The 127,591-nt window shown below is 49.5% G+C and overlaps 3 protein-coding genes and 1 pseudogene across 5 annotated transcripts; 3 read left to right on the top strand and 1 right to left on the bottom strand.

The window, feature by feature from the left end:
* Positions 1 to 206: 206 nt before the first annotated feature.
* Positions 207 to 18,815, top strand: IL9R (interleukin 9 receptor). Of its 3 annotated transcripts, XM_074391438.1 has the most exons (10): positions 207 to 4,350; positions 7,917 to 8,049; positions 9,780 to 9,893; positions 10,321 to 10,432; positions 10,549 to 10,727; positions 11,298 to 11,443; positions 12,180 to 12,381; positions 12,943 to 13,048; positions 14,351 to 14,435; positions 16,039 to 18,815. In XM_074391438.1, the coding sequence occupies exons 3-10, from the start codon at positions 9,815 to 9,817 to the stop codon at positions 16,609 to 16,611; spliced, it is 1,482 nt and encodes a 493-aa protein (XP_074247539.1). In that variant the 5' UTR covers positions 207 to 4,350; positions 7,917 to 8,049; positions 9,780 to 9,814; the 3' UTR covers positions 16,612 to 18,815. The 3 variants fall into 3 exon arrangements, with proteins under 3 accessions (XP_074247539.1, XP_010349654.1, XP_074247540.1); XM_010351352.3 differs by having other exon boundaries at positions 207 to 8,049; XM_074391439.1 differs by lacking the exons at positions 207 to 4,350; positions 7,917 to 8,049 and having other exon boundaries at positions 8,060 to 9,893.
* Positions 18,816 to 70,787: 51,972 nt separating this feature from the next.
* LOC101027495 (differentially expressed in FDCP 8 homolog) lies at positions 70,788 to 101,361 on the top strand (annotated as a pseudogene).
* LOC101034410 (mitochondrial inner membrane m-AAA protease component AFG3L1-like) lies at positions 94,289 to 124,616 on the top strand. The gene is given in 21 exon segments (XM_074391568.1): positions 94,289 to 94,536; positions 96,042 to 96,226; positions 96,295 to 96,386; positions 98,635 to 98,720; positions 101,319 to 101,442; positions 103,192 to 103,341; positions 106,106 to 106,127; positions 106,130 to 106,170; positions 107,007 to 107,088; positions 107,091 to 107,130; positions 109,586 to 109,856; positions 112,983 to 113,120; positions 113,330 to 113,483; positions 114,879 to 114,986; positions 115,641 to 115,766; positions 118,458 to 118,565; positions 120,499 to 120,614; positions 121,223 to 121,328; positions 121,331 to 121,422; positions 121,501 to 121,695; positions 121,838 to 124,616. Coding segments are annotated over 21 exon segments (2,703 nt in total). The 3' UTR covers positions 122,057 to 124,616.
* A 454-nt stretch (positions 124,617 to 125,070) lies between these two features.
* LOC141582835 (dysbindin domain-containing protein 1-like) lies at positions 125,071 to 126,464 on the bottom strand. The gene is made up of 2 exons (XM_074392063.1): positions 126,298 to 126,464; positions 125,071 to 125,774 (listed from the first exon to the last, which is right to left on the bottom strand). The coding sequence occupies exons 1-2, from the start codon at positions 126,368 to 126,370 to the stop codon at positions 125,590 to 125,592; spliced, it is 258 nt and encodes an 85-aa protein (XP_074248164.1). The 5' UTR covers positions 126,371 to 126,464; the 3' UTR covers positions 125,071 to 125,589.
* Positions 126,465 to 127,591: the final 1,127 nt, after the last annotated feature.

The raw sequence follows: 127,591 nt of genomic DNA, 5'->3' as shown, positions 1-127,591 counted from the left end.
GTGGCCTTGAACTCCTGGGCTCAAACAATCCATTCACCTCAGCCTCCCAAAGTGCTGGGATTATAGGCATCAGCCGGCATGCCTGGCCTATTCCTTTTAAGATGTATTTTTTAGTTCTTTGTAGATTTGGGGGGGTAGAGGAGAGACAACAGGGGGTGGAGAGGGAGAGGAGGGTGGGGAGGGATAACATGGGGAGAAATGCCAGATATAGTATGCACCTAAAGTAAAATAGTTTTTTTAAAAAAACATGTATTTTTGGCTTCTTTTCCTCTTGGATTTTTTTGTTTTGTTTTGTTTTGTTTTGTTTTGAGACAGAGTCTCACTCTGTCACCTAGGCTGGAGTGCAGTAGAGTGTTCTTGGCTCACTGCAACCAACCTCTGCCTCCCAGGTTCAAGTGATTCTTCTGCCTCAGCCTCCCAGCTAGCTGGGATTACAAGTGTGCACCACCATGCCCAGCTAATTTGTGTATTTTTACTAGAGACAGGGTTTCACCATGTTGGCCAGGCTGGTCTTGAACTCCTGACCTCAAGGGATCTACCTGCCTTGGCCTTCCAAAGTGCTGGGATTACAGGTGTGAACCACTGCACCTCGCCTTGGTTCTTTTGTATAGTTTTTGTTTCTCCTCTGAGATTTTCTGTCTATTCATTGGGAGCATATTTTCCTTTATATCTTTAAGCATAGTTAGAGTATCTGCTTTAAAACCTTTGCTATGCCGGGCGTGGTAGCTCACACCTGTAATCCCAGCACTTTAGGAGACCAAGGCGGGTGGATCATGAGGTCATGAGATCGAGACCATCCTGGTCAACATGGTGAAACCCCGTCTCTACTAAAAATACAAAAAATTAGCTGGGCATGGTGGCGCATGCCTGTAATCCCAGCTACTCAGGAGGCTGAGGCAGGAGAATTGCCTAAACCCAGGAGGCAGAGGTTGCGGTGAGCCGAGATCACGCCATTGCACTCCAGCCTGGCTAACAAGAGTGAAACTCCGTCTCAAAAAATAAAAAAAAAAAAACCTTTGCTATTTCCAAAAACTTATTCTTAGAAGTCAATCTTCATTGATTACCTTTTCTCTTAAGCATGTGTGACATAGTTCTGTTTCTTCATGTATCTGATAATTTTGCTTTTGAAGTTAGTTAGAAATTGTACATGACATTCATTGTTGAGACTGTGTGTTCTATTTCTCTGGAGAGTGTTTAAAATTTTTTTTTAATTTTGTTTTTGTTTGTTTGTTTATTATTTTAGCAGGCAGCAAACTCTGTCCTGAGGGGAACAGCTGAAACTTCTATTCAGGTTGTAGGTCATCCAGAGATTTCGGTAGAATTTAGATGCAGAACTTGGAGCTCTCTTCTCTGGTTTTTCTTTTGAGAATTTCCTTTATCCCTATCCAGCTCTTGTGGTCTCTGCTTCTGAGGTTATGATATGGGTAGTGTGGTCTGCTGGTCTTGAGTTAGTAAATTCTGGCTTCAGCAAGGCAGAAGGCACCCTGACAGTAAGAAAGAAGCTGTCTTGGTAAGGACACTAGTGCAGGGATGGCTCCAGTGAGTAGAACAGTATATGCTTGTAGCAGATAAGATGGGAGCCAAGTTGATTAAAATTCAAATGTTAGAAAGAAATGTGACATGTCCCTTGTCATTGCTAACGTGTTTGTTTCATGGGTTTGAGCCTTTGATTCAATCTCTTCATGTGTCCTGATGTTTTCAGACTCCAGAGAGCTACAGTCTTACCCAAACCTTACCCAAGATGTTGTGATGTGCACTACCCACACAAGAACACACACATGTGCATATATGTGCTGTTATACATACATGTGTGCAGTTACACTCACACATACACACACTACCATATGCATACATATACACACACTGAAATATGACCTTATTTGGGAACCCAAAGAAAACACAACTAATAAATATATGAAAAGATGCTTATCTTGACTAATACTCAGGGAAGTACAAATTAGAACCACATTGAGATAGCTTGCCTATTAGATTGGCAAAGATTAAAAAGACGGATAATGTTTACTGTTGGTGAGGGTTTACAGGCATTCTTACATTGTTGGTAAGAGTAAAAGTCTATGCAAAATTTTTTTTGTAGAGCCACTTCTCAGCTTCTATCAATATTTTAAAATGCTAATCCTGAGACCCCACAATTCCACCCCTAGCAATTTTTCCTATAGTAGGACTCACTCTGTTGGTTGAAGATCCATGCCCAGAATTGTTCACTACCTTCATTTAAAATAGCATATATGCTTGAGCCCAGGAGTTTGAGGCTGCAGTGAGCTATGATCATGTCACTGCACTCCAGCCTGAGTGACAGAGCAAGACTTTGTCTCTTAAAAAAATGAAAATAGGCCTGGCGCAGTGGCTGACGCCTGTAATCCCAGCACTTTGGGAGGCCGAGGCGGGTGGATCAAGAGGTCTGGAGATGGAGACCATCCTGGTCAACATGGTGAAACCCCGCCCCTACTAAAAATACAAAAAATTAGCTGGGCATGGTGGCGCGTGCCTGTAATCCCAGCTACTCAGGAGGCTGAGGCAGGAGAATTGCCTGAACCCAAGAGGCGGAGGTTGCGGTGAGCCGAGATCATGTCAATGCACTCCAGCCTGGGTAACAAGAGCGAAACTCCATCTCAAAAAAAAAAAAAAAGCATGTACAGACAACAATTCAAATGTTCATTGCAGAAATTATGATTATTACTGTTGTTTTTTTTTTTAGAGACAGGGTGTCACTCTGTTGCCCAGACTAATCTTGACCTCCTGGGATCCTCAAGGGATCTTCCAGCCTCTGCTTACCAAAGCTCTGGGATTACAGGTGTGAGGCACTGGGTCTAGACCACTGTAGGGATTATTAAACCATGGCGTATACTACCATTAAAGTCATGAGGTGGGTTTGTTTTTTTTTTGTTTGTTTGTTTGTTTGTTTGTTTTTCAGACAGTTTTGCTCTTGTTACCCAGGCTGGAGTGCAATGAGGCGATCTCAGCTCACCGCAACCTCCGCCTACTGGGTTCAGGCAATTCTCCTGCCTCAGCCTCCTGAGTAGCTGGGATTACAGGCACGCGCCACCATGCCCAGCTAATGTTTTGTATTTTTAGTAGAGACGAGGTTTCACCATGTTGACCAGGATGGTCTCGATCTCTTGACCTCGTGATCCACCTGCCTCGGCCTCCCAAAGTGCTAGGATTATAGGCTTGAGCCACCGTGCCCGGCATGAGGTGGATTTTATGTGCCAACCTAGAAAGATGGTGCAAAACCATAGAGGAAAAAATTTTGCATAGACTTTTACTCTCACCAACAATGTAAGAATGCCTGAAGAAGGCTACAAAGTGGCAGCACAGCAGGAGTCTTTAAGAAATATGTATTTGTTTCAGCTTAAGAAGTGTCTGGACAGGTGCAGTGGCCCCCACCTGTAATCTCAGCACCTGGGGAAGCTGAGGTGGGTGGATCACTTGAGATTAGGAGTTTGAGACCAGCCTGGTCAACATGGTAAAATCCCATCTCTGATAAAAACACAAAAAAATTATCTGGGCTTGGTGGTGGTTGCCTGTAATCCCAGCTACTCGGGAGCTGAGGCAGGAGAATAATCTGAACCCTGGAGCAGAGGTTGCAGTGAGCTGAGATCGCACCACTGCATTCCAGCCTGGGTGACAGAGTGAGACTCATGAAAATAAAAATCAAAAAAGAAAAAGCAGAAGTGTCTCCATGCATTTGTGCCTATCTGCTTACAGTAGCTACTTCTAGGGGAAGGTGAAAGGGGACCCTGTTAAAAATGTTTTCTTCTGTATTGTTTTTCTTCAAATGAGTCTGCATTGCTTTTATGTGTAATACTCTCCCAAAGCCTGATGTTCAGTTTGCCTTAGCTGATGGAAGGAGAAGCTGCACCTCTGGTTTTGGCAAAGCGTAAGAGAGAAGGGCACTGCTCTGCACCTGCACAGGGTCCTCGCTTCCTGGGGCCAGTTTAATGCATGTCAGTGGTGTTTCTTGGGAAGAACACAGTGGACACTCACTTGCCAGTCAGTAGACAAATCACTGAAGTCTGTGTCTGGCAGTCCTCAGTGTGACGGGGACTGAAAGGCTGTCATGTCTCACAGTTCCCTGGCTTACAAGATCAGCAGTGACAGACACTTCTCAGTTCTGCTTGGGAGAGCAGCTCTGTGATGCGCTTGTGGTTTCAGATGTGGGCGGCCTGTGTGAACTTGTCGTGCAAGGCTCACGTCACCAGCTGCGGCAGTTATCTCCTGAATCAGGTTGAGGGTCTTTGCTGTGCACCCAGAGACAGTTGGGAGACAAGTCACCTCCAGGTTGGAGGTGCCTCAGACTTGTGATGGGACTGGGCAGATGCATCTGGGAAGGTGAGTCTGTGCTTTGGGTTTCTCAACCTCTCAAGTCAGCATGAAATTCAGGAGGTAGAGAAGGACAAGTGGCCCTCCATCCATGGGCCCAGGGAGCCACTGTGGAAGCATGTTATTTTAGAGCACCACCCTAGCTTTACCTCCTCTGGTGTTCTGGCCTTGGGTATGTCTTAGAGATAGCAAAATTCGCAGAGCTGACCTCAAGGATTCCAAACTGATTTCCAGTCCTGTAGGGGTCATGGTTTCTGCTGTGGCCAGTGTGAACATGCTCCAACTGGATGGAGGGAAGGGCATTGTCTTTGTCAGGCAGAGTTTCTAATTATGGAAGGAACTCTGCTTCCTCGATGATTGAACTGACCTTTGTGGGGGTGAGAATGAATGGGCATACTTGGGCTCCAATTGTCATGGCCACAGGGTGGAGCTGAGGTCTAGGCCCAGGGCAGGGAAAGCCTCTAGCAACCCCCAGCCATTTGGTTGTTTTAGGGCAGAAGAGGAGCCAGGAGGATTGGGATACCCCACTGGACCTATGTGTGGGGCAGCAGGTGAGGGTGGAATTCCAGACGGAGGGTCAACCCAGCCAAGCAGAGGAAGGGGAGGAGACGGTTTGTTTTGGAAAGAGCATAGCCCTCTCAGTTTCCTGGGATATAGATAGTCTGGAGGATGTGGGCCCTGGTGGGATCCTCCTGTGCCCTCCCTGCCCCCTGCTCTTCCTGTGACTTATGCTGTTCTGGGCTCACCCTCTCTTCAGAGCTTATCTACATGGGGTAGATTAGTACCAAGAGTGGATATCCTCACAGCACATCTTTAAGTAACATCCCAGAGCCCTGCTTCTGGATGTTCACAACATGAACATCATCCAGAAGCAAGGGCAGCCTCTGCCAGAGTGGAGGGGTTGGAAAAAGATTTATCAAACAGTTGAGATGGGTGCAGGGAATGCAACATGATCAGACAGGGTCTTGCCTCAAGGAGCCTCATGTAGGGACATCACACAGTGATAACCTTCAACTGCAGTGGAGTAGCAAAGCTGTGGGCAGAGCAGGCAACACATGAGTACCTCTTCACAAAGACAGCAGGAAGAGGATGGGCATCATTTTTCCATCTCAGCTGCAGACTCTAGGAATCTGTGCCAATACCTTTACTCTAGCCCTGGCCTATGGCCACTGCCCAACCCTTGGGTCCTGTCAATTCAGGCCCCTGCTCCCATTTCCAGCCCCATCTTCTGTCACAGCTTCCATGACCCCAGGCTCCAGCTGCGTCTAGGGTCTTCCTCTTCCCCCAGCTGACAGAAGAACTTGCTGGACAAGTGTCCACTTAAATAGCAACTTCCACCCTATCCACCTCAATGGCTGCCAGCCTCCTGAATGGGCCAGAAGAACCAGGATATGCTTTCCTGTCCCCATTAAAAAAGACAAAATTAGACCAGGTGTGTTGGCTCATGCCTCTCATCCTAGCACTTTGGGAGGCCGAAATGGGTGGATCACTTGAGGCCAAAAGTTTGAGACTAGCCTGACCAACATGGTGAAACCCTGTCTCTACTAAAAATACAAAAATCAGGCTGGGCGCAGTGGCTCACGCCTGTAATCCCAGCACTTTGGGAGGCCAAGGCGGGTGGATCACTAGGTCAAGAGATTGAGACCATCCTGGCCAACATGGTGAAACCTCATCTCTACTAAAAATACAAAAAAAAAAAAAAAATTAGCTGGGCATGGTGGTGGGCAACCTGTAGTCCCAGCTACTCAGGAGGCTGAGGCGGGAGAATTGCTTGAACCCAGGAGGTGGAGGTTGCAGTGAGCCGAGGTCATGCCACTGCACTCCAGCCTGGCATCTGGTGACAGAGTGAGATTCTGTCTTGGGAAAAAAAAAAAAAAAAATTAGTGAGATGTGGTGACACATTCTTGTAATCCCAGATACTTGGGAGGCTGAAGCAGGAGGATTGCTTGAACTTGGGAGGCGTAGGTGGCAGTCAGCCAAGATCACGCCACTGCACTCCAGCCTGGGTGACAGACTGAGATGCCGTCTCAAAAAAAAAAAAAAAAAACAAAAAACAAAACAAAAAAAAAACATATATATATATAATGGGCTCTGTGAAATTGTATAAGGCGAACTTGGAGAGTGTGCTTCAAGTCACAGAGGAGCCCAGGGCTACCTAGCCAGCCTCCATGACGGTGGCCTGCTCTGGCCTAAAATTCTGCTTGGTGTTAGGTGAGTGCTCAGGGGATGAGGGCCAGGGAGGGTGAAGGGCTGAGCCTGTCTGAAGACCCTCCTGTGGGTGTGGCAGAGCCTGTGGCCTGAGGCAGGGCTCCAGCTGCAGGGCAGCCCACAGCTTCACAGTGGCCCAGGGAACCAGGGCAGGCAGGCCACGAGGCTCAGTAGCCATCTGGGCCAGAGCTTGACACATGGAAGAGGTGGGGCTCTCAGAAGAGACCAAAAAATGACCCATGGACTGAAGGCTATGTCCACAGACCCAATGTGGGAGAGGCTGTGCCAGGCAGTGATGTCAGCCAGGCTCCCCAGCAGGACTGGGGGTGTCAGGGGCAGCTCTGTCCCAGGTTGCAGACACTCGGTTTCCCTCCTGCTCTCACAACCACCCTGTGAGCGGGTGTTGTTTGAGCTGTGGTGAGGCCTCCCTGGTGACATCCAGGAGCAGGGAGCCTGTGGGTCGGGGTGTGTGCACCTGCCCGGACTGATTGGCCCTGTGGTCCAGGATGGAGGAAGGGAGCTCTGCCTGCAGCCACCCCATTTATAAAGCATTGTGGTGCCTTCGGTGGGGGTGTGTGCTGAGGGTTACCTCACAGGCACTGCCCTCGGGAAGTTCACAGGCTTGTGTAGAAGCTGGTGGGAATGTGCCAAGAACAGAGGTGCCAGGAGCCAGGTATTGGGCAGGTCCCAGGTCTCTGAGCTTCAGTTTCCTTACCTGTAGGAGGTTGGTGACCCTGCCCTGCTCAGCTTACCAGGTACAGGTGTAAGTTTTCAGTACAGAGGAAAAGCAGAGACCTTCCCCTCAGATAGCCGTCGTGTTCACTGTACTTAACTCTCTTGTCTTGCTTTGTAGCTCTCAGGTGTCACATGTGGATCCTGCCCCACTATCCCTCTTCCCTGTCTAGAAATGAGGCCTGCTGAGCTTGGAGCCATCCCAGCAGGACTGGGGGTGTCAGGGGCAGCTCTGTCCCAGGCTGTAGACACTGGGTTTCCCTCCTGCTCTCACAACCATCCTGTGACCAGGTGTTGTTTGAGCTGTGGTGAGGCCTCCCTGGTGACATCCTGGAACAGGGAGCCTGCGGGTTGGGGTGTGTGCACCTACCCAGACTGACTGGCCCTGTGGTCCAGGATGGAGGAAGGGAGCTCTGCCTGCAGCCACCCCATCCCACTCCTCGCTCTCAAGACGTCTGCTTCTGGGTTAGCCTATGGCCAGCCTGGCCTGATTCTACGCAGATGTGGGTGTTTCTCCACGGCTGGTGTAGCCGTTACCCTTCCTGGGGCCTAGGTCAGCTCTCAGGTGTGGCTGTTGTGCCTGGGCTTCCTTAAGGTTCTGGTAATCATTCTAACCCTGACTTCACATATCCCAGGAGCCGGCTGACTGTCTTCCTCATCTTTCCAATAACTGCTGCAAGAAGGAACAGACACTGCTGCAGAGAACTTGTCATGGTGTTTCATGCTGTGGCTGGTGGTGCCAGGCTGCACGCTCCATTCTAGGGAAGGGTGAGACTTCCTGATCATCAGTCTTAACGGGGGACTGTCCTGTGGGTACCTGGATACACTGCCGGGAGTGGCGTGGAGTGGGGTTAGGGTAGTGCCCACTGCCCATTGAGGATGTGCTGGTTTCTTAAGGGTGTGCGTGCTGTAGTTTGCATGCATGTCTGTTTTTTTTTTCTCCTTCCTTATCACTAATCAGTCTTGTATAACTAGGCTGGCCCTGCTTCCTGCCTAGGGGCTATCGGTGTAGCATCTGGAACTGCAAATGGGGTGATAGGGCATCAGCAGCCTTCCCACACCCAAGTACTTCCTGACACCCAGCCCCTCATCTCCAGCCAACCTCTGGCTCCCCCAGGGATCCTGGGGCTCAGGCCTCACACTTCAGCATGGGGGGGCTTTGCCTTTCTGGTGGTGCTCTTCCTTGGCACAGATACCCCGCTGCCATCCTTGTCCACCTTCCTGGGGCAGAACCCTGGGATGGGTCTTTATTTAAGAAGACAAAAAGGAGAGAGAATACATAGAGGCTGGGCACGGTGGCTCACGCCTGTAATTCCAAGACTTTGGGAGGTCGAGACAGGTGGACCCCTTGAGGTCAGGAGTTCAAAACCAGCCTGGCCAACATGGTGAAACCCCGTCTCTACTAAAAATACAAAAAAAAATTAGCCGGGTGTGGTGGCGGACGCCTGTAATCCCAGCTACCTGGGAGGCCAAGGTAGGAGAATCACTTGAACCGGGAAGGCAGAGGTTGCAGTGAGCCAAGATTGCACCACCACACTCCAGCCTGGGCAACAGAGGGAGACTCCATTAAAAAAAAAAATTCTGTAGAGGTTGTCTGTGTGACCTTGGGCAAGCCATCTCCCCTTCTCAGGACTCAGCTTCTTGCCTGTGAATGCGAGTGACCAGTTCCCCCAACCCTGTCTCCCCTGCAGGGGGTGGGGATGGGCTGGCTGAGGCAGACGTGGAGACCTAGCTGAGTCAGAATACAGGATCTAAGTTTGAGGGTGCATCTCACACACTGCAGCCATGAGTCTTTGGCTGGGTCAAATGGCTTTTCTGAGCTTCAGTTTCTTACGAGTAAAGCCTGGGCAATGGTGCCCAGTGTCTTTCTTTCTTTTTTTTTAATTGCATTTTAGGTTTTGGGGTACATGTGAAGAACATGCAAGATTGTTGCATAGGTACACATGTGGCAATGTGATTTGCTGCCTTCCTCCCTCTCACCTATATCTGTCATTTCTCCCCATCCTATCTCTCCCCAACTCCCCACCCCCCGCTGTCTCTCCCCTATTTCCCCCCAACAGACCCAGTGTGTGATGCTCCCCTCCCTGTGTCGTGTTCTCGTTGTTCAACCCCTGCCGATGAGTGAGAACATGCGGTGTTTGATTTTCTGCTCGTGTCAGTTTGCTGAGAATGATGGTTTCCAGGTTCATCCATGTCCATACTCATTGTTTTTGATGGCTGTGTAATATTCCATGGTGTATATGGGAATATATCCAAAGGATTATAAATCTTTCTACTGTAAGGAAATTTGCACACGAATGTTCATTGCAGCATGGTTTACAATAGCAAAGACCTGGAACCAACCCAAATGCCCATCGATGATAGACTGGACAGGGTGCCCAGTGTCTTTCACAGGACACTGTGTGAGTGCAAGTGGGGTACCCACTGAGCACTCTGCTGAGCACCCTCCAGAGAGGGATGGCTCGCTCGCACAGGGCCCTCAGCTCAGTCCCTTGCAGGCTGGACCTTGGAGAGTGAGGCCCTGAGGCAAGTCATGGGCACCTGGCTCCTAACCTACATCTGCGTCTGCACCTGTGTCTGCTCAGGAGTCTCCGTCCCAGGGGAAGGACGAGGTGAGGGCTGGGCACTGGTGTCTGTGTGAGGCGGGTGGAGAACTAGGGCATATTTGGGGGACTGGGTTGTCCTCTGTCGAGCCCCTAGGGAAAAGTTTGGCCCAAACTGTGCTGGGGCATGTCCTCTAGGGGTCAGCCTGGACCTCAGTCTCTAGTCTCCCACCTTTACCTCTCTACCTTCGGTGTCTGGATTGACCTTAGTCTCACTTCCTTCATCCTCTTGACACCTCTCTGAGTCTAACTGGCCCATGTACCATGAGTCAGAGCTCATCACTTCCCAGGCCTATCAGTGCTTCCCTGAATAGATTCTGGGATCATTCACTGGTGACTGCCCTGCGAGGATGTCAGCCATCAGATCCCCCCAACCCTCCAGCTCAGCTCTGCCCTGAATCACTTACTGTGGGCTCCCAACCATCATTGTCTCCAGGGCCAAGGGCTGGAACCTTCACCTGCCTCACCAACAACATCCTCAGGATCGATTGCCACTGGTCTGCCCCAGAGCTGGCCCAGGGCTCCAGCGCCTGGCTCCTCTTCACCAGGTGAGGATGGAGGGCCATGCCCACCTGGACAGGGATGAGGGAGAGGTCCCCAGGATTGCAGCAGTTGCACCAGAACAGTGTAGCAGCCCCGTGGTTCTGATACACGCCCTTTCCAGCAACCAGGCACCTGGCGGCACACATAAGTGCATGTTGCAGGGCAGTGAGTGCACTCTACTGCTGCCACCCGAGGCGGTGATCCTGCCATCTGACAATTTCACCATCACTTTCCACCACTGCGTGTTTGGGAGGGAGCAGGTCAGCCTGGTGGACCCGCGGTACCTGCCCCGGAGACACGGTGAGCAGGGGCTATAGGTCTGGGATGGGACCTCCTTGGCAAGAACATCCTATCTGCCTGGTAGCTGGGGGCAAGGCCCTGCAGCCTGTGACCCCGGTGGCCCAGTGAATGTTCTCAGTCCCTGCCAAGTGAGATCCAGGGCTTGGGGTGGGGTTGGCCCCTGGGAGGGGAGAGCCCACATATTTACTGCAGGGGCAGGGTTTCAGCATGAAATAAAGATGCAGGGCTGCTAGCTGGGGCACGGGCTGCCATTTAAGTCATGTGAAATGCTCTTCAGTCATCCCAGGAAGGACTCCAATAATATGTTGGGAAGAATTTTCAGCAGTTGACTGTGAAGGAAAAGGAAGCAATATTTAGAAACCACCTAATCACGCTGCAGAGGCCAGTGGAAGTGATTGCTGTCCTGTCCCGCCTGGGGCTTTACTGGACCTGTCTCCCAGTGAGGTGTCTGGTCGGAGAGGGCTTTGACCATGCCCCTTGGGAATCTTTCAGATCCCCAGTCTTGGGTGTGCTGATTGACAGACCCAGACCCATGGACCTTCAGCCTCACATGGATTCACTCTGTTCCAGTTAAGCTGGATCCACCCTCTGACTTGCAGAGCAATGTCAGCTCTGGCCACTGCATGCTGACCTGGATCATCAGTCCTGCCTTGGAGCCAATGACCACACTTCTCAGCTATGAGCTGGCCTTCAAGAAGCAGGAAGAGGCCTGGGAGGTAACACTTTGGCTGGTTTTCTCCAGAGTCCTCTCTCCTGGGAACAGCAGCCCAGGGCAGAATCCCCACTCTACACAGGGAGATGTCAACTGATAGTGATGAGGAGGGGAGGAACGAGAGCTAGGTGTGTGTGTGTACACACACATATACTGACATGCCCATGTGTATGCTTTGTGTGCGTGCATGGGAGTTAGGGTGAGTGTGCCTGTCTCTGTGAGTGTGTGCCCGTAAGAGTGGTGAGTGTGCATGTATGTACTTATGTGTGCACACATAGAAGTGTGCACACTTACATGTTTGTGCACCCATGTTTGTGTGTTTATATGTCAGTGTACATGTGAGTGTGCCAGTGCCTGGTGTTTGTATACGTGAGTGTGCCTGTGTGGATGGGTGTGTATGCAACTGTGGTGAGTGTGGTGAGTGTGCTCATGCATACACGCATGTGCATATGAGTGTGCATGCAACTGTGATGAGTGTGAAAGTGCCCCTGTAGATATGTTTGCCTGCGTGTGCATATGTGTATTTGGGGCAAATGCAGCCGTGTCTGTGTGTGAGTGTCAGTGTCAAAGTATGCCTTCTCTGTGTGTGTGCACATGAATGTGGCGAATGTGCCTGTGTGTTAACTCAGGTGTGTTTATGTGTGTGTTATATGAGCATATAATAATACATGTGTGTATTCTCGAGGGCTGAAGGTTGAAACCTTACCTTCAGCACCTGCTAACAGTCTCCACCCCCACAGCGGGCCCAGCACAGGGATCACATTGTTGGGGTGACCTGGCTTATACTTGAAGCCTTTGAGCTGGACCCTGGCTTTATTCATGAGGCCAGGCTACGTGTCCAGATGGCCATGATGGAGGATGATGTGGCGGAGGAGGAACGTTATGCAGGCCAGTGGAGCGAGTGGAGCCAGCCTGTGTGCTTCCAGGCTCCCCAGAGACAAGGTGGGCACTGCTGTGGCTCCTGCACTTCCAGAGTCTGGGCTGGGTGTCCTCTACCCTGTTCACCTCACCCCTACACCCTTTGAACCTCCTGGAAGCCCCTCCTTGAGGCAGTCATGCCCCAGTTGACACCCATCCTCTGAAGCTCTGAGGTCTAAATGGAGGAAGCAAACACCTGTCAATGCTGGGGCTTCCTGAGAACTTGTAGTCAGTGGCGCCTGTTAGGACTGAGGTCGGCAGGGCTGCACACCAGGGCTGGTGCTCCTGCGTGGAGGCTGGATGTGACCTCAGTGTCCTTAGTGAGAGCTGGGCCGACCCTTGTGCATTGCAGTGCTGAGAGGTCCCATGGACCTTATGACCCAACATGTGGAAGATGGGAAGAGTGAGGTCCAGGTATGTGGCTCATAAACAAGGTCCTTCAACAGGTGACACAAACCTTCAAGGCCCATCACAAATCTTCCACTTTGGCCCAGGGCACTAAACGGTGCACCTTTGCCATGTAGGTTTGTGGGGAGCCTCCTGGCACTAAGGCTGCTCACAACCCTGGGCCCTTCCTGCCCATAGGCCCTCTCATCCCACCCTTGGGGCGCCCAGACAACATCCTTATTGCTGTGTCTGTCTTTCTCCTGCTGACTGGCCTGATCTACCTTCTGTTCAAGCTGTCACCCAGGTAGGTAGCTGGTGTGTGTGTGTGTGTGTGTGTGTGTGTGTGTGTGTGTACTTGTGTGAAAGGGTAAGGGTGTACATGTCTTAGTGTATGTGTGAAGATGTATCTCTATGTGCATGTGTGAGTGTGAGGTGGGTGGGGTATCAAGGGCCACCCCTGTCTGGTTCCTCCCTTCCCCTCCCCACTGTCGAGGTTAACAGTGGGGTGGGCTTCTCAAGTCTTCCCCGTGGGCCAGAAGAGAGTTCTCAAGTTGCCAGGGGAGAGAAGGGAAGGGGGATCTGGGGCAGAGGCTGAAGATGAGGACAGCTTGGTCCCAACCAAACCGAGAATCACGGAGATCAGGAGCCCAGGGTCCTGGTCTCCTGCCTCTGGAGGAGCTCTGTTCGTTCATCTGTTCACACATTCTATGAAAGGACATTTGGGGCATCTGGTGTGCATGGGACCCTGTTCTCACCCTGGCAGATGCGTTAGAGAACAAGTTGGACAACGGCGCTCCTTAAATAAACCATCATGCCTCATGCACCGCATGTGAGGTTGCAAGAGAGGGTGCTGGGGCCGTGTCAGGCAGCAGATGTGAAGAAGAGGGTGTGGGGACAGGGGTGTTGCCTGGGGCCAAGTGGGAGGGCACTTGGCTTCTCCTTGGAGCAAAGGAAAGTATGAAACTGTGTGATACAACCTAGTTTATCTTTTGAGGAATGGATTGCTGGACAAGGGGACATGGGAGACCTTCTGGAGGCCAATGTGCGCCAATGGGGTACCCACCAGGAGATGATTTGGCTTGAGCCAGCAAAAGAAGTGGAGAAAGAGCAAAGAAGAGGGAAATGCAGGGTCTTAGGAGGAGAAATAGAGGGGACATGTGGCTAGATGAGATATGAGTGGTGACCCCTGAGGTGGGGAAAATGGGGACAGCCTTGCAGGGAAGTTGGCGAGCCCCAGGTGACATCCTTGTGGGAGAGTCAGTGGATCCTCAGCAGCAAGCCTGGTGCTCAGGGAGACACTGGGTGGCGTGGGCGCTGCAGACCTCCTGCTGATGGCAAAGACGGGTTCCTGGAGGTGCTGGCTCCCTCTGTGGACTGACACAGCCGGTAACTCTCTGTTCTGAACCTGCCATTGCAGGTCACGCTGTCAAGGACATGTGCCTCGGCATAAATCAGTCCCATGTGGCCATTAGGCAAGGAGGCCCAGATGGGTCCTGACCTGAGAGTGGGTTGGGATGTGATGAGATGGAAGAGAGGCTCAGCCTCTGCAGTGACCTCAGTCCACTTGGGTTGCCATAGGCGTCTGACTGGCCTCTCCTGGCCTCAGGGTGAAGAGAACCTTCTACCGGAACGTGCCCTCTCCAGCGGCATTCTTCCAGCCCCTCTACAGTATGCACAATGGGAACTTCCAGGTGGGTGCAGAGACCTCGGCAGGGTGTGGCGGGCAGGGGTTCACTAGATTGCTGGCCTGGCCAAGATGTTGGCTTTCATGAGGGTTGGCGGCCAATGTGGGAGCCTTGTCTGTGCTTGGAGTCCCTTTTGTATATTAAGTGAATTTCGATTTATACCATGTCTCAAATGGGGAAAAAATAGCTTTATTTTTCCATTGCTGATGGCTTTTTGTTCTCGTGTCTCCAGTTCCATTGTTGATGGAAAAAAATGTAAATGTCTCATGACTGATCTCTGTCTCCTCTGGTTTGTACCTGTCTGCACCCACCACGTGCGTCACCTCCTCCTCCTGTGAAGGTGTCTGTGGGGAAGGGTCTGTGTTGGATGCACTGCCATTGGGGCTCTCACTGCCACTGGGTTCCTGCTCTGCCTGGTCCTCTGGTCCCCCTTGGATCGCACTTTCTTCCCTTCCCCGCATGTTGGGCTCTCAACCGAGGAACCAGTGAGCAACTGGGCTGGAGGTTCATGCCCTCTGGGTGGGAGGAGGGGGAGAGGAAGGGCTCCAGTGGTCTCTGGTTTTTCCCTTCAGACTCCTCATTTTGGGCAAAGGACAAGAAGCAGTGAGGGCCCCTCCCTGCGGTCTGGGCCAAGCTGACCCCTCTTCTCCAGGATCTTCCCTGCTGGATGCCCTCAGGCATCCCTGGACCCTCTGTGGCAAGGATGTCCCCTCCACACCACGGCTCCTGCTTACTGTGCAGAAAAATCCTTTTCTCGCTCAATAAGGAGCCTAGTTTTCAAGATTTTTGTCCAAAAATAGAATTTGAACCATGAACTGGCAACTGGCTCTTTTCAGAGTCCCCCTCTTTCCCTAAGGTGGTAGATGTGACTGTCAAGAACCTGGGCAGCTGAGAACAAGGCTGAGCAGGGCACAGATTGTGATGGTCACCTGGACTGTCATCCTGTTGCAGGCACCAGCCCTTCCCTAGAGAACCAGGGCACTTGCCAGGGGTTATTTAGACCCTCGGGCGGGGATCTAGTGCCATAGGTTGGTCTCCAGAGAGTAGTGCAATGATGGAGGGTGTGGTGTGTGTGGTGTATGGGCTGGAGGCTCCTGGTCCTACCAAGGGAACAGCTTCTCTTTGGATGTAGGGGGCCTCCTGTGGCCCCACAGAAGGATCCAGTTCTGCTGGTCTTAGCCAAGTGCTTTGAAAGTCACCAGTCCTGACAGCGACTCCTGTGTGTGTGTGTATGTGTGTGTCAGGTAGGAGTGCCCAGTCTCAGTAGCTGCTGAAAGGCCCTGAGGCACATGCTGTCAGGCGTTGGCTCTATCCTGGGCAGATATCACCATCTGCACCTTGGTTCAGGCTGTTGTGAGCACCAAGCCCTTTGCTGGGGGAGTCATGAGGGCCTAAAGGGACTCAGAGTCCCATGTTCAGGCTGGGCTGGCACATGGAGCAAAGACAGAATGTTCAAGACATAGGTGCTGCTTTGTCTCTGGGTGTGGACTTCAGGAGGGCTTCCTGGAGGAGGAGGGAGGCTGGGCTTGCCACAGAGGAGGCAGCTGCTCCCACGATGAGTTCTGAACATGCTGCCTGAGCCCTTCCTTCCTCCCGCACTCTGTTCCAGACTTGGATGGGGGTCCACAGGACCGGCGTGCTGCTGAACCAAGACTCTGCTGGCACCTCACGAGGAGCCTTGGAACCCAGTGTCCAGGAGGCCATTGCACTGCTCACCTGTGGCCCACTGTATCCTTGGAAATCTGTGTTCCTGGAGGAGGAGCAGGAGAACACCGGGACCAGCGTCCTGGGGAACCTGACCTCAGAGGATGTGCTGCCAGCAGGGTGTACGGAGTGGAGGGCACAGCCGCTTGCCTATCTGCCACAGGAGGACTGGACCCCCATGTCCCCCACCAGGCCAGCTCCCCCAAACTCAGAGGGCGGCAGCAGCAGCAGTGACTACTGTGGTGTCTTGGACTGCTACAGGGGATGCCACCCCTCAACCCTCCCTAGAAACATGCAGAGCTCTGGGCCCATCCCAACCATGGCCCGTGGCCTTTCCTGTGAGCATCAGGGCCTGGAGACCCAGCAAGGAGGTGCCTGGATGCTGGCTGGTCACTGCCAGAGGCCCGGGCTGCATGAGGACCTCCAGGGCATGTTGCTCCCTCCTGTCTTCAACAAGCCTCGGTCCTGGACATTCTAGGTCCCTGATGCATCATGTCCATTTGGGAAAATGGACTGAAGTCTCTGGAGCCCTCGTCTGGGACTGAACCTCCTGAGAAGGGACCCTTAGCAGTGTTCAGAGGTCCTGTCTGGATGGAGGCTGGAGCTGGTCCCAGTGTTTTTCTGATCCTCCTTTCTAGAGATTAAAAGGGGCTTGATGGCTGTTGCAAAGTATTGATAACTGGAAGGAGGGGCCAAAGGAGGAGTGAGGGGTAGGGTTTGACCAGTCCCGGGCTTTCTGGGCTCTAGAACTAGCACAGTGGAGGCTCAATGACTTCTGGGGACAGCAGTGCCTTAAGGAGGGTGCCATGCATAATTTATGGGTTAGGTGAGTGTCATCACACATATGGGGGGCGGTGATCAGATGCAGTAAAGAATCATGCTAACACATACGTTGCATGATTAGAAAATGGCAATAAGCTCTTCCCTGGGTGGAGACTTTAGTATTATCATGAGGCCAGGGGTAAGTATTATCATAAGGCCACGGCCATTCTCCTGGTCTTGTGCACCAGCAGGTGACAGAGTCAACTCCCTTATGGTGGGATGATGCTTCTCTTATTTTTTTCTCAGACAGTTGGCAAGGTCTGGTCAGTTAGTATGGCACCTGGAGGGCGATGCTGCAAGGTCTGGTGGTCAGTGGGCATGTATGGAACACATTAGTGGGAGTGGGGCAAGTCCCATTTCTGCTCTGTCTCAGCAGGCGTACGCTCCCTCTGAAGGTACTAAGGAAGGATCAGTTTCAGGCCTCTCTTCATCTTCTGTTAGTTTCTTGGCTTGTGACAGCAAAGCTCCAATCTTTTTTGTTTTGTTTCGTTTTGTTTTTGAGATGGAGTTTTACTCTTGTTGCCCAGGCTGGAGTGCAGTGGCACAATCTTGGCTCAATGCAACCTCCATTTCACCTCCCAGGTTCAAGCGATTCTCCTGACTCAGCCTCTGGAGTAGCTGGGATTACAGGTGCCTGCTACCGTGCCTGGCTAGTTTTTGTATTTTTAGTAGAGACGGTGTTTCGCTGTGTTGGCCAGGCTGATCTCAAACTCCTGACAGCAAGTAATCCACCTGCCTTGGCCTCCTAAAGTATTGGAATTACAGGTGTCAGCCACCATGACTGGCTAAAGCTCCAGCCTTTAAATGGCTTTTTTCCTTCTGCATTTGATCCCAAATCCCGCCCCTGCCAAGTTTTTTTTTTTTTTTTTTTTAGATGAAATCTCAGTCTCTCTCACCCAGGTGCAATCTCGGCTTTACAGCAGGAGCATAACCCTGCTGATACAGAGCAGATCTCGGCTCACTGTGATCTCCATCTCCCAGATTCAAGCAATTCTACTGCCTCAGCCTCCTGAGTAGCTGGGATTAGAGGTGCATGCCATCACACCCAGCTAATTTTTGTATTTTTAGTAGAAATGGGATTTCACTGTGTTGGTCAGGCTGGTCTTGAACTCCTGACCTTGTGATCCACCTGCCTTGGACTCCAAAAGTTCTGGGATTACAGGTGTGAGCCATCATGCCTAGCCAAATTTCCCCTTTTTAAAATCATGATCATAGTGGATTAAGGCTGGCCCTAACGATTTACTCCTAACTTGATCATCTGCAAAGACACTATATCCGTATAAGGTCATATTCACAGATACTGGGATTAGGACTTCAACCTAGAGGGCCTGACTATTGGTGTCACACACCATGGCCTCTCCTAGTGTGCCCCATCCTCTTCCTGGGTGCCCCAGGCAGAACACAGGAGGGCCTGACTGCAGGACTTTAGGCTGGCATTGGGATGATGATCTGCCTAGCTAGGGCTGTGACCAGACTCAGATAGGAGGTGGGACCTGACTCCTGAGGCAAGACTTGAACTCTGGACCAGATTGCAGATGAGCTGATACAGGAAAATGGCAAAAGCACCCCTCCATAAGACACACCCACCAGTGCCATGTGAGTTTGCCATTCCATGGTAACACCTGGAAAATACTGCCCTTTTCCATGGCAATCACCTGAAAGTTACTACCCTTCTTCTAGAAGTGTCTAAATAACCTGCCCCTTAATTTGCATATAATTAAAAGTGGGTATAAATATGATTGCAGAACTGCCTCTGAGCTGCTACTTGGCTCACTGCCTATGAGGTATCCCTGCTCCATAAGGGTGTCCTCTGCTGCTGCTATGCATGGCTGCTTCAATAAAAGTTGCTGTCTAACACCACCAACTTGCTCTTGAATTCTTTCCTGGGTGGAGCCAAAAGCCCTCCTGTACTAAGCCCCAATTTCTGGACTCATCTTCCCTGAATCAAGAGTGCTCTGGGGTTGGGAGCACTAAAGTTTTGAAGGTAGGATGAAATGGAGGCTGTTCTCTCTCTGAGTCCTGAGCTCTCTTGGGGGCTCTGATGCTCCCTGCAACCTGAGCAGAAAGAAGTACCTGCAGCCCTAGGCCCCCAAAGGCAAACGCCCCTTCTGGGTCAGACAGGCAGCCCTTCTACTCTGCATGCCTGCAGAGCTTCTGGGGTTTTGTGGGGAGCCTCAGCAGAGCTGGATCCTGGTCTGTGGAGGTGAAGCAGGCCCCAGAATACATCATTAGCATCTAGAGAGTGGGAGGGTATGGACGGAAGCAAGGTACAGGCATCGTCAGCTCTAATCTAACCAAGTATAAAATTACTAGTGTGAATACACTTCCTGGAGCTAGGCTCTGGGGAGCCCTGGGCTGGTTTATATATAACAGGGTCTGTGTGGCTCATGAGGCTCCTTGTGGGACCTGGGCTACCTCATGATCACACAAACGAACCCACAGTTGGGATGCCGCTCCTGTGTGGACTGGACACATCTTCATTCAACTCACAAACTTTCCCTAAGTGGCCCCTGGAGACCTGGTTCTGGGCTGGAACCTGAGTGTGAAGCCACTGGAGGCTGAGTCATTGTAGGTGAGTTAGTCACCTTAGCCTGGCCGTCCTCTCTGCATAGAGCACTAGCCATACCTAGCAGACTGATATGAGTTCACCTAAGCAAGACAACTGTACACAGTGGTACTCAGAAAAAGCTAATAATTCCTTATTGAAATGAGACGGGGCAGGCATGGCAGCTCACGCCTGTAATCTCAGCATTTTCTGAGGCTGAGGCAAGCAGATTGCTTGAGCCCAGAAGTTTGAGACCAGTCTGGGCAACACGGCACAATCCCATGTCTACAAAAAACACAAATGTCATTAGCTGAGCATGGTGGTTCTTGCCTATAGTCCTAGGTATTGGGGAGGCTGAGGCAGAAAGACTGATTAAGCCTGGGAGGCAAAGGTTGCAGTGAGCCAAGATTGTGCCACTGCACTCCAGTCCGGGTGACAGAATGACACCCTGTCTCAAAAAAAAAAAAGAGAGATGCGACAACTCTTGGAGATCATGTGATGAGGTGTGGTTCACAGCAGGGCAAGGTGCAAAAGACCCTATGAGCCCCGAGGAGGTGTTGCTGATGACTGGGCATCTGTGAAGGCCTCAGAGAGAAGGTGACCTGGACCTGAAATGACCACGCTGTGGGTTTAGGAGCTGGTAGACGGTGTGGTAGGAGCACAGGTCCAGAATGTGGTTGGCCACACCCAGGCAGCACTGGACTGTGGACAAACTTGAATGCCAGGCCAATTCTGGTGAGGGAACACTAGGGACTGGGTTTTCCTCTTTTTATTTATTTGATTTTTATTTTTTTTTATTTATTTATTTTGAGATGGGGTCTTGCTCTGCCGCCCATGCTGGAGCGCAGTGGTGAGATCTTGGCTCACTGCAACTTCCGCCTCCCAGGTTCAAGCAATTCTCCTGCCTCAGCCTCCTGAGTAGCTGTGATTACGGGGGCACACCGCCATGTCTGGCTAATTTTTTTTTTTTTTTTTTTTTTTTTTTTTTTTTTTTTTTAGTAGAGACAGGGTTTCACCACGTTGACCAGGTTGGTCTCGAACTCCTGACCTTGTGATCTGTCTGCCTCAGCCTCCCAAAGTGCTGGGATTACAGGCGTGAGCCACCACACCCAGCCTCCTCTATTGAAGTAAAAATCACATACTATAAAATTAACTGTTTTAAGACGTACAATTCAGTAGCATTGCGTGCATGCACAATATTGTGCAACCATCACCTCTTAGTTCCAAAATATTTTTATCTTCCCAAAAGGAAGTCCCACCTATTAAGCAGCTATGACCTAATCTGCCCTCCCTCTGACCCCTGGCCACCACTCACCTGCTTTCTATTGCTATGGATACCTATTCTGGATATTTCGTATGAATGGAATCATATAGTCTGTGATGTTTTGTGTACAGCTTCTTCCAGGTTGTAGCAAATATGAGCACCTCAATCCTTTTTATGACTGAATATTATTATTCATATTATTGTATAGATATACCACATTTTGTTTGTTGAGTCATCTCTTGATGGACATTTCCATTTTTTTGTTATTGTGAATAGGGCTTCTATGAACACTTATGTACATGGTTTTGTTTGAATACCTGTTTTCAATTCTTTTATGATGTGTCTAGAAATGAAATTGCTGGATCCTATGGTAATTTTATGTTTAGCCTTTTGCAGAACCTCCAAACTTTTCCATAGGCTGTGCCAGTTTACATTCCCATCAGCAATGTTCACATTCCTTCACTTCTTCGTCAACACTTGTTAGTTTCTGTTTGTTTTGTTTTTTGAGATGGAGTCTCACTGTGTCTCAGCCTGAGTAGGCTGGAGTGTGGTGGCACAATCACAGCTTGCTGCAACCTCCGCCTCCCAGGTTCAAGAAATTCTCCTGCCTCAGGCTCCCCAGTAGTCGGCATTACAGGTGTGTGCCACCACCCCTGGCTAAGTTTTGTATTTTTAGTAGAGATAGGGTTTTACCATGTTGGCTAGGCTGGTCTCGAACTCCTGGCCTCAAGTGATCTGCCCGCATCGACCTCCCAAAATGCTAGGATGACAGGCACGAACCATCATGCCCAGACTTCTTGTTGTTGTTTTTGGTAATAGTTATTCTAATGGGTGTCAAGTGGTATCTTATTGTAATTTTTATTTGCTTTTCCCTGATGGCTAGTAATGTTGAGCATGTTTTCATGTGCACTTTGTATATCTTCTCTGGAGAAAAGTCTTTTCAAGTTTTCTTCCCATTATAAAACTGTTGTTTGTCTTTTTGTTGTTGAGTTCTTTACATGTTCTGGATATTATACCTTTATGAGATAAGACTTGCAATGTTTTTCTCCCATATAATTGGTTTCCTTTTCACTTTCTTGGTAGTGTCCTTTGACATAAGTTTTAATTTTAAATTTTGATGAAGTCCAACATATCTATTTTTTCTTTTGTTTCCTGTGCTTTTGGTGTCATACTCAAAATCATTGCTAAATCCAAAGCCCATAAACACATGGAAAGAGGCTCAATATCACTTGCCATTAGATCAATGAAAATCAAAACCACAATGAGATACCATTTCATACTCTTTGGAGTAACTTATCTTTTTTAAAAAATGGAAACTAACCTAGTGCCACAGAACGACAACCTTAAAAATGTTTAAAATTGTAACTATTATGTCATGTGTCTTTTCCCACAACAAATCTTTGCATGGCTTCATACATCACCCCTTTCTCTCTTTCTCTTTTTAATTTTGAGACGGAGTCTTGCTCTGTTGTCAGACTGGAGTGCAGTGGTGTGATCTCGGCTCACTGCAATCTCCACCTCCCAGGTTCAAGCAATTCCCCTGTTTCAGTCTCCCAAGTAGCTGGGACTACGGGTACGAGCCACCACGCCCGGCTATTTTTTTGTATGTTAGTAGAAACGAGGTTTCACCATGTTGGCCAGGATGGTCTTGATCTCCTGACCTCAGATCACTCCTTTCTCTTACTGAATAGCATTCCATTCCATGGATGTACCCAGCTTGGTTATTCGTTCACCTATTGAAGGCCATCCTGACTCCTTAAAGTATTTGGCCATTATGAAGAGATCAGCTGTACATAATTGCATATTGGTCTTCATTTGGACCTAAGTTTATGAAGCAGTTATCTACATAGCTAGGAGTGCAATTGCTGGCTTTTACGGTGAGAACATGTTTAGCTTTGAGAAAAACTGCCAAATTGTCTTCTGAAGCCGCTGTACCATTATACATTCCACTAGCATTGAATGAGAGTTCCTGTTGCAATTTTTATTGCATTAAAAAAAGATTTTAGCCATTTTAGTAGATGTTCAGTGGTTCACGTTGTTACATTAATTTGCTTTTCCCTCATGTCAAGTGCTATTGAGCATTATTTTGGATGCTTGTTTGCCATCTGTGTATTTTTCTTTTCTTTCTTTCTGTCTTTCTTTTTCTTGAGATGGAGTCTTCCTCTGTTGCCCGGGCTGGAGTGCAGTGGCATCATCTCAGCTCACTACAACCTCTGCCTCCCAGGTTCAAGCGATTCTCCTGCCCCAGCCTCCCGAGTAGCTGGTATTACAGGCACGTGCCACCACGCCTGGCTAATTTTTGTATTTTTAGTAGAGACGAGGTTTTGCCATGCTGCTGGCCAGGCTTGTCTTGAACTCCTGGCCTCAAGTGATCACCTGCCTCCACTGCCTAAAGTGCTGGGATTACAGGCATGAGCCTCTGCACCCAGGCATAGCATCTGTATTTTTTCGGTGAGGTGTCTTTATATTTTAATTCGGGTTATTATTTTTTTTTCTTCTTGTTAAGTATTAGAATTTCTTTGTACATTTTGCACACAAGGCTTTTTCAGGGTTGTTTTGTGAATATTTTCTCTCAGCCTGTGGCTTGTTTTTTGATTCTCTTAACAAGATATTTCACAGAGTAGTCATTTTAAATTTTAATGAAGTCCACATTATCATTTATTTCTTTTATGGACTGGCTTTTGATATTGTATCTAAGAAGTCATCACCAACCCAGTCATGTGGATTTTCTTCTGTAACTTTTACAATTTTGTATTTGAAAATGTAAGTCTACGGACTGTCTTGAGTGTTTTTTTGGGGATGGGCTATGAGGTTTTGGTCTACGTTCATTTTTTTCCCTATGGTTTCCGATTGCTCTGTCACCATTTGTGGAACAGACTTTTATTTCCCCAATGAATTGCTTTTGCCCCTTTGACAAAATAAGTTGACTGTACTTACTCAGGTTTTTTGGGTTCTGTATTGTGTTCTGTTTATCTGTCTGTCCATTCCTTCAACAATATCACTCTCTTCATTACTTTAGCTTTGTGGTGAAGCTAACATTAATGAGTGTACTGCTCCTAAACAAGGAGTATTTGCATTCATTTATATATTTTTTTTATTCTTCTCAACCGTGATCCAAGGTTTTCTCAATGCATATTTGTATGTATTTTGTTAGATTTATGCCTATAAATTCACTTGTGGGGGTGCTATTGCAAATGGTATTTTTAAAAAATTTCAAGTTCAAATTATTCCTATACATTGTTGCTGATAGAGAGAAAAGCAGGCAGTGTGTGGTGGCAGGGATTACACCTGTAATCCTAGCACTTTGGAAGGCCTAGTTGGGAGGATCACTGGAGCTTGGGAGTTCTAGACCAGCATGGGTGACATAGCTAGACCTGCCCCACCCCTAAAATAAATAAATAAATAAATAAATAAAAGAAAATCAGATGGTTCCAGGTGTGGTGGTGCACACCTGTAATCCCAGTGCATTGGGAGGCTGAGGCTGGAGAATTTCTTAGAACCCGGGAGCTGGAGGCTGAACCTGGGAGTTGCAATTATGCCACTGCACTCCAGCATGGGCAACAGAGTGAGACCCTCTCTCTTAAAAAGAAAAGAAAGATAATCAATTAAGTTTCATCTACTGACCATCTTTTTTTTCTTCTTCTTCTTCTTTTGAGACAGAGTCTGGCTCTGTCACCCAGGCTGGAGTGCAGAGACAGGATCTTGGCTCACTGCAATCTCCACCTCGCAGGTTCAAGCAATTCTCCTGCCTTAGCTTGCTGAGTAGCTGGGATTACTGGCACGTGGCACCATGCCCAGCCAACTTTAGTATTTTTAATAGAGACCAGGTTGCTTAATGTTAGCCAGGCTGGTCTTGAACTCCTGACCTAAAGTGATCTGCCCGCCTTGGCCTCTCAAAGTGCTGGGATTACAGGTGTGAACTGATCATTTTCTTTGGTTGCTACCTCCGCGCATTCGGATTAAGGCATGGGATGGCGGATTCGATTTCATTTCAGTTCGAATGGCGATCATCAAAAACTCTGGAGACAACAGATTCTGGAGAGGATGTGGAGAAATAGGAACACTTTTACACTGTCGGTAGGAGTGTAAATTAGTTCAACCATTGTGGAAGACAGTGTGGTGATTCCTCAGGAACCTAGAAATAGAAATTCCATTTGACACAGCAATCCCATGACTGGATATATATCCAAAGGATTATAAATCATTCTACTATAAGGACACATGCACACGAATGTTCATTGCAGCACTGTTTACAATAGCAAAGACCTGGAACCAACACAAATGCCCATCGATGATAGACTGGACAGGGAAAATGTGGCACATATACACCATGGAATATTATGCAGCCATCAAAAACGATGAGTTCGTGTCCTTTGTAGGGACATGGATGAACCTGGAAACCATCATTCTCAGCAAACTGACACAAGAGCAGAAAATCAAACACCACATGTTCTCACTCATAGGCGGGGGTTGAACGATGAGAACACATGGACACAGGGAGGGGAGCATCACACACTGAGGTCTGTTGGAGGGAAATAGGGGAGCAACAGCAGGGGGTGGGGAGTTGGGGAGCAATAGCATGGGGAGAAATGCCAGATATAGGCAAAGGAGAAAAAGGCAGCAAATCACACTGCCATGTGTGTTCCTATGCAACAAGCTTGCATATTCTTCACATGTACCCCAAAACCTAAAATAAAATAAAATAAATAAAATAATTAAAATAACAAAATAAAATAAAATATAAAATATAATTAAATACATAAAATAATAAAATAATATAAATGAAATAAAATTAAAATTAAATTAAAATAAATAAAATAAAATAAAATAAAATAATAAAATATAAAATAAAACATATTTCCAAAATCGCTGCCTGGAAAAATCCAGACGCGGATTTTCAGAGATTTCCCCAGGCCTGCCACAAGGGGGCGCCCAGGTCCTGCGCCGCGCATGCGCACTGCGACTCATCAGCATGCCGGCGTCCTGGGCGTCTCTTGTGAGGACTCAGCTTCCTTTCGTCAGGACCCGCTTGGGAGAGGCCGCTTCCAGACACCTGGACCCGCCGAGGCAAAGGTGAGTAAAAGGCTTCCCGTCCCCGCTGAATGCGGTGGAGGGAGCGCAGCCGCGATTCCCATTGGGCTCGTCTTAGCGTCAGTTCTTGGAGGCTTGGTTGTGTCACTCCCACGCAGGCCAAGATGCGGTTATGGATGCGGGTACGTTTCTGGGGGGATACCCCGGTACCGGGAGAGGAGGAGGAACCGTCGGGCGGTCGGTTTTTTGTACAGTTGGGGTCTTGCTGTCTTGCCTAGGCTGACCCCAAACTGCTGGCCTCAGATGATACTCCCCTCTTGGCCTCCCAAAGTATTGGGATTACAGGTGTCAGCTATCATGTCCAGCCTGCTGATTTGTAAAAATGGAATTTCCTTTTCTTATCTGTCTTTGTTTGTTTGTTTGTCTGTTTGTTTGTTTTTGGAGGCATGCTTTCGCTCTGTTGCCCAGGTTGTTGTGCAGTGGTGCGAACGTGGCTTATTGCAGCCTCAACCTCCTGGGCTCAAGCAATACTCCCTCCTCTGTCTCCCAAGTAACTAAGAGTACAGATATGCACCACCACACCTAGCTAATTATTAAATTATTTGTAGAGAGAGGTTTTCCCTGTGTTGCCCATACTGGCCTGAAACTCCTGGGTTCAAAAGATCCTCCCACCTCACCCTCTCAAAGTCCTGGTATTACAGGTGTGAGTTCCCACCCCCAGCCTGGAATTGTTTTCTTAATTACATTCTCATGTTGTTTGTTGCTCGTGTCTAGAAAAACAGCAAATTATTGTGTGTTGACATTTTGTGTTGTAACTTTGCTGAATCTATTTACTAGTTTTAATAATATTTTGGCGGGGGGGTGGGTTCCTCATGATTTTCTGTACCTAACATGGATCACATGATCTATGACAGTTTTACTGCTTCCTTACATATATGAATGCTCTTTACTTCTTTTTCTTTCCTATTTGTTCTGCATGGAACTTGCAGTACAGTGTCGAATACAGTGATGAAAATGAGCATTGATGCCTTGGTTCTGATCTTAGTAGTAAAGCATTGGGCCCTAACAATGGAAATAGTGCTAAAGGCCCAAGGTTGTGTTTTGAAAATTCATATCCCTAGTTTTGGGGTGTTTTTATGATGAAGTTATATTGACTTTGTCGAAAGTACTTTCTGCCTCTGTTAAGATTAGTATGTGGGCTTTTTCTTCATTCTATTTATTGATGTTAATTTGCAGGGATGGTTTTAGTATGCAAAAACAGCTCGATTTTCTGAGAAAAGGATTTAATTATCATGGTGTGTAATCCTTTAAAAACGTGCTAATATGAAATTACAGTTCTTTTATTGGGCATTATTAATTGAATAATTATACTAGACATTGATCTATACACCTTTCTTTTCTTGTGATGTCAAGTCCTAGTGTATTATTAAATTGGGGATGGGATTGGGGATGAGTATGGGTTGGTTTAGTATTTATAGTATAAAGGGTTAGAAGGTTGGAGGATAAAAATTAGCAGAAAGGAAACATACCTGAGGGATTCGTGGGGAACAGTATGATGAGGTCAGGGTCAGAGTCAGGGTTTAGGGTTAGCAAGAGAGTGCCTGTAGCCTTCACCAGCAGTAAATATTACGGATCATTTTTTTTTTTTTTTTTTAAGACAGGTCCTCGCTCTGTCTCCTAGGCTGGAGTGCAGTGGTGCAGTCTTAGCTCACTGCAACCACCGATTCATGGGTTCAAGCTATTCTTGTGCCTCAGCCTCCCAAGTAGCTGGAACCACAGGCACAAGCCACCACGCCTGACTAATTTTTTTTGTATTTTTAGACGAGATGGGAAACCCAATAAAAGGGGAGGTAAGGAAGGAGCGGGGAGCAGGAGTGTTTGGTTTGATGAAATGGATCCTCTTCTTCCTCTTCTCTTTGGAGTTATTAACATTTTAAATCAAATGAATGTTGCAGAGGATCAGCTTCACATATCACTGGTTCAAGCTCCATGGAAGGGTTAGGGGTGGGAGGGGATGTGAGTGTGTCCTGGCCATTGAAGTCTGAGGTGAAACACAGAACAGGATTTTACAGACAAGTGTCATAAATAGCATCATGCAGTTGGAAAATGCAAATGTAGATGCCCCAACTCCATCAAGGATGGAACTTTTGCATGCTAGAAAGGAAACCCTAACACTAGGTAGCAACATGACCATTCCAGGGAAAAAAAAAAAAAACTCCCACAAGCCATACAGCTGGCATGCTGTCAATCAATTTGGAGTCTGCCTATGTGTGAAACCCTGAGAAAAAAGGTTAAACTCTAGGGCTGAACACCTTCTGAGGTTGCAAGATGCCAGACGGTGTAACCAGCAGAGCCAAGTGACACAGGTGGGCTGGGTGTGCAGAAGCACCTGGTACAAGGTGGAGTAAGACATACTCAGATCTTAAGACAACTGAGCCTTGGGGTGCTGGGCCTAGGACAGGGAGCAGCAGGCTCCAGGGACTCTTCTCATCTGTGGTTCTCAGTGGATCCACTTGGGAAGCTGTTTAAAAAGTCTCCCAGTAAGAGGGATGAACTCACTCCAAACCTATACAATATAACAATTCATGGGAGGAGGGTGGGGCTGGCAGCCCCTATTTTATAAAGTTCATTCATATCAGAGATTTGTTCAATAGTAGGGGGCTCAAGCTTTGAGGTAGAGAGGTTAAATGACTTGCCCAGTGTCAGAAGCTACTAAGGAGGAGGAGGAGATGGGGTTTGAATCTAGACCACGTGTTATTAGCCATTCTACTGCCCTCTTAATGTAAGACAAATCCAAATATGAGTAAACTCCAATATAGACAGCACTGATTTGCAATGCCATGTGGGTCAATCAGCAAGAAACCAGTGCAGAACAAAACCTGTGCATTCAGTTACCCAATCCTCCTTCCTGGACTGCTAATAAATACAAAGGAGTGGGCAATGGGGCACAGATACATGAGCATGGGAAGACCCACAGGAACAAGGGGTATTTCAAACCTTGAAGGATACAATCCATCCATGAGAAATCACTCCATGAGTCTGTAAGCAGAACAGGCAAGGTGGTCAGATGGCGTGTCCATCTCCCCGTTGTCCCAAACTTCTTTTTTTTTTTTTTTTTTTTTTTTTTTTTTTTGAGACAGTTTCACTCGTGTTGCCCAGGCTGGAGTGCAATGGCGCCATCTCGGCTCACCACAACCTCTGCCTCTGAGGTTCAAGAGATTCTTGTGCTTCAGCCTCTTGAGTAGCTGGGATTACAGGCATGTGCCAGCACGCCCAGCTAATTTTTGTATTATTAGTAGAGATTGGGTTTATCCATGTTTATCAGGCTGATCTTGAACTCCCGACCTCAGGTGATCCGCCTGCCTCAGCCTCCCAAAGTGCTGAGATTATAGACATGAGCCACCACGCCCGGCCTATTGTCCCAAACTTTATCACCCTAAGGCTGACAACCTGGAAGCCACTTACGGCTTCCCTTTCCCCTTTCATAATACAACCACAGTTTCCAGGTCAAGTCTGGAAGCTAGGAATAAGCATAACAAACCTGTCATAACAAAACAGCACATACAGCACATATCACTAAGATACACAGACACCACCCGTGTGAAGTTCTGAAATCTGATATTTCCATCTCAGCACAATGCTGCACAGTTACTCATGTTTGCACAGGGAAACACAGACCAGGAAGGCTGTTCCTTCCATTCAAAAGCCATTTCCCGGCCCGGCACATGGCTCACGCCTGTAACCCTAACACCTCAACCCCAACCCCAACCCTTAAACCCTAACCCTAACCACTAACCCTAACTCTACCCTAACCCTAACCCTAAACATCTAACCCTAACCCCTACCCTAACCATAAACCCAACCCTAACCCTAACTCCTAACCCTAACCCCAACTGCAATTGGCTTTTTAAAAGTATACACCACCAAAAAATAAAAAATAAAAAAAACAAAAAAAAAAAAAGAAAAAAAAGAAAAAAACAGAAAAAAAAAAGTATACACCAATTTTTACAATGATTATAGTAAATCATTAGTTCTACCCAGTTTTCTCCATCTCAGAGAGTCCCTCCAGAAAGCATCTTTACCACCTTTACCAATCTGTCACGGTTGCATAGTTGACTACTTTTGTCTTCCCATTGCCGTTCCCTGCCCTTGTAATCCCTCAGCCCGCATACCACATACCATGTCCTCAACTTTGCCACACCTTCTCACAGGGCTCAGAGGAAACACTCAAATTCCTCAGTCCTTATGACCTGCCCCTGTCCCCGCAACACACAAAACTGTGCAAGTGATTCCCCTCGTTCCCCCATGAATATCTGGGCTCCAGCCAAGACTGCTCCTTCACCAGCCCTGAGAAGCCATGCTCATCTGCCTCTGGAGGCTTTTTTTTTTTTTTTTTTTCTTCACTCTGTTGCCTAGGCTGGAATGCAGTGATGCAATCTCAGCTCACTGCAACCTCCTGCTTCCCAGGTTCAAGAAATTCTCCTGCCTTAGACTCCCATGTATCTGGGATTATAGGTGTGTGCCACCATGCCCGGCTGATTTTTGCATGTTTAGTAGAGATGGGGTCTTGCCATGTTGGCCAGGTTGATGGAGGACTTTTTAAATGACCCAGATCCTCTCTGGGCCTGGTATTTCTTCCCTAATCTCCCAACATACTTGGATTTGCCCACTGCGCTATCTCCCAGGCAGATGATCTTCACGTTGTCATCGGCATCATATTTCACTTGGTCCAGCTCACTGGGTTTGGTTTTGTCTTCTGCCATTGGCTCCTAGCTGTAGAGAGGGGTCCAGCCCAGGGTGGTGGCGGAGGCGATGGGGGGAGGGGAGTATTGTCTGGGAAGATCAACAAGAGGCTGCTGTTAGAGATAAGTCCCCTCAACCAAATCTCTGTCTTCCTCTTCCTGGACAGGAGAGACAATGAGCCAATGAGAGAGAGGCCCAAGGACACAGTGACACCCTTCTCCATTAATATAGGACAAATCCAAATGTGAGTAAGCTCCAAAATATACACTTGCCTGCCACATGCTGAGCCTTAGGGTTTTAACCTTGTACACACAAGATTCTCTTAGGGTGGTTTTCCCTATGATATCTTCCTACTGCAGGTATGTTTAAGGTCACACCTCCCACTCCTAACTGGAGAGACAATATTCTGTATTTACAAGTTCTTCTTTTATTTTTTTTTTGAGATGGGGTCTCGCTTTGTCACCCAGACTGGAGTGCCGTGGCATGATCTCGGATCACTACACCACCACCTCCTGGGTTCAAGTGATTCTCCTGCCTCAGCCTCTCCAGTTGCTGGGATTACAGGTACCTGCCATCATGCCCAACTAATTTTTATATTTTTAGTAGAGACAGGGTTTTACTGTATTGGCCAGGCTGGTCTCAAACTCCTGACCTCAAGTGATCATCTCACCTCGGCCTCCCAAAGTAATGGGATCGCAGGCATGAGTTGCCGCGCTCAGCCTGTATTTACAAGTCAAAATGCAAAAGTTTCCTTACTTGTAAAACAGAGACAAAAACAGTGCCCATGTCACATGGTTGATGTAAGACACCGTCTGTTAGAAAGCCTAAACTCTCATGACTGAATGACACTGACCACACAGCCAAAGATGCCTGCCCCACACTTGTGACCCTTTGCCTTCTTCATGCCTCTTACCTCCCCTTCATTTTTCATCCTACTGTAATCTGTAACTGCCTCTCCCTCCCTCAACATGGGCAGTTCGCTAACCCCCTTCTCTAGGGGTGTTTCAGTCTTTACTAGTTTCAAGTGTCTCCTAAATGCTGATCATGCCCCGCTGTACCTCCACCCAGACTGCTTCCCTCAGTGCCGGACTCAGATATGTTATGCAATTACGTACCAGACTGGGAGTAAAAGAGTATGACACACAGGCATCAATAATATGTTATACACAAATACTTAAGTCCTGTACACTCCAAATGCTGCTCCTCACTTTACCCATTTGCATAAGACATTCACCAGGTATCCAGTGCTGACAGCTGTGTGCAACATAATCTCTAGCTCTGTTCTGCTCTCCTCACACCTAAATATGACCTTGCAAACATTCCTAAGAATGTAACCACAGTCCAGACTCTTAGCTAGCTGGGTACATAGAAATGATATGATGATAAGATAGCAGCAAGAAGTGAACCTTACTGAGCATTCACCATAAACAGACGTTGCACAGGGTTCAGAGGATGTAAGACACAATGATGGCAGAATCTACTGTGGTCAGAGCTATGACAGAAGTATGCACACGGATCAGGGGTAGAAAATACCAAGAGGGCCCCCAAGTTTTACTGACTGTGCCACCACACTGCTACTGCTTCTGCACAGACATGCACTTTGCCTTTGTTATCCAGGGGCAGAATTCCTGGGAAGTGGCAGATGCTTGATAAGCATGGTGAGGGATCAGCCTCATCCAGCTGCATGGCTCCATGCGCAGGGATCCCAAGGTGGGCTGCCCGGCCTAGGCCTGAGGGACCCCACCAGGGTATGGGCTGCCCAGCGTGGCACCTGACTGGAGGGGAACAGGGAGTGCGTCTGCTGCTGAGTGTGAGACTGGGGCTTCTGTCAGTGGGTGTGGTACTAAGGCTTCAGTGGGGGACACCCGCCTAGAGGGAGTGGATGGGTGGGCACGTCTGGAGTAGGGGGCGCAGTTCCAGATTTCTACAGTTTGTAATTCTTTGATCGAGTAAATTTGAGCAAATTTCTCAACTTTATTTATTTATATTTATTTATTTATTTTTAAATTGCATTTTAGGTTGGAGTACATGTGAAGAACATGCAAGATTGTTGCATAGGTACACACGTGCCAGTGTGATTTGCTGCCTTCCCCATGCTATCTCTCCCCAACTCACCATCCCCTGCTGTCCCTCCCCTATTTCCCCCAACAGACTCCAGTGTGTAGTGCTCCCCTCCCTGTGTCCATGTGTTCTCATTGTTCAACCCCCGCCTATGAGTGAGAACATGCGGTGTTTGATTTTCTGCTCTTGTGTCAGTTGGCTGAGAATGTTGGTTTCCTGGTCTTGTCGACATTTGTTATGAACTCAGAGCTGAGACAGCCATGACTGAGCAGGAATTAGGAGAGGAACCCGGTCCTCTCCACACAGCCTGGCAAGAACGCCGGCCATGTGCCTGTGGAGAACAGCGGTTCCTGTGGGGCAGACAGGTGTAGACCAAGTAGCTGTGAAATTCATTCTGAAGAAAACGCACAAGGAGGAAGCGAGCCAACCTTAGAGGAGGAGGGACGCTCCCCCCAGGGGACGTCACATGCATGGACTTGCGAACCCCAAATATCTGAGACGGTTTCAGTCAATTTAGCAAGTTTATTTTAAATTGTTCTACTATAAGGACACATGCACACGAATGTTTATTGCAGCACTGTTTACAATAGCAAAGACCTGGAACCAACACAAATGCCCATCGATGATAGACTGGACAGGGAAAATGTGGCACATATACACCATGGAATATTACGCAGCCATCAAAAACGATGAGTTCGTGTCCTTTGTAGGGACATGGATGAACCTGGAAACCATCATTCTCAGCAAACTGACACAAGAACAGAAAATCAAACACCACATGTTCTCACTCATAGGTGGGTGTTGAACAATAAGAACACATGGACACAGGGAGGGGAGCACTGCACCCTGGGGTCTGTTGGGGGGAAAACGGGAGGGACAGCAGGGGGTAGGGAGTTGAGGAGAGATGGCATGGGGAGAAATGCCAGATGTAGGTGATGGGGAGGAAGGCAGCAAATCACACTGCCAGGTGTGTACCTATGCAAAAATCTTGCATGTTCTTCACATGTACCCCAAACCTAAAATGCAGTAAAAAAAAAAAAGGAAAAAAAAGAAAGTTTATTTTGCCAAGGTTGAGGACGCACACCCGTGACACAGCCTCAGGAGGGCTTGATGACCTGTGCCAAAGGTGGTTGGGACACTGCTTGGTATTATACCTTTTAGGGAGACAGGAGACATCAATATATGTAAGATGAACATTGGTTCCCTCCCAAAAGGCAGGAAAACTCGAAGCAGGGAGGGGGCTTCCAAGTCACCAGTAGGTGAGAGACAAACTTGTATTTTTTTGAGTTTCTGAATAGCCCCCACAAAGGAGACAATCATACATGCATCTGTCTCAGTGAGCAGAGGGGTGACTTTGAATAGAATGGGAGGCAGGTTTGCCCTGAGCGTTTCCCAACTTGATTTTTCCCTTTTTTAATAATTTTGGGGCCTCAAGATTTTCCTTTCACAGAACCTATGACTAGATTTGCATTTTTTAGATCTTGCGAGGAGGCTGCTACACACATGCAGGAGTCATGCTGGTGGCCTGGACACAGTGAAGGGAGAGAAGTGGATGTGAGAGACTTTTAGGAGATAGGACTGCCAGGACCTTGGTGATCACTTGGATATGGAAGGTGGAGGAGGGGTGTCGAGCAGATATTGCTCTTGGATTACCACCTGGGATATTAGGCTCTATTATTGGTTCGAACTGTGAGAGGCCAACAAACAAGGCGGTGTGGCACAACCCACTGTTTTAATGAGAGCCTGGGTGCAGACGGGCTGAGGAGTAAAATGGTGTCAGCCCCAAGTGAGGGTGAGGCAGGTGTTTTATAGTCTCCTGTAAATGGGAAGTGTCCCAGTCTGATGTAGCTGCTACCTGGGACCTAGATGGCCTCTCTCTTGATCTTCACAGGGTACTTGTCTTCTGGCCTGCCCTCTTCTGGCTTCTGCTCTCTTGCTGACCCACACTGCTGGCACAAGTGTCTTGCACCTTGGGACCGGGCCTGAGGGGGAAGGAGTTAAAACCCCAAGCTTTGAGGCCCCGGGGAGAAACTTTCATTAGGGAGAGGGGGCTGGCAGATTTTTCTTTGTTAAGCAGAACTTGGTTTTGAGGTACAGTGGGGTGCCTCAAGCTGAAAGCTTGACTCCTCATGCAGGCCAGACCCCACATGGCCATTCCTGTGACTGCCAGGCCACTTTGAGGCTGAGAGAGACAATTTTGTCTGGCCTCTGTCCTGCACATGTCTATGGATGCCTTCTCTGTGTTGGCAGATTTGGGGGTCCACCAGATAGGATCCTGTGAAGAGATCATAAAGGTCTTTTGTCCAATTTTTAAAGCATTTTTTTGTTCATCATATCATCTCCACACTCAAATGAATAAAATATACAGAGGTTTATTTAGTGATAAGGTTGCTGGTGCACTTGTGCTAGGCAGTGTTTTAGTTCCTTAAGACACTAAGGAGTTGCAACAATCCTTTGCCTTAGAGTTTTGCATATGTAAGTCCTGCTATTGAGAGCTGTGTGTGTTACAATGTCTGATTTGGTCAGGCGGGAATTGGGCGTCTATAAGCTTCGGTAAGGGGAGGCTGGTGTCCAGCAAGTATCCAGTACCCCCTCAACATCCCAGTTCTTCTCCACCAATCTTCCAATTCTAGGACTGATGAGGAGGCCCTCAGAGCGACTTAAGAGGGGAAGTTGTCACTGTGCTCTGTGGCTAGCTTGTTTGGGAGCGTACATTGTAAATCCTCTGCCAACAAAACGTTGGAAATGAGTAGTGTTTCAGCTTGAGTTTCTCGTAAATGGCTTGCAGTCGTATAAACCAGAGCATGCATACCACAGGGCAATATGAGGTTCCCTCTAACACCTTTTCTCCCAGCGGCCTAGGTGGGCATCTGCACAGAATAATGTGTGCAGCCTTACTGTGTGAAAGTCCAGTGCTTTGTGCTTGGAGTGTAATCAGGGAAAGGCCCCTTACTTGGAAGGTTGCCAAGCTGCCGCGGAGGGAAGGACAAGCAGTGCAGTGCTGCTGGGTCTGCGTCTCTGTGACAGGAGGCACAAGATACCCTTGGTCTTATGAAGACCTTGGGTGTCCCAGCTCACTTCAGCCCTGAGCAGCCTGATGCAGGTGCTGGGCCCTGGTTCTGGAGCTGAGAATACACCCTGGGCTTCCACAGCATGGCTGGCACAGTGGGCATTCAGGTGCCTATTTCAGGACTGCTGTGGAATCCTGTGCCAGATGCAGTGGTACACAGCTGGGAGCCAAGGGTCACTGCTTGTGCTGGAGAATCTGGGCAGATGTAAAGGGTTAAGGTTAGGGGTAGGAAGAGGGTTAGGGTTAGAGATTGGAGTTAGGGGTTAAGGTTAGAGTTAGTGTCAGGGTTTGGGGGTTGGGGTCAAGGGTCTGGGCTAGAGGATAGGGGTTAGGGTTAGGGTTAGTGGTAGGGTTAGGGGTTGGGGTTGATTAGGGTTAGGGGTTAGGGTTAGGGTCAGCAGGTTAGGGTTTAGGGTTAGAGGTTAATGTGGGGGTAGGGGTGGAGGTGAGGGTGAGGGTAATAAGCAGATTAGTAAAAACAATTCTGCTTCACTTCAGTAACATTTTTTCAGCTTTTCCAACTCATTTTTTTCTCATCAAACTTATTTTTCCAGCAGAATAATTCCAGGCTTCTTAAAGAACCCAGTGACTTTTCCATCTTAAATCTGTGAAATCTTCATGTCTTCTTCTGCCATATGCATAGTTCAAACATACAAGATGAGGCAAAGCCAGACGCATTCCTGAAGGTACCCAAGAAATTCTTCTCTTTCTCTCTCTGGAACTAGATGAATTCTCCAGACCATCAGTTCTAACCTTCAAAAGCCAAACCTGTTTGTGAGATCTCCTTTAAATACTACTGTAGACCCCAGGATTTATTCCTTGAATTTTTTAAATATTAGTTTTATTTGGAATCAATATATTTGTAATTTTAGAATTTGTATTAGTATAAGGGAAAACTATTTAAATCTGTCTATGCCATACGTGCCTCTGGCTTACTGTCCAATTAGTTGTAGACTCAGGCTAAACTTTTGTTTCTGTCTCTAATTTTTGTCAGAACAAGTATAACTGATCTTGAAACATCCGCTTTTATTGTAGGGACTCATGCTGCCATCTCCATTCCTTTCTCTTTTCTTGCAATCTGTGTGGAAGTTCTTTAATATGAACGTTTTAACCACCTTCACTCTCCCATGTCCACTATCAGCACATTCAAACTTACCCAGCCAAGGCTGTCATCTTAGGCCAGGGAGTTTTTAGGAATCTCTTTTTGCTGTGATGTGGTTGACACCCCTTTGACTCACTTTATCACCCTGGGGTTCTTTCTATTTTAGGAGCCCAAGAGAGCAGAAAAAGAAGGTAGGTGAGCAATTAAACCCTCTGAGTCAGGAGAGTGCTTCCTTGTGTTAAGCAATGTTGTAGAATATGGTATTTAGTAAGCTCCTCGTAGATGAGCCACATGCTGAGCATACATGCCTGCTTGCTGCTGTGAGCTCAGACACCCTCATCATTAGTCCATTAGTCTTTTCTATCTGTGGAGGGAATTATAAGGGCCACTTGATAACCTGTAACTAAGGTGTTTCCCCAAAACACTGAGGACAGAATGAAAGGTGAGGAGTGTTAGCCACAGGTCGGAAGTGCAGGAAAGTCTCTCGATGTGGGTTGTTGGAGAAATGCAGGCCTTTTTCAAGGACTCTGCCCATTCTAGGATGACAAATTGGGATGTTAGATACCCTCAGATATTTGTCCCAAGTCTTTGTTTAGAGTTCTTTATTAGTTTGTTCAGCCACCACAATGTCAAATGCTAAGCAGGGCATTGGAATCGCTCCACAGTCCAAATTAGCACTGTCTTTTAAAGTTGAGTTTCTCATTATTCTCACTTGACATACCTTATGTATCCCACACTCACTCTAATAACACATCGTGCTCACTGTTACCTTTGCAACAAGACTTGATTTTAGTTAGCCTGGAGGAGTACTCTTCACGTGTCCAGACCCAGTTCTGACTCATTCTTCTTCCCTGCATCAGTCAGTGGGGGCTAGGTTAAACCACAGTGATAAACAACCTCCAAGTTTCAGTGGCTCAAACATATTTTTCCTCATTTATTTACATCTCATCATGGGTCAGGTGAGAGGAAGCTCTATGCTGCGTCATCCTAACAGGAATCCAGGCTGAATGAGGTACCATCAATAAGATCCCCATTGCTATAGAAAAAACAAAAAGCATACTGGATAGAACTCTGTTTCATGGAGATTTCTCCTGGAAAAGTCACATGTTATTTCTTCTCACCTCCAATGGCCAAAAAAAAAAAAAAAGTAAAAAAAAGTTATATGGCCATGCAAAAAGTGAAGTGCGATGGAACAGTCAGAATGCATTCATAAAAACTGAACTGAAAATATGACTATTGTGATTAGCAGCCTGCATCCCTAACAACCCAGTGCTGTAACCCTCTGAACTTTTTATGTCTTGCAAAGTATTAGAACTTCTTAAGCCATACCGCTCAGAGGGACTGCAAAATACATAATGACATCTCCTTTAGGATGTCCTTAGGGAATTCAAGGAAAAGAAGTTAAGTAATTCAGAAGTGCTTTTGTGTACAGCTATTTAGCACTAGAGGGCAAGGTTAGAGATGGATCGTAAAGATAGTAATAGGGTTAAGGTTAGGGTCTGGGTCAGAGTCATGGCTGGAAGTATGGTTTAGAGGTAGGGTCATGGTCAGGTTCAAGATCAAAGTCAGGGTCAGAATTAGGGACCAGGGTAGGGATCAGTGTTAGTTAGGGTCAAGGTCAAAGTCTAGGGACAGGGTTAGGGTTAGAACCAGAGCTTTGTTCTCCTCAGGACCCACCTGAGGAGAGGCCATGGCTTTGGAGCACCTGGTAGCATGTCCACAGTGAAGACCAAAGTTTTGTTCTCCTCAAGATTGACCTGGGGAGATGTGGCTCCAGCCATGTGAGGAAGGTGAGGCAAAAGCTTCCTGTATGCTCTTGGCTTTACTTTCACACATTACATTCTACAAGTCTTGTTTTCAAAAGTATCCCTTGCTTGAGACTTTGGCTGCTCATCATTCATAGCATGCCATAATATATTGTAAGATTTGGGTTTGTTTCCGGGGTGAGATCTTAGTATAGAGAAAGGAGAAATGCTTAGAGCCGCCATCAGGACAGCTGAGATGAAAGCTGGGGATGGGCAGGCATCTTTCAAGTCACCCCAAGCCTGAGGCTGGAGGAAACATGTCCACCCCCTGTAAACACTTTTGTTCATGTTTTTATTACTCATTTCTCTTACAGTGTTAAAGTAGTCAAAACAGTATTAAAAAGTGAAAAGTAGGCATATTAAAACTTGCAACATTATTTAAGTTTAAATATATTATTTGTACCTCATCAACATTTTTAAATTTGTTGAGAAAGCGTAAGGTTAATTGGCAGTATACTTGTAATAGTAGATAGAATAATGTCTGTTTTACAAACATTGACATCCTCCGTTACATGTATGAACCTCGAAAATCTGAGACAGGTCTCAGATTTTTTAGGGAGTTTATTTTGCCAAGTTTGAGGATGCATGCCCATGATGCATCCTCAGGAGGTCCTGACATGTGCCCAAGGTGGTAGGGCACAGCTTGGTTTTATACATTTTAGGGAGACATCAGACATCCATCATTATGTGTAAGATATGTACATTTATGTACATTGGTTCAGTCCAGAAATCAATATATGTACATTGGTTCAGTCCAGAAAGGTGAGACAACTTGAAGAGAAGGCCAGACAGGGGGCTTCCAGATTATAGTTTGATAAGAGACAAATGGTTTCATTCTTTTGAGTTCCCATTACCCATTCCAAATGAGGCAATCAGATAGATATGCATTTATCTCTGTGAGCAGACAGTTGACTTTGAATAGAATGGGAGGCAGGTTAGCCCGAAGCAGTTCCCAGCTTGACTTTTCCCTTTAGCTTAGTGATTTTGGGTCCCCAAGATTTATTTTCCTTTCACAAGGTTTAACATGTTTTCCTATGAGCATTAAGTATTCATTGTGTATTTTATTAAATAAGGCACAGATTTTATAAAAATCAACTTCATGACTGGCTATATAGACATAATTACATAGAAGTTCAACTAAATTTGGAAACATTCCAGAGTTTGGGTTTCCAATAATTCTTTGTGATTCTTTAAAAGGTAAAGTGTTTTTTTCCCCATAAAACATAGAAACATCTAAAATCACCCATAGAATGTCCTGCCATTTTTGTTTCTCTAGTTTCCTCATTTTCTGCAAAGGTTCATTTAGGAAATTGACTTGGAATATCCTTTTAAGCTCTTCTGTTTTAGAAAACGTGGTGAAACATTGAATCATCATGGTCACAAGTTCGGTTCACATTCTTTCTTTGAATATTTTTTTTTCCCAGTGGCCAATATTTGATTCCAGTGTATTATGGCTAAAAGGTAGGCACTGGAACAAAATAAAGACAAGAAGTATTTGGAATAAGTGATCCAGTCACAATGAATCAATTTGCCATTGGTATCTATTTTTACAAAGTCACTCTTTTAAAAATGTTTAGCCATAAATTGAAACAGAGTCTGTAAGGTTATTTTTTTGGTGCATGGTCTAAGGTGAAAAGCATTTTAGAGAATGAACCCAGGACACAACCACAGCACTGTACTACTGTAACAAACGTGTAAAGAGCATTTATTTTTATTTATCAGTCTGTATTATTTAATTTTTTGTGTCATAGATGCTCTTATTTAAAAAAAAACAGGACTAGTTAACTGTCAATTACTAGCAATTCATGGTATAAATAATTAAACAAGAAAGTGTTCAAAAAATATGTTTTAAATATTTATTTTACAGCAGTTTTTGACATACACAGAAATTGAAAGAAAAAAATGCATACATTTCCCATGTAGCTCCAACCTGGTTTTCTCTCTTAATAACATCTTCTATCAGTGTGTCTCACATGTCTTGTTAATATCTTACATAATTTGTTATACTTAATGAACAAATACAGACTATTATTAACTAAAGTTCATACTTCATTTGGATTCCCTTAGTTCTGTCTTACCCTGACCCAGCATCCCATCCAGGATCCCACATGGCATGTAATTGTCACGTCCCTATGGCTCTTTCTGGCTGTGACAGTGTGTCAGGATTTCCATCTCATGATGACCTTGATAGTATTGAGGAGGAGTGGTCAGAAATCTTGTAGAATGTCCCTCACTGTGGTTAAACATGGAATATTTCTTATAATTAGGCTGAGGTTATGGGTCTGGAAGAAGTAGAACACAGAGGTGAAGTGCTGTCCTTGTCATTTCATGTTCTCAAGGTGAACTGTCACCTTTGATGTTAACTTGGATCATCTGGCAGAGCTAGCATTTGTCAGGTTTCTCCTGTGAAGTTACTTTTCCTTCTTGTCCACATTGCATGTGTTCTTCTCGAGTAAGTTACTATGTAAAGACCATACTTATGGAGTGAGGAGTTAGCTCCACCTTCTTGATGGCTGAGTGTCTACATCAATTATTTGGAATTCTTTTGCAAAGGAGATTTCTATTCAACTCCACTTGCTTATTCACCTACGTATACAAACGCACTAGATAATTACTTGAAGCTTTAGTTAGTATTAAACACTACAGCATTATGTTGCACAATTCATTCCTGTGTTGGTCATTGGTAGCTCTCTTTATTGGCTCCAGTTTTTCTTTTACATATTTCAGGGTTTTTTTAGTACTTACTTTCTGATACTTTGAGTGTATCCCAGCTCATATATTTACTGTCCCAGTTCCAGTATCAGACATTTCTTCAGAAAGCCTGATTCCTTTGTGAATGGTAGGAAAACTTACATCTGGCTGCCAAATGAGCACATCGTATCTTGTCCCTCATTAGCAGTGCTAGGAAGTATATGTGTGTGTGTAACCTACCTATACACATCTAATTGCAAAGATTTCTATGGGAACTGTATATATCTATATTGAACTAAACATAAGTTTACGTTGATGTGTCCACCTCTGATCTACTATCACATGAATAATTCTAGCCTTCTCCCCTTGCTAATTTGTAACCTTTCACTTCAACAGTGAGAGGCCTAGTTTCTACCATCTGTGACTTATGTAACTCATTGTTTGATTCCAGATACAGATACTGTGGTTTTACAATTCTTCATGATTACCCTTGTTGAAAAGAACTTTATAAAAATGGAATCCCACGATGAAGTATAGTTCATTTGCCTTCAGCCTACAGATTCTATTCATTTTCAAAATGACTTAGGTCAGCACCATTTTCCCTACACCTTCAGTGATTTTTTTCCCACATTTGTGTCTTAGTCCACTTTGTGCTTACAAAACAGAATATCTGAGGCAGGGTAATTTGTAAGTCAAAAACATTCATTTGGCTCACAATGCTGGTGGCTGGAATGTCCGAGATTGGGCAGTGCATCTGGTAGGGCCTCAGTCTTTTTCACCTCATGGTGTAAAGTGGAAGGGGAGCAAGGGGTGCACCAGAGATCACAGCAAGAGCGAAAGCAAAAGGGAATCCAAGGAAGCCAGACCCTTATTAACTAACTACTCTTGCAGGAATTAATCCATTCCTGTGAGAGCAGAACTCACTCACCCCCACGGGAGGGCATTAATCTATTCATGAGGGATCGATCCCCATAACCTAAGCACCTTCCACTAGGCCCCACATCCCCACACTGCCACATTGGGGATCAAATTTCAACTTGAGTTTTTTCAGGGACAAACCACATCCACACAATAGTAATTTGTAGCATAGTTAAATGATTTTTCACATTATGTATCTGTGTGGTGATACTCTACAACCTGAATAATATTATTTAATTAGAATAGAGTTGGACTTACCTGTTTAGCTGTAAAATTCTGTGTGTTTTGGCTAATGCATAGTGGCAGATATCCACTGTTAAAGTACCATATGGAACACTTCCGACCCCCACCCCATGCAGCCAGTGACTTCCCATCTGTGTAGTTTTCCTTCTCCAGAATCTCATTAAATGAGGTCACACTGTGTGGATTCTCCTCAGATGGTCTTCTTCCACTTAGCAATGTGCATGAAAGATTCACTCATGTTTTTGTGTGAGTTGATAGCTTGTTCCTTTCTATGGCTAAATAGTATTACATTGCATGAACGTATCAAAATTTGGTTATGCATATTGGGGAGCAAAACCTTCCTCTTCTAACCTTGTTCCAGGATCGGAGCCCTTCAGATTAACTGACAATAGATACATTAGTAGGGGAGAGAAAACTTGGCTTCTTGTTCCACAAGTATCATCATGGGACAAAATTCATCAGATGACAGGATCCAGTTTACAAAGAGGTAAAAATAGCCCAAAGACAGAAAATGAGACTAGAATCTGATAACCCACAAGGGCTATAGTTTTCCTATTTAAAAAAAAATTTTGAGCCAGGGTCTGGCTCTGTTGCCCAGGCTGGAGTGCAAAGGTGCAAGCTCAGCTCATTTCAGCCTCTTCCTCCTAGATACAAGTGAGCGTCCCTCCTCAGCCTCCTGTTTAGCTGGGACTACGTAGGCACCTGGCATCATGCCCAGCTAATTTTTATATTTTTAGTAGAGACATGGTTTTGCCATGTTGCCCAGGCTGGTCTTGAACTCCTGGCCTCCCAAAGTGCTGGAATTATAGGCATGAGCCACCATGCCCAGCTGAGTTATTGTTTTCCATTGAAACATAAAATTTCTCTCTGTAGCAGCCATCATTTTTTATCATAGATAATCAGATTATTCTTATTTTTAAAATAAGTCTAGTTTTATTAGATTCTGCCTGATTATTTGTGTAAGTGCAGCAAGAACAAGAGCTGACCAAATAGGTGCTTTCAAGCTTCTTTGCTGGAAGTTGTCATACAGAATCTCCTATTGGACTTTTAAAGGCCTTATTGAGACTAAAACCAAGCCAAGAACATACTGTTAAAGTTCAGCTGCAGTCCTTATAGCATTGTGTGAATTCCCCTCTTCTTGAGGTCCCCGAAATATCCCCAAATTCTTGGGCCTACAGGGAAATGGTCTTCCCTACTAACCTGTAAGGCTGTGAACCCTCTAATCTAGGTATCAGGCTGGTTTTTCTCAGAGTGCTTTGTAAGGATTGGCTCCATAAAAGTCAACCATATTACTGACAGCTTCCATAAAGATGAAATAGAACTAGCCTACAATGACAACAAGTTTTGTGATGTGGACTGTACTTTCTTAGTACCGTTTGAAAGTAACAAAACATTTGATTTTCACAGGGAGCAAATTGGTGATGCCAGCCCCCAGCGACCTTGTGCTCTACTGCAGCTCACCTCTGGATGATGAACTCCCTGGTGCCATCCCACAAGTGCCCATGCATGATCCACTCATCCACTGTCTGCAGGTAAGGCCGCACCGTTTCCACCCAAAGAGAGAACAGGAGGGAGACCTGAGGCAGAGAGTGTGCATGGTCAGCTCTCAGAGCTCCCTGGCCACTAGAACAGAAGGAGGTTTAAACATTTCTGAAATGCCTTGAAATTTAAATATCCAAAAACATATGCTATAAAATCCTTACAAAAAACTCACCTAAGTATGGAAGGAACATATTGTTTGTGGCTTGGGGCTTTGAGCTCTAAGTGGTGGTAGCTAAATGAGGCTTCTCATTGGGTCCAGCTAGTCAACCGCCTTCAGCGTTTCTAGTCATACAGCCAACTGGAGGCTGGGGTTTTGTCATTGACTGTGGTTGGTTTGTTAATTTTTTAAAGCAGTTTAAATGCCTCCAAGTTTGGTTTCCATTTGCTTAGGTAAGACCTCAGGCTAACGGCCTCCTTTTTTGCTTTAACATGTCAAAACCGTAATTCATTTTAATTTTACTTTCCGGCATTAATAGAAGTAAATTGACATTTTTGTTGTTAGGGTCAGGGGTTAGGAGTTGGGGATTGGGGATTGTGGTTTGGGGTTTGGGGTTAGGGTTAGGGTTTTGGGTTTAGGGTTACGGTTAGGGTTAGGGGTTAGGGTTGGGGTTTTAGGGTTAGGATTTTAGGGTTATGGTTTTAGGGTTAGGGTTAGGGTGATTAGGGTTAGGATGGTTAAGATTAGGGTGGTTAGGGTTAGATGTTAGGGGTTAGGGTTAAGGGTTAGGGTTATGGGTTAGGGTTAGGGATTAGGGTTAGGGTTAGGGTGTTAGGGTTAGGGTCTTCGGGTTAGGGGTAGGGTTAGGGTTAGGGTTTTAGGGTTAGGGTTAGGGTCAGTGTTTAGGGGTTAGGGTTAGGGCTAGGGCTTAGGGCTTAGGGCTTAGGGCTAGGGTTTCGGGTTTACAGTTAGGGCCTCAGGCCTAGGGCCTTGGGCCTAGGCTTAGGGTTTGGGGTTTGGGGTTTGGGGTTTGGTATTTGCTTTGATTCTTTAGGACCAAGCCTAGCTCTCTTGAGGCAGTTGTTCCATATATAGAATGATGTATTTCCTTAAATACATCATTGTTATTTCCTTATGAGCTTGTTTCGTTACTAGCTTGGCCATAAAAATTTTAATCTAGTCTTTGTCCTTAGAGATTACTATACCTCCATTGAATTAAGTATCGATCACATCAACAACTTAATATCAAAAACATTTATAAAAATATGAGAGCAACAGAAAAGTTCTATGGGAATATGTAGCTGAATTTGAGTGGAAACAGCCTCGAAGTATTACTTGGAAGGTAGAAACTACTAACAAAATGTTGAAAGAGCTCAATACTTAAAACTTACATATACTTAAAAACACTATAAATAAAGAGAAATTAAAAATAATTGCAATAAACATTATCAAGTGGATAATTTAATTTATATAGATATTGATCTTATAAGAATGAAAAACAACTAAACTATCAATAATTTATCCATGAAAAAAAAACCTGTGGCCAATAGAAAATTGAAAAATTCCAAATTAACTAATTCTTAAAAAAAATCAAATTAAAACAACTGTGCTTGGCTGCTTAACAAAAAATGTCAAGATTAAAATATTCAAAGTTAACAAAGATTAAGACAATTACTACTTTAATTCACTTATGGTAGGGTTAACAAATCAGAACAAACTTTCTGATAGGCAATTTGATAATTAATAGAAAAAGAATTAAAATTACCAGATCCCATAATTATTTATTTATTTTAAAAAGTTTTTTTTTTTTAGGAAGACAGACACTGTTCCTGAAAAAAATAATTTGCATTTTCTTCTGCTTAGAAAAATTTCTTCATTATTTATGTTATTTTAGCGCCACAAATTTTTTCAAAAGAAAAACATGATGATATTAAAACAAGTATTATTTTAAAGGTAAATCGCTATGAGGAATCTAAATAGACGATGCAGTGAATATATTCACATAATTTAAACGAAAATAAGATATAATGATGATATGATACTCAAATAACACTTTACAGTTTATAACACATTGACATTTATTTATTTTCCACAATGCTGTCATATGGATATGACTAGTACTGGAATTTGCTTCCAATGCCAGTTGGCTGCCATTTATTGAGTGTTTACTATATGCGCTATGCTTTACACACATTACCTCATTTAATCCCCATAGCAACCACATGAGATTTCTTAGAAGGCAATATTCCACTGGGTGAGATAAATCCCTGCTGTATATTAAATCTATGCAAAAAAAAATCTTTAAAAAGTGCGTTAATGCATAATTATTTTTAATAAAAATAAATAAGTTAAACATGTACAAAGATTTACTTGGAAGTGTACTGTTTGGAATATAAAAATGTTGAACACTAAACATCCATCGATAAACTGGTTAAATTACATATGTTAATCTCCATTATGGAATACTAGGCAGTCATTGAAGTATATATTGTAGAAGTATGACAAACCATGTTTATAATATATTTTGAGTGAAAAAAAATCTAAGATATATACCTCTGTATCTTATGATAGCATTTTTGTGGAGAGTGTGTATATGTGTGTCTGTGCAAAACATTCAGAAGACTATTATCAAAGTTATTAACAAACACTTTTATATAATCCACAAGATGTAACAAATGCATCCATTTGGGTGAGGATGTGGTGGTAAAAAGCTGTTAACAATATATTCTACCAAGGAAAGAATAGGACTAATTATTCTTCTCCAAATGATATTCCGAGGGCAATACAAGCAGAGAGGTTGAGAGGTATACAGTAGAGAGGGAATTTTAGCTAGGAGATAGGCAATCCAAAAAGTGATTTGTTGCAAAACGTGAATATACAAAAATGTGAATATACTTAATGCCACTGAATTGTACACCCAGAATTTGTACACTTAAAAATGCACACTTAAAAAAATTGTACATTAAAGTGGTAAATTTTATATTATGTATAATTTGCAACAATAAAAAAGAAGTAAGGGGATAATAATTAATGTAGGCCTAGATGCTGAGATTTTAGGGACTTTCTACTTAAATGAGAGGTGAAAACACTTGAAAAAAAGGTGTATACAAAATCATCATTTTCGTGATATAAAAGACTGTAAGAAAATCACATGAAACTACAAACATAGACATTCAATATGTTCTCTTTATTACCCAAGCAAACAGGTGGGGATGACCATTTTCCTTGCTCACAACGAGAGATTTTTGATCCCCTCAGTAAGTAATATTCATCGCATCTATATTCCACTGAGGATCCTGTTGCATAGCTTGCCAATAACCCATCTGCAACAGCCCCATTCATTACAACAGGAGGATCCTTACAATTGTCATTATTTTCTAAGAAAAGAAGTTGTTTTAAAATTAACATAAGCTCATAACAATATAATATAGTAAGTTATACTATAGTGTCTCAATATTTGTATTATATAACTTTGGACAATTGTTTTATAAATTCAGGATGGTGATGATGGTTGCTTATTTGAATGTACTTATTACCAGTAAATTGCACTCTTTAAAATAGCTGAAATCATAGAGGCCATATTATGTGGGCTCTACTGCAATGTTAAAAAATTATATTTCTGTTGACAGCTTTCTTCTGTGGAAAAGGATAGCATTTAGCTGGAAACAATGAACAGTGCCCAACATTAAATATATAAATATATATATTTGAGATGGAGTCTGGCTGGAAACAATGAACAGTGCCCAACATTAAATATATAAATATATATATTTGAGATGGAGTCTGACTCTGTCGCCCAGGCTGGAGTACAATGGCAGGATCTCAGCTCACTGCAACCTCTGCTTCCCCGGTTCAAGCGATTCTCCTGCCTCAGCCTGTGACGTAGCTGGGATTACAGGCACCCACCACTATGGCCAGCTAATTTTTTTATTTTTAGTAGAGACGGTGTTTCACCGTGTTTGTCAACCTGGTCTCAAACTCCTGACTTCAGGTGCTCCCTGAGACCTGGACTGCTCACGTGATATTTTTTCGTTCCGTCTCTTGAGAGCTTAACTCCCTTGGGTGGCACTGCAGTTGATTGAGCCACAGGTCCTGGCTTATGATCTGGGCAACTGGGGAAATGGTTTGGGACAGGTCAGGCTGTGGTTCAAAGCCAATTCTCCAGAGGCCTGGGAATAATCAGCTAGGTCCTCTCCTAGGATCCCCACAATGGTCCCACTTCTGCAATCCTGCAGGACCCTGGGCAGTCATGGTGCACCAACGAGCTGAAGTTCAGGTTGGCAATATTCTGCCTACAGCTGGGGGCTTTACCTTCATGATCCCAAGACCACGGCACTGCAGTGAAATGAGAAACCCTGTATCCTGGAGAAAGAGGAGTCAGGAAGGCCCAAGCCAGGCATATCCTTCCACATACCACCTCCTATACTATGCCGGGAGGCACTCCTTACTGAAAATGTAACAGGATAATCCTTAATGATCACTTCACCGTGGAAGTAAAGGTTGGAAGGAGAAAAAAACCTTCATCCTGTGGCCCATTACTGGAGATGTCTGAGTTCCTCAGCCATTGTGGCTGAAGAGAAAGAGGACAGACTCAAAGGGACCAATCATCTAGTTGGACTGAGGTGGCCTGGTAGCTGGGGTGGCACATGTATTTCCCCTGCCCAGCTCTCCCCTGAAATATGCTGGGGCCTCAGGGGGGGACTCTACCCTGACCCAGACACATGAGCCCTCACGAAGACCCAGTCCCCATTGCCTGACCTGCAGATTTGTCATGTAGCTAAGCAGGACTTCATCATGCTTTCTGATGCTGGCCGACATCTGGGTGTGCTGCATAACCTGCCTCGGGTTAAGGAGCTTCCGTATGATTGGCTGGGCGAGCCACAAAACACCCTGCAACTTTGCAATAGCACCAACAGTGTAGGACAGGACTATTCCCAGACCGCAGACCCGGAACCCTTTCTTGCCAGGCATCCCAAATGGGCAGTTGCAAGAATATTGCCCTGGTCCACAAGCCCCCGGCTCTGTGCACTCGTCACTCTCTCCTACCTCCAGGCTGAACACAATGCCCTCCTCTGGCCTCCCACAGACACCTGCCTCTGCTGCTCAACACACACCAGGGAACCCCTACACTGTGCAGACCAGTCCTTGAAAAACCCATGGGCCTCGCTCTCCTGAGCATCCGTTGCTAAAGCTATGTGGACCCAGGGCTCCTGGGATGCCCCACTGGGCTGCAGTCCCACACATGCACCTTGGGGCCCTGGGCCCCAGCAGGATCAGCTATGCCCAGCAGCCCAGAAGACACAGGGAGGCCCTGGACTTGCGAAGCCCTGACAGCAGCGGTGCATGCCGCTGTTGCCCGCTGGCGGGAACCTCTGGGTCGGCAATGCAGTGCCTTGCATGCGCACAGCACAGCGTGTACACAGTCCATCCATGGATCTGCAACATTCAGTACCATCTGCCTGGCCTGCCTAAGGAAATGAGACATTTCATGTGTTCGCGGTGGGTCAATGGCCTGCCACAGTCATGATGGCAGTTAGGCCATCAGACTTCCATGCCACAATTCCAAAGGGCTGGCTGCCCGCCTGGCCTGCACGTGAACCCAGAGCCACTGGGCGGAAACTCTGCCAGCTCGTCACCTGTGGCTCGCCCGAGGAGGGTGGAGCTGCAGGACACCTGGATGTGGTCACGCCCATCCGCCCTGGAAGAAGCCACCCACCGTCACACTGATTGGCTGCCGACAGAGGCTGTTTCGGCTACTTCCGTAGGGCTGCCAGGGGATCTTTCCTGCCCAGTCTGCTTCTGGGCCTCTCAGTTGGCAGCCAGGGCTAAAGGCTTCCAAAGCCAGATGCAAGCAGCCTGAGGGCCCGGTGACCCAGAGGCTGTTTGTCCTGCTGAGAGGCAGCTGTAATTTCTGTTTCTCTGGTCAGGTTGTTCTCTCGGCAAGAATACAAACGCAGGGAGGCGTTCGAACGTTGTCAATGAAAGGGGCTGGGGTTTTCAGTGTGCGGGTGTTGAATTATGGGAGGAGACGGTAGAGCGGGGCTCACCCTTAGCGCCCGTGAGAAACTCGGGTTTGTTAAACTCATGGATGTTTCTTGAGGATTCTTCCTTTTACCGTTGGACTTGTCCGATGTGGGGGCAGCTTGTGGGAGATGGACCTCGGGTGCCATTGTTTTCCTGTGCACGTTTTATTGAAACGGTTTTTCTCTGTCAGTGTGGTCATAACTCAAATACACAGGCAGTGTACTTATGCAGTGTGATCAGGAAAACAAAAAAAGGTTGTAGTTTTAGTTAGCACGTTTCAAATTTCTGATTTTCTTCACAGGACGTAGCATGCTAAGGTTGGCATAAATTGCGTGACTTTCGGGTTTGTAGAAGTCTGGAAGCGTGAATAATCAGTTTAAATTTGCCTCTTTTAAACCTGTGATTGCCTCCCTCCTTCCATGATAGTATTTGAAAGACGTTTCCTGTATCTCTGGTACCGTCAATAATTTAAATGGAAGAAGTATTGTAACACGGCAAGTCTAAAAGTTAGAACCTGAGAAATGCCATTTTATAAAAGACAAAGCTGTTCTTAAAATAAGTTGTAACGGCTTCCCCATTCTCTTTGCAATAACTGCTGACCTTGGCTTCTATGAAAAGTGCTTGCTTTTGCTTATCAATAAGTGCTGAAAAGTTGCTTGCCCTGCATCCCCTCACCCTGAAACCAGGATGTGGTTTTTCAGCTTAAAAACCCATCTCCCCCTGAACTCGAGGCCATGGGTTGGAGAGACGCGAGTCCTCCGTGGTCACTGGCAATAAATGATCCTGCAATTTGACATACTTTTGTCTTGGTGTTGACTTTCTATGCTCGGTCCTGTACAACATTTGGAGGTTCCACCGAGATCTTTTATTTTCATCACCAGACAAAACCCATCTTGGAGTCTCACCCGGGCAGCCGCTCCCACCTCGGAAGCCTCTAGGGAAGGCGCCCCCGACTGTCCCAGGGCCCCAGAGTGCCACCGCGGAGGATAAGCGACCACCCAGCCGACATTCACCCGAAATTCCTCAGGATCCTAAAAACCTCTGGAGGTAAGTTTGGTCTGGAAACTGGGAACTAGTTCAGAGGAAAGGGCCTGAGTCAGGGGACTGACAAGTCATTGCAACTCAGACCTGGCAAGCCTCACCGAGACGTCGCTTGAGGCTTCTGGTGACTGTCACAGTGGGTGGCAGCCTTCTGGTGGCTGTTTGCAATGGGCAACAGCCTTCTGGTGTGGCATAGTGGATGCCAGCCTTCTGGTAGCTGGCATAGGGGGTGTCAGCATTCGATTGTTTTCCATAACCTCTGTGTGAGTGAGAGAGTGAGTGTGTATATATGTAGTCCCACGGCTGAAAGGCTACGGGGCTTGTGTGGGCCTTCACCCGCAGTTCCACGGGAGCATCATAGGGCATAACGGTGATTCACCTCAGAGCTGTCCTACTTGGACTTCCATCCCGAGGTGACCAGGCCTGGGGTTTATACAAGCATACCTCAGCCAAGACACACCCTAAAATTTCCTTCGGGAAAGTGGCCGGAAAGGCACCTGGGGGGAAAGGCCCACCATCTGGGGGGCACCCACCCTTTGTCTGTCACTCTTATATGTGGTCCTGTCTCATCTGTAAATTTGTCGGTTTTGTTAGACTCCTGCTAGCAGACATACACTGGTTCAGGGCATCTTCTCTTGAGGTAGGGGATATTTTACAGTGGTTGACGAACCACTGGATGCAGGAAATTTTACTGATTATACCCCTGCAGAGATTACTTCTCCTTTCTCATTTTTTCTTCTATCACTGGCCTCACTCTTTTTTCCTTCGCCATGTGGCAGATAGTCTCAACTTTAGTTGTCTTTATTTTCTTCCTTGTTATGATTATTGTGGCTTGTAAATTCTCCCAGCCACCTCCACCGGGAAAGGAGTACTTTTTGCCCGTGCTGGGTCTGATTCCATGTCGGGGAGGCAGTTGTGCCCTTGACACCTTGGAAGTAGTTTCTCTGGGGTCGTAGGAGACAAAGTCCTAAATCAGGGTCTAGAAGTACTCTTTTTCAGCCTGGGATGGAAAATCGGTAACTGCCTATTCTGCCAGAAAAGTGTCCAATGTTGTTATGGGCAGTGCCCAGTGGTGCATCACAGAAAGGAAAAAAAAAAAAGAGACAGAGAGGAGAGAGACAGAGAGGAGAGAGGAGAGACAGAGAACACAGAGCAAGAAAGAAAGTGGACAGAAGAGAGAGAGGACAAGAAAGTAAAAGAGGAGAGAAAAAAGAGGAGAGAGACAGGAGAGACAGAGAAGAGAGAGCAAGAAAGAAAGTGGACAGAAGAGAGGAGAGAGGACAAGAAAGTAAAAGAGAGAGAAGACAGAGGAGAGAGAGAAAGTAGAAAAGGAGGGGAAAAAAAGTAGGAAAAAAGAGGCAAAGAGAGGAAAACAAAAAGAGAAAGAGATACGGAGAGAGGGATTTAATGCTTCTTTAGGGTCCCTGTGTCAAGGTGACCAAAAGCGGCAGGGGCGGGAAACTCGCAGCCCGCCCAGCAGCTGGGAGCTCATTTTTTAAACTGACACAAAAAACATTTTTTTCCTTCCTTCCTCTGCCAGCCGGGGCTTGCCCCTTCTTTGTTCATATCCCCCCTTTTTTTTTTCCTCTAGTGATTTGTATAACTGAAAGGTAATAGAAATCAAAGAAAGGGCCAAAACGCCGAGTACTGGTACGAGCCTTATTAAGAGCAGAAAAAAAAAAAAAAAAAAAAAAAAAAGCTGCTGGGCTGAACCCAAAATTGGCAGCACCCGTGGCATGGCAAAGGGGATTCCTATGGCCTGCAAGCTGGCAGATGCATCCAGTGTGAGGGGCTGTGCAGGAGGAAAGGGGCTGGGAAACTGCTAAGAGTTCCCGGGAGAGGGTTGTACTGAGGAACTGCTGAGATGGCGAGAGGGGGAGGGTTAAAAACCTGCTGAAATGGAAAGTTACCCAGGAGGGTGTCGTGCTGGGAAGCTGGAGAACTTAAGGTAGTGGCGGTGACAGGGTTTTACAATGGAGCTCAACATCCCCCATTCTCTGAAAAGCACCAGGTTTTGACAGGGCTCTTAAAATCTGTACTCCAGAGTCATTGCCCCACTTGAAACGACTGCCTACAATTATTACTAATTCTGTTCACCACAGAGAAAAGAGGAAGAATTAGATAGGAAGCCCTGAAAGCCAACATAAGTCCAGGGAAAGGACCAGTTAAAAAAAAAAAAAAATAGGGGAACCAAATTGAAAAGGTTTTTTTTTTTTTCCGCTCTACCCGACCCCAGTGGGACCCCAACACCTTAGGGTAACCAGGCTCTGAACACTTTTCACCGGTATCTTTTTTAAAAAAGGGGTTAAGAGAGTGGCCCATAAGCCCACTAACCTCCCTGAGGTAGGGACTGTAACTCAGGGTCCACAGGAGTTGCTAACTGCTTTCCTTGAGCACTTACAGGACACGCCTATTGACCCTGAGGGCCCGAAAAATCAGCAGGCCATAAATCTGGCTTTCGTTTCCCAGTCTGCCCCAGACATCAAAAAAATTGCAAAAATTAGAGGGGTTCCAGGAAATAAATTTAACTCAGTTATTAAAGATTGCCCAAAAAGTTTTTAACAATAAAGACACCCTAGAGGCCAAGCAAGATAAGAGAGTTACTAAGGCCATGATAACAACATTCCAGGAAACCCGAGTTATCTCACGGGAACCAGGAATCCAGCAGAGGGGTCCAGGGAAACAGAGAACCAACTCTGCCAGCCAAAAATTACTTACCTAGACTATATTATAGAGAAAGGCAACCGGGCACTGGCACCCCGCTGAGTCCAAGCAGTGCTGCAAATACCCACCCCCACCACGAAATGCCAAGTTCAAGAATTCCTTGGGGCAGTAGGGTACTGCAGGCTATAAATTTTGGGATTTGCCAAGCACCTGTATGCCTGCAGTGGAGGAAATCAGCCCTTGACATGGACAGAGGTAGAGCTTTTAACAAGCTCAAGACTGCCCTTACTGCAGCTTCAGCCTTGGCCTTGCCAGACATCTCTAAACCTTTCCAGTTGTTTGTGCATAAAAAACAGTCACTAAGGGAGTGCTCACCAAAACTCTGGGACCCTGGTCCCGGCCAGTCGCCTACCTCTCTAAAAGACTTGATCCTGTAGCCTCCGGATGGCCAGCTTGCCTAAAGGTGGTAGCAGCCACAGCCCTATTTGTCAAGGAGGCAGACAAGCTAACTTTGGGGCAGGAGTTAAACTTAGTGGCTCCCCACGCGGTGGAGTCACTACTCCGTGGAGCTCCGGGAAAATGGACGTCTAATGCCTGCATAGTCCAATATCAGGCCTTACTTTTGGATGAGCCCTGCATAAAATTTTCAAAAACCAGTTTTAAACCCCGCCACATTGCTGCCTGACAGCAAGCCGGAAGAGCCCACACCTGACTGCCAACAGAAAATAGTCGGCCTCCACGCTGCGCGACCGGACCTCACTGATGTCCCCCTGCAGAACCCAGAGGAGGTACTGTATACAGATGGCAGCAGCTTTATGGTCGATGGAGTCAGGTACGCCAGGGCAACTGTGGTCACCCTAGAGTGGGTTGTCTGGGCCCTCAGCCCGAAAGGCAGAACTCATAGCTCTGATAAAGGCCTTGGACTGGACGGAGAGAAAGACTGTCGACATCTACACTGTTAGCCAATATGCCTTTGCTACAGCCCATGTACATGGAGCCATGTATAAAAAAAAGAGGGCTGCTTACCTCAGAGGGAAAAGTCATCAAAAACAAAGAGAAAATCCTAGCCTCACTAGAAACTGGAAGCCCAAGGCCGTGGCATTAATACACTGCAAAGAACACCAGAAGGGATATTCACCAGAGGCAAGGGGAAATAGGACAGCTGCCCTACAAGCCAGACAGGCAGCCTTGGGGCCAGTAAAACCTCTGACTCTTCTTGTAACTCTGCCGACCCCAACCCTCTAAAGAACAGGGGGGATGGCAAGATTCCACAGGATGGTGGACTCTACCGGAAACAAGGACTGTGCTCCCCGAGGCTCTAGGACAAACTCTAGTTAAGGACACACACACCAGGCCACTCACTTAAGGCAAACAAAACTAAGTAAGCTGCTGAGGGCCAGATACTACATCCCACACTTACATGAGATTGTTAAGGAAACTATGACTCAATGTAATGTATGTGCCAGGGTAAATCCAGAAAACAGTAGGCCTAGTCAGGCAGGGATAAGGGTATTAGCCCAGGGAAACACTGGGAGGTAGATTTTACTAAAATAAAGCCCCCAGCATGCAGCTATAAATACCTCCTTGTATTTGTAGACACTTTATGGATGGGCTTTTCCCACTGGGTCAGAAACTGCACTGGTAGTAACAAAAAGATTGTTACAGGACCTGGTTCCTCGGTTTGGCCTGCCCCTAACTCTGGGATCAGAAAATCACCCTGCATTTACAGCACAGGTTTCACAGGGCCTGGCCAAGGCCCTGGGTAGATCCTGGAAACTACACTGTGCCTATCACCCCCAGAGTTCAGAGCAGGTTGAAAGGATAAGCCAGACCATAAAGAAAACTTTAACAAAATTCATTCTAAAAAACCGGTGAAAATTGGGTCAACCTGCTTCCTTTTGTTCTCCTCCATACCCAATGTACTCCCTATAAAAAAGGCTTTATTCCTTTTAAAATTATGTTTGAAAGGCCCCCCTCCCTTACTCCCCAAACTTGCAGACACCATACCTGCTAAAGTCCGTAACCACACACTCCTTAAGTCCTTACAGGCACTCCAGTCTGTTCAGTCCCAGGTGCACCCGCTCATCAGGGAAATTCAACTTACCCCAGTGGACCTCACTGACCAGCCGATACACCCCTTCCAGCCCAGGGACGAAGTCCTGGTAAAGAGATTCACCGCCTCCGGCCTAACTACCTAGCTGGAAGGGACCCTACACCGTGATCCTGGTCACCCCCATGACAATCGAGGTGAATGGACTGACTGCCTGGATTCACCACTCACATGTCAAGACTGCCCCCTCAGACGCGAAATAAAAGGTAGTCTCATTTTCAACAGACCCCCTGAAGCTAAGACTTTTGCGCTCTTTGCAGTAACCATCCTAATCCCACGGCATGTGTTTTTTTTAAAAAAAAAAAAAATACTTTCCAGGTTTGGTTTTCCCAGTAAAAGAGAGTGAATGCAAAATCCTAGATTTTTTATTATCCCCACCTCAGTCTTTTACAGTTGTTCCACCCACATCCAATTCGACAGTAATATTTTTAGTGGGTCTCCTTTATTGTCTTGTCTTACCAAGACATTCTTCCTTTTTATGTTTATATAATATTTGATCAAATTATTTAATTCAAGTGACAAGTACAACTGGCATAAACAGGTTTAAAAAAAACCTAGGTAACTCTTGGTAAATTTATATAACTCTACCATGGAGACCAAAATGTGTGTTAAACTATAAAAAAATAGTCTATTAGCTGTGAGTATTTAATGTGCCCTGGACTTCAGACATTATTCTCCAAAGAAATAAAAATACTGGTTAATCCATAAAATTGGTTTAAAAAAAAATTTTTGTAAAAACTTCTGTATCTCTATTATACCTACTATTTCAGTAGTCCTCAACCTCTTTGGCACCAGGCACCGGTTTTATGGAAGACAATTTTTCCCATACCAGTCAGCGGCCCAGGGGTTAAAGACCCCTGTCCTATCTCATACTTGGTATATTTGTTTGTTCAGTAGATTCCAAGTCACTTAAGGGTGTTTTTATTTCTCTAAAGTCAGTAAAGTAACTGACACATAGTAACTACTTAATAAGTGGCTCTTAAATAAGTAAATCATATATTAGGTTACACTGTTACTCAATATGTATTAACAAATGTCTATATATGTGTATCTTGTCTATCAGCTAAATTGTGTCCTTAAGGACAGGACCTGTGTTCCAGACATCTTTAATATTTACCGTATCTGTCAAATTTAGTCAATGTACAGAATATGTTGGTTTTAAAGAAGCAGTGTATCTGTCCCTTTTGCTACTTACTAGTCCTGCCTTATGGCTTCCACTGAAAAGAGCTTTTTAGTGCAAATAGTGTCTACATTTTATTGTATAAAGTATTGCCTGGGCCATACCAAATCATTTTAACTGAGGTCATTTTAGGGACCACAAGCTTCACAATTGCTACTTAATGCTAGCTATAGCAAATTGCACTTGCGTTTTGGTAGCTTTCAGTACAGTGTTGTCTCCTTTCATCCCATCTTGTGTGTTAATCACGGACTGCCAGGAAATGTCTTTGGCATAACATCCCTACTTACTAAATTAATAAAACCATTGGCCCTAATGGTCCTAGGATTAATATTTGGACCATGCCTTTTAAACATGCTCCTCAGATTTATCCAGGAAAAAATAGACTCGGTCAAGTTAATGGTTCTAAGATCCAGCTATGGGTCCTTAAGCCAAGAAGAAAAAAACCTGTTAAAGATTTAATGTATGTTAGAAGAACAGGGGGGAATGTAACATGGCTAGCCTAAAAGTTAGAACCTGAGAAATGCCATTTTGTAAAAGACAAAGCTGTTCTTAAAATAAGTTGTAACGGCTTCCCCATTCTCTTTGCAATAACTGCTGACCTTGGCTTCTATGAAAAGTGCTTGCTTTTGCTTATCAATAAGTGCTGAAAAGTTGCTTGCTCTGCATCCCCTCACCCTAAAACCAGGATGTGGTTTTTCAGCTTAAAAACCCCTCTCCCCCTGAACTCGGGGCCATGGTTTGGAGACACGCGAGTCCTCTGTGGTCACTGGCAATAAATGACCCTGCAATTTGACATACTTTTGTCTTGGTGTTGACTTTCTATGCTCGGTCCTGTACAACAGTGTTTGCAATGGAGATCAATGGCGGTAGATAGGCGAAAACGGAAACAAATAGATGCACTTAAGGTTTTGTATTGACCTGGCAAACTGACTTACACTCCTGTAATCCCAACATTTTCAGAAGTGAAGGTGTAAGAATGACTTGAGATCATCAGTTGGAGGCTAGCCTGAGTAACATAATGGGGGGTCCTTTAATCTGTTGCCATTCTGGCACCAGGGACCGGTTTAGAGGAAGGAAGCTTTTCCACAGACAAGGGGTTGGTAGGGGGAAGAAGGCGGCGAGTTGACATGCTGCCGACGGAGAGGCGGCAGCTTAGCATGGGGCACGGGGTAGGGCGGGGCTTCTGCTCGGAACAGCGTGATGGGGCACTTTGGCGGCAGCAGGACTGGTGGAGTGCAGGGTGGGGCAGCGGGGTGACAGGGAGGACGGTGTCATGCAGCTGTGGCACCTCACGTCATTCTCAGACGTTACATTCTCATAAGGAGATTGCCACTGAGATTTCTCGCATGCGTAGGCCAGAGTACTGCTCCAAGCCTCTGCTGATTTCAACGGAGGCAGGGCTCAAACTTAAAGTGCTTCACTCCTCGTTTTGCAGCCGGGTCCCTCAAAGGCCAAAGATGTTTATGGCTGAAAGCCAGAGTTTGTGGATACCCGATCTGGTTAGTGTATATTTCAAATCACTAAAAGATTGTACAGTATTTAAAAGGTTCTCCCCCAAGAAAGCCTGCAGTTTAAGTAGCTCAGTTTAATCATTTATCAAAATATCAGGTTTTGCATGGCAGTTCACCCTTGAAAAGTGATGGCACTTTGGTAGCCCCATGCTGGCATATCACTTGAGCCCAGAAGTTTCAAAGTTGGTCAGCATAGTACAACCTGGGTCTATTGAAAGACACACACATAGACATACACACACATGGCTGCACACACATGCACCCCTGCAAAAAATATTAGCTGGGCGTGGTGGCATGCACTTGTTCAAGCTATTTTATTATATATATATATATATATATATATATATATATATATATATATTTTTTTTTTTTTTTGATACAGAGTCTCACTCTGTCACCAGGTGCCAAGCTGGAGTGCACTGGCACAATCTCGGCTCACTGTAACCTCTGCCTCCCGGGTTCAAGCAATTCTGCCTCAGCCTCCCGAGTAGCTGGGACTACAGGCGCACACCACTATGCCTAGCTAATTTTTGTATTTTTAGTAGAGAGTAGGTTTCACCATGTTGGCCAGAATGGTCTCGATCTGTTGGCCAGGATGGTCTCGATCTCGACCTCGTGATCCACCTGCCTCAGCCTCCCAAAGTGCTGGGATTACAGGCTTGAGCCACTGCGCCCGGCCTTATTTTTATCTTTTGAGATGGAGTCTCACTCTGTTACCCAGGCTGGAGTGCAATGGTGCAATCTCGGCTCACTGCAACCTCCGCCTCCCAGGTTCAAACAATTCTCCTGCCTCAGCCTCCCAAGTAGCTGGGATTACAGGCATACGCCACCACGCCTCGCAAATTTTTTTTTTTTTTTTTGCATTTTTAGTAGAGACAGGGTTTTGCAATGTTGGTCACACTGCTCTTGAATCTCTGACCTCGTGATTCTCCCGCCTTGGCCTCCCAAAGTGCTGGAATTACAGGCATGAGCCACCACACCCAGCCTATTCATGTCATTTGAAAATGAGTTAGCAAATAAGTATTCTTACATGTCAATTTTAACTTTTAATGTAGTAAAAAAGCAATAGATAAAACACATTAACAAAGCTCCTTAAAACTCCCAATAATTTTTTTTTTTTTTTGAGACAGGGTCTCACTCTGTCAACCCGGGCTGGAGTGCAATGGCGCCATCTCAGCTCACTGCAACCTCCACCTCCAAGGTTGAAGTGATTCTCCAGCCTCAGCCCCCCGAATAGCTGGGACTATAGGCATGTGCCACACACCCAGCTAATTTTTGTATTTTTAGTAGCAGTAGGGTTTTACCATATTGGCCAGGCTGGCCTCGAACTGCTGACCTTAGGTGATCTGCCCGCCTCGGCCTCCCAAAGTGCTGAAATCACAGGTGTGAGCCACTGCGCCCAGCCAAAACTCTCAATAATTTTTTTTCCCCCGGTCTACACTGCCTCGGAACACTCAATAATTTTTAAGAGTATAAATTGGGTTCTGTAACCAGAGGGTTTGAGAGCAGCAGGCTTAATGCCCAGTCACCATGCTGCTCAGAGAGCCCCATGAAAGACCCGGTCACCACTGAATTCAACTCCTAGGATGGTGCCTGGCACTTTGCAGAGAGATGCACAATTTAGCACTTGCCAACATGAATCCAACTGCACAGAAACTGTGAGGCTGACCCCAGAGGGCTCCACCCAACACGGGGGCAGGATCACCTCGGACAAGTACCTGGGAGATGAAGTCCTTCTCCAGCTGCTCCTTGGGCTTGTCTGAGCACCTCGAAGGCTCCTCGCACTCCCCCCTCAACACTGTAGTTCTGTGACGGGATCTCCGCGAGGTTGAACTGCTGGTCTCCAGAGCCCATGGACACTGCTGGGGAGAAGACAGCAGCACAGGTGAGTGCCTTGCCCGCCTGTCCCAGCCACCCTGCACAGACTGGGGGCGCCTGGGGCAGGGGAAGCCCTATGGGTGAGGCCCTCTGCACCGCAGGGCCAGCCTCCCACGTGGGTCTCAGCCAGGACAGTCCACAACTCAAGCACCCCACAACAGCTGGTGAGCTGCACACACTAATTCCAAGGATTTTTTTTTAATGGGGGTGGGGGCTGTCTTTCTGAGGGACTGCTTGTCTTCCTGAACAGGGAAGTCTGTGAGGATTTGGAGAGCGCAGACTAGGAGACAGACAGCCATCTCTTTAGGGTGGGGGAAGCAGCAGGACTCATCGGAGCTGAGTGCACACCAGGCTCCACGGCTCCTGAAATGGGTGATGCCAAACCCTCACCTGCGTGGGTCAGCACAGCATCAAGGACCACGCAGGGACAGTGCCAGTGGGACCTGGACAATGCCAGTCCCTCACGTTCCACCTGCAGGGCCACATGAAGCCACCGTGAGACACATGGCCCAACAGACGGCGGCTGTCATCAGACCCAGGGTTTACCCGAAAGAACTGGGGTGTGTCACCATTTCGCTGCACGTTTAGTCTCCAATTAGACTTTAAAACAAACAAAAGGAAATAGCCAGGGTTCAATCAATCCACACAGGGAGCAGTACAGCCCAAGGCTGGGGGCCCGAGGGCCAGGGGTCCAGGGCAGGAAGCCTCTAGGAGGGCAGCCACAGAGCCTGCGTGGCTGTACACACAGGGGCGCACCACTCACAGAACAGGCAGCTGCGGGATGTGGAAGACCCCTGGTGGCAGGCGCCTCGCTAGAGTGAGGGAATGACCTGGAGCTGCCTGGGTGCACCTGGACCCTCAGTGACCACGGCATCCCTGGAGGAGCCACGTAGGGAAAACAGGGACAGCAATGCCTTCTTTGGAGACTGGGGTGTGGACGAGTTTTACGCCGTGAAGACATGCAGCCCTACACCTGGCCCACGGGAGCGCAGCAAGGGGAAGAAGGAGCAGTCACAGAGACACTTGCCCACCCACATTCCACCCTGTGGGCCCAGCACAGGTGGCCAGCAGGTGGCCTGGGACCTCGATTCCCCTCGGGCAAGCCACATCGGCAACAGGGAGGTGCAGGGAACCAGGGTCTGCCTGTCTCCCCCGCTCCACCTTCTCCACCTTCTCCAGCCCGCATCCCTCAGCAAGCTCCCACCCCCAGCACCCCAGCAAGATGAAGTGGCACTCAGCTTGGTGCAGGCCTGTGCTGGGGTCCTCTGCTGGGGGTCCGGGATCTGAGGACTGTCTCGGGTGGCTTGGGCTCCCTGCCTCTACTAGACAACAGGAAGATGGAGTTCTGATAATGCTCCCCACAGCTCCATCTGGGCGGGTGGGAGCTGGAACACCCTGGACTCTGGAAGCCAGTGCGCTGGTCATGGCTCAGCCAGGCCCGGAGGGCGTTCTGTCTCTCACAGCCACAAAGGCCTTGGCAGACCTGGGTGGGGGGAGAAGGGAGGAAGGTATCTGCTGTTGTCTTCAAGCCAGGCTCCCCAGGGCACAGGCCATGTGCAAGGCAGGAGACCACACAAGGGCTCTGCCTCCCCAGCGAGGAGGCCTGCGGAGGAAGAGAAGCAGGGTTAGCTTGGCCGGTCCAAGTCCTGCTGCTGGACATCACAGGGTGGCAGCCAAGAGCAAGCACTGGTCAGAGCCCATTCGGTGAGCAGGGAAGGGGCTTTGTCTCCGCCTCTGAGGGCTGGAGGGCACTGGGCGCAGCACACGCGTGGGGCCACCACTGGCTCCGCCTCCCACCCAGGATCGCTTGCAGGGTGAAGGCTGCCTCGCCCCAGGCAGGACATGCATTGTGTGACACTGAAAACCACCCACAAACAGACCTCTGTCCTGACCCATGCTGCAACCTGATGAAGCTCAAGAAGAGCATGCACTGGTGGGGGAAGCCAGACACCAACGGCCACAGCCGAGGGTCCACTGATACAGAACGTTCAGAACAGACCAATCCACAGACAGAAAGAGGCTCGTGGAGGCCAGGAGCCAGGAAAAGGGACAGTGGGAGAGTGACTGCTAATGAGGATGACAGAATGTTTTTGATTAGAGTCAAAACCTGTGTTACCGTGGATACACTAAAAATCAATGAATAATAAACTTTAAAGTAGGCGTATTTTATCTCTTATAAATTACCTCAATTTTTTCTATAAAAAGGCCAACAAACCATAAGTTACCATTATTACAATGTTCAATCTCTCTCTCTTTCTCTCTCTCTTTTTCTTTTTGAGACAGAGCCTTGCTCTGTCACCCAGGCTGGAGTGCAGTGGCACAATCTCAGCTCACTGCAACCTCTGCCTCCCAGGTTCAAGTGATTTTCCTGCCTCAGCCTCCCAAGTAGCTAGGACTACAGGTGCGCACCACCACGCCTGCATAATTTCTGTATTTTCAATAGACACGGGGTTTTACCAAGTTGTCCCAGGCTGGTCTCCAACTGTTGACCTCAAGTGATCGGCCTGCCTCGGCCTCCCAAAGTGTTGCGTGAACCGCCGCAGGAACCCACAACATCACTCATGGACTTAAACACAATAACCCTCAACAAAATACTGGCAAACTGAATCCAGCAATGTATAAAGATGATCGTAAGCCATGAACAAGTAAGATTTATTGCAGGGATGCAAGGTTGATTCAACACCAAAACTCAGTTACTATAATACACCACATCAATAAAATAAAAAAAACCAAAACATAGGATCATCTCAACACGTCCAATTCAACAAAATCCAACATCCTTTCATAATGAAAAATACCCAACGAACTCAGAGCAGAAGGGAACGTCTCAACCTGACAAAGAGCATCTACGGAAAACCATACTCAGCACTGCCCTCAACGATGAAAGGCTGAATGCACTCTCTAAGCCACCACGCATACAACAACATTTACTCTCGCCTCTGACGTGCCATAGAGAGCTGCAGGATGCAGTCAGTGCAAGAACATGAAATAAAAAGAACCAAGATTGGTAAGGAAGCCGGGCACAGGGGCTCATGCCTGTAATCCCAACACTTTGGGAGGCCGAGGCGGGTGGATCACCTGAGGTCAGGAGTTCAAGACCAACCTGATCAACATGGTGAAACCCTGTCTCTATTAAAAATACCAAAAAATTAGCTGGGCATTGTGGCATGTGCCTGGTAATCCCAGGTATTCAGTAGGCTGAGGCAGGAGAATTGCTTGAACCAGGGAGACAGAGGTTGTAATAAGCCAAGTCTGTGCCACTGCACTCCAGCCTGGGCAACAGAGCAAGACTCCATTTCAGGAAAAAAAAAAAAAAAAAAAAAAAAAAAAGGCCAGACACGGTGGCTCATGCCTGTAATCCTAGCACCCTGGGAGACCGAGGCGGGCAGATCACAAGGTCAAGAGATCAAGACCATCCTAACCAACATGGTGAAATCCCATCTCTACTAAAAATACAAAAATCAGCCGGGCATGGTGGCATGTGCCTGTAGTCCCAGCTACTCAGGAGGCTGAGGCAGGAGAAAACCTTGAATCCAGGAGGCAAAGGTTGGAGTGAGCCAAGATTGCACCACTGCACTCCAGCCTGGCGACAGAGCAAGACTCTGACTCAAAAAAAAAAAAAAAAGAAAGAAAGAAAGAAAGAAAGAAAGATTGGTAAGGAAGAAGTAAAACTATCTCTGTGCTGGTGCTGGTGACTATTCAAACTAAAGTGAATTCAGCAAGGTTGCAGTAGACAAAATCAATACATAAAAATCGATTTTATTTCTATGTAAAAGCGACAAACAATACAAAAAGAAAATTAAAAGAACAATTAACGTTTACAGTAGCATCGAAAGAAGTATGAAAGGTGTACAGTCCTCTGACTGGACCAAGCACCCTGAAGGAAAGATCTCGGTGAATGAAAAGACATCCTGTGTGCATGGCTGAGAAGGAAACATCAAGATGGCATCACACCTGATAGATTCACAGGCTCAGTGCAATCCCCATCAGAGCCCTAGCTGGCTTGGTCGCAGAAACCCACGAGCCGATTCCCAAAAGCATATGGAAGCTCAAGATACCCAAAACAGCCCAAACAATCTTGAAACAGAATACCTCCTGATTTTAAAACTCACCACAAAGCCACGGCAATCAAAACAGCGTGGCGCTGCCATCGGGATAGCACAAAGATCAATGAAATACAACTGAGAACCCAGAAATAAATTCACAGTCAACAGGTGTCAAAGCAGTTCCACGGGGGAATGAACAGTCTTTAACAAATGGGGCCGGGACAGCTGAATATCCACATGCAACAGAATGAAGCGGAACCCCTATCTCACACCATATGTGAAAATTACCTCAAAATGGATCAAAGGTCTTAGGTAGAGGAGCTAAAACCATACAACTTTTAGGAGAAAATACAGGAATAAATATTTGTAAGCTTTTGATTGAATCTGCAGATCCGGGGGAAAAGAAATTGTGACCTTGGATTTGAACGGTTTCCTACACAACACACCAAAACAAAAACTGACAAAAAAACAAAAACACAAATGGATAAACAACTTCACCAAAATTAAAAACTTCTGTGCTTAAGGCCACTATCAAGAAAGTAAAAGGACAACTCAGAACAGCAGAGAAAACATCTGAAAAATCATCTACGTGGTAAGGAACTTGTTATGAGAATATATAAAGAACTTTTACAACTCGATAAGGAAAAGACAATCCAACCAAGAAATGGGCAAAGGATCTGAACAGACATTTCTCCCAAGAGGACGCACAAATGGACAATGGCACAGGAAGAGATGCTCAGTGCAGCATCAGGGAAAAGCAAGCAAAATCTGCACTGGGACCCCACTTCCTCCTCAGAGAGCAGCGATGCTCAGACAGACAGACAACGACAAGTGCTGACAGGAACACGGACACGTCGGAATTCTCCTGCCTCACTGGTGGGAACGTAAAATGCTGCAGCCACTCTGGAAAATGGTCCAGCAATTCCTCCAAAAGGTAAATGGTATTTAACGACACGACCCAGGTTAGGATCCTAATTTCCATTAGCTGACAAACACCAAACAAGGGACTCGCGATTGGACAAAAGAAGGAAGCGCTGACACTATGACGTGGACGGACCTCAAAGGGGCCGCGCTCCCGAAAGCAGCCGGACACGAAAGGCCACATATCATATGACTCATTTTATTTCCAATGTCCAAGGCAGGCAAATCATAGAGACAGAAAGTAGATTCCTGGTCGAAAGGGGTTGGGGGGTAGATGTGGGGTTGGGGAGTGACCACTAAGGGGTGTGGGGTTCCTTTTGGGGTGATGAAAATGTTCTAGAATTGACTGATGGTGGCCACACAACTCGGTGGATGCACGAACAACCACTGAACTGCACGGTAAATGAATTATACCTCAGTAAAGCTGCTGCCAAAGAGCGTCAATTAAAGTATTTAATGAAGTTTAAACTCCTGTTTAGGAAGATTTTCAACACGGATTTCTTCACAGGTCCTCAAGTAAAACCTCAGAGATGGCACGCTCATTCCCTCCCTAAGAAAAACCAGGCAAGACGCTCATGGAGACAGTGAGCCACCCTAGCTCACACAGCTAGGGCACCACCAGCCTCAGGCCGGCGGCCCGCAGACCCTTCCAGCCCGCCACTCCTGGGAGCACAAGGGTGGCACAGCTGACCCCCAAACAACGTGGGGGCTGTGGGTGCCAGCCCAGCACACAGGTAAAATCCCATGCATCAACTTCCGCCTCCCCAAAACCCCACTGACAGCCTCCTGCTGATCGGAAGCTTTACCGGTAACACACACAGTTGACACACATGTATTTCCTATGTTGCATGATGTACTGTTTTCTTACCAAGAAAGGCAACTACAGTAAAGGTGAAAGCAACTGTAAGAAAGAGAAAATACATTTACTATTCAGTGAGTGGAAGTGGATCATCCTAAAGGTCTTCGTCCTGGTCATCTTCAGGCTGAGGAGGCTGAGGTGGGGGGAGGGGTTGGCCTTGATGTCTCGGGGTGGCAGAGGTGGAAGGAAATCCACGTGTAAGTGACCCACGCAGTTCAAACCCGTGCGGTTCAATGGCCAAGTGTACAGCAGTGTATATAGGAGCCATGAAGGGGGCTGGGGTGGCCACTGGCCCTGGGCTGACTGCAGCAATGAGGCTGGTGAGGATCAAGGAGAACCTCAAGCTCTAAGCGGACAGTGACATGCCCCATCCAGCTTCGGAAAGTCTAGCTCTGCGGTGGCAGAAGGCAACTAGAAGACGGAGGGAAGGAAGAGCCACAGCAGGCCCTGCCGTAAGGGGCATGGGGACGGGAGCAAACAGGCGGGCGGAGTGGCTGGCGGCTGCAGGAGCAACTCACACCTCCTGCCCTAGGGTCGGTTGGGTCTGGCAGAGATGGCCTCACGCCTTTCCAGGGGGCGGCAGGGGGCTACCAACCCACGACCACTCTGCACAGCCACACACGGCGTGACGCCACAGGGAGAGCACTCTAAACGACCTCTGAAGTCACCCTCAGCCCTCCCTGCGACCCTCTGGGTAGGGGTCAAGGGGGGCTCTCTGGGAAATGGTTCCCGCGTCAGTCACGGGCCCGCTTTCCATTCTTGCAAGCAGGAGCCTAGCAAGGGGAGGGCAGGCAACAACATCAGATGAGGCCCCAGTCTGGATGGTGAGCTGACAACGGCCCCGCAAGCTGGAGGTCCACACAGAGTGAAATCACATCTGGCCCCAGGGGAGGTGGCCTGCGGGGTCTGAGGAGGATCTGACATGTCATTTAACAGGGGAGCGGAGGCAGAGCGCGGCAAAGAGGGAAGCAGCTGGGGGCAGCAGAAAGAGCTACCAACAGGGAGGCCGTGAGCAGCCTGGGAGTCCCAAGTTCACTTCCGCGTGACTCCGAGTTCCTTGAACTTACCGTGGAATACAGACTTCACAGACCGACCTTCTTCCCTCCCGCTGCCCTGCCCGGTGTCCAGGACCACGTCTACTCTACCAGCAGATTCCCAGGGGCTGCACTTCCCTCACCAGGAACACTCTGGAGGCTTCCCTCTGAGTTCACTCCCAGGAAAGCCAAAGGCCTCTGTTTTGTCAAAGTGGACGCAGGAAAAAGATGGGGAGCAGGTCAAGGGTATTCCAGGCAACAAAAAAGAGAAGGGAGCACAAGCGACACTCTAGAAACAAGGTCCCGAGGACAGCAGGCCACAGACCAGGGCGGCCACCGGGGTCTTCCAGGAACAGAGGCAGCCGCCCGCTCCTTGGCATAAAGACTGCGCCAGAGGCCTGGGTACGGAGCACAAGACAGCCCTTCTGCGAGGGCAGCCTCCGATTCCTCGGCAGCCCCCAAAGCTGCAGAGTGTGCCAGAAAACAGAAGGGTGTGCCACCCTTCAACACTTAACCCAAAAGCACAAGGCAGCAAGTTTCATCAAGATGGCTGTACCCACACCTCCCATCCCACAAGCTCTCCTCCAGGGGTGACTGGGACAACCTCCTTCCAAGAGCCATCCTTGACCTTCTCCCCACCCACACCAGCTACAGAGCCAGGCCCTTGCTGGACCACCCAGCACCCACTCCTCCATCTGACCAACACTCCCAGAGCGCCCACTCGGCTAACCCGATAAGTTCCACTGCCTCCACCCACACGGAGCTACCAGTTTTGGACACATAAACAAGTGGACGCCTATGGGACCGAGAGGAGAAAACAGGGTGCGGGGGCTTCGCAAGTGGGGGTCAGGGAAGGCCAGGGGGCCTGAGGAGAAGTGGGACCACTCGCTGGCACCCCCCTCCCGAGGTGCAGAGTGCTCCAGCAAACGAAGGAGCCCAGAGCCCTAGCGTGGGGGCGGCTCAGTGGAGAACACCCCACAGGGCTGGGGGTCTCAACAAGAGGAGCACTTTGTCCTGGTGACCACGGAAAGTCACAAAAGGACTTTAGGCAGGAGCAAGAAGAGACTCTTAGGTTTCTACAAGATTAATCTAGCGTCTCTGAGAACAGCACGCGGCGTTCCCAGCTATCACTGTGGTGCTTACGATTATTCCGAGATAATGATACCAGAATAAAGCAGCTAATACTGATCACATGCTATTGAGTTACAAACTGCCATTCTTACGGATTAAAAACAGTGGAGTGCTGTCAACTCCACAAGGCTCAACTTCCATGCACAAGCCACCACGGCAGGACCTCATCGGATCTCCGAGCTCTTAAGGTTGACCATGGGCTCCCCATTTCAGAGATGGGGAAGAGAAAGTTCTGAGCCCTCCGGCGACCCGCCCAGGCCCACACAGAACAAGCCTGGTGGTCGAAGGGGCCGCATGGCTCCCCACACTCAGCGCACTCATCCTGCTGGTCCCAACCCATCCACGTCTCTGACCAGACACTGCATCCCTGTAGAACAGGCTCTGTCTGCTCCATGCACTCCCGGATCCTCAGGGCTGAGGGCAGAGCGAAACCTCCTTAGAAAATCAAATGAAGCTGGCGTGGTAGCTCATGTTGGTAATCGCAGCACTTTGGCAAACCGAGGCAGGTGGATCACGGGCTCCGGAGTTCAAGACCAGCCTGGCCAACATGGTGAAATCCCGTCTCTACTAAAAATACAAAAATTATCCAGGTGTGGTGGCGGGTACCTGTAATCCTGGCTACTCAGGAGGCTGAGGCAGAGAATTGCTTGAAGCCAGGAGGCGGACGTTGCGGTGAGAGGAGATCAAGCCACTGTACTCCAGCCTGGGTGACAAAGCAAGGCTCCATCTCAAAAAAGAACTAAGATCAAATTCACTCAACAGGGCACCACCCTAAACTGTAAAACAGGGTTCCCAGGAGCACCCAGACAACGAACCGCTGTGTGCACTTGAGGAGCTCAGCCCAAGGCAGGGCAGAACTGACCACCACACGCAGCTCTGGGGGAGGCTGGCTTGGGAGTCTGACTTGCGCAGTCCCAGACACACAGCTACCTGTGAGGCCATGTGCTGCCCAAACGCCACCTCACTCCCAGGAGAGATGCCAGGAGCACACACTCATTAGGCCACCACGTCCCTAATGGGCCACTGGGAGATGGAGTTTCTGCCTCTGACCCTGGAGGCCAGCCACCACCCGAGCGGGGACTCAGCCTTAGTAAATATCGCAGGGAGAACTCGCTCTCTATGAAGGAACTGGCTGGTGAGGCCTGGCCTGGCTGCGACACACCTCCATCGTCTCTGGCACAATCACAGGGCCTGTGGCTGCCCCTTGAGGAGGTCACTAGAGGCAGAGAACGGCTAGTCCTGCTTTCCACAAGGCCACTGGCGTGCTGCCAAGACATAAACACGCAACGCGGCCCCACGGCCAGGCCGCATTTCCCATCCCAGCTTCCCACGAAGGCGGCTATGCCTGGCTGGGTGGGCACCTCGTCCTCTGAGCCCTGCGGCCCAGAGATAAGGACCAGTTCCTAAATCTGCCTGCCTAACTTCCGGGCACAGAGAAGTCATGGATTGAGCCCCATTTACTGAGGACCTCGCAGCCGCCGTACCTTCGCCCACATTATCTCACTCCGTGTTCACCGGGACCCTGTAAGGTGAAGGCAAGTCCACACAGGCTCATCCACCGCTCCAGAATCAAAAAAAAAAAGCTCCAAAGGCGAAAGTGTCTTCATTCTGGTCAGACCGGACACGAAGCTCTTATCCTAGATGGTCCTAGGTGAGTGTGATCCAACATCACAGTCCAAAACCCCACAGATCCGCAAATCGCAAAAATTCCGGACTCTAATACACGCCGGCCCCGAAGATCTCCGGCGCAGAGTCCCAGGCTTGTGTCCTGGACGAGGGAGGCGACTCCAGAAGTAACTTCGCGCCCGGGCGAGGCTGGTCCAACTCTGCTGAGATCAGTCCCGACGCTCCCTAGGCCCCGGCAGACCCACCCAACCCCTGCGCCCGGTCTGCGCCAGGCGGGTCCGTGTCGGGAGTTCAAATCCCGCCCGGGGTCTGAGCCGGCCCCACCGGGGGCACTCGCTGCGGCGGAAGCGCGGAGGGGTCCACCGGGATCCCGACGGGGAGCGCGGGGCGCCCGGCGACCCCGGCACTCGGCAAAGTTGGCAGACGCGCAGGAAACGGAGGCCTGCGCGCCGCCGCGGGGCCGTGCGGGAACGGGAGCCGGAGTGGGGCCGCGAGCCCACAGGATTCCCGCCCCCGCCCCGGCCCCCCCCCGCCCCGCACCGCCCCGCGCCGCCGCGCATGCGCACTGCAGCCCGCAATGTCGCAGCCGGGAGCGGCCGCCGACGGAGCCCCGCGCCCCTCTGGCCCCGGGCGGGCCAGGCGCCCCGGCCGGCCACAGAGCTCCAGAGGGGTGCCGTCCACCGCCGGGGCCCACGGCGAGGCCCAGCCAGGGTGGCGGGGAACGCGGGCGCCCGGGGGCGGGGGGCAGGCTCCCCTGGCCCGCTCACTCACTTCCGCCATGGCCGTGTGTGCGCGGGAGGCGGCGGCCGCTCCGGGATACCGGTATGCGGGTCCGCGCGCTCATTGGCTACGGCGCTGGGAGGGCGGGGTCGGGGCGGAGCCTGGAGGGGGCGGAGAGCGGTCCGGGCGCGTAGTAGGGGCGCGGGCTCGCAGCCAAGCGTGTCCTCCAGGCTGTCTCCGCCGGACGCTGGGCTCGGCCTCGGCCGTGCCGTGACGGAGAACGATGCATTCCATAAAGACGCGAGTTCCTGACGCCACACCTGCGCGGGGGTCACCTGGTTCCGTGTGACCTCGCCGATCCCAGGTGAGTGAGCGCCGTTAACACCCCGCGTGGCAGACGGGGAAACTGAGGCCCAGGGCGACGGACTGCCCAGAGCGTCAGGGACACAGCCAGAACTGGAGCCCGGGCGGCGTGGTTCTGGAACTTTCTGTACTTTTGCACCCGGGATGAGCAAAGGAGCCCCTCGAGGAACGAGTTGGGGAGCTGGCGAATCGGAGAGCTTCCAGAACCTGCAGTCCGGGCCGGGCGCGGTGGCTCGCGCCTGTCATCCCAGCACTTGGGGAGGCCAAGGCGGGTGGATCACCTGAGGTCAGGAGTTCCAGACCAGTTTGACCAATATGGTGAAACCCCGTCTCTATTTTTTTAAAAAAAGAAACAAGAAACTGCAGTCCGTCGTTGTTCGCCGATTCAACATTTCTGGAACACGTGCACGTTCTGATCCCGTGTCAGGCTCCCAGGGGAGGGTCTGAGGGAGACAGAACTAACGCCTGTCTTCAGGGCGCTTAGAGTGGAGGATGGGAAGGCAAGGACTCACCACACTTTAAATTTGAGACAGATTGAGTGTCGTGAATCTTCAGGGCACACGAAGAACAGAGAGGGGAGGAAGCAGGGGGGCTGCGATGAGGCAGGGGCCAGGTGGGAGATGCGGGGCCTGGACCAGAGTGCAAAGAGACTTGGGAACATGGACAGCACAGGACTCAGTGATGGAGGGAAGCTGGAGAAAGGGTGAAGCATGATCTCCAGATGTATGGCCTGCGCAGAGGAGTGGAGGGCCGTTCCACCTGAGACCCAGAGTGGGGACACGGGGAAAGAGAGACTCAATCGCGTTTCCCAGTGATCAGCCAATGAACAGTGAGGACTTGACAGGCACCACCCTGGATGCCTGATACAAAAGCATCAGTCAGTCCTCTGAGAGTTCACCAACCCGGAGATAGAAGAACCACTCTGGAGGGGTCTATCCTCACTCCGTTTTTAGGGGTTGATGTCCTTCAGGTGGAGGGTTCTGGCCCTCCTGTTCAAGAGTCCTCATTGATTTGTGCAACAGCTGGTTCATTCATCTACTACTCATTATTATTCATTCAGTCCTTCGGTGGACTAAACATGCACCTTACTCAGTCCTCACCTGGGTGCTGGGTAGCCAGAGGTCCAGTGAAGCAGGAAGATACATGGACAGATGTAAGAGTGGGTGCTGTGCTGTCACAGGTGGAGGGCTGGAAGACAGGACTTCAGTCCGCCTGGAGCAACCAGAGAAGATTCCTAAGAGACAGCTTGGCCAGAGTCATCACACAGATGTTAAATGAGGGCCTAGGTGAACAGAAGGGTATTGTGGCCTGGTACGGTGGCTCACACCTGTAATCCTAACACTTTGGGAGACAGAGCTGGGAGGATCACTTGAGTTCAGGAGTTCAAGACCAGCCTGGGCAACATAGTGAAACCCATTCTCTACTAAAAATGCAAAAATTAGGGGCCAGGGATGATGGCTGGAGGCCGACACGGTAGCTCATGCCTATAATCCCAGCATTTTGGGAGGCCGAGGCAGGCAGATCATAAGATCAGATCAAGACCATCCTGGCTAACACGAAACCCTGTCTCTACTAAAAATGTAAACAGTTAGCTGGATGTGGTGGTGTGTGCCTCTAATCCCAGCTACTCAGGAGGCTGACGCAGGAGAATCTCTCAAACCCGGGAAACAGAGGTTGCAGTGAGCTGAGATCACGACACTGCACTCTAGCCCAGGCGACAGAACAAGATTATGTCTCAAAAAAAAAAAAAAAAAAAAAAGCCAGATGTGGTGGTGAGCACCCATAACCCCAGCTACTTGGGAGACAGAACTAACGCCTGAGGGAGGCTAAGGCAGGAGAATCGCTTGAACCCGGAAGGCGGAGGTTACAGTGAGCTGAGATCACTGAGCCACTGCACTGCAGCCTGAACAAAAGAGTGAAACTCCATCTCAAAAAAAAACACACAGAAAACTGATGAAGTGAACAAGGCAGTGAGTGTTAGCAGCTGAGTTTGGACATGGGTATGGAGGTTTTTGGTTTTTTTTTTCCTTTATCGGGAGGGAGGGTTGCTCTGTTGCCCAGGCTGGTGTGCACTAGCGTGATCTTGGTTCACCAAAACCTCTGTCTCCTGGGTTCAAGCAATTCTGCCTCAGCCTCGCTAGTAGCTGGGATTACAGGTGTGCGCCACCATGCCTGGATGACTTTTGTCCAGGCATGGATAAAACCCCTGTCCATGGGTTTCACCATGTTGGCCAGGATGGTCTCAATCTCTTGGCCTCAAGTGATCCACCCACTACAGCCTCCCAAAGTGCTGGGATTACAGGCATGAGCCACCGCGCCCTGCCAGTATGGAGGGTTTCTACTATACTGATTCCTGCAATTATTCTATCAGCATAATATGAAGTAAAACTCAGAAAATAAACAGCAGTAGGCCAGGCGCGGTGGCTCATGCCTGTCATCCCAGCACCTTGGGAGGCCGAGGTGGGCAGATCACAAGGTCAAGAGATTGAGACCATCCTGGCCAACATGGTGAAACCCCATCTCTACTAAAAAATACAAAAATTAGCCAGACGTGGTGATGCACACCTGTAGTCCCAGCTATTGGGGAGGCTGAGGCAGGAGGATTGCCTGAACTCAGGAAGTGGAGGTTGCAGTGAGCCGAGATGGCGCCTCTGCACTCCAGCCTGGTACCTGGTGACAGAACAAGACTCTGTTTCAAAAGAGAGAGAGAGAGAGAGAGAGAAAAGGAAAGAAAGAGAAGAAAGAAGAAATAAATAAATAAATAAATGAAGGAAGAGAGAAAGAAAGAAAATAAAGAGCAAGAGAAGAAAGAAGAAAGAAAAGAAAGAAAGAAAGAAGGAAAGAAAGGAAGAGAGAAAGAAAGAAAATAAAGAGCAGTGAACCTTGAGCAGAGACCTTAGGAGGAGAGGCTGGGGAGGGTGCCCTGACACTGGCACAGCAGTTTGACCGGACGCATCGTTGGAGGAGATGCCCCATGTGAGCCTCCACTCTAGGATCCCTGCTTCTTCTCTGCCTGGTTTTCATGGTCGGCGGGCAGCTTTCACATTTGACAGAGGCGTGGTATCCCCAGGACGAGGATCCAGATGGAGGCATGGCAGCCCCGGAACGAGGGTCCAGGTCGCCACCTCGCTAAGCCTCTTGGGGCAGATGGTGAATGTGGTGGAGCTGGGGGTGATAAATCCATGGCAGCCATGAGGCAGCAGGGGGGCTGCAGCTCAACCAAGCAATGTTTTCCTTGCAAAATTTCCCCAGAAAAAGAGGCCTAACAAGGTCCTGGAGGAGCTGTTAGCAGTGCACGGGGCAGCCTGTAGTGGGTGCGGAGTGCGTCATGAATGCCTCCCCTACACCAGCACTCATTTCCCCCTCTGCTCAGGGCCAAGTATCCCTCTGAGGGGCTGCCCACATCAGCGACGGGCTGGTTTGGATCTATAAGGACCCAGGCACCTGTGACCACCTGGGGCCAACCCTGAGGCTGCAGAGGTCCTGTGGGATTGGAGGGGGCTCTGTCATCCCAGCTCACTCCTCCCTCCCTCCAGCCCTGCTTCCTTCACTCTCCGACAGGCGTTGACCCCAAGGGTGACCCCCACAATATTCCTGCACAGAATCTGTGTCTCAAAGTCTGTTTCCTGGAGACCTAACCTATGCCACAGAACATGAGTCAAAATTTTTTTTTTTTTTTTTTTTTTTTTTTGAGATGGATTCTCTCTCTGTAGCCCAGACTGGAGTGCTGTGGCACCATCTCGGCTCACTGCAACCTCCACCTCCCGGTCCCGGTTCTAGCAATTCTCCTACCTCAGCCTCCCTAGTAGCTGGGATTACAGGCATGAGCCACCACGCCCAGGTAATTTTTGTATTTTTTAGTAGAGACTGGATTGAGTTAACGTTTTGAAAGGTTTAATAAAATGAAAGAAGCATCTCAGTCTATCTGTGCTGGTATAAAATGAAAGAAGCATCTCAGTCTATCTGTGCTGCTATAATGAAGCACCACGGATGAGGGCATTTATAAAGAAACAAAGTTATTTCTCACAGTTCTAGAGTCTGGACAGCCTTGATCAAGGTGCCGACAGCTTTGGTGTCCAGGGAGAGACTGGTCTCTGCTTCCAAGATGGGGCCTCCAAAGGGAGGAACGCCGAATCCTCATGTGGCAAAAGGAATGGAAAGGCAGAGTGGTCCCTTTGACCTTGTTATAAGGTTGCTAACCCCATTTCTGGGGGCAGAGCCCTCATGACTTAACCTCCTGCCAGAGGTTCCACCTTTTCATCCAGTTGCATTGCAGATTAAGTTTCAACATGAATTTTGGAGGGACACCATCATTCAAATCATAGCAAAAAGCAATACAAATTGAAAGTCTAAGATAATGAGAGAGAAGATGGCCATAAAAGAAAATGAATAGAAAAAAAACAAAAGCAGGGCTGGTGTGGTGGCTCACACCTGTAATCCCAGCACGTTGGGAGACCGAGGCGGGAGGATCGCTTGACCCTAGGAGTTCAAGACCAGCCTGGGCAACATAGGGAGATCCAGTCTCTACTGAAAAACAACAGTAAGTACATACATACACACACACACACACGTACGTGTATATATATAATATTAAAAAAGAAAAAGAATATAAAGCAATAAAAAAAAAACAAAGAAAAAATAGAAAGTGTAGCAAACATGATGAAAAACAAAGATGAAGCATTTATTCTCTCAAAAGACATAAATAAGCTAAGCTCAGAACAGATCACAGGACAAATCTCAGCCATGTGAGCAAAGCTAGGAGTAAACCTCAGACACAGTGAGTCACATGGCCTTCCCCTCCACTTGGCACAGGGCCTCCCTGCCAGCATGCAGGGTGGGGGGTGAGCTGGCCCCCAAATCCAGCTTTAGAATCTGCTTTCTCAGACTCCTTTTGCAGGTCAGAGTCTCCAGGAAGTGAATGCTGAGATAGAGATTGGTGAGATAGAGGTTTGTGAGTTAGAATGCTGAGACAGAGGAGGGCTCTTGGGATGGACACCTGTGGCGAAGGGAAGGCAGCAGGGCAGAGAGAAGGGTCTGCAGCACAGACACAGCACAGGCTTCAGCTCTGGAGCCAAGCTGGCCCTTTGGAGCTGTCTCTTACAGGGACAAAGGATTGGAACCCATGCATTGACCGTAGGGTGCCACGGGGAGCAGTTGTCTTCAGGCAAAGATGATTCCCAGAGGTACTGCCTTCCAGAAGCTGGAGGATGGGTGCTGAGTTCTGGAGGGGGCCTTCTGGCTGGTGTGCCACAACACCACTCCATCTCCTTCTGAGAATTTCAATGGCTTGTATTTTCATTCTAGTGATTACCTTTGCAGTTACCATTTCATATAATCTGCTTAATTCCGTTCCTTCAGACCAACACTGTCTCACAGGAAAGCAATACAACTTAAAATTTTCCAGTAACCACATTAAAAAGGTAAAAAGAACCAAGTAAAATTAATTTTAACATATTATTTAATACAACATATCATTAAAGTATTATTTTTCCTGCATGTAATCAATATAAAATTATTGAGAGACTTAACATTCTGTTTTTGATACTGTTTTTAATCTCTGGTGTGTATTTTACACTTATAGGACATTGTAATTCAAATTAGCCACATGTGACTTGCCTGAGAACCACATGTGGCTAGTGGCCACAAGACTCCATGTCACAACTTTAGATAGTGACAGTAGTGTCTATCTACTGACTCTAGTATTTAAAATAATATTAGGATACTTCCACTTTGCCCCATTCCCCCTCTCCTAAATTACAGAATCCTAGTCAATTACATGGGTTTTTCTTCCTGTTTAACATTATGCTCTTAAATATACTTACATTTCTATTTTTGGAATAATCCATTATAAATAATTTTTTTGACGAGGGAAGGTGTCTACCTGTACCACTTTCTGTTTTCTCTGCCCCCTCCTCAATTTTTGTTAACTATATCATTTCTAGTTCTAGCATTTATAACATCTATGTTTGTAGACATTCTTCTTAGATTTGATTTAATGCCAATCCTCAAGTAAGGTGGATTCAGTGCTCACCATCATTTCTCTTGCTGTGGCTTCTTCATTTTCTATCACTTGGCTGAAAGCATTCTTAAATAGTTTCTTCAGGATGTTCCTTCAGTTCTTGCATGCTCTAAGACATTTGTGTGAGGTCTCTCTTTTTTTTTTTTGAGATGGAGTTTTGCTCTTGTTAGTCACTACAACCTCTGCCTCCCAGATTCAAGTGATTCTCCTGCCTCAGCCTCCCAAATAGCAGGGATTACAGGCATATGCCATCACACCCAGTGAATTTTGTATTTTTAGTAGAGACACAGTTTCACCATGTTGGCCAGGCTGGTCTTGAACTTCTGACCTCAGGTTATCCACCTGCCTGGGCTTCCCAAAGTGCTGGGATTACAGACATGAGCCACGACTCTTGGCCGATGTCTTTATTTTTTTTTAATGACAATTTGGCTGGGTATAAAATTATTTCTCCAGACCATCTTACTTCAGAATGAAGTCCTTTGGAACTTTGCCAACATTGTTCTATCGACTTCTAGCAATGAATGTTGCTGAAATAAATTCTAGGGAGAGGTTTTTCCCATTTAAGTCACTAGGTCTTATGTTAATGTGCTCAGGTGCAAGCCATTTAGTGTATTTTTCTTGGGACATGATGAACTATTCCAATCTATACATGAAAATCATCTTGTATTTCTGGGAAGTTTTCTTAAATTATAAATTGAAATATTTACTCTGTTCAATTATTTTGTTTCTCTTCTTTGAGACTATTGTTTTTATTGTTTTTATATATGTAGTATGGCCTTTTTCTAGTTTTCAGATCTACTATCTTCTCCCAGACCCTTTATGATAATCTGTTATTTTCATGTTGTATTGTGCTAGCTTTTGTCAATCCTGCTTTCCATGTACTTTTACTATTACGTCTTCTGCATGTTTGTTCTCCTTAAGGCAATTTAGACTTCTTTTTTTTTTTGAGACGGAGTTTTGCTCTTGTTACCCAGGCTGGAGTGCAATGGCGCGATCTCGGCTCACTGCAACCTCCGCCTCCTGGGTTCAAGCAATTCTCCTGCCTCAGCCTCCTGAGTAGCTGGGATTACAGGCACGTGCCACCATGCCCAGCTAATTTTTTGTATCTTTAGTAGAGACGGGGTTTCACCATGTTGACCAGGATGGTCTCGATCTCTCGACCTCGCGATCCACCCGCCTCGGCCTCCCAAAGTGCTGGGATTACAGGCTTGAGCCACCGCGCCCGGCGATTTAGACTTCATTTTAACCAATTTAAGCTTTTTTTCTTCCATTTCTTTCCTAATTTCTACAACCTCATGTTTGCCTCCTTGTTTCCTTTCCACATATTCTATGAACTCCTGTATTCCTGCTTTTAGTAATTTATTTACATATTTGGTGATTTTTATTTTTATTTTTATTTTTTTGAGACAGAGATTGCAGTGGTGCAATCTCAGCTCACTGCAACCTCTGCCTCCCGGATTCAAGTGATTCTCCTGCCTCACTCTCCCAAATAGCTGGGATTATAGGTACCCACCACCATGCCAGGCTAATTTTTGTATTTTCAGTACAGACTGGGTGTCACTGTGTTGGCCAGACTGATCTTGAACTCCTGAACGCAAGTGATCTGCCCATCTGAACCTCCCAAAGTGCTGGGATTACAGGCATGAGCCACTGCACCTGGCCTACATTTGGTGATTTTTTTTTTTTTTTTTTTGAGATGGAGTTTCGCTCTTGTTACCCAGGTTGGAGTGCAATGGCGCAATCTCAGCTCACCGCAACCTCCGCCTCCTGGGTTCAGGCAATTCTGCCTCAGCCTCCCAAATAGTTGGGACTACAGGTGTGCGCCACCATGCCCAGCTAATTTTTGTATTTTTAGTAGAGACGGAGTTTCACCATGTTGACCAGGATGGTCTCGATCTCTTGACCTCATGATCCACCCGTCTCGGCCTCCCAAGGTGCTGGGATTACAAGCGTGAGCCACCACGCCCGACCCATTTGGTGATTTTTTAACAACGCTTACTTTTTCTGTGACATCTTTATTTCAATCCTTTCCTTTCCTTTCTCGTCTTTGAATAAGGGTGATCTCCCTCAACGGGCCTTTATTAGGAGATGATGTGATGAGCAAGCCAGAACCCTGCTCCTGTTAGTAGGAATTCTCCTATGACACAGGGTGTGCGACAGTGACCCTGTTGTCCCCTAAGGAAGGCTGGCACAAGATTTGTTCGGAGGGCAACCTCATGCCAGCACCCAATTTACTGAAAGATTCCTTCCTCCTGCAAATACAATTTCCCATGGCAGTTACTCATTCAACCTGCATTCCTTTCTTCCTGCAGTTTCATGCCAAACTGAATCTGCAGAAACTCCTACGGCCAGTCTCTGCACCTGTTACTAATATTCTGAGAAAGAATTATTGGTACTGCCCCCAGAGTGTGGATGTATTTTGGAAAACCATCCTACCAGCTTTGTCTGAGATCTGAGCCCAGAGACACCCTTTCCCAGGATTTTCCACACACTTAGTAACCTTCCCTTGATCATTAATTTGTTTTACTATTAGTTCAAGGTCACAGATGTCATCATGTCTCTCCCAAGGTGGGTGTGGGCATCTCCATTTCTCATTCTCCTAATTTCTTTTGGATCACGATACCTGTAGGACTATGTCACTGTGTTCCTTCCTTCCCCTGTTGGTGGACATTCTGGGATTACCTCGTTTTTCAAAGCAGCTGTCACTGCCTCTGTATTATGTCTACATCTATCTATCTGTCTGTCTATTGAGATTGAATTTTGGTTAATGCATTTGTGTTTTTCCTAAACAAGAGCAAAGCAATTTTTTCCAGTACAAAGCCGACTAATTAATTTGGTTGCCAAAAGTCAAGAAGAGTCCAAAAGTATAGAAGCATCATCTGAAACTGTGCTGCCCATAGTGAATCCAGGAACAAATCGGTCTATTGAAAAGAAGCCATGAAATTCAACTCAAAGTTATTTTATTTTATTTTATTTTATTTTTTTGAGAAGGAATTTCACTCTTGTTACCCAGGCTGGAGTGCAATGGTGTGATCTCGGCTCACCACAACCTCCGCCTCCTGGGTTCAGGGAATTCTCCTGCCTCAGCCTCCTGAGTAGCTGGGATTACAGGCATGCACCACCATGCCCAGCTAATTTTTTTGTATTTTTAGTAGAGAGGGGGTTTCACCATGTTGACCAGGATGGTCTCGATCTCTTGACCTCGTCATCCACCCGCCTCGCCCTCCCAAAGTGCTGGGATTACAGGCGTGAGCCACTGTGCCTGGCCTTTTATTTTTGTTTTTGAGATGGAGTATCACTCTGTCACCCAAGCTGGAGGGCAGTGGCTCAATCTTGGCCCACTGCAGCCTCCACCTCCTGGGTTCAGGTGATTCTCCTGCCTCAGCCTCCCAAGTAGCTGGGATTACAGGTGCCCGCCACCATGCCTGGCTACTTTTTGTATTTTTGGTAGAGACAGGGTTTTCCCATGTTGCCCAGGCTGGTCTTGAACTCTTCACCTCAGGTGATCTGCTTTCTAGGCCTCCCAAAGTGCTGGGATTACAGGTGTGAGCCACCGCTCTGGCCTTTCAGTCAGAATCTATTTTGGCTGTAAGAGACAGAAACCTCCTGCCCAATAACAGGGGTGGGAATACCATATTCCTCTCACTCAAGTGAAGCCTGGCTGTGAGCCTCAGGTCTCAGGCGGCATCCCCTGCAGTCCTGTCACTGCCATCCTCATGCCTGGCTTTTATGTCACAGCCCAGTGTGGCTGCTCCAGCCCCAGCCTTTACGTCTGTATCCCACGTAGCAACATGTGCAAACGGCCGGAAAGGGGCAGCCTCAACCTTTAATGACAAGTCTTGGCCGGGGGCAGTGTGTCAATGCCTGTAATCCCAGCACCTTGGGAGCCTGAGGCAGGTGGATCGCAAGGTCAGGAGTTGGAGACCAGCCTGGACAAGATGGTGAAACCCCGTCTCTACTAAAAATACAAAAATTAGCTGGGCATGGTGGCAGGTGCCTATAATCCCAGCTACTTGGGAGGCTGAGGCAGAGAATTGCTTGAACTTGGGAAGTGGAGGTTGCAGTGAGCCGAGATCACACCACTGCACTCCAGCCTGGGGTGACAGAGTGAGACTCTGTCTCAAAAAAAAAAAAAAGACAAGTCTCAGAAGTCTTTCTTTTCTTTTTTTTCATATATACACACACACCTATACACATACATACATATATACACGCACATATATACATACATATATACACATACATACATTTACACACACACACACATACATATACGTATGTTACATTCAATAGAGATCGGTTCTCACTGCATTGAGCCTGGCCTAATGTGGTCCTTCTGCTTTGGCCTTCCAAAGTGCTGGGATTATAGGTGTGAGCTACCACGCCTGGCCCATTACTGTTATTTCAGATAGCCCTGATTCAGACTCTGCTTCTCCATTTTCTTGCCTGTAAATTAGGAGAACACCTACTTCCTGGGGCAGGTGGAAGGGCTGAGGACTTGTGTACGTCAGTGAAGCCAGGAGCTCAGAGCTGCTTAGAGCTACCTGATCTTCTCAAGCCCAGGGGCTCAGAACACAGTCACATTACCAGGTCTATCTGCAGGGGAGGCTGGGAAATTACGTGACAAACAAAAATGAGGGACCCCATTCAGGAAGGAGGAGGCGTGATGTCAGATGGACTGACTCCTCCTGTGTCCTGGGTGCTCCCTGGGAGACTGGGGAGGTGCTGGCATCGGGTGGCCACCTCTGACTGTGACCTACCCAGAGCCCTCAGGTAATAAGAGAAAGAGGTGGGACTGGGGCCACGCCCCCTCTGTCTTCCCAGCACCTCCCTGTTTTGGTCCAGGGTCAGCCTGTCAGTGGGTGCTGGGTCCTTCCAGGTTGGCGTGCAGGTGCCCACACTCCTGCCCCACAGGTACAGCAGGCAGGACTGGTCCCATAGGTGGGGTGTAGTCTTGCCCAGTGGCAGCGTAGGCATGTGGGGTTGGGGTAGCCTCCATGTCCCACTGCCAGTGAGGCAATTTGTTCAAATCCCAGCTCCCCGAGGCCACAGCGTGACCCTGAGCAGGGCTGTCTCCTCTGAACTCAGCTCTCTTTCTTTTGGGAGAAGGGACAGAGAATAAACCATCGGATTGTTTTTTATAATTGTGAATTATTTCAGATTGTAGCAAGTACAGTGAAAGTGTAGCTAGTACTGATGCCCTTACCGAAGACTTCCTGTAACATCAGCACACCTTACTGTGAGCTTGTTTTGTGCAGTCTCTGTAGCTCATTTCACCCTCACCATGGCCCATTACAGATGGGGAAATGGAGGCAAAGAGGCAAAGGAACGTGGCCCAGGAAGCTGACTGGGAGGGTGGCATGCAAACCGCCTCTCCTCTCACCCAACCAAAGTGCCTTCATCCCTGCCAGGAGCCATCAGTCCTGTGTGCTCTGCAGTTTTTCTGAGCCTGAGGGCCAGGAAGGAGCCATTCCTGATGTTCAACTTCTGCCCTGTGGAGAACTAGGCCCTTCCCGACTGTTTCCTGGGGCTCTGGAGGCGCAGAGCCAGCCAGATCCTTGTGTCACACATCCAGGATCAGAACCAGGCCAGAGAGCCTGGGTGCGTGTGTGGGGCTTCTCCCAAGATTCCCTTCCTGGGCATGGGGAAGGTGGATGCTGCTCACCCATATGTGGCTGAGCAGGAATGGGCCTGGCACTGTCCCCAGGTGTCCAACCCTGAGCCCTGAGACAGGGGCTGTGATTTTGGGATGCTCTGACAGGAAAGCAGCAATTTCGGTTGGGGCCCAGGAAGGAGCAACCATTTCTGGGAGATCTGTCCCATGGGAGCAGATGGACAGCAAGCTGGGCCGGGGCTGAGTGAGTGGGGGAGGCCGGAGAGGATCCCATAGTAGCTCTAGGGCTGGGACTCTTCAGTGTCTAGGGCCGGAAGACCCTGTGCTGGGGGCAGGAGCTGGGCCCCTCAGGTGGGCCACGTGCCTCTCTCCTATCGTGGAGTTCTTATTGTCACCGTGAGCTCTTCCTAAGGTGACACCGCCAATGGGGGCCTGGGCAGGGCACTGGAGGTGTTTCAGGAAGAGGCTGAGATGGAGGTTGTGTGGTTTGAGGACTACCCGCTTCATGGAAGTGAAAGAGAGGCCCACCTCACCCCAGAAACTCCAGTGTGGCTGGGGAGAGGAGGTGGTCTGTGGTGAGCCTGGTACCTGGGACTCATCCTGTCCCTGCCTGGCCCTCAGGTGGAATGCTATGGAATATGATGAGAAGCTGGCCCGCTTCTGGCAGGCCCACCTCAACCCCTTCAACAAGCAGTCCGGACCGAGACAGCATGAGCAGCGCCCTGGAGAGGAGGCCCCGGACACCACACCTGAAGGTGGGTGCTGGTGGGAGTTGGGGTGGGAGCTGGGAAGGTCTCTGGCCACTTACATGGACCCCTGTTCTTCCTGCCGCCTCCTGTGTGGTCCTGCCTTTCCCACGGAGCCGGCACCTGCTGGCTGTTTTCTTGTTCCCACGTGTTCTGTGGTTCCGTGGTTTGTTTCTGTGTGCCCACTAGAATTTGCACTCCTGATAGCAGGATTTGTGCCTGACTCATCACTGCTGTATCCTCAGGCCCCGCACACAGTAGGTGCTCAGGGAACACTGGCTGAGTGAGCTCAGCACTGACGGAGAGGTTAGCCGACTGGCTGTCCTCTTGGCATCAGGATGATGTCAGCCCCAGAACCTGCTGATGAGCTCATCAGGGAGTGCTAGGGCGGGGCAGCCGCAGGGACGGGCTGGCGTGGGCCCTGGCGTTAGTGGATTTTGACGTGTAGCCAGCCGTGGGTTTTCTGTCTTCCCCATGTTCATGCATGAGGTGTCCGCCTTGGGAATGGGGATGTTTCTGTAATGCCATCTTGAGGCCCTTTTAGCACCGAGTATCATTCCACCTCCTCTTCTCGAATGGCTCTTTCCTGTCTGCATGAGAAGCGGATGTGCAGGTCTGAGGGGTACCCAGCTCCCCCAGTGCCTGCTCTCTGTGCGGCTTCCTGAATCCCTTTCCCACTCCTGCTGTCCCAGCTCCTCCCTCGGGGATGGGAGACAGGAGGCAGCAGCTGACCCTCCACACCTGTCCCCGTCTTCCCCCAGAGGCCCTGCCGGAGCCGCCCCCTGCGGAGCCAGAGTTCTGCTGCGCTGAGTGCATGATGGATCTCGGCCTGTCTGAGGACCACTTCTCCTGCCCTGTGGTAGGTTTCGGATGTGGGAGGGGAGAGGGACTGAGTGAGCCCTCAGGAAGAGCCAGCAGTTTCCTTGTCACTTGCTCCCAGGTGGCAGGGCAGCATCCTGTGAGCTGCGGTGCAGCCCCCACCTCAGCCAGGGCCCGCGGCTTAGAATCTGAGGCCTGTGTGACGCCCCAGACCCCCACGCTCGGAGCCTGTGTGACGCAGGTGGAGAGCCTGGATTGCGGTTCCTGAACCTGGGGCTGCTCCTCTCCCCCGAGCTCCTTGTCTTCATGAAGCAAATATGAGAGTCAGTTCCCTCTGGGCTCCTCAGGGTCCTGCAGACCCCAGTGCCAAGGGAAAGGGGTGTAGGAGGTAAGGGAGAAGCCCCTGTCTGCCTCCTCCTGATCGGTCGGCGTCACAGGGCCCTTTGCTTTCTCTGTGTGTTCTTCCTTGGAAGCCTTGCTTTGAAGAAGAAAATGGGAGCCTGTAAGGATTTCTTTTTTTTTTTTTTTTTTTTTTTTGGCAAAATGGGGTTTCACCATGATGGCCGGGCTGGTCTTGAACTCCTGACCTCAGATGGGTGATCCACCCACTTCGGCCTCCCAAAGTTCTACGATTATAGGCGTGAGCCACCGCGCCTGGCGGCCGTAAAGATTTTTTAAAAATCCTTTGAAAACCTTTTTTGCAAACTGTCTCCAACTTGTGAGAGAAACATTATAATAACATTAAAATGTAACTCTGAAAAGATTTGGTCAGAACCTCCCCATTCTAATTCACTGTTCATTTTGTGTGTGGCCTTTAAGCTTTGCCCATGCAGAGGGACTTCATATATGTGTTTCGTATCTTCGTTTGTTTATTTATTTTTCTTTTCCTTTAATCCAATCAAGTTGAGTATCTTTTTTTTCTTTCTTTCTTTTTTTGAGATAGGGTCTTACTCTGTGGCCCGGCTCTGGAGTGCAGTGGTGCGATCGTGGCTCACTGCAGCCTCGACCTCCCGGGCTCAGGCGATACTCTCACCTCAGCTTCCTGATTAGCTGAGACTGCAGGTGTGCACTACAATGCTCAGATAATTTTTAAACTTTTTGTACAGACATGGGGTCTCGCTTTGTTGCCCAGGCTGCTCTCAAGCTCCTGAGCTCAAGCAATCCTCCCACCACGGCCTCCCAAACTACTGGGATTACAGGTGTGACTCACTGTGCTCAGCTTGTTTTATTTACTACCACATTTTGAGCACTTGCTTTGGGGCCAGACTGGGAGAGAGGAGGGTGCCCCCTCCTCTTTGCCTGGGCCTCAGAGCCCAGCAGCCTGGAGGAGGAGGCTCCCGAGGGCAGGGTCAGCCCAGCAGCCTGGAGGAGGAGGCTCCCGAGGGCAGGGTCAGCCCAGGCTCCTCAGCTTCGAGACCCGATCTCATCTTCCCCGGGAGCACCAGAGTGTTCTGAGTCTGGGGTCTTGCTGGGCCCTGAGGAGCCCCCTGGCCGCTATGTGGAGAAAGCAGCCTGAAGTGCTGGGATGTTGGCACCTGCCTGGGCTTGGCAGTTAAGCTTGAGGTTACTTACTCTCCTTCATAACAGCAAATGTCATTGCCCTGGCCTTCCTCCAAGAGGAAGCTCGAGAAGTAACCAAAATGACATAGTGGAAAAAAGCAACTGGATTTCTAAAGATGGAAGTTGTCTTTTGAAAAGCATCTTTCACACATTAGGTTTTCAGCGGGGAGCAGGTGCAGGGGGTGGCCCTTGAGTGAGTCCTCGCGGCCCTCTGCTTCAGTTTCCTTCTCTGGGTGAGGGGTGTCAGCGTCTGCGCTGGGCCTGTCTCAAAGGATGGGACTTGACGGGGACAGCCTGCAGTGTGAGCATCTGACTTCCCCCACCCCAACCTGGGCAGGGTCTGATCTGACTCCCCCAACCCCAACCTGGGCAGGGTCTGATCTGACTCCCCCTACCCCAGCCTGGGCAGGGTCTGATCTGACTCCCCCCACCCCAACCTGGACAGGGTCTGATCTGACTCCCCCTACCCCAGCCTGGGCAGGGTCTGATCTGACTCCCCCCACCCCAACCTGGGCAGGGTCTGATCTGACTCCCCCCACCCCAACCTGGGCAGGATCTGATCTGACTTCCTCCACCGGAACCTGGGCAGGATCTGATCTGACTCCCCCCACCCCAACCTGGGCAGGGTCTGATCTGACTCCCTCAACCCCAACCTGGGAAGGGTCTGATCTGACTCCCCTCACCCCAACCTGGGCAGGGTCTGTTCCTGGCCTCTGATGTGCAGCAGCTGCAGCAGGCGATTGAGGACTGCAAGCAGTTGATCCTGGAGCTGCCCGAGCAGTCAGAGAAGCAGAAGGATGCCGTGGTGCGGCTCATCCACCTCCGGCTGAAGCTCTAGGAGCTGAAGGTGGGTGTAGGCCCACTGCATCATAGGACAGCCTGGGGCTGAGGCCAGGCCTGTGGGACCAGGAGGCCCCCACCAGCCTCTGGCTCTCTCTCAGGCAGTGCACCCTCTCAGCCTGAGGGGCTGAGGTAGAAAGACACTAGACAGGCAGGGTGTAAGATGGGCCTTTCCCCGAACAGAACTGCGGGAGGCTTCTCTATTAGTCTAGACCCTTATATTTCGAGGAACAGAAAGCCAACCCCCTAAGTAGCTTAAACCAAAAAGAAAAGTGTGTTTGCTTGGTGACTGGAAGACCCTCCGATGTCAGGAGTCTCGTCTCCCAGGTCTACTTTCCGTGTCTGATCCAGCACGTGGTGGTGGCAGAGACCGTCCCGGCACTGCACCTTGCTTTCCAGCAGGTGGGCTGCCCTGGGTGGTGACAGCTGCCTTTTCTGTGGTTATAGCAGGAGTCTCAGGCCTGAGTTTCACTGGCCAGTCATGGGCCCACCCCTGACCCGATGACAGTGCCTGATGGGCCAGTTCTGGGTCATGGACCCACCCCCTGACCTAATGACGGTGGCTGATTGGCTAGTTCTGGGCTATGTGTCCACCCACTGAAGCGAGTGGGTGGGCTGAGTTCCTCCCTGAACATGACCTGGACAAGGAGCGGTGGTGTCCTGAAGGTGACGACAGAAGGTGATGGGTCCCAAGCCACAGATACCCCTGATGCAGGCCTTGGGTCTGCGTGTGCTTTGGCCTGGCTGCCCTGGGTCCCCTGTGCTGACTCATGAGTCCCTGAGATTGTGGAAAGTAGAATATTCATTAGGGAACAGGTAAGTTAGTGGTAACAAAAATCCCCAAAACATAGAGACTTAGAGAAGGTATGTCGGTTTCCTCACGTAAAAATCCTGTAGGTGGTCTGAGGCCCATATTGCAGCTAATGGTGTTGGGGAGAGGTGAGGAGGGCCTCCTTTTCCATCACCCTGTACCTGACCTGCAGAAAGCGGGAGGGGCAGAGAGGCCACATCCCTCCCACTCCCGTGCCCGTGGCCTAGAGAGGCTGCATGGCTCTCACTCAATGCCCGTGGCCCAGAGAGGCCTCATGGCTCCCACTGACATGCCTGTGGCCTAGAGAGGCTGCATGGCTCTCACTCAATGCCGGTGGCCCAGAGAGGCCACTTCTGTCCCACTCAGATGCCTGTGGCCCAGAGAGGCCGCATGGGTCCCGCTCACATGCCCATGGCCTAGAGAGGCCACTTCTCTCTCACTCAATGCCCATGGCCCAGAGAGGCCACTTCTCTCCCACTCACATGCCTGTGGCCCAGAGAGGCTGCATGGCTCCTGCTCACATGCCCGTGGCCTAGAGAGGCTGCATGGTTCTCACTTAATGCCTGTGGCCCAGAGAGGCCACTTCTCTCCCACTCACATGCCCTTGGCCCAGAGAGGCTGCATGGCTCCTGCTCACATGCCTGTGGCCTAGAGAGGCTGCATGGCTGTCACTCAATGCCCGTGGCCCAGAGGGGCCACTTCTCCCGCTCACATGCCCGTGGCCCAGAGAGGCCGCATGGCTCCCGCTCACATGCCCGTGACCTAGAGAGGCTGCATGGCTCTCAATGCCCGTGGCCCAGAGAGGCTGCATGGCTCCCACTCAATGCCCATGGCCCAGAGAGGCTGCATGGCTCCCACTCAATGCCCATGGCCCAGAGAGGCCATTTCCCTCACACTCACATGCCTGTGGCCCAGAGAGGCCACATCCCTCCTGCTCATGTGCCCGTGGCCCAGAGAGGCTGCATGGCTCCCACTGACATGCCCGCAGCCCAGAGAGGCCACATCCCTCCCGCTCACATGCCCGTGGCCCAGATAGGCCACATCCCTCCTGCTCAGATGCCCGTGGCCCAGAGAGGCCGCATGGCTCCCACTCACATGCCCGTGGCCTAGAGAGGCAGCATCTGTCCTGCTCACATGCCCGTGGCCTAGAGAGGCCGCACGGCTCCCACTCAATGCCCGTGGCCCAGGGAGGCCGCATGGGTCCTGCTCACATGCCTGTGGCCCCGAGAGGCCGCATCCCTCTCACTCACATGCCTGTGGCTCCGAGAGGCCACTTCCCTCCTGCTCACATGCCCGTGGCCCAGAGAGACTGCATGGCTCCCACTCACATGCCCGTGGCCCTGTGCAGTCCCACACAGCACCTGGCTGCAAGGGATGCTGGGAAAGGTAGCGGGTGACACTGGCGGGCCTTCCCCAGCTGATCATTGTTTACTGTGAATGGGGAAAAGGGGTGTGGCATTGTGCTGACACTCACAGTCTCCACTGTACATGGTGCCTGGAAGGAGTCAGTTGAGGGGCTGGTGCAAAGGGAAAGGAGCTTCAGCCCAGCTCGCCTGTGACCCTCCCTGACCCGCTCTCTGCAGGACCCCAGCGAGGATGAGCCAAACATCAGTGTGCTCCTGGAGCACCGCTTCTACAAGGAGAAGAGCAAGAGTGTCAAGCAGACCTGTGACAAGTGCAACACCATCATCTGGGGGCTCATTCAGACCTGGTACACCTGCACAGGTGGGCCGAGACCAGATGAGGAGGGAGGGATGGGAGAGGCCCAAGCTCCTGTCTCCTTCAGGCTCACTGTCCTGCGTGGCGGCCACTCGCCACATGTGGCCACTCAAAGTTAAATTAATTAAATATGCATTTCCTCAGTTGTACTGTCCACCCTGGACAGTGCAGTTCTGGATGAAAAATTACACTTGTGAATTACATGGTGTGTCAGTCATGACAGTGGAGAAAAAGGGAAAGGAAATGGCGTATGTTAGGGTAGATTGCGTGCGCGTTCAGGGCAGAATGTAAAGGTATTACCTGACTTTGAAGCAAAAACTTGAAGGTCAAGGAGCCTAGGGAGGACTGTTCCTGTGTGGGTGGCCGTGTGTGCCAGGGCCCTGAGGTTGGTGTGTCCAGTGCAGGGTCCAGCCCCACAGGGTATAGTGGGCGTTCTTTTGTGTGTGGAGACGATAGATCATAGAAAAGAAAGGGATGAGGACACAGAGATAAAAGAATTCAGCTGGGCTTGGGGTCCACTGCTACCAGGGGCAGAGGCCAGCAGTGGCCCAAAGGCCTGGACACGCTGATACTTACTGTATACAGGGCAGGGGGGCAGAGTCAGGGGAGTGACTCATCTGACAGGATTGGTAGGGGTCAAGCAAATCACATTCTTATAATAGAGGGGGCCACATGGGTACAGGTCAGAGGGCCCCTCCCTCTCAGGCAGCCTCTACAAGGAAGGGAGGCACTTACCTCAGTGTCTTTTTACGCGCTTATCAGAGAGAGCAAAGGCTTTCAGGATTCCTCGGACTTCCACAGCTTCTAAGAATTTACAAGGGAGCATCGGGTGGGAAAGTGGAACATGAAGGTGGACGAGGATGGTGGCTGTCGGAGCACAGCTCCACGGAGAGGTGTTTAAGCCCCTGATGTCTGCGGGCCGGCTGGCTAGTGTCAGACCGTCCTCGAGAGCCAGCAGAGCAGAGTGTTCTCTGAACTCCTCAATGAGAGGGAAACTCCCCCTCACGGCCTGCTAAATAATGGGCGCCTCCCCAGATGCTGGCGTTACTGCAAAGCCTGGTTGCTGAGTAGCGGGTGCCTTTCCAGGCGCTGGCGCTACCGCAAGGCACTTACTCTCTCCTCCTGATCACTTCTCATACTGTCCTTTCAGTTCTGAATTATATTTCACCCGATTATGTCTATACTATAAGACTAAAATGTTCCTACACCAGAGCAAAGATTAATAGAGAATAATGATATAGTAAGATTGATTATATACTTGATTATGTGATTGAACCTAATATCTATTCAGTGTCATTTCTATAAGTAATCAGAAAACATATCATTGCTATAACTAAGCAATCAATTACTTATTATGCTGGGACAGACTGTGCCTTCAGTCTCTTGCCATGGCACCTGGGCAGCTTTCTTCCCACAGTCCAGGGCCTTTAAGGCAGAGCAGAAGGCCATGTGTGGCTGTAGCTCTGTGTCTGGGGTAGGTGGGCTCAGAGGTGGTTAGGGCTTTTCTTTTAAGTGCAGTGGGGCTGCAGGTGGGAGCTGGACATCCTTGGGCTTTAATAGGGTCATTCTGGCTGCTGGTTGAGCAAGGACTGAAGAGAGAGTGAGTGAGAAGCGGGGAGGAGGCCGACGGGTGAGGCGGGTGGTGGGAGTGAGAGACAGCTTCGTGTGGTGCCAGCTGAAGGTTTGGGAATGGAGGGGGGCAGATGAGAACAGAGTCTGGCTGGGTGTGGTGACTCACACCTGTAATACTAGGGCCTTTGATGCACAGTTGGAGGTCGGCTTGAGCCCTGGAGTTCGATGCTGTAGTCAGCTGTGACTGCACTATTGCACTCCACCCTGGGTGACAGAGCAAGACCCTGTCTCTTAAAAAGTACAAAAAAATCCAGAGAGATAGGGGTCAGGATAACTCACGATGTTTAAAGGTTGGAGCCGCTGAAACCAGGATGGGAAGCTGAGGGGCTTGGGAGGGCAAGGCGGGAGTTCTTTTCATTCCATTTGGACACCTTGGGTCTGGGGTGGGAGTGGCAGGTTGACCCCAGACATGTGAGTCAAGTTGACGGACAATATCTGGGCCACCTTTGGGGCAAGGCTCAGGGGCCAGGGGCAAGAGCATCTTTGAGGTTCTAAGGCCTCCCTTGGTGTCAGGAGGTCTTAAATTGATCTGGGCCTCGGAATGGAACCCATGGGGAGGGGGCAGGGCAGCTGAGGGTGGCCTGGGCTGCAGGTGCGCCCTTCCTACTTCTGAGAAGTGTGTGTCCGGCCACCCTAGGGTGTTATTACCACTGTCATAGCAAGTGCTTGAACCTCATTTCCAAGCCCTGTGTGAGCTCCAAAGTCAGCCACCAAGCCGAATACGAACTGAACATCTGCCCTGAGACCGGGCTGGACAGCTAGGATTACCGCTGTGCCGAGTGCCGGGTGCCCATCTCTCTGCGTGAGTGTGGTGGGACAGAAGAGGGTGAGGGAGCTGTTCCTGGCAGGGGAGCTGGTTGTGCAGGTGTGCGAGGGCCCATCAGTCAGACAGCGGAGTGAGGCCCTGGGGCAATCCCTGCTTGTTATCCTTGGAAAGTGACCCACAGGTCTGCTGCTGGCGTTTTTTTGTCACTGAAGCAGACTGAGGCTCCAGCGGTTCTGTGACTCCCCCAGGTCCCTGAGGAGTACCTGCAGGGCTGGGACCTGGCCTCTGCCTTCCTGGGCAGCCTTTTGTCACAGAAAGCCTCATCCACAGGGACTGGGAAGATCACACGGTTGTCACGCACATGTGTGCACCAGCTCTTCTCTCTGGAGAGTTGCTGGTGTTCATTCATCAAGTCCCCACACAGCCCTACAGTGGGGCCCTGTTTGTGTCTCCTTTTACTGATCAGAAGACAGGGCAGTGAGACGCTGGGACCACCTGAGGATGGGATGAGTCAGGAGGGAGCCCTTGGCCTGGCTGGCTGTCTGCCTGAGGGCCGTGGTCCATGGGAGGACAGACTGTGAGGCTGGGAAGCCGTGGGGGGCTCTGGTGAGGCGGGGACCCTCACCGCCCCTCTGACTTGGCGATGGTCCTACCCCCTGCAGGGGGTGTGCCCAGCGAGGCCAGGCAGTATGACTACACCAGCCAGTACTACTGCAGCCACTGCCACTGGAACGACCTGGCCGTCATCCCCGCACGCGTGGTGCACAACTGGGACTTTGAGCCTCGAAAGGTGGGAGTTGGAAGGTGGGGGCATTGCCCTGGAGAGGGAGAGCAGAAAGGGGGAGTAGAGTGTGGAGCCTGTGTGCCCCCGGTGGGTGTTGCTGGCTGTGGGGACCAAGGGCGGGTATCGCTGGTGCATGCGCCCTGGGCGGGTGTTCGAGGTGTCACCTGGCCTTGCCCGCAGGTATCCCGCGGCAGCATGCGCTACCTGGCGCTGATGGTGTCCCGGCCCGTGCTCAGGCTCCGTGAGATCAACCCTCTGCTGTTCAACTACATGGAGGAGCTGGTGGAGATTCCCGTGAGGCTGGGCCTGGAAATGGGAGGCAGGGGCGCTGTGTTCGATGGGCCCTAGGGCCGGGCCAGCACCCTCCTCCTCTGGGCCATGGGAGGTTCTGAGCAGAGGAGGGAGGCCACCTGCTTAGGGTGATATGGGCGCCATGGCTGCCCTTTGGTTGAAGGTGCTGGAGCTGTGTGCAGTAGTAATCTTACACCAGGCATGAATGCAATGTGAAATTTTCTAATAGCCATGTTAAAAAAGTAAAAAGAGCTGGGCTCAGTGGCTCACGCCTGTAATCCCAGCACTTTGGGAGGTGGAGGCGGGTGGATCACCTGAGGTCAGGGGTTCCAGACCAGCCTGACCAACATGGTGAAACCCCGTCTCTACTAAAAATACAAAATTGGCTGGGTGTGGTGGCACATGCCTGTAATCCCAGATACTCAGGAGGCTGAGGCAGGAGAATGGCTTGAACCTGGGAGGCAGAGGTTGCAATGAGCCGGGATCACGCCACTGCTCTCCAGCCTGGGCAACACGAGTGAAACTCTGTCTCAAAAAAAAAAAAGTAAAAAGAAACAAGTGAGGTTATTTTTAAAAATGTATTTTATTTAGCCCAGTATATCCAGAATATTATTTCAGCATGAAATCAGTGTATGTTTTTGAGATATTTTGTGTTCTTTTTCTTTTCTGCGCCATGTCTTTGTCCCCAGTGTGTATTCTCTGCTTATGGCCATCTCACTTTCAAGGGCTCTGTGGCTGTGCGTGGCTGGTGGCCCCTCTCTTAGCTAGTGGCGAGGGAGGAGTTAGGGCGGGAGCCAAGGGCAGGCGGGAGCCAAGGGCAGACGGGAGCTGCAGTCCCAGCAGGCAGGAGTGACCGAGTCTCCTGTGATGTGGTGAAAGGCACTGGGTCCCGTTTTACCAGGGAGGAGACTGTGGCCGCAGATTGAGGTGCCAGGGCTGGCCTCACTGCATGGTCAGCCCAGTGGGTCACCTGTTGTTTCTGTACAACAGCAGGCGAGCGGGCCATGGAGCTTTTCCCTGCTGGGTGCTCCTGCCTTGGCCCAGCCCACCTTTGCTGGTGCTCTAAGCTAGGAGGCCGTGGGTCTGCCTGAGGAGGATGTCCTGGCCCCCAGGTGTGGAGCAGGAACTGCACCTGCAGGAAGTTCCAGGTTAGACAGTGAGACCCTACAGTGGTTCCTCGTGGCATTTCTTGGAACCAAATCTGCCTGGAGGAGCTGTGTCCTGCTGCCTGTGACGAGCTCTGGGTAGCTTGGAAACGACCGGCCAGTGGCCTGCGTGTGTCGCTCGAAGTCCAGTGACGGGTCCGCGCGGCCGTAGGCACACACGGGAGGCTCGGGCTCTGGGGCGCCGGAGACCAACCCACCGAGAGGACAAACGAGCCCTGCTGAGGGGACGGTGTTCCAGCGCAGCAGGGGGCTGGGCGTGCGACTGTGGTTTCAGGAGCTGCTTTCCACGGAGGATCCCAGGAACAAGTGTTCACGCAGATGCCCGATTTAACGTAAGTCTAAAGCCGCTGGGTAACCGTCTGGGCAGGACGAGGCGGGGCTCGCGATCAGACGCTCGAACGGTCAGGCGACGGCGTGGACACCCAAGAGGGGGTCCCAGCCGGCGCCGCGGCCCTGTCGCGCATGCGCGAGGCCTCCCAGCGGGCGCCGGGACCTGGGACTGGTGATGTGCCGGCTGCTGGCGGCGGCCAGCAGTCGGGCGGCGGCGGGCCGCTGTCCTTGCTGTGGCGAGGCCGTGGCCCAGGAGGCGGCAGGACGGCCGGACCAGCGTGAGAGCCCTGGGCATGGCCCGCCAGGTAAGCAGGCAGGCGCTGTCCGCCGGTTCCGGGCGGCTGGGCTGCGCTGGACGCCGCGTGACGCCATCCGCCTGCGCCGGCCGCGGGGGAGCGCGGGAGCGCTGACTTGGTCCCCACAGTGAGGCCAGCTGCCCCTGGGCCGAGCTTCCCGCCGCCCACCTCCTGCTGGGCGCCCTCTTCGTCTCCAGGCTCCTGCTCTTCTCCCGCTACCTCTTCCACCCACTTCTTGCGGAATTCCCGCTGTTTCCCGGATGCCCGCTACCCTCGGACCATGGAACCAGGACTTCTAGCCTCCTTGCTCGGTTCTGTAAAGAACTGGGCTTTGAGCGATTTGCGCTTGCGTCTTGGCTCGCGAACCAGCTTTGTGGCTCGGTGGCATTCGGCTTTCTCCACCTCGCGGTTACTCTACGAACCAGATATGATAAGAGACTCGAAAGAGTTTTGCAAACTGTTGTTTGTTCAGCGGCCTCTGCCTCCCAAAATCCTGGGATTACAGGCGTGAGCCACGGTGCCTGGCCTAGCAGTTTGCGCTATAGTTAAAAACCCTGCCGGGCACGGTGGCTCACGTCTGTAACACCAGCGCTTTGGGAGGCCGAGGCGGGCGGATCACAAGGTCGGGAGTTTGAGACCAGCCTGGCCATCCGATATGGTTGAATCCCCGGCTCTACTGGAAATAGAAAAATTAGTCGGACGTGGTAGCGGGCGCTTGTAGTCCCGGCTGCTCGGGAGGCTGAGGCAGGAGAGTCGCTTGAACTCAGGAGGCGGAGGTTGCAGTGAGCTGAGATCACGCCACTGCACTCCAACCTGTGTGACACTGAGACTCCGCCTCACAAAACAAAACACCTAACAAGTCTCTTCATGAAAGCTTACGTTGTGGAGGTTTCCATGTGGTCATCTTTAATTCAGCGAGCTGTCTACACTGTCCTTGCTCTTGTAGAGGTTATATGCTGTGCAAGGAGGAACCAGACAGTAAGCAAGTACTAGGCATGTTGGGCAAAGGAAGCAGAATAAAGGAAGTAGAAAATGAAGAAAGGGAATGGAGGAGGGAAAAACGCTGTTATTTGTTGTTTTAGGTGGGGCGGTCAGACCCCTGCAGAAAGTGAGGGATTGAGATGAGCTTGCTGGGAACGTGGACTAGAAAGTGCGCTCCCCTAGGGTAGCTGCAACCTTGTGTTCTTTGTGAGCAGCAGGAAGAGGCTAGTGATAGGCAGTGAGGCCAGGAAAGGCAGGGCCTCATAGGGCTGCTGAGGTTGCACCTGTGTGCTGTGTGTGAGACTATGGGACCCAGGTAAGTTGGGTCAACTGATTCGTGGTCTGACTGGGAAGAGGACAACAGCACTTTGCCCTGTTTAAGGGAGTTTGTGTTTTGCCCACTTTCACATCTTGGCTTTGCATACACAAAAACTAATTTGCCAAGATTCTCTACTGTGCACTGTGAACTGACTTGCAGAAATCTCCAAGAAGGAATGGTAGACTCCTGTCTCGGTGTTTACATTTGCCATGAGAACGACATCTGATTTAACCAGGTGGAACCACAAAAGGACTAAATTGTGAACTAAAGCAAAGGAATTGGATGTTTTATCAAGTTTTGGAACCCTAAAGAGTCATACTTGGTACATTCAGGGCTGTAGGCTACCTGGTGTGTACAAGCCACCAGCACCGGTGCCGCACTGTCTTTGGGGTGGTCCTGGAAGAGCCCTGGAAGGTTGGGGAACCAGGGTTCTCGCTGCACACCTTCAGCTGCCAGCTGTCTTCAGGCACTCATTACCGCTCCATTTCTACTTTCTCAGATGAGCAATGGCGATCAAGTGAGGTGAGTAGGAAGCACCTGGCAGCCTACAGTGTGCAGTGCGACTACCTTCTCTTCTTCCTGTAGGTTTCCTGTGGACCCACACCGTGGGTTCCAAACCCCCATTCCGGCAGCATGCATTCCTGGCATCCTTCGAGTTTACTTACTCACTCTGGCAGGTACTGTGTGCCGTTGGTGCTGGGATGACTTGCTGCAGTGGGTAGATTTCATTCACCACACAGAAGCCTTTGTTAGCTCGCAGCCTTTACTGCTTAGCATTCTTCTGAGCTGCTTTCTTTTTTCCTGATTTTAACATCTTTTTCATAGCACATCTTTTCAGTCTATTGTGGTCTTTATAGGGATATTTGAATAATGTAGTTAGTTAGAAAGTTACTAGTTGGGGAATGAGTTTACTTTGGGGTAATATCCTACAGAGTCTGCCTCACCCTGAATGTTGACGCAGCTGGAAGAACATAGGTATTGTCAGCTACAGGTCTTGTTTCTTTATGATAAAATATTGGGGGCTAACGCCTGTAATCCCAGCACTTTGGGAGGCTGAGGTGGGTGGATCATCTGAGGTCAGGAGTTCGAGACCAGCCTGACCAATGTGGTGAAACCCCATCTCTACTAAAAATACAAAAATTAGCTGGTGTGGTGGTACACACCTGTAATCCTAGCTACTTGGGAGGCTGGGTCAGGGAGAATCACTTGAACCCAGGAGGCGGAGGTTGTAGTGAGCCAAGATTGCACCACTGTACTCCAGCCTCAGTGACAGACTTTTGAGACAGACTCTGTCTCAAAAATAAATAAATAAAATAAAATAAAATATTGGGGACACATAAATTCTTTGGTTGTGTTGGGATTTTGTTGGGTACAGTTGGTATTGGGTTGTTGAGTGCTTAGATTTTGTTTTTTAATATGTTTACTTTTATTGCAGTGTTTTTGTTGTAATGGGTTTTTTTTTTTTTTCTTTTTGAGAGGGAATTTCATTCTGACGCCCATTCCGGGGTGCAGTGGTGCAATCTCAGCTCACTGCAACCTCCACCTCCTGGTTTCAAGCGATTCTCCTGCCTCAGCCTCCTGAGTAACTGGGATTGCAGGTGCCTGCCACCACCTCCGCCTAATTTTTGTATTTTTGCTAGAGGCAGGGCTTTCACCATGTTGGCCAGGCTGGTCTTGAACTCCTAACCTCAGGTGATCTGCCTGCCTCGGCCTCCCAAAGTCCTGGGATTACAGCGCCTGGCCAACGTTTTCCTTCTTGAAGACTGAAGAAAATACGGATGTCTGGAAAAATTGTTTTCTTGGCTTGACAAAAATATTTACCTTTCCCTGGATGCTGTATTACCTGCCTATAGTCTGTGCTGTGAATAGCCACTGCACTCCAGTGAGACCCCATTTAAAGAACAAAAGAAGAGGCCAATCACGGTGACTCACACCTGCCATCCCAGCACTTTGGGAGGCTGAGGCAGGTAGATTACCTGAGGTCAGGAGTTTGAGATCAGCCTGGGCAACATGGTGAAACTCCGTCTATACTAAAATGTAAAAATTAGCTGGGCATCGTGGTGGTTGCCTTGTAGTCCCAGCTGCTTGGGAGTCTGAGGCAGGAGAATCATCTGAACCTGGGAGGCAGAGGTTGCAGTGAGCCAAGATCGCACCACTGCGCTCCAGCCTGGGTGACAGAGCAAAACTCCATCTCAAAAACAAAAAAGAAATTAACTTCTTGGTTGACCAGAGATGAGTCATAGTATATTTCTGTATTTAAATTTTACACAACTTTATATTTTAGTTTCATAGTCATGTTTTTGAAGCTGCACTATTTTAAGTTACTAAAATTGCCTCAGTTTCTAAGACATTTTTTGTTTTGTTTTGTTTTTTGGGGCACTTTTTGCTTGCTGTTGGAGGCAATAGCTATAAAAATTTGCAGTGCATTTCTGCAGTGAATTGTTCCTTTTAGTCTGTGGAACCATATTTCTTTTCTTTTTTTTTTTTTTTTTTGAGACGGAGTTTCGCTCTTGTTACCCAGGCTGGAGTGCAATGGCGCAATCTCGGCTCACCGCAGCCTCCACCTCTTGGGTTCAGGCAATTCTCCTGCCTCAGCCTTCTGAGTAGCTGGGATTACAGGCACACGCCACCATGCCCAGCTAATTTTTTTGTATTTTTTTTAGTAGAGACGGGGTTTCACCATCTTGACCAGGGTGGTCTCGATCTCTTGACCTCATGATCCACCCGCCTTAGCCTCCCAAAGTGCTGGGATTACAGGCTTGAGCCACCGCGCCTGGCTGTGGAACCATATTTCTAATGCGATATTTAAGGCAATAATCTCACACCTCAACCTGCATCCTGCTCCTTCCAGCGGTGTGGTCAGTGAGAATGTGCAGCTTTGTATTGCAGGAGAAGCTAATAAGCTACTCTGGTCTCTCGTTTCAGTGCCTCCAGAAGGTCCACTTTCAGAAACTGACTGCAGGCCAGACTGACATTATTTTCCTGGTGGCTCTGTTCGAAACCACCCAAAGGTAACTTTTTTTCATCACCATCATTAGCAACATGAGGTTTACAGGAACTTCCACAGCGAGTGACCAGGGAGCAAGAAGCAAGACAACTCAGGGTACCCTCCACTCCACCCTGCCCCTTCTACCCCTTTCTCGCTTCCATATTGAGCAATACAACATCCAACACCTTCTCCGTGTCTTTATGTTGGTGATATCTCAATAAAGCTGGTGAGAGAAAAACTTTCCAAAGGAAGGTGCTAGATGAGTGTTTTGGAAGGCATGGGAGCCAACCTTGGTGTCTGTGTATCTGATTGAGGACCAGCTAAGCCTCGTGTTTGGAAAGCAGAAGAGAAATGATGAGCAGACTGTCATTACCTTAGAGCACACTTGCCTACTTGCAGTCCTTCTGTAGGCCATGGGCCTGTGCTTTATGTCCAGGGACAGTGTCCACCGAAGTCCCTGGAGACCCTATGTCCCTGCAGAGTAGAAGGCGTTCCCCATACTTGCATCAATGTGAGGACCTGGGGGCACATGCTGATTGTATGAAGCAAGAAGAGAGACTAGACCAGGGAGAACTGGCCTCTCTCACTTTCTCTATATCAACTTGACAGTATGGTTGCTTTTCTTAGTGTGATTCTTTCTTCTAAAATATTAGAACTGGGCCAGGCACAGTGGTTCACACCTGTAATCCTAGCGCTTTGGGAGGCCAAGAAGGGCAGATCACCTGAGGTCAGGAGTTCGAGACCAGCCTGGGCAACATGGTAAAACTCTGTCTCTACTAAAAATACAAAAATTAGCTGGGCATAGTGGCAGTTGCCTGTAATCCCAGCTACTCGGGAGGCCGAGGCAGGAGAGTTCCTTGAACCCAGAAGGCGGAGGTTGCAGTGAGCTGAGATCGTGCCACTGTGCTCCAGCCTGGGCGACAAAATGAGACTCCATCTCAAAAAAGAATTAAAATACTAGAACCTCATCCTTTTGTCCCTAAGGGTTTGAGAAATACTTTAAGATGACTGGAAGAAACACAAACTCAGAAAAATCAACAGCTCCAAAAAACGTTAAAAGGGCCAGTTTGAAAAATCAGACTGTGAAGTTTTACATTGGAGTACTTTTAAAGCATTTACTGCGTGGGCTGAACTTGGGAACTGATGAGCGGTGGGGCTGTGAGTGTGTGATGTTGATGCTGTCTTCCCTCTGCTTGCTCCTGGGTGTGAGCGGTGGGGCTATGAGTGTGTGATGTTGGCGCTGTCTTCCCTCTGCTTGCTCCTGAGTGTGAGCGGTGGGGCTGTGAGTGTGTGATGTTGATGCTGTCTTCCTTCTGCTTGCTCCTGGGTGTGAGCAGTGGGGCTGTGAGTGTGTGATGTTCGCGCTGTCTTCCCTCTGCTCCTGGGTGTGAGCGGTGGGGCTGTGAGTGTGCGATGTTGGCGCTGTCTTCCCTCTACTTGCTCCTGGGTGTGAGCAGTGGGGCTGTGAGTGTGCGATGTTGGTGCTGTCTTCCCTCTGCTTGCTCCTGGGTGTGAGCGGTGGGGCTGTGAGTGTGTGACGTTGGCGCTGTCTTCCCTCTGCTTGCTCCTGGGTGTGAGCGGTGGGGCTGTGAGTGTGTGATGTTGGTGCTGTCTTCTCTCTGCTTGTTCCTGGGTGTGAGCGTTGGGGCTGTGAGTGTGTGATGTTGGTGCTGTCTTCCCTCTGCTTGCTCCTGGGTGTGAGCGGTGGCTTGTGAGTTTGTGATGTTGGCGCTGTCTTCCCTCTGCTTGCTCCTGGGTGTTACCCATCCTTCTCAAGCCACCTTGTTTTTTATTTTCATCTCTTAGCACCTTTTTAACTGGTTTAGATTCTAAGCCTTGACAAATCATTTAAAAATTATATCACCATGTGGGTTTTGGGATTGGCAAACTTGGTATTTTGTGTTTCCCATGTGAAATGTTTCCTGCTTGGGTACCTATGAGCATAGGGAGGGCAAACAGGTAAAAGCATATTGGGAGGTGTGGTGACTTGCCTTGCTATGAAAGGAATGTTTCTTTGAAGACTCCTGTTTGTCCTTAAATTTATGCAAAGTTTTACTACATCTTGCAATATATTTGCTGTTCCTGGGGTCACCTTGGCTTCTCTGGCCTTTCATAGTGTTATTTTGGGGTCATTGGAGTGGCACTGTATTTGAAGGGGACAGTGTCATGGCTTATTTGTCCTGAAACTTGTGTGAATGTTACAGGAAGAAGCCAGTAGGTCTGTGGGTTACACGTGTATGTAGGAGGCCAGATTTTTCAAAGGAGAGGCAGACTCTGCTTAGAACAGGTGGCATGTGTTCCCTGGTTCTCTAGAGAAGGGGGACCACCCATACCAGTCTGCCTTATCATTTTCTTCATTTCTTTCTTTACCCTAGTTACAGGCAATTTTGGGACTGTTACCTCAAAAAAGTTTGCTATTAAAGCTCAATATGAAGCCAGCAAGGTGAAATTTTAGAGATTTTAGATGTATCTGAAGCTACTTAGCAGAATGTCACTAGCCTCATCCTTTTTCTGTTCTCTGTTTATTTCCAGAAGGCACTGGTGTTATTACAATTGTGTGATGGAAAGTGTTTTTCTGTTTTCTGAATCCTCTTTCTCCGGAAAATTACACGTAATTGCATTTTGAAGTCAGACTCTGTTCTCTCTCAGAAACTGGTGAGCTAAAGAATGCTGGGCCTGGAGGAGATGGAGGCAGGAGAGGAGGTGCGCACGGTGGCTTTGCCTGGTGGAGGCGGACGCAGAAGGTTTGTGTGCACCTTTGTCTGTTCCTGCTGCTGTAATGGAATACATCAGACTGGGTAATTTATAAACAGGGTAAATTTACTACTCACAATTGTGGAAGCCGGGTTCCAAGATCATAGCCTGTACAACATGGTGAAACCCCATCTCTACAAAAAATATAAAAGTCAGACCACGCGCGGTGGCTCACACCTGTAATCCCAGCACTTTGGGAGGCTGAGGCGGGCCGATCGTGAGGTAAAGAGATTGAGACCATCCTGGCCAATATGGTGAAACTCCATCTCTACTAAAAATATAAAATTAGTCAGGCGTGGTGGCGCACACCTGTAGTCCCAGCTACTTGGGAGACTGAGGCAGGGGAATTGCTTGAACCTGGGAGGTGGAGGTTGCAGTGAGCTGAGGTTGTACCACTGCACTCCAGCCTGGCAACAGAGCAAGACTCTGTCTAAAAAAAGAAAAATTAGCTGGCAGTGGTGGTGCATGCCTGTAGTCCCAGCTATTCAGGAGGCTCAGGCAGGAGGATTGCATGAACCTGGGAGTTGAGGCTGCAGTGAGCCACAATCATACCACTGCACTACAGCCTGGGTGATGGATTGTGAGGGCACTAATCCCACTTGTGATGCAGAGCCCTTGGGACCTGACCCCCCCCCGGGGGGGCCCACCTCCTAATATCTTCACCTTAGGGGTTGAGTTCCAACATTGAAATTTTGGGAGAACACATAAATTCAAACCCATTATCTATCTTTCTGCATGTTTAAAGGTGAGCTGTTGAATTAGTTCATAAGTTTCGAAGAAATTAACTTCTAAAAGTATACTGAGGCCAGGTGCAGTGGCTCATGCCAGTAATCCCAGCACTTTGGGAGGCCGAAGTAGGAGGATTGCTTGAGCTTAGGAGTTTGAGACTATCCTGGGCAACATACTGAGACCTCGTCTCTCCAAAAAAAAACAAACAAAAGAAATTAGCTAGGCATGGTGGTGTGTACCTCTGGTCCCATCTACTCAGGAGGCTGAGGCAGGATTGCTTGAGCCTGGGAGATTGAGGTTGCAGTCAACCATGATCATGCCACTGCACTCCAGCCTGGTAACCAAGCAAGACCCTGTCTCAAAAAAATAAATAAAATGAATTTTTAAGAATGTGCTGAGATTTCTATCTGGATTTTATTATTATGATTTTGAGATAGGGTCTCATTCTGTCATCCAGGCTGGAGTGCATTGATATGATCACTGTTCACTATAGCCTTGACCTCCCAGGTTCAGATGATTCTCTCACCTCTACCTCTGGAGCAGCTGAGACCACAGGCTTGCACCACCACTCCTGGCTAATTTTTTTTTTTTTTTTTTTTTTGTAGAGACAGGGTCTCCCTATGTTGCCCAGGCTGGTCTTGAACTCTTGGGCTCAAGCAGTCCTCTCACCTTGGCCTCCTTAAGTGCTGGCACTACAGACGTGAGCCACCATGTCTGTCCTCTATCTAGATTTTAAAAGACTCAGATAAGAGATAACCCTAGCAGCAGTGGCTCAAACACAGCACCCGCTGTGGACTTTCTGCTTCTCCCGGGGCATCTGGTGAGCTGCAGCTTTCGGTGTGTTTTATACACCACGGAAAAACATCTTTCCTCTTGAGAGGAACTGAGGCTGTGTTGTGTAGGGTGAGGAGGGGAGGGTCTTTTCTAATAACATCTGAAAAAGAAAATAGCTATTTTCATGAAGAAACTCCCTTCATTTGACTGGAAAATGTGTTTTGTTTTTTCTACAGGGGGACTTCCCCTGGGATGACAAGGATTTCTGCGGTCTGGCCTTTTTAGGGGCAGGTTTTGCCATGGGATTTTTCTACCTCTATTTTCGAGATCCTGGAAGAGAAATCACTTGGAAGCATTTTGTACAGTATTACCTGGCCAGAGGTCTGGTGAGAGGAATTTATAATTTGTCTACCAGGAAGGGGGCTGCTGTAGTGGTACGCCCCGTGTGTGTAGTCTGCAATGCCCTAAGGAAGCTGTGAGCTCTGAGGCCTGCGGTGAAAATGCATTGTGTGATGGATGTCCTGGACAGTCCCACCCTCAGGTCAGAGATGAGACATAGTGTTACTCTTCCCAGAGGTTATGAAGCTCATTTTCTTGCAAGGCGGAAGCTTCCTTAACATCTTGACCTTTTATTTATTTATTTATTTTGTCTTTGGCTTCTCTGAGTAAGTTCTGATGGTCCATTTATCGTCAGTGTCTAATTGAGATCTTTTCTCTGCCCAGTGCACCCCTGTCCCCTGCAGGCTGGCTCTGGACAGCAGCTGGGGCTTTGTGTCTTTGCACAGGGGCATGTGGCACCAGCAAGCCTCCACTTGTCCGTCACTGGGCATGGGTCTGTCAGGGTGCTGAAGTCTGGTGAAATGTTGCTCAGGCTTTAGCATAAAGTTACACAGGGGCAGGTGCTGTGTTTCCCAGTCGTCCTCAGAAAGATGTTTGCTAAGTGATGCGCTGTTAAGATCTGAACTTCTTTCTGTAGGAAAGTCTTGTTTTTCCACCAAGGTTTGTAGCCAAGGCCTTTTTTTTTTTTTTTTTTTTTTTGAGATAGGGTCTTGCTCTGTTGCCCAGGCTGGAGTGCAGTGGCGTGAAGTCACGTCACTGCACCTTTGACCTTCCAGCCTGAAGCCAGCCTCCCGCCTCAGCCTTCTGAGTAGCTGGGACTGTAAAGAACGTAGTTTCGTTTTTGGAGACAGGATCTCCTTATGTTCCCCAGGCTGGTCTCAAACTCCTGGGCTCAGATAATGCTCCTACTTTGGCCTCCTGAAGTGCTGTGATTATAGTTATAGTTATGAACCACCACGCAAGGCCTTTTTGTCTGGCCTCAGGGCACGTGCCTGTCTTCAGAGATGTCCCTGACGACTCCTCACAGGAGGAAGGGAGGGCTTCTGCAGCCCCTCTCTGCTGTTGCTGTGCCACCCACAGCTGCTGTCGTGAGCAGGAGGGCTGAGGCAGATACATTGGCCCAAGATGCTTGTTGGTGCATGGGTTCTGAACAGATCTCACAGCTCCTGTGAGTTCCTTTCTAGGTGTCTTGACATGCTGACCTTGACGTGGTCGTGGTGTTAAAGCCAAGAGGCACCTGTTGTGAGCATGTTGATGTTCATCATAAGACCCTGAGTAATCATTAGTTTCCAAGAAAAGTGTGTTGTAGTGGTTTCAGATTCTGTGGAGAGCAGAAGGAGCAGCAGTGTTGTCATTATACGTCGCGAAATGGCTTCGTCCTCAAGTTGTGTGTTTGCTGCACCCAGCTCTCAGGGGCTGTGTTCTCTGCTGGGTGGCTGCATGGAGACCTTTGGGGCTGCATTGTCGTTCTTGTTGGCACCATTTTCTTGTGGCACCTGCAGATGGACAATGTTTCTGGGTCAGTTCTGTAAGACTTGGCTATATTGACAGTCTGAGACTTATACTCCTTTTAGGGTTTGTTTTTTTGTTTTTGTTTTTTTTTTTTTTGAGATGGAGTCTCACTCTGTTGCCCAGGCTGGAGTACAGTGTATAATCTTGGCTCACTACTACCTCCGCCTCATGGGTTGAAGCAGTTCTTCCTGCCTACACCTTCTGAGTAGCTGGGACTACAGGCACATGCGACCACGTCTGGCTAATTTTTGTTGTTTTTTTGTTTGTTTGTTTGTTTTTTTTAAGACAGAGTCTCTCTCCGTCACCGGGAGCCAGGCTGGAATGCAATGGTGAGACCTCGGCTCACTGCAACCTCCGCCTCCCGTGTTCAAGCAATTCTCCTGCCTCAGCCTCCCGAGTAGCTGGGACGACAGGCGTGTGCCACCACGCCCAGCTAATTTTTGTATTTTTAGTAGAGACAGGGTTTCACCATGTTGGCCAGGATGGTCTCGATCTCTTGACCTCATGATCTGCCCACCTCTGCCTCCCAAAGTGCTAGGATTACAGGCTTGAGCCACCGCACCCGGCCAATTTTTGTATTTTTAGTAGAGATCGGGTTTCACCATGTTGGCCAGGCTGATCTCTTAACTCCTAGCCTCAAGTGATCCACCCTCCTCAGCCTCCCAAAGTGCTGGGATTACAGGTCTGAGCCACTATGCCTGGCCTTTCTTACAGATTTTTTTTTTTTTCTTTTTTTTTTTGAGACGGAGTTTTGCTCTCGTTACCCAGGCTGGAGTGCAATGGCACAATCTCGGCTCACCACAACCTCTGCCTCCTGGGTTCAGGCAATTCTCCTGCCTCAGCCTCCTGAGTAGCTGGGATTACAGGCATGCGCCACCACGCCCAGCTAATTTTTTGTATTTTTAGTAGAGACGGGGTTTCACCATGTTGACCAGGATGGTCTCTATCTCTTGACCTCGTGATCCACCCGCCTCGGCCTCCCAAAGTGCTGGGATTACAGGCTTGAGCCACCGCACCCGGCCTTCTTGCAGATTTTTAAGTTACTCTGGAATCTTTGGTGTTCAGATGTACCAAATTGTAACTCCTCTTCTTGAATTACATGCACAGGCCAGGCTAGAAATGTCCAAATTAATAAGAAAACAAAACTCGAATCTGTACAGCAGAGTAGATGCAGCCTCTCGGACGCTACTGGAGCCAGGTCTGCGCTGTGGGACTGGTCTCAGGATGAGGCCCGTGGTTTGCTGTTGAGTGTCATACTCACTGCTTCAGCTGTGCTGATAATTTTTCTCTTCTTCCCAGGTGGACCAGCTGGAAGTCGTGAACAATTTGTCCTTGTTATTCCTGCCCCTGGGACCTCTTCTGAGGTGAGGGTGGGTTTAAGGCTGAGTATTCCAGACATAAGTTTATTTAATGTAAAAATGTAGTTTTCTATTTTTTCAGTAAAATATCTTCTTAGTATCTATCAACTTGTCATTGTGATGTTTTTCTTATTGGCACGTATCAATAACAAAGTCTTCCAAGTAGGACAGGAGCCCTCATGAGACTATAACTAGGATTCAGATTTGCCTTGCAACGTATAAGAACAACTCATCAAGGACTAGGGGAAGAGAAGAGACAAAGAAAAAAGGGTAAAAAGAAAAAAGGGATAGTCGGGCATGGTGGTTCAAACCTGCAATGCCAGCACTTTGGGAGGCTGAGGCATGTGGATCACGTGAGGTCAGGAGTTCATGACTAGCCTGGCCAACATGGTGAAACCCCGTCTCTACTAAAAATATAGTAGTTAGCTGGGCATGGTGACCTGTGCCTGTACTTTCAGCTACTCAGAAGGATAGGGCATGAGAACTGCTTGAACCCAGGAGGTGCAGGTTACAGTGAGCTGAGATCATCCCACTGAACTCCAGTCTGAGTGATAGAGTGGGACTCTGTCTCAAAATCAAAGAAAAGGAGACAAAGGCACACCTCAGCAGCTGTTGCACAGTTTACACTTTCATCTAGAATGTAAAGACTATGGTTCATGGGGCCAGAACCAGAGGGTCTTCTGCTGTTAGTAGAGTTTCCTTTGAAACTAGCCTCGGCATAGGTCTTGTGCATGTTATAGAGATTAAGGCTACGAGAAGGGGCTGTGGGAGGTGCGTGTGTTGAGGGTGGGTTCAGCGTGGGACGCAGTGGTATACCCTAAACTTGCTCTTGGTCTCTGCAGAAGTACGTGTGGTTTAACATCGGCAGTGTTGACACCTTTGAGCAGAACCTGGAGTCTGCCCAGTGGGAGCTGGGGATCGAGCCCACAACCAGGCGGTGGTGGTGTACACCACTGAGAGCGATGGGTGAGGAGGGTGGGAAAGAGCCTCTGTCTGAACACAAAGCAAAAATGCAGTGTATAACCTGCTTTGGAATGTGTTTCTCAAGCATACATAGGCATCTGCTATTATTTATAATGTCTCTAGTGAGAAATATGTATATGGTTTATATATATTATATATGTTTTTAACTCTGTCTTTCATGAGAAGAGAATTGAAGCAGGAAAATACTTGGCGAGGCAGCCTTAAAAAAGAAAAACAGACGTTGAGTGTCATCATTAGAGCACGAAATCCCTGACGTCTTGTAGGGAGCTTCCAGAATTGGGCCCTGCAGTGGGATCCCCGCGAGAGCCCTGTCAGAAAGCCCTACCGTCATTTCTACCTGCCACTCCTGCAGAACTGTTGAATTAGTGTGCAGAGGTGGGGCTTGTGCTCCTGTGACTTCACCAGGCTCCCTGCTGGGCAGCCCCGCCCCATCCTCCCAGGTGCTGCAGGTCCCTGCGCACGACCCTGCAGCTCCGTATGGTGCCTGACACTCAGTCACGCCAAGCTTCCCATTGTTCTTAAGTTAATTTGGGTTTCCACTGCGTCATGTTTTTAAAGTGATTATGGACACGAGAGCAAAGACCAGATGAAGTAGTCTGTGCATCCCAGGACTCAGCACTGAAGTCAGTGTTGCTAAGCCCGGATCCTTTTGTCATGTTGACTACCTGAGGATGTCGTTGCTCAGTCTTCTCCGGCCCTCCTGCCCTGCATTGGAAACTCAACCAAGAGTGCAAGGCCAAGCACCAGCTTTAGCCAGGACAGAGTAAAAATGGGAATTATAGCGGTTCAGGTGGTTTCTTTGAGACGTACGTTTAAGCGCAGAGTAGGGGTTACAGTCGGGTGAGAGAAGGTGAGGCAGGTAGAATTCTGGTGATTAATTCGCAGACTCTAATGGCAGGGCCTGAAGTACCGGCGGTCTCCTGCTGGAGCTCCCAGATGTCATCTGGGTGCTATGTATGGCTGACTTTCATTTTGTCTTTGCTTGTTGAGTTGCCAGGAATGCTTAGTTGGATGTAAGGCCCCAAGCCTCCGAAGAGCAAGAAAAAGGATTAATAGGAAGACCTTTGGTGTTTTCCTGTTATGGGACAAGCCTGGTTGGCGTGAGGAGGCCTTGCTGGGTCTGCTGGGGGCACGGCCTCAGGGAGGGAAAGCTCCCTCAGAGCTGCTTGGCCAGGTGGAGGGTGTGGGCGGTGGAATTGGTCACCCTCCCTACCCTATCAAACCAGCCACAGGTTACATCAGGGAGACAGATGCCTATGACTGCAGCCTTCAGAACTGGAGAGGCCTTATGCTGGATGGACTTTGACACATTAAAATAAAATAAAAAAAGACAGTTGCTGTGATGGCTCACAGAGGTAATCCCAGTGCTTTGGGAGTCCGAGGAGGAGGAAAGATTGCCTAAGGCTAGGAGTTCAAGACCAGCCTGGACAACATAGTGAGACTGTGTGTCTTTAAAAACTTAAAAAATTATCTGGTGTGGTGGTACGCATGTCTTTGGTTCTAGCTACTCAGGAGGTTGAGGCAGGAGAATTGCTTGAGCCTGGGAGTTCAAGGTTACTGTGAGTATGCCAGTGCCCACCGGCCTAGGTGACAGTGAGACCCTATCTCAAAAAAAAAAAAAAAAACACAGGCTGGGCGTGGTGGCTCACACCTGTAATCCCAGCACTTTGGGAGGCTGAGGTGGGCGGATCACTTGAGGTCAGGAGTTCAAGACCAGCCTGGCCAAGATGGTGAAACCTCGTCTCTACTAAAACTACAAAAATCAGCTGGGCGTGGTGGCACGTGCCTGTAGTCCCAGCTGCTCCGGAGGATAAGGTGGGAGAATTGCTTGAAGCAAGACTCCATCTCAAAAATGAATAAATAAAATGGAACACACACACACACACACACACACACACACACAGAGACAGAAAAAAACCTGCTCCCTTTTGTGTAGCAAAACAAAGTCCTAGAGTGGTCTATTTTGAAAGACAGGGTTTTGCTTTGTCATCCGGGCTGGAGTGCACTTGTGTAATCACAGATCATTGCAGCCTTGAACTCCCAGGCACAAGCAGTCCTCTCACCTCAGCCTCCTGAGTAGCCGGGGCTACAGGCACACGCCACCACACCCAGCTAATTTTTGTATTTTTAGTAGAGATGGTGTTTCACTATGTTGGTTAGGCTTGTCTCAAACTCCTAACCTCAGGTGATCCACCTGCTTCTGCCTCCCAAAGTGCTGAGATTACAGGTGTGAGTCACTGCACCTAGCCATTACTATATTTCTTGTACAGATGGGGTCTTGCCATGTGATCCAAGCTGGTCTTGAATTTCTGGGCTCAAGAGATCCTCACACCACAGCCTCCCAAAGTGCTGGGATTACAGATGTGAGCCACCGTGCCTGGCATGAGGGTGCTATTTCTGATCTGAGCATGATGAGTAGTTCTCTTGGATTTTCCAGCTCACTCTTGTGAAGCCTGGTGCCCACCCTTCTCCTGGTTGGAATTCTCCTCTGTGCTGCCAGGAGGGGCCCGATGGGAGCTGGGCCCAGTGGACGAGGATGGGGCCTCTTCAGCGTTGGTGAGACAACAGCCAGGGTCTTAAAGAGCAACATTGATGTGCGGTTCGCAGGCGTAGCTGATTGCGAAGAAGCCAAATTGGAAATTATGGAATTTGTGAATTTCCTGAAGAATCCCAAGCAGTATCAGGACTTGGGAGCAAAAATTCCAAAGGTATTGGTTTTAGAAAACATAGTAATATCCTGAGCTTCAAGTAAAAGCCAGAGATGGCTGTGGGTCACAGTTGCTTCTCACTTATGTTTTATTACATTATTAGTAATGACATGAAGCAGCAGGTGCAGCCTGCATGAACAGGCTTGGGACCAGATGTAGTGCCTTTTGGAAAGCCCACTACCTGGACAGTGGCTGGTGTGTGCAGCCAGGCAGCCAGTGCGTTGCGGGTGCCATGGGTCAGGGTGGTGGTTCTGGCTTCTGGGCACCCAAGGCGAGTTTACCTTTTGGTGCCATTTTGGGGTCATGACTCTTTGTGGGTCCCTGACAGAAGCCGTGGTGTTTTTTCTGAGAAATACTTGAATTCACAGAAACTCAATTCACAGACCCTTCAAGTCGTCTCTGGGCTTTGACCAGGCTGAGGACAGCCAGATCATGGCAGTAGCCTTGTCCACCCCCCGCAGGCCCCTCTCCATGGGGTGGTATTCACTGGGACGTTCGTTCCAAACAACAGATAATTCTTACACCAAGTACTGTGAACCTAGGTGAAGCCAGGAGGTCACAGACTTGTGTTCTAACTTGGTGAGCACAAGGCCGGGAAGCTGGCGTGTGTGACGTGTGATGGACGTGCAGAGCTGGGGCCTCCTGCTCGTGGTGGAGCCCTACTGGCAGCTGCCACTCACCTCTGCTCATAGTCAGGCGCTTCAGTGGGTGGTTCTCTTTGCCTTGCAGAATTTTTTTTTAATTTTTTTTGAGACAGAATCTTGTTCTGTTGCCCAGGCTGGAGTGCACTGGTGCAATCTCGGCTCATTGCAAACTCCACCTCCTGGGTTCAAGTGATTCTCCTGCCTCAGCCTCCTGAGTGGTTGGGATTACAGGTGCATGTCACCGTGCCTGGCTAATTTTTGTAATTTTAGTAGAGATGGGGTTTCACCATGTTGGCCAGGGTGGTCTTGATCTGCTGACCCCAGGTGACCCGCCTCAGCCTCCCAAAGTGCTGGGATTACAGGTGTGAGCCACCATACCCGTTTTTTGTTTGTTTGTTTTTAAATTTATGTCTATTACATTTTTTTCATATGCATATATTTGCTGGGGAAAATCTGTGTAATCGAGGGAGTGCGTGAGGCAGTCAGGTACCAGGGAAGGCCTCTCACGTGGCGTGTCGGTCCCTCTCTCCCAGTAGGCATGGGCTCTTGTTGCGAGAGGGGGCTCTGTCAGCCGGTGTCATGTCACAGGCCTTGTGTTGTGCTGTGGATGTCAGGAAAGAGTTAGTGGGGTCAGGCCCCACCTGGCTTTCCATTTCTCGGGTATGAAGTACAGTGATTTCCCAAAATCACCACTGCCTTTGGCATCCCCCTGTGAGAATCCATCATGAAGAGTGGCAGTGTGTGTGGTCACAGTGGGCGAATTTCCTGGAGCACCTGAGTGGGATGGAGTGTGCATGGGCGAGTCCAGCCTCCTTCTGCCTCCGGCATGCTCTTAGGTCAGCAGGGCTGGTGCAGGCAACTTGGTGTCCTGCTGTAGTGTGTCACGACTGTCCACAGCAGGCTGACATGTGTAAGGCCCCACCCTGCCACCGAAGAGCCGTGTTGGGTTTTCGGCTCCAACACTGACATTGGTTTGACTTTTGTGGCCCCTCTCACCTTTATGTCTTTTGTTTTCTTCTTAAACACTTAAGAAAAATCCCCCAAAGCCTTAGGATCCCTTTTGAGATAGTCAGATATTGGCCCCCAGCCTTGACTAGAAACAGCAATCCAGGGATGCCTTTTATATCCCAATATTCAGGCATGACAATAATCGATAAAAGAAACAGGTGTGATAGAAGGGCGTGAATTGGTGAAGCCACAGTAGATAAAGGCAGAGAAAACAGCCAGTAAACACCAGCGTATCCTCAGTCTTAACAGCTGAAGAGACAGCTTGAGAATGAGGTGGTGTTTCTGTCCTTCAGGTCTGCAAGGTTCCAGAGCTGAACACATTCTCTGTGGCCAAGGATTTGGAGAGGCAGGCTGCTGTTTCTTCCTTGTGGGAGTGTGAATCAGTATCACTGTTTTGGAGAGCAGTTTGACAGTAATCATTAAAATAAACATACAGGGCTGGGCACGGTGGCTCACACCTGTAATCCCAGCACTTTGGGAGGCAGAGGTGGGTAGATTATGAGGTCAAGAGATGGAGACCATCCTAACCAAGGTGGTCAAACCCCGTCTCTACTAAAAATATAAAAATTAGCTGGGTGTGGTGGTGTGGGCCTGTAGTACCAGCTACTTGGGAGGCTGAGGCAGGAGAATCACTTGAACCCAGGAGGCGGAGGTTGCACTGAGCTGAGATTGCATCACTGTACTTCAGCCTGGCAACAGATTGAGACTGTGTCTCAAAAAAAATAAATTAAAAAATACGTAAGTAAGTAAGTAAATAAATAAACATTCAGAACCTTTGATCCAGCAAGTCTACCCCTGGATCTTTTCCTGCAGAAATAACAGACTCATCTGAGTACAGAACACGAAGGTTTTCATTTTCTATACTATCTTTATAATGTTTGAACTTTTTTGTGGTAAATGTGCATTAATTTTAAAAGCAACAAAGATTGGCTGGGCGTGGTGGCTCATGCCTGTAATCCCAGCACTTTGGGAGGCTGAGGTGGGTAGATCATGGGATCAGGAGATGGAGACCATCGTGGCAAACATCGTGAACCTAGAAGGTGGATGTTGCAGTGAGCCTAGATAGTGCCACTGCACTCCAACCTGGGCAACAGAGCTTAAGACCAGCCTGAGCAACATGGAGAAACGTCGTCTCTACTAAAAATACAAAAATTAGCCAGGCGTGGTGGCGCATGCCTGTAATCCTGGCTCCTTGGGAGGCCGAGGCAGGAGAATCACTTGAACCTGGGAGGTGGAAGTTGCTGTGAGCCGAGATCGTGCCATTGCACTCCAGCCTGGTCAACAAGAGTGAAAGTCTGTCTCAGAAAAAAATAATAAAAAGGAAAAACTCTCAGGTTATAAGGGTATGCATCTGGTGGGATTCTTCTTAGTCAATCTCAGAAGTCACCTGTGGCGGAAAACAAATTCCTAGTGCACTCTGTCCTGTGTAGTAGCTGCTCCCCTGTTAAGAACCTGCTGTCTTCATTCTTTTCAGGGAGCTGTGCTCACTGGTCCTCCTGATACAGGCAAGACACTTCTTGCCAAAGCAACTGCAGGGGAGGCCAGTGTGCCCTTCATCACTGTGAATGGGTCGGAGTTCCCGGAAATGTTTGTCGGCGTTGGGCCAGCAAGGGTAGGTGGATGGAACCGCTGCAGGCAGCCTCAGCACCGTGGCTTGACCAGGACTGGTCAACTTGAATAGCTCGGTGTGGGGCACCTGTGGGAGGTGCTGGTGCACCCAGGCAGAATGGGTCAGAGGTTTCCGAGGAGAGGGTGGAGGAGAACCGGCATTCCTGTCTTCTGCCAGTAGCAAAACGGACTCTGTGTGGATTCCCTTTTCAGGTGCTTGATATGTTCGCAATGGCCCGAAAAAATGCACCATGTATCTTACTCATTGATGAGATTGATGCGATTGGCAGGAAGCGAGGCCGAGGGAACTTTGGAGGGCAGAGTGAGCAGGAGAACACCCTGAACCAGATGCTGGTGGAGATGGACGGTGTGTGCAGACCGCAGCAGCCTGTGGTGTGCAGGTCTTCCCCCACAACTGCTTGGCGACTCTGTCTGCACCAGCCTTTTTCTCTAATGTCACCCCCAGAAGAGAATCCCTGATTGTTCTGTTTTAAGGAGGGCTTCTCTCAGGCAAATGTGATGGAGAAAGCTGTGTTAGGTTCACAAGCCTCCTTCAGTGCCCATGATAGGCAGGGGCAGTGCACTCCCTGCCCCCAGATGGAAAGGGTTTCTCTGGAGTGGGGAGACAGCTGCCTCTCTGGGGAGGGGTATCAGGTAGACAAGCACGGGTGCTCCTGATGGTGCCCACAGGGTGGTGTGCACACAGCCCATGCTCCTTCCACTCTGAGCCTTGTCTCGCTGCCCCTGCCTCACCCAGAATCTCACAGACACCCCCAGGCCTGCCCCCTTCCAGAGTGATTCTAGCTGATATGTGGCTGATGGTCGCCTGTCAGTCCTGCTGAAGCCTTATTGGGCACATCCAGGCATCTGTGCCAGCCTTCAGATTTGGGAGAGCTGTCACTTAGACATCTGGCAGATTTGATTTCTCATTGGCTTTAGGGCAGTGTTCCAGTCCCTGAGACCACCCCCGATATGGTGACTTGCTAGAAGTCACAAGACTCAGCCTGTAGTTACACTCATGGCTGTGATTTATTACCATTAAAGGACACAGCAAAATCAGCCAGGGCAGAAGGCGAATTGGGTCACAGGGAGGCCAGGTGCAGTGTGGAACCTTACTCCAGTGGAGCCACCTGGGACACGCTGACTTCCCCCAGCAGCAAGCTGTGACCACGCATGCCAGATGTTGACAAGGAAGCCAGGGTGTTTGCGGCACCCTCTGCCTGGCATGCATCAGGCTTTGCACAAAGGGTTTGGGCACAGGGAGCTGTTGTTCTCAGGGAATGGTAGGAATGCTCTCAAATCACAGTGCCCACACACTGCCCTTGCGAGCAGGCCTTTTTGAAGACAGCAGTCAGGCCTGCTGTGTTAGTAACACTTTTCTCTACAGGTCAAAATCATTTCCTAAATATTTTTTTGACTGTAGTACCCAATGGTAATTCTAATTAGATTATGGCTGTTTTGATATCTGAAGGGCACTGATTGGAGAGAGGAGGGAAGTGGGCACCCAGCTTTTCTCGTCCCTTCCCTCTGTTGGGTACCCATCTCCTGTGTAGCCTTTGGTCTGCCCTCATCCAGTCCAGCACCAAGTGATATCAGAGGCAGCAGGAACCGGTCGTAAGGATGAGGAGGACCCACGCCTTGGGACTTGTCTGTGCCTCCTGAGACAGGCTGTGGGGTTCCCGGTTCACAGAGGCTAGGCTGGTTACCTGTCATGCACACATCGGGTTTGCCACATAGTCTCACCTGCTTCTCCTGTGTCCAGGGTTCAACTCAGCCACCAACGTTGTGATGCTGGCCAGCACCAACCGCCCTGACGTCCTGGACTCGGCCCTGATGCGGCCTGGCCATTTTGACCGCCAGATTTACATTGGTGAGTGTACATTTCTCAGGGTTGGGCTGGTCTCCCCTGGGCTGAAAAGTTTGGTTAGGTCATTTGCAGTGTATTTGGAGGAGATTTTGATGGTAATCCTGAAGCAGTTAATGGAACATTTTGAAAATGTGGAGATGCTGGCAGTCCGGTTTTTGGGAAGAATCCATGTGGCTGGGCCTGAAGGGATGTTGCTGCAATAGAAACAGGTGGCAGGAGCTTGTAGCAGATACCGGTAATTTAGAAGACAGCAGTTTATCTGTTATTCTTCAGCCTGACAGCCTTCCCCTACCCTCTTATGTTTCTTAGGAAGCATTAATTCCATGTGTCCTGCCCGCAGCAGGCCTTGTGTTGCTTGCTGTCAGGTCACATGGCCCTGGGTTGAGGGTTCAGGAGCTGTGGAGCCCGATGTGTGTGCGCCTTGGCTGGTTTCTGCCATTGCTTCCCAGCTCTGGCTGGAGGATGACAGCAGAGACCCCCCACAGGGATCCCAGGTGTCCTTGCAGTTCTGGGATGTGGCTGTGGTGACCATCCCAGCTGTCCTTGGTGTTCTGGGATGTGGTTTTGGTGACCTTCCCGGCTGTCCTTGGTGTTCTGGGATGTGGCTGTGGTGACTGTTCTGAAGGCCCAGAGTGTACAAGAGGCCTTTTTCGCTAGGCCCCCCTGACATCAAAGGCGGGTCCTCCATCTTTAAGGTTTACCTACGCCCACTGAAGCTGCACGAGAGCCTCAGGAAGGACGCCCTGGCGAGGAAGCTGGCAGCGCTCACCCCAGGCTACACTGGTGCGTGGTGGGAACGATATGTGCTCTGCTTCTTGTCATGGGGGGTGGTGACTCGCCATTCCATTCAGTTCTGGCAGCGCTCACCCTTGTCTGTAGGACTTTTCACCTGTTGAGAGTGTTCAGAGACCTCAGATCATTTTTCTTAGCCTCAAAACTAATTTGTACCCATTTGAATTTGTTTTAGTTATGTTCAGACTTAATGAGTCTTACTGCAGAGCTGACAGTAACGTCCCAGAGAGAATCTGCCAGGCTGATGCTTCCTGAGCTGTTTCCGCCTGGGGCTTGGCCTCCCTGCTGGGGAAGCTCGTTTGCTTTTTTCTGTCTTTTTAATGAAAGCTCCCTCTATGCTAGGAAACCTGCTTCCCTGCTGGGCAAGATCACCCTTCAAGAATGAGTGGGGACTTTTTCAGGGGGATTCCTGTCCTTCTCTCTCCTGCTCCACAGCTGTTTTCTGCCTCAGTACCTCATGGTTATGTGGCCATTGGCCACAGGCTCCAGCCTACACCCCATCTGCTCCCTCTACTCCTGGAATATTCTGCTGTGGTGTCTCATCCCCTCCAGCTGCCTTGGCATCCCCGGTGGTACCTGTCCCCTGGGCTCCCCACAGTGTCCTGCCTAGTTTGGGGTCAGGTGTATTCATACACAGAATTGCACGTTTGTCTGCTGCCGGATGGTGAGTGAGAAGGTCTTGCCTGGCAGCCATATGAAGTGTGTCATCTGTCTTAGACACAAAATGTGCTTCCTCTTTTTTGTTCTCCTCTCTGGCTGACTTCAGATGTCTATTTACATAACAAAGATACGAAGCTGGAATGCTACCCAGACTGCTTTCTTCTGCCCCTAGTGGGGGATGACTCAGCGGGGATGACTCTGACTCAGCAGGGATGACTCTGACTCAGCACTTCCCCTCAGCAGAGATGACTCAGGAATGACTCTGATGACTCTGACTGTAGGGATGACTCAGCACTGCCCCTCAGCAGGGATGACTGAGTAGCGATGGCAGCACTGTCCCTCAGTAAGGATGAGTCAGCAGAGATAACACTGTTCTTCAGCAGGGATTACTCAGCAGAGGTGACATAGCACTGCCCCTCAGCAGGGATGACTCAGCAGAGATGGCAGCACTGTCCCTCAACAGGGATGACTCAGCAGGGATGACAGAGATGACAGCACTATCTCTCAGCAGGGATGACTGAGTAGAAATGACAGCACTGTCCCTCAGCAGGGATGACTCAGCAGAGATGACAGCACTGTCCCTCAGCAGGGATGACTCAGCAGAGTTTGGCAGCACTGCCCCTTAACAGGGATGACTCAGCAGAGATGACTAGTAGAGATGACAGCACTGTCCCACAGCAGGGATGACTCAGCAGAGATGACAGCACCGTCCCTCAGCAGGGATGACTCAGCAGAGATGACAGCACTGTCCTTCAGCAAGGATGACCCAGCAGAGATGACAGCACTGTCCCTCAACAGGGATGACTCAGCAGGGATGACTCAGAGGGTGTAGGTCAGAGGCGGTGGCAGTGACCACATAATCATGAGGTACTGAGGCATTAAACAGCTGTGGAGCAGGGGTGAGGAAGACAGGAATGACAGTGCTGTCCTTCAGCAGTGATGACTCAGCAGAGACGACAGCACTGTCCCTCCGCTATCATCTCAACAGGGATGACTGAGTAGAGGTGACTTGGGGATGACTCTGACTGCCCCTCAGCAGGGATGAGTCTGCTTTGCATCAATGGAAACATCGTAGTGTCTATCAGCAGGTGAATGGCCAAAGTGGCATATACTGTAGTTGAATTTAGCTATAAAAGGGAATAAAGTAGGCCGGGTGTGGTGGCTCACGCCTCTAATCCCAACACTTTGGGAGGCCGAAGTGGGCAGATCATGAGGTTAGGAGTTTGAGACCAGCCTGGCCAATGGTGAAACCCTGTCTCTATAAAAACATAAAAAATTAGCTGGACATGGCAAAATCCCATCTCATTTTTTTTTTTAATTTAAAAATGAGGCTGGGTGCATGGCTACCGGTGTGCACCTATAGTCCCAGCTACTCTGGAGGCTGAGGCAGGAGAATTGCTTGAACCCAGGAGGCGGAGGTTGCAGTGAGCCGATACCGCACCACTGCACTCCAGCCTGTGCAACAGAGTGAGACTGCATCTCAAAAAAAGGAATAAAGCATGGATGCATGTTGCCACATGGGTGAACCTAGAAAATACTGTTCTCAGTGCAGGAAGCTAGACACAAAAGGCCATATGTTATATAGTCCATTCATGTGAAATGTGCAGAGGAGTAACAGAGATACATAGAATAGCAAATCTCTAGGGACAGATGTGAGATGGGTGGTTGCCAGAGGAGGAAATGGGAATTAACTGTGAATAGGCAGAGGGTACCGTACAGAGATGATGGAAAGTTTATAAAACTAGATTATGGCAATAGTTGCAGTCCTTGATAAGCTTATTAAAAATCATCGATGTGTACATGTAAAATGGGTGGATTTTATGGTATATACCTTATGCCTTAAGAAAGGTTCTCAAAAAATGTAGCTAGATTAAGTGGTGACTGATGGAGCACCTCCATTACCTTCAGGTTATCCACTGAAGTTCAGCCTTGGCCTCTCTGCTGGAGCTGTTCCTAACCTGGGTCAAGCTCCAACCACAAGGAGAAGCACTGACTGTCCCTGTTTCTCCCTTCCTGGGTCAGGTGCTGATATTTCCAATGTTTACAACGAAGCAGCTCTGATTGCCGCCCGGCATCTGAGTCCTGTTCAGGAGAAGCACTTTGAGCAGGCCTTCGAGAGGGTCATCGGAGGTGAGCCTGGCAGCTTGGGGAGGGAGGGCTGTTTGCAGCCCAAGGCCTGGCAGGCTCACCCTCTGGCCCCAGTTTCTGCATGCAAGCTGCATGCGGTGGCTCACGCCTGTAATCCCAACACCATGGGAGCCCAAGGCGAGTGGATCACTTGAGGTCAGGAGTGCAAGACCAGCCTGGCCAGCATGACGAAACCCTGTCTCATTTTTTAAATATAAAAATTAGGCTGGGCGCATGGCTCGTGCCTAAAATCTCAGCACTTTGAAAGGCCAAGGTGGGCGGATCACAAGGTCAGGAGATCGAGACCATTCTGGTCAACATGATGAAACCCCATCACTACTAAAAGTACAAAAATTAGCTGGGTGTGGTGGCGTGTGCCTGTAGTCCTAGCTACTGAGGAGGCTAAGGCATGAGAATCGCTTGAACCCGGAGGCAGAGGTTGCAGTGAACCCATATCATGCCATTTTACGCCTGGTGACAGAATGAAACTCTGTCTCAAAAAAAAAAAAAAATAGCTAGGTGTGGTGGCACATGCCTAGTACCAGCTACTCAGGAGGCTTAGGCAGGAGAATCTCATGAAAAAAATATCAATTAGCATGTAGGAACCCATTTCCTTTCCTTTTTTTTTTTTTTTTTTTTTGAGATGGAGTTTTGTTCTTGTTGCCCAGGCTGGAGTGCAGTGACATGATCTTGTCTCACTGCAACCTCTGCCTCCCGGGTTCAAGTGAGTCTTCTGCCTCAGCTTCCCAATAGGTGGGATTATAGGGGCGTGCCACCACACCCGGCTAATTTTTGTAATTTTAGAGATGGAGTTTTGTCATGTTGCCCAGGCTGGTCTTGAACTCCTGACCTCATGTGATCCACCTAGCTTCTCCCAAAATGCTGGGATTATAGGTGTGAGCCACCGCACTCAGCTGCAGGAACCAAGTTTCTAAACCAACACATGGGACTTGGGATCTTCCAACAGCTTTCATGCCCCTTTTGGGAGCGACATTTAGACCTTGAAAGGTATGGGCCTTCCAGGCCATGTCAGGCCCAAGGAAGCAGATTAGAAGCATCTTTGAATGCCTGCTGTGGAGGACAAAGCAGTCTTCTTCCCTGAAGGGAATGGGAACAGATGTGTTTTCCTGGGAAAAGCCTTGTGGATGCTGCAGGGACCATCCATCCCGGGCATTTCTTTTTTCTTTTCTTTTTTTTTTTTTTTGAGACAGAGTCTTCCTCTGTTGCCCAGGCTAGAGTGCAGTGGCGTGATCAAGGCCCACTGCAACCTCCACCTCCTGGGTTCAGGTGATTCTCCTGCCTCAGCCTCCTGAGAGCTGGGGCTACAGGCGTGCGCCACCACACCCACTAATTGTATTTTTAGTAGAGACGGGATTTCGCTGTGTTGCACAGGCTGATCTTGAACTCTGGTCTTGCACTCCAGCTGGGGCCTGTTTTAAGGCTTCCGTGTGCCGGGTGCGGTGGCTCAAGCCTGTAATCCCAGCACTTTGGGAGGCCGAGGCGGGTGGATCACAAGCTCAAGAGATCGAGGCCATCCCGGTCAACATGGTGAAACCCCGTCTCTACTAAAAATACAAAAAACTAGCTGGGCGTGGTGGCGCGTGCCTGTAATCCCAGCTACTCAGGAGGCTGAGACAGGAGAATTGCCTGAACCCAGGAGGCGGAGGTTGCGGTGAGCCAAGATTGTGCCATTGCACTCCAGCCTGGGTAACAAGAGCGAAACTCCGTCTCAAAAAAAAAAAAAAAAAGAAAGGCTTCCGTGTGAGGTGTGTTGGTGGGTTTCACTGCAAAGCGGAAGGCAGTGGGAACAGGGGCTTGGCTTCTGCTGTTTGGTATAGTTGGGCCTGGGGATCCTGGCTGGGTGCAGAGGGAGTGGCCTTGTTTCCCAGCCACCTACTCCTGCCCTACCCAACTCACCTGGGAATGTGATGTCTAGGCCTCGAGAAGACGACCCAGGTCCTGCAGCCCAGGGAAAAGACAACTGTGGCCTACCACAAGGCTGGACACGCGGTGGTGGGCTGGTTCCTGGAGCATGCGGACACCCTGCTGAAGGTTGGTGTCCCCCTGCTGCACCCTGAGTGAGTCCACCCGGCAGGCTTGCACCTGGTATCTCTGGGCCAACCCGTGGTGGTGTGGCCATGGGACATTCAGGAGGTGGCCCTATAACTTTTTAAGGAATACACTGCTCTAGAACTTGTCAGAAGACCCTTTGGGGTGGGAAGGCAGAGCAGTGGGTTCCAAATGGGGCTTCGGCAGTGTGACTCTAGGCAGCACAGTGTTCAGCTCGCCTCACTCCTGAGCTGGCATGCAGCTCTTGGGCCCCACCAGAGCCTCTGCAGGGTGGGCAGAGCAGAGGCGGTTTCCATGTGAAGCTCCCAGAGGCGGGTGCAACTTCTTGGGGCATCCCCAGGGTGTCTGGGTGCCTGGATCAGGCTCTCTTCTCTCATGTTCCAGTAAAAGGACCTGCAGTCAGAGCTAGGGTCAGGTGGACCTGGCTGCTCCAGGGTGGCTCCTGGAGGAAGTGGGGACTGTGTTTGGGGTGACAGGGGCGTGTGTCCTCTCCTGCAGGTGTCCCTCATCCCCCGGGGCAGGGGGCTTGGCTGTGCGCAGTACCTGCCGAGGGAGCATGGGGTGACAAGGGCATGTGTCGTCTCCTGCAGGTGTCCATCATCCCCCGGGGCAAGGGGCTGGGGTATGTGCAGTACTTGCCGAGGGAGCAGCACCTCTATACCCAGGAGCAGCTCTTCGATCGAATGTGCATGATGCTTGGGGCAGGGTGGCTGAGCAGCTGTGCTTCGGGCAGGTCACTACGGGGGCTCAGGATGACCTGAGGAAGGTCACCCAGAGCGCCTATGCCCAGGTAAATCGTGGGCATCCCCTGGCATGGGCTGCAGGCGACTGTGTCGGGCCAGGCTCACCCCGGGTTCCATACTTCTAGATTGTGCAGTTTGGGATGAGTGAGAAGCTGGGCCAGATGTCCTATGACTTTCCCCGACAAGGCAAGGCCCTGGTGGAGAAGCCATACTGCGAGGCAACTGCCCAGCTCATCGATGAGGAGGTCCGGCGCCTCATCAGTGCCACCTACAAGCACACCCTGGACCTGCTGACACGGTGTTGGGAGCATGTGGAGAAGGTTAGTGTGGCCTCTGCCGAAATGGCTGGGTCTTGGGTCCCATGTTGGGTCACATTCAGGCCACACCTATCCTTGAGCTTGCTCAGCTCTGGGCTGTGAGCACGTCCTCAGAGCTGTCTGACAAGTGGGTCATTGTTTCCAGGTGGGCCAGCGGCTCCTGGAGAAGGAATTGCTGGAGAAGGCAGACATGGTGGAGCTGTTGGGTCCCCGGCGCTTCGCGGAGAAATCCACCTACGAGGAATTTGTGGAGGGCACGGGTGGCCTGGCGGAGGACACGTCCCTACCCGCAGGGCTGAAGGGCTGGAACCAGGGACAGGAGGAGGGAGACATAGAGCAGCCTGTGCAGGGGAGCTCTTTGTAGCTGCTGGTGGAGCTCAGGTGACTCCGATTACCTGGGACCTTTGCAAAGCAGCTGGAGAAGCTCACCAAAAACAAATTAAAACCTGACAGCTGCAAACTGGTGTTTTAGATGAGGGTGCTCTGAGCCCACATGCAGGGCATAGGATGGGTGGAAGGGCTGCCCTGAGTCCCTGGGTGTTTTAGATGAGGGTGCTGTGAGCCCACATGCAGGGAGTGGGGTGGACAGAGGGGCTGCCCTGAGTCCCTGGGTGTTTTAGATGAGGGTGCTCTGAGCTCACATGCAGGGGGTGGCATGGACAGAGAGGCTGCTCTGAGTCCCTGGGTGTTTTAGATGAGGGTGCTCTGAGCCCACATGCAGGGGGTGGGGTGGACAGAGGGGCTGCCCTGAGTTCCTGGGCCCTGCTGCTAGAAGACAGTCCGGTCCAGGTTAGAGGGAGGGGAACAGGGCTCTCCCGTGGTGCTGAGGAAGGCGTGGTGCCTGTCTGGGAACCCTGAGTGTAGCTTCAGGAGGGGTTTGATGGGGCATCTGGAGACACTGGACCTTCCTGGGGCCTGCCTCTGTGGAGGAGTGTTGATGTGGTCGTAAAGTCACTCAGAGGAGTCTGGGCCAAGCACAGAAACCCTCTCAGTTTGGTAGAATTCAGAACGCCAGCCAGTTGTCAAGGTAAAGTCAGTTTTCTTAAGCAGATATTTGGGTGGGTAGAAGCTCATCTGCTCATCTGTCCTTCAGAGGGAAAGCCCACTCCACCCACAGGTGCGTGGCTGAGGGAGGATGGCAGAACTGGGGGGCTCCATACTTGAGGTTCCATGCCTGAGCAACCCCCACCTCTGCCTGCACCTGGGCCCTGTGGCAGCCCTGCTGTGAGTGTGAGGGACGAGAGTTGCTTAGCAAAACCTGGAATGCCTGGGGTTCCATTCTGGGGCACCTCTGGCCTCTACCTGCTGCTGGGCCCCATGGCAGCCCTGCTCTGAGTGCGGGTGACATGAGTTGCTTAGCAAACCGGGCACCTATCCTTGGAGTGAAGGTGCTTTAACCGCAGATGTGTCTGAACTTAAGACCGCATCATCCTGTGACCTCTTTGTTGGAGTCTTGGAGGGGAAGCTCTGCAGGGCCCTGGCTGGCTCAGGGGTGTTTGTGGAGAGGCCGTGGTCCTGAGCCCTCAGCATGCGGCTGCCTCTGGCCCTGGTGCCTGTTCATGAACCCTTTTCCTGGGGCTGGGTGGCTCCTAATAAAAGGAAGGCCCCGTCTGGGCTTTGAGCTCCAGGCCCTTTGGTGCCCCAGGAGGCACCAAACTTTAACTGAGAGAGGCTTTGCTTTTTCTTAACTGGGGTGTGGGGGACTCGGTGAGGATGCCCGTGTGCTTTCTCCAGGACTCACTGGGGTCAGCAGCAGCAGGGCTGTGCAGTGTCAGCCTCGACACACTGCCTTGGGGTGGGGGTGGATGCATGTCTGGGTGACCTGGGATGGGAACTGGGGAGACACCCTTTTGCAGATGTCCTGGGTGAGTGGCAGGAGGAGGCGGCCCTGCTGGCCGTGCGGCACTGACCGAGGCCATCTCTGGGGAAGGCGCGGCATCGACCGAGGCCATCTCAGGAAGGTGCGGCACTGACTGAGGCTGTTTCTGGGTCCACGGTCATAAGACACCTTGCTGAAAATTTTCACGTGTGGGAGGTCCACATTTCTCAGAGCCCAGCATGAAAGCACACAGAGCCCAGTGGGCCTGGCAGAAAGCAGGTCACCCCTGGCCGGGCTCCATGGCATCTCACTCCATGAGTAATGACAGTGAGTAGGAGTTTTGGACTCATCTGGTGCCTCCTCGTGACCAGTGCTAGTGGCCGCTGGGACATGAGTGTGTCCAGAGCGACTCCCTTGCCTGGGCCACCTTCACGGTACATGTGGGGCAGGACTTACTCCCTGAATCCTCCCTTCTGTTAGTACAACACTCACCCCCAGATGTGACCCAACTCAGCGCAACACAGCACAGCAGAGCCCTCGGGCCCTGGCAGCTGGGGAATGATCAGGGCCAGGGCAGCTCAGCCCACACCCCTCAGCAGGCACCTGGTGCAGTCTGGTGTTGAAAAGGAAGAGACTGCAGCCAGGCCATCAAACTTGCAGTGATGTTTTAATCCCACTGTTTGTAAATGAGCTCTGTGGAACCTCAGCAAGAAGGATGGAAGATGGGGAGGAAGACCCTGGTGGGTGGAGGTGTGGCCAGGGGCGCAAGCCTACTTTGATGGGACTGAAAGAGAGCTGCTGGGCTCTGTTCCTGGAAACCAGGGCTGGAGACCTGGCTGAGAGAGGAGCTGGATGGCAGAGCAGTGCTGAGAGGCAGGGAGTGGCTGAGAAGTGGGAGCAGGTGCCACCTCTAAAGCCCCCTACACAGAAGGAGCTCAGAGTATGCCTGGACATCTGCAGAAGCTCTGATGAAAGGCCAAGAGCCTGTTTTCCTTCCCCAGAAGTGTGCTCATGGGAAATGGGAGGGGGCAGGTGGGCTTGGGGATGGAGAGCAAGCTTACACTTTCATATTAAACTCATTCTTTGACTTGCTGTCAAGCAAGAAGCCTATTCTGTGACCATCAGCATGTGACCATTGGGAGGGCATGAGCTGGGGCCCCTAAACACCCCTAGAGTAGAGGAAGGAGGGCCTGTCAGCCTCCACTGCTGCTCCCTGGACACAGACCCATGGGGTCCCATGGGCCCCAAACCTGCCCAGCAAGTTTAAGGGCCCTGGGCAGGCCATGTATCCGGGCAGTGGGATGAGCATAGACGAGGATGTGGCCTCGTAGTGGGTGCAGGACAGGGAGAGGGTGAACCCCACCCTAAGAGCATTCGGGAGGTGTCGCCAAGTTTCTGAGGCAGTCTGGTGATATTTGGTGTTCTGAGCTAAGGAGGGATGGACGTGGCTTCACGCAGGGACCAGGAGAAGCAGGTGCAGGTCTCAGAGCTGAGACATGGGGCAGGGACCCTGGTGAGACAGTGGCTCCTTCGGGTAGAAGAAGGGGCAAGATGGGAACGATGGGAATTTGAGGGCTGCTCCTCCATGTACTTTGCTGGACAGCACAGTGTCCCATTAGCCAAACCCACTTCTGGCTTCTGAGCTGGGTAGCAGGGAAAACGTGGAGGTTGGAGCACACCCAGGAATTCTTGGAGTGGCTCTCACAGGCCTAGGCTAGGTCCCCCTCACCCCAAGGCCACCGTGGCCCGCTGCACTCCTCACTGTGTGCCTGGTAGTAACTCCATGATGCTGTCTTCCTGATTTGGGGCTCAGAAATGAGCTGGACATAAGGCCACTGGGCTGTGCTTGTGCTGCGGCTCCCAGAGGCATCCAGGGGCCCCGTGTGTGCCCCCAGAAAAGCCGCTGGTCTCAAAGTGAGGCTAAGACCTGTGCCCAGCAGATAAGGCAGGCCTCGGGGTTGGCAGGGAGCCTCCTCCAGAGCGCTTCCAACCCTGACTCGCTGTGTCAGGATGTGACGGCTGGAACCTTGTGGGAGGACGCAGTGTGTCTGCTGGGTCAGGACTGCCCAGATCTGCCATCATGGTGGTGTTCTGGCAGAGATGGCCCAGTCCTCCTGGGGCCTCTCCACAGTGAGGAACGTGTCCAGGACCGCAGCCTGCCGCTCGGGGTCGCCTAGGGGCTGCTTCTCACGGTTCTGCTCAGCCCTTGTCCTCATCCAGGAAGGGGAGCGCAGGCAGCAGGCCCAGGGCAGCAGGTGCAGACCTTGGGGGGAATACAAGAAGGGGGCTCAGTGTGGCCGGGAGCCCTGGGCGGGTGTGTGGGAAGGGGACTGAGTGTGGCTGGGAGACCTGGGGGAATATGGGAAGGGGACTCCATGTGACAGAGTCTCGCTTTGTCGCCCAGGCTGAAATGCAGTGGCGCGATCTTGACTCACTGCAACCTCTTGTCTCCCAGGTTCAGGTGATTCTCCTGCCTCAGCCTCCCGAGTAGCTGGGAGTACAGGCGCATGCCATATGCTCGGCTAATTTTGTTTTTGTTTTTTTTTTTTTTTTTTTTTTTTTTTTTTTTTTAGTAGACACTGGGTTTCACCACAGTGACCACGCTTGAACTCCTAACCTCGTGATCTGCCCGACTCGGCTAAAAAGTAACGTTTTAAGCAGCTTCTAGTTGGGCAATAGTAGCATGGTGAAGTGTTGATGGACTCTTGCTAAAACACATGGTCAACCCAGGACTTCCCAAGGGGCCTCAGCTCACCACACACACTCAGCTCCGACACTGGCCTCACCTGCCGGGGACTCAGTGTTGAGGTTCTCATCGTCCGAGTCAGGGAAGACCTCGGCCAGCTCCTGGTCGGACATGTTGGTCAGTTCAGTGAGGTCCAGGAGGTCAAAGTGGACCTCCAGAGAGGAGAGACTGTTCAGAGGCTCTGAGGGCAGCCCTTAGGCCCTCCCACAAGGCTGATGAGAGGTCGGGCGTTCTAGAGGGCAGAAGGGGTATGGTCAGTCCTCAGGCCCTCCTACAAGGCTGATGAGAGGTCTGGGGGTCTAGAGGGCAGAAGGGGTACGGTCAGCCCTCAGGCCCTCCTACAAGGCTGATCAGAGGTCTGGGGGTCTAGAGGGCAGGGGAGTACAGTCAGTCCTCAGGTCCTCCCACAAGGCTGCTCAGAGCCCTGGGGGTCTAGAGGCAGGCAGAGGGGGTACAGTCAGAGCCCTGGGATAGTCTAGGAGAGTGTGCACTGTGTCTTCCCACAAGGCTCATGGGTGAACCACAGCTTCCTGCAAAGCCCAACACCGGGAGGGTGTGATGAGTGCTGCACACACTCTAGACTAGAAAGATTTCCCTTGACAGATGATGCAGCTGACACGCGGAGCACCACAGCTGCAAGAGCCCAGCACCCAGACCCCTCAGAGAGTGTCTGGACCCTGCTTCCTCATCTCCTGGGGGAGCTCACGGGGTCCCCATACAGTGCACTGGGCAGGGGAGCAGTACTTAACGCCTCCTCTCTGTGATGGTATTGGGATGCCCCCCACCTCCTCCACAGGTGTATGGCCACTCTCCCCTGTCCCGTGGGCTGGGACACCCAGTGCGGCCTGTGGCACCTCAACCTCCTTAACGATCTCTGCATCCAAAGACACAGGGCGTCACCTGGAGACCCACAGGGCTCCCACTTCCCCCCAGGACGCAGGACTGGGTGTGAGGACATGGCACATCCGTTCTCCTTTGAAGCTCTGGGCAATGACCAGCGGGTGATGGGATGGCTGGGCTTGTGGCCTCATGCTCAAACCCCAGGCACGGGCTTGAGGGGGCTTCAGGGAGGCTGGCTGCCCCTTCCCCTTGGGCCCTGGCCTCCCCGGTGAACAAGGAATCTGAGGTCCAGATCACCCTTGGTACCCAAGCACCCAGGAAGGCAGCACCATGCAGGCCGTGCCACAGCAAGTTCCACAAGGCCCACATGGCTGCATCCCAGGGCCATCCTGGCCTCTGATCTCTGGCTCAGCCCAGGGTCCCCCGAAGCCTCACCACTGGATTTCCATGCCCAGCCTGTAGCTCCCCGCTCCTCTCCACTGGTGGACTGACTT

This window comes from Saimiri boliviensis, chromosome X (genome assembly GCF_048565385.1).
Source record: "Saimiri boliviensis isolate mSaiBol1 chromosome X, mSaiBol1.pri, whole genome shotgun sequence".
In the NCBI taxonomy this organism is placed as follows: Eukaryota; Metazoa; Chordata; class Mammalia; order Primates; family Cebidae; genus Saimiri; species Saimiri boliviensis.
Note: the sequence above shows the minus strand (reverse complement) of the source record. Positions and strands in the feature narration are given on the sequence as shown.

Bases quoted from the DNA above. Each gene is read 5' to 3' on its own strand.
- IL9R (XM_074391438.1), top strand. From the start codon at position 9,815: ATGGGCACCTGGCTCCTAACCTACATCTGCGTCTGCACCTGTGTCTGC. The intron at 12,382-12,942 runs GTGGGCACTGCT...TCCTGCCCATAG, and splicing joins CCAGGCTCCCCAGAGACAAG to GCCCTCTCATCCCACCCTTG. The intron at 13,049-14,350 runs GTAGGTAGCTGG...TCCTGGCCTCAG, and splicing joins CTGTTCAAGCTGTCACCCAG to GGTGAAGAGAACCTTCTACC.
- LOC141582835 (XM_074392063.1), bottom strand. From the start codon at position 126,370: ATGTCCGACCAGGAGCTGGCCGAGGTCTTCCCTGACTCGGACGATGAG. The intron at 125,775-126,297 runs GTGAGGCCAGTG...ATTCCCCCCAAG, and splicing joins CAACACTGAGTCCCCGGCAG to GTCTGCACCTGCTGCCCTGG.